The 121,896-nt window shown below is 52.8% G+C and overlaps 4 protein-coding genes across 13 annotated transcripts in view; 3 read left to right on the forward strand and 1 right to left on the reverse strand.

Moving 5' to 3' along the window:
* Positions 1-21,807, forward strand: part of LOC144735870 (phosphatidylinositol-binding clathrin assembly protein-like) — a 65,091-nt gene extending 43,284 nt beyond the window's left edge. Inside the window, exons 14-22 of one of the 6 annotated variants that reach the window (XM_078618431.1) lie at positions 857-988; positions 4,153-4,287; positions 5,621-5,648; positions 6,895-7,009; positions 8,489-8,512; positions 10,693-10,752; positions 13,666-13,776; positions 20,759-20,813; positions 21,669-21,807. In XM_078618431.1, the coding sequence (XP_078474557.1) occupies positions 857-988; positions 4,153-4,287; positions 5,621-5,648; positions 6,895-7,009; positions 8,489-8,512; positions 10,693-10,752; positions 13,666-13,776; positions 20,759-20,767 (614 nt within the window). In that variant the 3' untranslated portion in view covers positions 20,768-20,813; positions 21,669-21,807. Of the gene's footprint in view, positions 1-856; positions 989-4,152; positions 4,288-5,620; positions 5,649-6,894; positions 7,010-8,488; positions 8,513-10,692; positions 10,753-13,665; positions 13,777-17,278; positions 18,375-20,758; positions 20,814-21,668 lie in introns of those variants that run through there. The other 5 variants (XM_078618436.1, XM_078618430.1, XM_078618432.1 and 2 more) reach the window with 5 other exon arrangements.
* Positions 21,808-33,669: 11,862 nt separating this feature from the next.
* Positions 33,670-36,800, reverse strand: LOC144735822 (uncharacterized). The gene has a single exon (XM_078618344.1). The coding sequence runs from the start codon at positions 36,765-36,767 to the stop codon at positions 33,972-33,974; it is 2,796 nt and encodes a 931-aa protein (XP_078474470.1). The 5' UTR covers positions 36,768-36,800; the 3' UTR covers positions 33,670-33,971.
* Positions 36,801-50,173: 13,373 nt separating this feature from the next.
* Positions 50,174-82,450, forward strand: LOC144735803 (uncharacterized). The gene is made up of 16 exons (XM_078618323.1): positions 50,174-50,247; positions 50,748-50,886; positions 52,100-52,366; positions 53,837-53,881; positions 55,102-55,221; positions 56,164-56,296; positions 57,012-57,108; positions 58,631-60,065; positions 62,647-62,707; positions 68,474-68,627; positions 69,671-71,200; positions 71,710-71,814; positions 76,295-76,435; positions 77,907-77,991; positions 78,710-78,830; positions 79,234-82,450. The coding sequence occupies exons 2-16, from the start codon at positions 50,748-50,750 to the stop codon at positions 79,550-79,552; spliced, it is 4,752 nt and encodes a 1,583-aa protein (XP_078474449.1). The 5' UTR covers positions 50,174-50,247; the 3' UTR covers positions 79,553-82,450.
* A 15,195-nt stretch (positions 82,451-97,645) lies between these two features.
* On the forward strand, positions 97,646-121,210 carry SLC5A3 (solute carrier family 5 member 3). 5 transcript variants are annotated; one of them, XM_078618464.1, is made up of 6 exons: positions 97,646-101,154; positions 104,019-104,215; positions 104,931-106,090; positions 109,954-110,258; positions 111,700-111,930; positions 112,981-121,210. In XM_078618464.1, exons 3-6 carry the CDS (start codon positions 105,778-105,780, stop codon positions 114,427-114,429), a joined length of 2,298 nt encoding a protein of 765 aa, XP_078474590.1. In that variant the 5' UTR covers positions 97,646-101,154; positions 104,019-104,215; positions 104,931-105,777; the 3' UTR covers positions 114,430-121,210. The 5 variants fall into 5 exon arrangements, with proteins under 5 accessions (XP_078474590.1, XP_078474589.1, XP_078474591.1 ...); XM_078618463.1 differs by having other exon boundaries at positions 97,646-97,810; XM_078618465.1 differs by having other exon boundaries at positions 97,646-104,115.
* Positions 121,211-121,896: the final 686 nt, after the last annotated feature.

The following is a 121,896-nucleotide window of genomic DNA, read 5'->3' on the forward strand; positions in this document are numbered from 1 at the left end:
CTCGCGCTCCCAGGGACGTGGGTATTTCATCGCGCCCCAAGGGAGACAATGGAAAGGATCGAGGAGGGGTGGTGGTGGTGGTGGTGGTTGGGGGAGGGGAAGAGGAGGAAAAGGGATCGAGTTGCTGGGGACCATGTGAAGTGGTTTGGCCGAGAACCGTCCGTGGGAGATGCCGGAGATCGCGAATGATGGGAACGGACGCAGCCTGTCGTGGATATCGACTCTCGGTTTTGAGGATAGACGCTAGATGGAGAGAATTTATTTGGTTACCCCCCCCCCCCATCCATTTGTCACGATTCTCAGTCGCAAATTTGTACCAATGAAGTAGCTTTTTCTTCTTTTTGTACCGTCCCGTTTCCGTCGTCTCGTTTACACGGTCCCGTCCGTAAAGTGGCATACTGCCCGTCTAGTTTGTATCGTCTCGTACTATCTTGCGTCAACTTTAATTAGTGTGTACTTGGCACTGTCTGATCTGCGCTTCCTTTGTGATGCGCGCACTGTCCGTTTCATTTGTTCTCTCCAGTTTTGGCGCGTTTGCTTAGACCATTAATTAGCGTCAAGGAAAAACATTCGCGTCGAAGTTGTATGATTTTAAAGTAGTCGATTCTTGCACGGCACCGTTCAATGCGCGTATTGTGATTGCACTAATTGATCCGAATTATAAATACCGAGCACCGAGTGACTGCTGATTTGCTGTCCGCGTCCAAATCAGCCGTTGATTCTCACTGTGGACATACGATCCAACAATTGAATTGCTAACGAGCGAGCAAGCGAGCATATATTCTCAGTGCGTGCGTGATTGTTCCGGCCGTTGTGGGGCTGACTCGGCGGCGCGTTTGTCCGTGCGTGCCCCCAGGGTTCGGCGGGTCGTTCGTCCCCACGGCCGTGTCGCCTGTATCCGCGGCGGCGCCCGGCGGCCTGCACACCGACTTCGACGCAGTCTTCGGGAACAAGAGCGCGGCGAACAAGGACGCGCTGGACTCGAGCGGTGAGCGCTGGTGGGGGGGTGGCGGCACCGGGCACCGAGCATCACCGCGGGCGTCCCTTCAATCATTTACACACGCACTCGCACCCAACCATACACTCGCACGCTCGTGCACACGCACGCTCTCACTCAACCGCACACGCACACACGCGCTCGCACTCGCGCCCATCCGTACACTCGCTAGCTCGCGCACTCGCACGTTCTCTCACTCATCCGCACACGCACGCTCGCACGCTCACAATCTTCGCAATTACTTACACGCTCTCACTCATCCATACACGCGCTCACAATCTTCCACGCGCTTGCTCACCTGTGTGCTCACTTGCACGCACTCATCCATATGCTCGGCACGCGCACACAGCAAAAGCACCAAGTGTAAGAAACTCGGTGTAACAAACTCGCAGTGAAACAAGCCCCCACAGCGTAACCAACTCGTCCCCGCCGGCCACACCGAGCACGCGGCGCGGCGCAACACCGTGGAATGTGGCGCACGAGCATGGAGCAAGCCCCCCCCCCCCCACCCTGTCTAGCATGCGTCCGTGGCATCGGCACTCCCAGGCTCCCAACGTGAGCTGCCCTCCCTCCGCTCCTGCATCCGGCGATTGCTTGCTCACGCCAGTATCGGCGTGAACAAGTAGTTTCAGAGCTGCACCTTGACCTTTTGCCTTTCAGACGTGAATTGCTCGCGAGTGCAGACGCGTTGAAACAGCACGCCTCCCCCACCATTGACCCGAGCGTTTTTGGGGAAGCTGGAGACCACAACAGCTGTGAACCCTGCGATCGTACGTCCGCTAAGCGGACGATGGAGATGAAAGCTCGGAATTTTTCAAATTCTATTTGTGCAGCTTTCAGGGCCGATCTCCACACTGCAACGCTCTCAGTTCCAGCTCTGCAAATCTCAGCGGGTTCTCTCAGGCACTCTCCGAGCAGCTCCTCACCAAAGCAGCCAAATGAATGAACCACCACCTCGATGATGGTCGTCACCAGGCTCGCCCAAACCGACGGTATTATTTGGGTCTTTCGGTAAAGTCACGTAGGTAGGTTCAAAGAAACTACGACGTTTCGATCGCAACGCAAGCGATCTTCATCAGGAGGATGACGATCGCTTGTGTTGCGATCGAAACGTCGTAGTTTTTTGTTATTTGCTTTTAACCTATCTACGTGACTTTACCGAAAGACCCAATGAATATGAATTCCTGCAGTCACGAAAGCTTTAAGTCAAGATCCAACCGACGGTGTCGCAGAAACGTGTCGCCGGTTAATGTTCGGCTAAGTGGCGATGCCTTGACGATGGTGACCGTGGCGATGGTGGTGGCGGTGGCAGCGAGCCCCTGAGGATCTGGGAGTGCTGCCGATCGCTTGCCGGACAGCCCCCCCCCCCCTCCCCTCCGAGGCTCAAGCGCTTAATCGGTTGTCCTGCTGCCCCTGTTGTTGCCGTTGACTTGCCTGTGTTTGTGCGTCGCAGATAAAGCGGGGGCTCGCGGCGGTAACCCATTCACTGCATGCAGTGCCCGGGGTCGGCGGAGGGCGCTCTCGCGTGGGCCGTACCCGCGGGTGGTTTCTCATCCCGTGACTGCTTCTCTCCCTCCCTCTCTCCCTCCCTCTCCCTCTCTCACTCTGCCACCCCTCCCCACCCACACCGCCTCTCTCCCCTCTCTCCCTTGGTTCGGGGGGCCCTCCCAACTCCCAACCCTGCCTGTCTCCTCCTCGCGGTGTCTGTCTGGCCGGGTGAGTTCGGCGTTTTCCTCCTCGCTGCGCCCCGCTGCGTTTCACCGCGTTTCACCCGCCCCCGCCCCCCGCGGCTGCACCCCCACGACCGCGAAACGCTTTGCCGTTAACTCCTCCCTCCCCGCCCCACCCACCACCACGCGCATGCCGTGTACCTCCACACGTACTACTAAGCTTGGCCTGGCGGGGGGAGCGCGTTCACCGCTCCCCAGAATGCTCGCCCGCGTTTCTTGGCCCATTCTTAGCGACGTCGTCAGTTGCTCGCGGCGGCGTTCGCTAACCCGGGACAATTGGCTCCTTCCAATCATCGATTCCCGGTCCGATTGCTCGATTAATCGGACAATGTGAAGTTAGTTGGGTGGGGCGAGGGGGTGGGGGGACACAAGTCTCACCCCTTCCCAAGTGTGCCGCTGGACGGGAGGTGATGGGACGCGTGCTTGGTGACATAATCCGCTTCGTCGGCCGCGTCATGCTGAGCGTGGCTTTGTGGGGGGGGGGGGGTTTCCACCTTCGGGAGGTGTGGCCACCATGATTTTAGTCAATCACCTTTAATCGACCAATTGTCCCAGCTCCATTTGTATGTCTTTCGCTCACCTCGGAAAGCTTCGCAGAGTCTCTTAGACTCTTCCCGGATGCTCCTGTGCTACCATTGCGATGTTTGACCAATTCTTCGTCTTAAGTAAGCAGATTATTTTGCTTCGTGTGGGTAGAAACCAGAGTACCCACTTCTCATCACCTCTCCCATTCCTCCTCCTCGTGTGTTGTTAAGAGGTCACCTTGAGGGATTTCAGAAGTAGTTCTGAGATATCTCATTCTCCTGGCCATTCTGGAATGCGGGTTTGATGCACAGCTCCGTGAGAGCTCTGAATGGCCACACGGTGGCGTTACGCCGGTGGCACGCAATAGAAATCGTGAATACGCTTGGATTTCTATAAATCCCTCCGATTTGCGGTTGTGCTCGGAAGTTTTGGATGAGCGGTAAAGCACTTCACCTCTCGAGCCATGCATCGCGATGACATCGATCATCACAAACGCCGAGCCAAATCCTTTTCGAGTGTTTGATTTTCGGCTTGCGTTGATTCACGTGCCCGGTTCGCATTAGGGCGAATCCCAAACAGCCGGACAAATTTATACTCGAGTTTCATTCGTATTTGATCATCAAATCATGAGAGTTATCATGCACCTACCGCAACCTTCTCCCCTACCCCCCCACCCCACTCGTTACAGAGAGATGAACAGAGCTAATGCATTCTTAACGCTTTCAACCTTAATTGGTAAACGTCAAAAACGACGACAAAAAATCGGTTGCTTAGACGAATCTTGAACCGAATGTTGAATTGAATTAGCTACGAGGGGCCGAATCGGCACACGCCGGTCCCTCGCTGCTGCGTCTTGTTGTCCGGCTGACCGCCCGCCCCTCGCCCCCTCGGCGCCGGCAGGTGTCGTGATGCTAGGCGACATCCTGCAGCCCATGGTGGTGGCGCCCGCGCAGTCGTCGGCGCCCATGTCCTCGCAACAGGCGGCCATGCTGGCCCCCAACGACCTCGACTCGTCGCTCGCAAACCTCGTCGGCAGTAAGGGCGCGCCTGGCACACGCGCGCACTGCGCGCACCCGTGACATGCACGGGGCACACGTACACGTGGCACACGCGCACACCACACACACGTGACGCACGCACACGGCACACACGCACATGGCACGGACACACGGCACACACGCACGTGGCACGGACACACGGCACACACACACGTGGCACACGCGCACGCCGCACACACACGGCACAAGCACACGGCACACACGCACGTGGCACGGACACACGGCACACACGCACGTGGCACGGACACACGGCACACACGCACGTGGCGCACACGCGCGGCGCCACCTCCCCCCACTGCGGGGACGGTGTGGAGAGCAACCGGCTCCGCTGTCGTTGTTTGCTGGTGCCCAGATTGTGCCGGGGTGCAGTTTGATGCAGGGTAGACCCGCTGCCGGCTGGTGCCGTGGGTTAGCTCGCTGTACTTGCAACGCGGAGGCGGCCGGTTCGATTTGCGTAGGACCGATAAGCGCGCCAGAGCCTCCAACCACCCTGCGGTACAAATGGGTACGACCACGTTTAGTCGATCGGCAGGTCACGTGCGATGGGGTAGAGTGTGGGTACGCCACCGCCTCTTCCAAGCTGTCTGCCTAGCGTGGAAGACTAGGGCAATTATCCTCTTAGGGGTGCTCTCTAGAGCGAGTGGAGGCCCTTCTGCCAGCAGTGGCGTGAGAGAGATTACAGGTGCACTTTTACTTAAGCTTAAGTATATTTATTTTAGTGATTTGCTTACCTTTCCTATACTTTGCACTCCCATAGTTTTTTTGTATTGTGGTAACTTTTCGGCCCGCAATCTTGCTTGACATTACGCGAAGTAGAGCTTCATTGCTCATCGGATTTCTGCGGGAGAAATAAAGCTCACGATTTACGGTTAAAGGATGCAGTGCGCCAGGGAAATCGCTTGGCGATCGTGGCGAGCAGTCGTCACGGGCAGTGGGTTGCAGCACCTCCTCTCTCCGATACCAAACTCTGGACTGGTGTTGAGCGGCGGTGCGGTGGTTAGTCCGCCACGCTGCTGTGAACTCCGTGATCCGAGGTCAATCCTAGGCCACGGCTAACATCAGTGACGAGTGATATCTGACAGAACATATGAAGCGGCACGGTGAAGTACGGTCTAATAACACCAAAGGTTGGCACAACATGTGGTGGTGGCCTTCATTCAGCAGTGGTTTGACAAATTAATGTATCTTACTATTATTTTATTCATTTTACATTAGCAATGTTGTCCTGTGATAAGATAAAGATCCTACCTTGTTTGCTCACACAATTAACATTGTGTGTGTGTGCGCGTGCGTGTGTGTGTGCTCCACAGACTTAGCCATGAACCCTGCAGGGAAAAAGTGAGTTTTTGACAGCACACTTGAGCACAACGTGCACTCTCAAACAAACCCTCCCTGTGTGGTCCGTGTGTTCGTCTTGGCAGCGTGCTTTGGTGCGTGCGTGTTACGAGCACCACCCGTTATGGAGGCTTGCACGCGCGCTCTGCCTCATTGCTCGCATGTCATGTGGGCTGCATAGCTCGGTCACCTGGCCACGTGCGGTATAACAGAGGAGGACGGGTGGCCCGGATAGAACGAGCAAACACAGATAAGTCAACACGTACATAATTTAGGCATGCTTTATTTTTTACCTTTACGTGTCACCCAAGGTGAGAGATCAGGGTGAGTCTCATTTGCAAGTGACCTGGGCCATTATTAGTCTACCAGTGGAGGTGGGGTGGGGCGGGGGGGGGGCAATGATTGCTACTATATTACAGGGTGCTTAAAAAATGTTTTAACACTTATATGAGACTATCGTTTTTAATGGAAAAAGAACGGATAACGCACTGTAACATGATAACAAATGTAATGTTAATAGCTTCAAAAAGTCAAAGCGTCTCCACTTGTTCGCCATCGTTGTCAACGCGTGCCTGGTATTTTCTCCAGGTTGTCTCCAGAACCCGGAGGCAGATTTCTTGTGGTGTTGTTGCAAATTCTCACAAGTGTTAACATTGTTTTGAAGCACCCTGTAGAATACCAAGCGAGTCATTTTGCCACGATGGCCCGCTCTTGCTCATTACGTCCAGGACGTCTTGGACGTCCACCGAGTGAAGCGGACGGCGCGTAGTAATATCATTATTACTACGGTTAGTTCACACCGCGATCATAACAATAACCAGGGAGGCCACTAGATTTGAACCCGTGTGAACCCCTACAACAAGTGGGGAAACGTGCCGCCGCTTAGCCCGCGTCACCGCCCCGCGATGGTGTAGAGAGCTGGTGCGAAGGTCTCGACCGGTTTTATTCTTCAAGCAGTCGGTTTACCTTGCCGGCGTTTTTGCGTTCGCGTCCGCGACGACTCACGGGAACCCCCCGGCGAGGCGAGGAGCAGATCAGAATGAGAAAGCAAGTGCGGGCGTGGAGATATTTAAATTATCTTTTTTCGCAAGCGAAGTTGATCTGCCCCAAAGTTTACCGAGGGTTAATTGTGCCGGCCTAACATCTGCCGCGTGGGATGTAATCCCAGGGCCACGCTTTGTTCACCCCGAGGTAGCGATATCCGCACCTCCTCGTGTCGTGTTGATCGTTGCTCTCTCCGTCTCCGCAGGGAGCACCAGTGGACCCCCGCCGGTGAGAAGAAGCTCACGGGCGGACACAACTGGCAGCCGCGCATGACGGCCCCCGCCACCTGGGCCCAGTCCGTGCCTGCTGCCCCCTCACAGGTACGACTCCCTCCCTCCTCCCCCCGTTCCATCCGTTCCCTCCCTCCCTCCATCCATTCCCTCCGTTCACTTCCTCCATTCCCTCCCTTCCATCCATCCCTCCCTCCATTCCTCCCTCCTTCCCTCCCATCGGCAGCTCGGTATGATCGTGTTTTCTTTTTACTTTCCAAATAAGGTTGAAAGCATTCGTGCATTAGTTCCGTCCGTCTACAAAGTGGAGACACGACAACTCTCCTAGAGACGGTTTCAAGTAACAATATTTGAGTGTAAATTCGCGTGTCTATTCGGGACTCTCCTTCTAAAACCTGCCCAAATTGTTCTTAAGCGTTCGTGCCAAAAAACTTGGTGACATAAAACCTGCGCTGAAAGTATTTGCGTTTGCTGGCCGATGTGCTCCCACACCTCCCCTCCCCGTGACGCCATCGCGCGTGCCGCCGCCATCCGCTTGTGCGTTACTATCGCTCGTCAAAACACCTCCGTTACAGGTTTCACGCGCGTGCGTGGTCTTTGCCTCCTCGTGTTTCTGCCTCTTGAACTACTCGCGTATTACGGGGAGAGGAGGAAGGAAGGGAAAAGAAAAAGCGTCCAAACCGCAGCGCCGTCCCGACCCGCCGCGCGAGCGACGTTAAATGAACGTTTTTTGCGCGGTAATTATCCCGTGCCAGACACACGGCCTGGGCCGCAAAGTGCCAAGCGATCGATGTGCGGGGCAGATGGAGAGTAAATGATTTTTTGTTTTGTACTTACTGTGCTGGCGCTGCGAACCGTCGATGCCTCTCCCGCGCCGCTAGAGCGGTGCGTGGGAGGCGATCGATTGTTGACTTCCGCATCCCTGGGGACGGAGATCGAGGTGGTTGTGAAGAGAGAGCTGTGAGCTGCTCCCGCCGGTTCACCTCCCCCGGGCCAGTGGTGGAAATTCCACATTCACTAAAGTCACCATTTTTATTTTGCCAGGTGTAAGGCCCCATTGAGCTATTTAACTCTTTTTCAGAAGCGACCTGTGGCATCACAAATGACGACTCGGCGTATCGCGTGGCGATGTACAGCAGCCAAAATAGCTCTGAAACGCGTGGTGATGTGGATTGCAAATGTTGGGAGCGAATTAACCGGAGGAGGAGAAAAATCTACGCCACCACGGGGTGGGGTGGGGGGGAGATACCGCACACTCCAAATATACAGCAGGCATCGGGGTGAACCTGGCCAGGGGCGATTCGGCAACATGTCAGACGGCCACGGAGTGTTGTTGGAGCGATTGGCCACAACGCTCAAGCAAACTCTTTTTAACTCTCTTTCCAACCAAGCGCCCGTACGTATGTACAGGCGCACGCGTACGTACGTACGCTGCCAGCACCCGTTGTTGCACACGAGCGGTGCGCGACCTCGGGCGGGGGGGGGGCTGGCCGGGGCGACTTGCCCGGTGCTTATGGCTAACACGGCACTGTTGTGGGTTGTTGTCCCTGCTCTGTGTTCCCCTTGCAGAACGGATGGGGCGTCGCGCCGTATGTAAGTGTGCCCTTACCCCGCTTGCCGCCAACCCTCGCCGATCGCCCCCGACACCGCCCCTCCCCCACCGCTATGATCCTGCTGCGTTGTCTTGAAGCAAATCACCTGATCACCTGAACTAACCACGGGGGCAGAAGGCGAACCCAGTAGGAGGGTGGGTCGTGGACGTCCGGCGATGGCACTGGCGACGGACGACGCTTGTGGCACCGATCGCCCCCCGATCGACCCCCCCCCCCCACCCGATTGCTGCCGCCCGGTTTTCAAAGATAAAGAGAGCCATTGTCTCATTCCTAGCAGCGTGCTTCAGCCGCACCGAACCTCACAAAAAATAATATGCAGGGCCTACCTTGGCTCCTCCCACCCTCAACCAGTATATATACAAGGACTGTTTTCTTGGAATTTCTCTCACTTGATACAGCTATCGTGCTGTGACGGTTCCACCTGAAGACGGACGCTTGTGTATGCCTCCGAAACGTCGTGATTTTTATTTTATTTGTATTTTACTTTTATTAATTAAAAACATTTTTTACCTACGTGACTTTACCGAAAAAACCTAAGAATATGAATCCTTGCATTCACGAAAGCTTCAAATCTAGAAGCCATTGTCTTGTTGATACGTCACCTAGGTTACATGTCTGAAGACTTGTTCTCAGGAGGGTCCTCCTGCATCGAGAGTTTTTTGCCAATTCCGTGAATGTATGTCGTTTGGCTTGTTGGGAGGCGAAAACACAAAACTAGTTCGAAGCTCCTGTCAGTGAGGACGAGGGCCTTTTAAAAGTCACGATCAGGAGCAATGTGTGTAGACACCCGGGTACAATGCAATAGATGGAATGGGAGAGGTAGGAGAGTACGTGGAGGGGAGTAGAGTATGACGAGATGGGAGAGGCAGGAGAGTGCGTGGAGGGGAGTACAGTGTGTGGCAGACCCCGTTAAACCAACAAAGTCTTGGGCAATCGGTGGGCAGTGTGGATTGGGCCTGGCATCCGTGTTCGCAATTTGCTCGTTAATAAGTGTGGCGCAGGAGTTTCTAACGAAAGGAAGGTAGTGCGTTGAGCGCTTGTAAGTTGATCGGCGTAGTTAGTGGTGTCTCAGGTTCCGTAGGCAGGCAGCAGTGATGCATCCATGGACGGCCTAAGTGGAGTGTGGAGGGGGGTTGGCGGGGGGTGTCTTCCACGGTTGCGTAGCTGTGAGGGAGTGGCGGCAGTGTCGGTTTAGTGGTGGAGGGGCGGTCGGTGGTGCTCTCCGTAACCGGCCAATCGGTGTGCAGTGCTGCGCATACCCCTAATCCTAACCCGCCGGGCGCTGCAAGGACACGCTGGCGCGCCAGAGCCGTGCGCAGGTCCGAGCGCGGCCGCCCCTTGCTGTCGCGATTTTCTCGGTGATGGCGGCGACTGCGGCGTTTGTGTTTGACGCTGTCAGCAGCCGGCGTTGTTCCCCCGTGCACGGCTGCACCGTGCGCTGCTTCTCTCCCCCGTGGTTCAGAATCGGACTCTTTATTTAGACTTGAGGATGATGATGCCTCCGTCACCCACCCACCAGCCTCGTGTGATTTTAATGTTTCCATTTCTTTCGTGTTCCTCTCTGCTGCTGCCCTCCCCCTTAATCAAGATATGGGGATGTGCGTGGGGGGGGATGCCCTGTGATTCTACTAATTCCGAGTGCTGTTGCCTGCCTAAAGTCCGCGGCTCTCGCGTTGCTGTGATGCCAGATTCACCAACCCCCCTCCTCATCCTCCAGCGAGTTTTTCCGGTCGTACCGCGTGGCGTTCCGCATGACGGCCCCCACCGTTTCACTCCACGAGGAGCGACAACGTGCCGGACAACACGCCAGACCACAGCACAACTGTGAAAACCTCTGCTCGGCATTATTCGCCCGCGTCGTCTGTCTGTTTACGTATTGATTTTTTTCCCCAGCTCCAATCAGCTTTCCGCTGCGTTCCGGCTATTTTTTTTAACGCTTCTGAATTTGCGCGGTTATCCTTGCCTCTTGCGAGACTTCTCTGGACTTGTTTGCTGTGAGTCAGAGGCGGCCTAGCGGAGAGAGAGGGGTGGGCGGGCGGGCAAGGCAGCTCTCTGTCCCGTCTGCGCCCCTCCTGCTCTCCTCCTCATCTCATTGCCGCCGTCTCCTTCCTCCCCTTGAGTGACGGTGGTTGTGTTGTGTTGTTGTTGTTGGCGTTGCAGGGCGCCGCGACGATGGCGTACCCGACGGCGGCGAGCCAGCCGCTGCCCACGTACGGAATGGTGAGCGACGCACGTATTCACGTGACACCCGCGCCACCCAGCGCCACCCGGGTGGGGGCCGTTTGTGAGACACTCGTGACGACGATGATGAAGGTGGTGTGGCGGTGACGCGGCCATTCGGAAGTGGTCGGCCACGTGGCTCAGCGGTAGAAGCGAGCGGCTCGCAACCGAAAAGTTGCGAGTTCAAATCCAGGTTTGGGGGGGGGGGGGGTTGACTCGGCCCATCATCATCATCATCCCTCTTGAGTCAATAAAATTAGTACCACACTTTGTGGAGGGGAGAAGTTGGCAGAGGTCGACTCGACCTAGGGACGCACGTAGGAACGTTGGGAATCCACCACTGTTGTAAACTGGCGATGAGCAACCAATGCCCCAGTAATCATTTGAGCAGAAAATCATTTGGAGTTGTATTTTTTTTATTTGAAGTCTGCTTTAAAACCACTGAACTTGGTTCAAAGATGTCTTCTTATATTTCTTTCTCTCGGTGTGGTGTGCGGGTATCGATGCACGCGCGCGTGTAACGATGCACGTGCGCGCGTGTAACGATGTACATGCGTAACGATGGGCGCGCGTACGAAAGTCGATTGTTTTAAGATGCGGCCAACCTCCACAAGAATGCGGTAACGTTTCGGGCGGTTTGGTCACGTGCCTGTTAGTGCACCAGCTGTAATGGAGACCGGCTAAGGTCAAAGCACAGCGATGAGAGCACGATCGCTCAAAGTGCGGAGGGGACAGAAGCAAAGTTTTCATTCGGAGTTTACAACGAAATCACCTTGAAACTCGCCCCATCTCATCAACCAAGCTAAGATTTTTCCACTGGTGGCGCTTGAATGGGTGGGCGACCGCCAAGCCTGCAAACGGGAGTTTGTTTTTAGTTTCTGCTCGCCCAACAGCGTTGGTCAGCAGAGGGCAGCGCAGCAAAATGCGTCGTCATACTACGAGGGCGACTTTGCCGCTTGTTTTTTTCCGGACGAGTATTTTGGGTGCATGTTTGCGATTGTATGGAATTCCATCGCAAGAGATCTTTGGCGGACGGCGCTTATTTCATGGTTAACACATCCGTAGTAGGGGGGGTTTGGGGGGGTGGTGATGAATCTGGATAGGCCCCCTTTGTGTAAATCTACTGCTGGATGAGGGCCTCCATGCACCTGTGCTGCAGGTCTGGGCGGTTATTGGTCTGTGCAGCCCACGTTAACCCCCGCGAGCCCAGTGGCAACGCCGTTTGCGCGCGTGGATCGCCCCCGCCACCCAAAGCGCTGTCGTCCCCCAGGGGGGGGGCCTTGCTTGGCCTTACGGGGGCGGCACTTTGCGGCTCATCCGTGCGTACGGCCGTAAGCTTGTGTATGTGTCTTGTGCAGATCCTATCAAAAATCCCGCACGCAAACAAATGAACAAATGCTCGGAAATCCCCCCCCCCCCCTCTCCTCCCCGCCGGCTTTCCGTGTTGGCCGCCGCCCTTGTTTGTAGTGACAACAACAACGACGTCGTCGTCGTCGTTGTGTAACGTCGGCTCTTGTATCACCAGTCGTCGTTTGCGGACTGTTCTGTGTTTTAGCTGCTGTTGTGTTTGTGGCCCCCCCTTGGTGGCGAGTGACGTGCGGGTCGAGTGGCGGGCTCGAGTGTGGAGCGCGCCCTCCCGGTCTCCGGGGCGATCGATTTTAAGTGGCCGGGTGGTTTTGAGCAAACGCTGCGGTTGCCCGCGCCGTCGTAGTGCTAAACAAACGACCGCGGCGGCCCCGGCGCGGTCGTCGGGGCGGGGCGAGCCGAGCGAGAGCGGCGCTTTGTGTTCCGTCGGTCCCAGCTGCCTCCCCCCCCCACCCACCCCCTGGAGGGTGAGAGGGTTGGGTTGGGAATCCTGGAAATGGTCACCACTTGTGTGGGCACTCGGACCATGTGTCGCAAACATCGGGCAGTGTCGCCTGCACCTGCCCAGCAGCAGCAGCAGCGTTGACACGAATGACTGCGTTCGGAGAGCGAGGGGCTGTTCCGACCCTCGCGACCGCCACGCCCGCAGCCCGCCTATGATTTAGCGATTTTCCCACTTCGCCATTCGTGTGCAAGTTGATCGGGGGTACTGCCACAGCGCGCGGTGCAACGTTTCCGATTCAATCTCCCGTTGTCTGTCCGCGTGGCAGACGCTGTTGTTGTAACGTTGTTACCAGCCCCGACTGCTCATCGGATTCCTCCGGCATAAATAAATATTCTGATACTGATCACTGACCATGCCCACTCCTCTACCGGCCTGCCCCACCCCTTGCCGGCAGTCGCGAGTTGAACGCGAGGCCGATACGTTTTAAGCCGGCAGCGGTGGCGTCTCGCGCATGTGAATCCAGCGCTGTGTGAGAGGTGCGAGAGGGGTTGGTGGATCGCACAGATGTTGTGAAAATTCTGTCCTGTGGGCATTGAGCAGCCAGCCGTAACCTGGGATAGAGCGTTTCCCCCTCGCACGCGTGGGTTTATCTCCGGGTGCTTCGTTTTCCTCCCACGTGTGTAAGCACCTGTTCATTCTCTGAAAACATCATAAGAGATGGGGGGGCATCGCAGATGTCGGAATAAAAATGTCTGACTGGTGCTGATATTGGTAGTAAGCGTGGCGATGCTCGCGATCGAAGCTCTGGTAATGATGTCACGACGATGGGGAAAACGCCATGGGCGGTGGGCAGCGATGGTGACTTGTAATCGTGGTGCAGCCGAAGAGAGGGAACCCACCTGATAGTACGTCCACCGTGCTTGTTGGAGCGACGGAATCATCGCGTGGCTGTGAGACGCGGCGTGGATGGGGCCAATGGTGGCTTGCGTCGGGGAGAGAGGCCTTGATCGCGGCTGTTGATAACGATGATAGTGTGGCGATGACGACGGCGACGATGTTAACGCTGGTGGTGGTGGTTGGTGGTGGTGATGCGGCTCCTGCAGATGGGTGTGCCGATGGTGGGAGTGCCGGTCATGGGCCAGCAGCCCATGCTGTTCGCTCAGCCCGGAGTCCGGCCGACCAACCCCTTCGGGCCCGTGCCTGGGACGCAACAGGTACAAGGCGTTGCCCGCCCGTGCACTCACTTGGACCTACCAATTATTTGACTCCATTCGATTACTCTTACGAAGTTGTCGGTTCAATTACGCAATGAATCGGGCTACGCGATTATCATTTGTGGAGGGCGGTGGGAAGGGAGGGGGGAGATGAGGGGGTTTGGGGGGAGTATCTCTCACCCCCTGTTGCCACGTGTGCACCACTCTCAGATTACTGGACATCTGTGTAAAAGGGCTTCTTGTAGCTCATCGGATTCCTCCAGTATAAATGAAGATTCTGATTCTGATTGCGAGTGGCCCCCGAAAACCAATGCACGAATTATATGTACGTGCGAAACGTATGTTGAACTTATTTCGCACCGTTCGTAGCCGCTAACTGTGCGAATCGGAGGTATGGGGGCGATGAACATAGACGTGGGAGCGTAGCAGAGTAGTACAACAATTAATTTTCGCAGCAATGCCCTTTGCTGCCCCACAACGTAGCACTACGGCAGCCCATAACTCCTGTGCACACAGTGGTAACTCGCACAAGCACTGACCAGCTCAACCCCTGTTTACTTGTAATTATATTGAAGTTCTTTTGCACCGTACGTAGCCAACCGTGCTAATCGGAGGTTTGGGGGGGGGAGGGAAAGACAATAAACTAAACGCACAAAAAGCTGTTCAAAAGAAATGAGTTTGTCTATCTAGATTTAAAAGTGCATGGCTCGTAGTGGCTTCCTAATATCGGAAGGAAGGAAGAGCGTTCCAGACGGCCGCAGGAGCGCATCTTAAAGCGCCGCGCGATGATGATGCTGTGTCCACCGTCTTTATTCAATGGCCGGCCAAAATTCGCTGCTGCTGCTGGGAGGATGACCGAAGTTCTGGGATCAGGCGCATTTCCTGGTGATTTGATCTTTAAGTCTGTGGTCTGGCCCAGCGTCAGCGCTCCACTCACAAAGGGCACACACCCACAGGGCGCGGCCATAAAGAAAGATGCACCCCCGAAAATGTTCAAAAAGCTCTCAACTTTGTGAGAGCTTTGTGCGCCAGGATCAGAATCAGAATCTTTATTTATCCTGGAGAAATCCGACGAGCTTATGAAGCTCTTTTTCGCATTGTAATTTACAGCAGGGACGGGTCAGAAAGCTACAACAACAAACAATACAAAAAAACCGATCAGAGTGCAAAGTACGAGAAAGGTCAGCTCGTCACTAAAAATAAATACACCTAAACCTAACTTCTGATTTTGCCGGGTAAAAGCCACCGAGCTATGAGCTCCCTTTCAGAAGCGACCTGGCCACAAATGACAGCTCAACGAAGTGCCACATTTGAAGCTTTCTCGATGATAAATAAGTAATATTTAAAACAAACTTTTTTAAAAACACGCTTTAATGAAATGTGCCGTACGAGTAATGGAAGAACTCCACGACTCCAGGAAGTGGACTCAAAGCTTGCCATAACGTAAGGGACCGTGGCCAATTACAGCCAACGTCAGTTGAGCGTAGACAATTAAATCCAAGCCGAAACATAACATATAAAAAAGAATGTTTAAAAATATATATTTTTTTCTGATAGAATATAGTTTGCAGTCGATACCACATTGGAAAGTGGGTTAAAATTGAGTTACAAGATTTGAGGATTCAACGACAACAACAACAGAGTGAGTTAAAAGAAAGCGTGTAGAAAAAGCAAGAATCTCACCAGTAAATATTATATTAAAAGTCATCTCCACGCGCGATGGCAATCTTTCCCCCATGGTGCCAACACAGTCAGACTATTCCGCAATCCGACTCCAGCGGGTTGTTGGCATTCCTTCCGCGTGCGCTGGCAGTGGTAACTGGTCGGCTTCGAGTGGTACACGACATCATCCGTAACGCGGCGATAGATGCGGCAGGACCGGCTCGCCTGACTCTGGCAGCGTCGGTCGCATGAACGGGCGAAGACCACACACCGGCATATTGCTGCGGCTTACAACTCGCCGTGCGGAGCGGTGGCAGGGGTCTGCGTCTCGAACCGTCGTGGCGCGTCGCCTTGTGAGCGGAGGTTTTTCATGGTCGGGGAACGTTTAAATCCTCATTGAATCGTTTGCACGCGTCGTAATCGATACGGTTAGCGCCGTTTGATTTTTGTCTTGTGCCGCTGGCTATAAACTCGAAACTTTTCATTTTTCCAGGATAAAGGGCCACTGAGCTGCACAGCTGTTTTTTGAGAAGCGACCTGGCAATCACAAATGATCGCACAACAAAATTGCTTATCACGTGTGTTGATTCTAAATGTGGAGGGACAAACATGAGGACCCGGAAAATCCACACGACCACGGGGAGAGAGTCACACAAACTCCAAATATACAGGCGTCGGGATCGAACCCGCGACCTCCTGCGTACCCAGGCGTAGGTAGTTAACATCTCCTAGCCACCGTGATGATGATGAGAGAGAGAGAAAGACGCAAACTCCAAATTTTCAGCAGGCGTCAGGGTAGGGGTTGAACCCGTGACCTGCTGCGTACCAGGCGAGGTAGCTAACATCTCCTAGCCACCGCGGCGCACTCGAGCAGAACGTGTACCGAGTCTCCAGTTTGCGGCTATTTGTTCAAATAAATGCAATCTTTTTTTTATTAAAGGTGGGAGAGATGTTTGCCTCGATTACAAAAAAATATATACGCCCTGAAATAAAGGTGTCTTAATTCACACACTTTGGCATTTCACAACCAATATCCATAATAGGTCGTGTAAATATGAATGTGTCGTTAACCCACCACCATCGTGGAGGGTAAAAAAAAACCTTTATGGTGGGCAAGTATTTACAACTCAGAATAATAATTTGATACGTTTGTAGGATGTGGCAACACATTTGTTCGACAACATTTCCACCCACTTGCACTGCGCTTTACACGGATGAAAGAATGATTTATTTTACATGCGGTCATGGAGGAGGAGGTTAATATGTTTTTGTCATTTAAGTGGATCAATTTTTCCTGCTTGTAATTGGTGACTTGCCATTTGTCCGTCTGAGTCTTTGTACCGCGTGCGTGTCCGTGCGTGCGTGTCTGTGCGCGCACGCGTTTACGGGGTTGCTTGTGAAAAATTAGTCTCGCTGGAACTGCCCTCACTACATCTCGCTCTCTCTCTCCCCATCCTGTACGTGTGTGCCGTGCTCACCTCTCGCTTATCCATCGCTTTGCACGCTTGACTTTTTTTTTACAACTTCTACCCTCGTCCTCCACCTGTCTCGCCGCCTCCCCCCGCCCGTGCCCTGCACGGCGTTTATCTCGTTTGACTCGCTCGCTCGCTCGCCCGCGCACCCACGCCCACTCCTCTTTCGCACCTCAACGTTTCTTCGCCTCGCCTCGCCCTGCCCTGCCTTTCTCTACCCTCCCTTCCCCCTCCACTCTCGGCCTGCCCTTTGCCGCCTTGGCCCGTGCTGCCCTGACATCCGTTGCCAGGCGCTGCTCCATCCTTCCTTCCCCCACCCCCTCTCGCCCTGCCCTTTCCCCGCGACCCCGCGTCGCTCCGCCGCGTAGTTTCCCGTCTCCCTGTCCCAGACGTCTCTTTGCCACCCCCAGCAGCCCCCCGCACGGGAGCCCCCCCCCTCATCCTCGTCCTCCTCAGGCCTCTCCATCCAGGATTTCTTATAACGAGCCCTCACCACAGCAGGTATGGGCGGCGTCTCGCACTGCTGCTGGCGCTGAGCGCCACTTACCCAGCTGACCTTGCCAACGGCACGGATGGCCCACTCTGTGACTGCCCCCACTCTCTCTTGTCTGTGAGACTGTGACCTCTCTCTGGCTGTGACTGACCCCTCTCTCTCTCCGATTGTCTCCTCTCTCTCTCTGTCTCTCCTCCTCTGTGTCTCTCCCCCTCTGTGCACGTGCGTGACTGCCTGCCATCGTGCGCGACTGCCACTCTCGCGTCTTTGACCTGGCTGCGGGCGTTACCCACCCCATTGCCCGTCACTGACCACCCACATCCAAATATTAACCCCCCCCTACCGCCCGCCCTCCTATGTATGTGCTGTGTGCCTAGCACAAACACTTTGCCCACCCGGGGCCCCTGGTTGTTATTTTTTTTTGCCGGAGATCTCACGAGCGCAAACACGTTGCGCACTCGCGGAAACAAACACCGCCAGATGTCGGGGGCCCTCGGCCAACGGCGGCCGACGTGCCACCCCCCCCCCTGGTTTCTCCTCCGGCAGACACGGCGGCTACGTTCGCGCCCGCCACAATTCCCGCCGCTGGCGTACGCCGACCGTCCATGGCCGTACGCACGCGAGCCGACAGGCCGGACAGACGTTAGATCGGAGGGGCACGCTTGCACACGAGTTCGAAGCCGCATTATTTGACGGACCATGGAAGAAAAATCACGCGCGCCGCGTGGACTCTTGTCAGGTTTCCAGGACCCGCATGTCCTCGTGAGCATTTAGTCGGCGATAATTACTGGACATCTGTGAAACTGCTGGACATCTGTGCTAAAGAGCTTCATAGCTCGTCGGATTTCTCCGGGAGAAATAAAGATTCTGACAACGTGAACGTTTCGACGAGACGATGCCACGTCACGACATAGCGGCACACGCGATGGCCTCTGCACTGGGGAGGAAGGGGAGGTGCGCACCTGAAATTAGTGCCGTCGCTGGGTTTTTAGTCACCAAATTGTGGGACGGTCCTTTGATTAATGTGGCTGCGTCTTCTATTGGCCAAGTCCCTAATAGCAATGCAAATTGAGATTTAAGTTTTGTTCATGTTCGATCGTCTTCACGGCAGCTGTTACGTCTCCCCCCCCCCCCCTCCCAATTACACGCTGATGCACAGAGAGCTTACTTAGTTGCAAAAAATTAAAACGTTAAAATGCGCGATGAAAGTGGCGCTCGGGAATGGTCCATCCTGGAAGCTCTCCTCAGCCTCCGTAGCAACGGAGTTTATTCTCAATGTTTGATGATCCAGATTGAGTCCTTAATCCCATCATCTGCAGCTGGGCGCCACGGTGGCTAGGAGATGTTAACTACCTCGCCGGGTATACAGGAGATTGTTGGTTTGAACCCGACCCTGACGCCTGCTGCTGTATATTTGGAGTTTGCACGTATATCTCTCCCTGTGGTCATGTGGATTTTTCTCCAGGTCCCCCGGTTTTTATCTCCGCATTCATAAACATGCATTCAGGGTTATTCAATCGCTATACATTTCCACATGATAAGCCACTAAGTTGATCTATCATTTGTGGCCAGGTCGCTTCTGAATAAGAGCTACATAGCTCAGTGGGCCTTACCTGGTAAAATAAACGAATAGAAAGTTTACAAATCGTTTAAGCTGTTTCCTAAACACTCCCCCAGTATTTCACCAGCCTCCATTAACACAGAGCCTTGACCTCTTCAGAAAAGCGTTTCGGCCAACAGGAAATGACGCGATGACAGGAAATTATATAATCTCAGCAGAGCTGAGCATCTGTTGGCAAGGATTAATTATCTACAAAATAATTAAACTAAGTGTGCTTTACACTTATTGCCCGAAATCGGTGAATAATGGTTAGAGATAAGAGCCGTTAAAAGGGGGAGGGTGCCATCTATGTATATTCCCTGAACCACTGTGGGTCTCAGGTGGTGAGAGTAGGGGGGGGGGCTGGAATGGAGGTCTCCACGCTCATTGTGTTGCTGTAACATTCTCACCCCGCGCCCTTCAATGGACGTATGTGATGAAAGAGCTTTACAGCTCATCGAATTCCTCCTGAAGTGTAAATGAAGATTCCGATTTACAGAGTTGGCACGACGCGCCTCGCTGCTGTTAAGAATCGCCGCGATCGTGTACCGTGTGCTCGTCGCAACATTTCGTAACGTCATGATTTGTCGTTGCAAATTAATATTTTTTAATATACAGCATAAAAGATTCCGATTATGACAGCCCAGGGCTGCCCGTGATACGGCGACGATGCGGCGTCGTACCGCACGAGATGAGCCTCCCCCGGTGATCGTATCGTCCGTTTCGCCCAAAGCATCGTCGTATCGTGTGAATCTCGTTTGCCGATTTCGTATATATGTTCATTGACATTTGTATCGCCTTCCAATCACGTTTAAAATTCACTCGCGCCGCCCCTCGCATTTGCACGGGATAGATGGCCAGGCTGGTCGGAGTGGGGGGGGGGGGGAAGGAGTTGAGGGGGAGGGGGTGTCACCACCTTGCGACTGCCCGCCCCAGCCAGCAAAACGTGCTCGCAGGCTCGTAGCATGGCAGTCGAATAACTCTTACGCCGTCCTTATGCGTACCGGAAGCACGGCAAAGCACAAGCACAGTGCGATAATTGTGCGAGCTGCAAGTACACAAGTTATAGGCACCGGATTTCACGATCGTCGTACCGTGAACGTCGGCGTTGTGCAAAAATTATATCGCGGCGACCCTGGTAACGACAGCCGTCAGGCAGAGGTCGCAACCGGGTACCCGATACCCGTACCCTACCCGGCTACTCGTACCCGGCCGGGTACTGGTACGGGTACCCATTTGCGACCCTGGTACGGCCGGGTACGGGTAAGGAATCAAAACCCGTTTGCGACCTCTGCCGTCGGGAGACCCCACGATCGTTGTTTGGCAGCGATCGCTGTCCTTGAAGTGCCAAGCTGTGTGTGCGCGCATGTCTGTCTGTCTGGGGAGGAACGTTCGCGTGGCGGTTAGCGAGCTGAGCCTACGAACCCGGCGACCCGAGTTCAAATCCCGCTCACGGCCACCAACACCCAGTGACGATTATCTGAACCGGTCCTGGGCCTCCCCTAGCTTGACTCGGCCTCAAATGAGTACCTGGTGCAGTGTGTAAACATCGATACTATGGAGGCAAAGGCAGCCGGGCCGTGGTGCTGGCCACCCACCTCCTCATGTGCCGCCGGGCTAAGGCGCTCTATAAATATATAATCAGATAAGATAAGTGCTCGCTAACAGCACTTGCCCCAAAAACTCTTGCGTGTGCTTTTGGGTTGTACCGCGCGTAAGTTGTTCGGCACGCTGTCCTGCTTCTTCTCCTTCCAGCTGCTGTGAATCTTCTTGGGGAATTGAATGAAGGAGGGGGAACGAACACCTTGTGGTAACAACCAGAAAATACAACTGAGAGCCCGTACAGCACAACTGCACAGAGTCTTTGTCCTCTCGGTGTGGGGTCCCCATGTTGGGGGTTTACTCATTAACCTATTTTCCCCTGATAAGCCTTTCTGTCCTGTTAATTGATTATTCTTGCGGTAATATCGTCGGTGGTGGTGGTGGTGGTGGCGGCAGTGGTGTCTCCCATCTGCACTGCCCTCGGATGTGCCCTGTTGTTGGGTGTTGTGTTGGCAGGGATTCTAACCTCATCTCACCCATCCTCCCTAACCTTAGCTTGTGATGTTTTTCACGATGATGATAATACTTTTAATAATGCTCTTTATCTGTCTATCGGAGAGCCTCATTGAGTCTCAAAATGCATTTTCAGGATGGCCCTGCCCTGAATTATGACTTTGTGACATGTTAGTGAAGTCCCCTTTGAAAAATAAAAAATACTAATAATATTAATCATAGTTTATATTTAATGATAATAATTCTCAAGGGTACTTGAATTACAGTAACCTTGGGTTGGTTAGTGGATGGTTGAGTGAGAGAGTGGGCGATGGGTGAGCGCGTGTATAGATGAATGGGTGAGTGAGGAGGTGGTTGGGTGAAAGGGAATTCGTGGATGGTTGAGTGAGTGAGTGAGCAAGGGAGTTGGGTATAGGACGAGTGGGTGAGAGTTATCGAGAAGGGGGTCTTGAAACAGCTGATATACTGAACAAGGAAATGAACGAGTGCGCGAGTGTGATGGCGAGTATGGATTTGGGTGAGTGACACAGCGGGCGAGCGAGCGGGCGAGTGGGACGAGCGTGCTGGGGCAGTGAGCGACACGTTCTCTCCCGTTCCGCTTGTGCCGCAGATGCAGTTCATGTGACGTGAGGACGAAGCGCCAGCGCAGGCCGACTCAGGAGGAGGGCGCAGGCGCCTGGGCGAGGAAGGGGGGCCCCCCCACACACAGGACCCGTTCCCCCCCCCCCCCACCGCGAGCCCCCCACGAGCCCCCCCCCCCCACTACGGTGCGCACACCACCCAACCCGAGCCGTCCGCCCCCACCCTCCACCTCCACGAGGCCTGGGCCGCGTTACGTTCTGCATTCCCGTTATTACGTATTTTATTTTTTTCTTTTGCATATTTTTTTTCCACATCTTTTACAAAGTTTGAATCAAAAAAATATATATATGTAAGTGTGTGAGTGCGAGTGCGTGTGTGCGCCCATATATATATAAATAATTACAGTGACGAATTACAAGTGAAACGACGGTCAGAACAGCAGCGGCAGCAAGAAAAAAGCGTGTGCATTATAAAATAATTGATGAGAAAAAAAAACCCCACGCGCAAAGCGGAAATCATATTACTTCTATATACATTTACAAAGTGTACAAAACCCTCAAGAGATTAGCAGGACCGCCCTGCCGGGTTCCGGTGCCCGCGGCTCGGAGTTGACCTTGCGCCTCTTTCACTGCGAGAGAGTCGCCCACCCATGCCGGGGCCGCCCCGCTCGCCTCCGACGTCCACCGCCCACCGCCTCGCCGGAGACAAGGACGACGCCGTGGATCGTGCCGCCAGATGTACGCGGCGCGTCTCGCTCTGCCGCCCTCGCCACCCTCGCCGCCACCCCTCGCTACCTCCGCAAACTTCGCAAACTTCTCCACCCTCGCCACCCTTGTCGCCACCCTCACGACCTCCACAACCCCCCCCCCGTCACCCCTCGCATCCGCGTGGATGGATGCATTGTGGCGGCAGTGGGTGATGAGGCCACGATCCGTTGTTGTACTGTACTTCTGTGCTGTCGAGTCTATGCTGTCCTCTGCCCTTCACCAGCCCGCACTGACCAGCGTGGTGAAGAAGTACGGTGATTAACAGCCCCCACTCCCCACCACCGTGACCGGCACGGAAAGGCCCTGATCCAGCAGTGGATGTTCATGCTACCTATAATACCCACACCCGTACAACAATACGGGTCACTTGAGACTTGAGCACTGCCCTCGGGCGTCGACTGTGCAGCCGCTGGCGGGGTCTGGCAGAAGGAAGGGAGCGGTGGCGAGGCGTGGGCAGCGCCAGCGGCGTGGGCCGTGGTGAGAGGCTCGAGTGCGCGTTCCCGGCCGCCACCCAGCTCGTCCGTGACCCCAGATCGGGTCTCGAACTTGGTGGGCGTCACTTGGCAAGTTGTAACCTCTGCGTGTTGCCAATGACGGCGAGTTACGCGACAAGCACGTGAATCGAGTGGGGTCATCCAATAATTGAGGCTTTGGCCGCCGTATAAATAAATTGGCCCCGCAAAACGTCGTTTGCGACCTCGGTTGGTACCAATGTCTGCTGTGTGGCCCACGGACTAGGAGCGGGATTGCCTCCGATTGGGGAGGGGGCACGCAGGCGTAGGCGGGTAGGGGGTCACTTAAGTTCATCATGGGGGGGTTGGGTAGAGGCCTCCTGTGGTTTTCCCATAGCATCGCCACTGCCCTTCACCACAACCACCACCGGTCCCGAATCAAACCTCGCTTGTACTTTTACCGCCACATTTAGGCTGGAGAGCATCCCTTTTTAACAAAAACAAAAAAAAATTGTGTTTAAACGGTTCTGGAGAGGCTGATTACGGTCGGCACCCGGCGCGCTCCCTCCGGCACCGGCGTGAGAATTGGAATTGGCGTGGCCACCCACACCGGGATTCTAGCCCACCCACCACTGAGGTGGTTCAGGTTCGAACATTCGGTCGGCACGAGAGCCGGCGGCCTCGGCTGCTTTGTACGGCGACGGAGGCTGCGGCTCTGCGTGGTTTTATTTTTTTTTCACAATCAAAATCTTGCTTTGGACTGGAAGAATCCGATGAGCTAAACGAAGCTTTTTTTTTTCTTCACAAAATGTCAAGTCGGGATCAAATCGGGGGGTGTGGGGGGGGCTAGGGTGGGAAAGAAAGTCGCTGCAGGCGGCAACGCAAACTTGGCGGTGAAATCCCCTCCGCCACGCGGGCTTTGCGAATCGCCAAAAAAGGGGCCGGACGGTTTAGTTTGTCCGCTGACGACATCTTCGACGGGGGCTCTGGCCCTCCGCCGCACGGTGAACGTCGCGCAAGGACGCGTAAAAAAAAAACAACGCGTGGCGGAATATTTTTGGGACGAGCGTATGCGGCCGATTTTTTTAGTTCAGTCGGTTACTGCAATGATGGAAGAGCAGCCCCCCCCCCCCATCTCCCTGGAGTCCCGCACGAGACGGCCGGGGGACGTCGCCCACCGCTCGGGGGGGGGGGGCCCTCGACCATCATCTTGCCACTCCGCGACCGGGCTCAGGGTTTCGGACGCCGTTCGCCGGTTGTGTTGTCGGGCGGGTTCCCCTCGTGCTGTGGACAGCGTTGCCCCGCCGCTCTGTGATGAACGGTTCGGCTGCCAGGTATGTCAACATGTTTACGCGTGCGATTGGGCCCCCTCGCTGATTGTGCGATTGAGCAGGTGGTGTGGTGAAGAGGTGGGTGGGAGCGGGGGGGGGGGGGTGGTGACGGGGTGGGGGGGCTGCACACTCGCTCTGTGTTTGAGCTGCGTCTCATCGAATGTCGCGTTCCCCGCCGCCTCTTTCCCCCCACCCCACCCCACCAAACAATGTCACATCTCTGGCGTTGCTCAACGTGTCGTGGGAACGTGACCAGATTCGCGGGTCGAGATGAGACGAAGCCACGAGGAGGGGGGCGGGGGGGGTGTCGGTGAACGTGGGCGCCGATCGGCGGTTGCACCGGCGGTGGTTTTTAGTGGTGGCGGTGTCAAAGTAGGGGGCAGAGCCGGGTGCATCTGCCAGTCATCACAGTCGGTCAACCCATGGGCCCCCCCTGTGGCTGCTGTCCCCGTGACCTCCCTGACAGCCAGCGAGCCTTCGACACCTCCACGTGGCCTCAGAGCGCTCGCCTGACCCCTGACACCGCCGCCGCCGTGGTGGCATCGCCGTCGCTCCCGTGGCGAATGGGCGGCTGTTGGCATCGGTGGCTGCGGCCTTGGAAGGCTGCTCACGGTCGGCCCGTGTTGCCAGATCCAAAGGAATATTTTTCCCCCCCTTACGATCGGGGGGGGGGGGGGGGGCTCGAGCGTGTGAGGTCCCCCTGGTGTTCTCCGGCATTTCCACCACCCCCCCCCCCGACTCCCCGCCCCGCTCTTCGTTCTTCGCCGTTCTGTTAAACAAAAAGGGTGCCTTAGTTTGGCTCTCCGAGCACTAGGCATTACCGCTGGTCAAAGAGTGAGAGTGTGAAAGGGAGAGTGGCTCATGGTGTGGGTGCGTGCGTGTATCAATAAGCAGAATGTGGCGTGCAGTGGCGAGCGACATCCAAATCGGTCCCGACTCTGCCGGTCGGTTAGACTCGCCTGTTCATTAGTCGCAGGCGTGCTTTGTAAAACATCAGCCACTGGGGAGACAAAGGCGGCCGGGGCGTTCAGGACACAGCCACCACCTGGTGCTTCTGCCCCCCCCCCCGGCCTTTCGTGGGTACTGGCCAATAGCACTTCGATCTCTAAGGCGATGTACGGGCGATCATTGTCCCATGTACTGGTAGTGAGTGGCAGAGTGCGTGCTGTGTGGAAGTGCGTGTGTGTGTGTGCGTGTGGCCCTGGTGCTTCGTAGTCAGAGCAGTCGGCACCTTCTCCCTCTGCTCGGTTAGTTGCCATTGGGACTCACCCTGGGCACGTGGGGGGGTTTGAACTCGGGGAAATCCGGTCGGGAAGAGGGTTGCGGGGTTGACGCGTTTGTAAAATCTATAAACCTTTACCTCCTCGTGGTGTGGTGGGTGGTGGCGGATGGTGTGTCGGTGGGCGGAAGAGGCCTTCCACCCACCGCGACTCCTGTCCCTGCGCGAGCCGTCAACCCTCGAGCCGGCCCTGGGGGGGGGAGGGGGGGATGGTGGCGCCCTCATCCCTCGTGAAGCGGGTTTAATTGTTGGTCGATCCCGAGTTCAGAAAGTATTAACGGGGGTGGCGGCGGCGGTGAGGACGCCAAACCGTGACCTCGACCCGGCCTCGCCGCGTGCACCAGCGCAGCTGCGTGAATTCACCCATGATTATATAACGACAGTGCTACAGCGATTACGATCGTTACGATGTTGACGAATTCCCCCACCCCACTCTTATCCACCCCCCCTCCTCACTCTCATCCACTGCCCCCCTTTGCCGTTCCACGTGGTGTTCAGCCTGCGCCGTTGATCGGTGCAGTGCAGCAGTAGAGTAACGTTTTGAACACCCCACGGCGATGATCCCCCCCCCTCCCCACCGTGACAGCTTCCAGTGACGCAGCAGAGAGACGCCACCCTGGACATTTTTTTGTACCCCCCCCCCCCAAATCCCATTCTTTTGGCGTCCCCTTAACCCCCACACCCGACGACGATTCGTTGGCACCTCGGCAGCTCGCGGGATAGAGAGGCCGGCAGTGGAGAAGGAACGGACAGGTTTCGCCCGCTTACTGTGGACCACGCGGGAGAGATGGGGGGGTGGGGGACCCTTGACCGAAGAGGAGTCTTAATAATTCCTCACGGAGAGATGGTGGGTGGGTAGGTGGTCGTGGTGGGACGACTCGTGTGTGAGCTGCCCCCAACTTAATTCCCTCCGCTGTGGAATTGGCCGCGTGCTCCAAAATGTTTCGGTGTCTTTTCGTTGTTGTGTTGTTTTAAAACTCCCCCGGTTTTGTTATTTTTGTCGAATAATGTTACCGTTGATTACATTTCGCAAATTGGAAATGCCCCCCCCCACCCCCCGAGGAGCGAATCCCGATGATGCTTTGTAAGGATTTCTTTTTTTACGGAGCCATTTGGAGTTAATTATGTTTCTGCGATCAATTTATGATTCTCTGTCATTGATGAATTGTCCACTCTCGCTCTGTCTCTTGTTGTGAAGCGGCTGCGCTGGGTGTGACGAGCCCACCACGTTCCCTCCCTGCGCCCACGAGAGACTTCAAACCCCCCACCTCGTTCAAGCGCCCATCTCGAACCCACCTCGGTCCCCCGAGCACTTCACAGGCCAGACGTTTTAACAAACAAAAAAACCCAAACACGGTGGTAAACCCACTTTAGGGCCATTACCACAGTCCCCACAGCATGCTCAAGTTGGTATCAATTGCCCCCAACTCAAATCCAGTCCATCTCGAGACGAAATTTCCTATCGGGGAAAATGTTTTTAGCCGTGACTCTTAACCCCGATCCAGTTTCAACACTCGTCTAAACCAGGTTTAAGGCCTCCCCGCTCCCGATTTTGACCCAGCCCAACTATTGGCTCAACTGGTTTAGGGCTATGACTAGTTTGGTTCTTGATTCCTAACCCAGGCTTATATCCAACCGAACTCTGTTGGAAGCGGGTGGGGGGAGGATTTAGAGCCGTGACTATAACGCATTACAACTGGACGTGAGGTCAGTTTGGGGCTTGCAGCCGTAGCTTGGAGTCGCGTTTCATGTTAAACGCCTTGGACACAATCATCCCCGCCCGTCACTGAACTCGCCTTTAGCAACCCGCCCCCCCTACGAGCCCCCTACGAGCCCTGTAACTCAGACCGAGAGCCCCATTTTAGCCACCAGACCTTTTGGTTAAATTGCGATCGGGGTTACCGGGGTTAACCTCTCGGGGGGGGGGGGAGGTGGGGGGGGGAGACACGGGGAGGTTGGGTGGTGAGCTCGGTTCACGCTGCAGTGTGGCTGCCACGGGTGTTCCCCCCCCCCCCCAGTGTTCCACATTTTATTTCTTTCTGGGGACATCAGCGTCCATCAGGGGGAGCCTCGCCCCCCCATCCCCCCTTTGTAAATTTGTTCATAATTGTCGATCGCCCTCTCTGTTGTCATCGGTGGGCTGTGCTGGCTCATTTAAGGCGTGTTCCAGTTCGAATGTTTATTTGGTTTTGTAGCGGCTGTCGATGTTCAATTCTCTGTCGAGCGCTAAAGTCCAGATGTGTGCATTGACCTGCAACGCCGCGTTCCGTGAGCGGTGATTTTGTGGGGGGGAGGAGGAGGGGGACCCGGACCCCCAATTTTAATTCCGATTTGGGCCATCATCACCGTGGCGTCGTGAGATGAACTTCCTTAAGGAGGACCCTGTCTGCCGCTGTAATGCGGGGACCGCCCTCTCTGTATCAAGAGAACCGCACCGATGGAAGTTGACGTAAGAGAACTACTTCGGAAACAAGTCGCCTCGCTTATCCACACGAGGGGGGTGGTGGATGAGGGTTGTGGGGCCACGCGGGTTTTTTGTGTTAATGCCACGAAAAGAGTATATCTGTCGTCGCATGCCAAGTCTAACCGAAATGTTTAATTCTCAGATTTATAATTTGCCGAATTAAATGAAAACCAAATTTAACGTGGTGGGTTTGTTTTTGTTTTGTTTTTACTTACGTACTTACCGGGGCCTGAGACCATCATCACCTTTGCTCCCTTGAGGGAAGGGAGCCTGCTTTAATGCCGGGGCGGCGGCTGTAACCCGGAGTCGAGCCCCGGGTTATCGGCGTTGCCAGCTCCTCCCCCAGTCAGCGGTAAGCCGTGTGCCGTGTACGGACCCGGTCGTCGACGCGTTTGGGCGGCTTTGCCAATCTCCAATCTGACGTTGGCACTCGCACGGTTTTGAGCAGCGTCGGAAGCCAACTGGAAAACGCCTTAACTACTCATCCAGTTCGATCCTATCACGTGGGGTGGGGGGGGGGCAGCTCAAAGGGTCCTCCATGTGTCTATCCGTGTGTCTCTCTATCTCGTGTCTCTGTATATCTCTCCGTTGCTCTCTTATCAGTGGGCTGGATCAGCCCCCCCCCCTCCCCCTTTTGCGGGATGGCCTGTTGACGCTTTAAGGCGCGTTTGAGATGGAAATAAAAAGACGCCTTCTGGCTGAACCCAACACAACCCGTTCGTGCTGCTGTCACCTCGCCCCGACACGGTTGGAAGCCCCCCCCCCCCCCCCCAGAAACCCATCTACAGCCCCCCCGGCATTGCCTAACTGCTCCAACCCGTTGCGGAGACGTCCACGTGTCAGCGACTGTTGCGTGCGACAAAGTTGCGCAGGCGTGGATCCACGTTGACACGTGTGATTTACAGGGTGCTTCAACAAAACATGTTCACACTTATGAGAATTTTGCAACAATACCACAAGAAGCTACGTGGAGAAGATTCCAGGCACGCGTTGACAACGATGGCGAACAAGTCGAGACTGACTTTTTGAAGTTATCAACATCACATTTGTTATGGTGTTACAGTGTAAATTTCGATTTAAAGCTTTCGTGACTGCAGGGATTCATGTTATCGGTTCTTTCGGTAAAGTCACGTAGAAGGGAAATAATAAATTAAGAAAAATACAAGTATAAAATTCTCACGACGTTTCGATTGCAACGCAGGCAATCATCATCAGGTGTGAAAACCACAAAGGAAATTTGAAAACCGACACTTTTTTCAAATTTTCTTGCTGTGGTTTTCACACCTGATGATGATTGCTTGTGTTGCAATCGAAACGTCGTGAGAATTTAATAGTTTTATTTTTATTATTTTATTATTTCCCTTCTACATGACTTTACCGAAATACCCAAGAAGATCTTGGACATGTGATGGCAAGACGAGGGGGTGGGATACGTTTGAACTCGGAATCGAATAATAGTCACAAGAAGCCCTGGAAGATCTCGGATGTATTTAAACCGAAAGCAACGTGAACCACTGCATGCGACTGGCAGGAGAATCCAGTGCAAAGTTCACGAGTAAATATCAGAATCAAAATCAGAATCGGTATTTATCCTGGAGGAATCCGATGAGCTACAAAGCTTTTTTTCTCACAGATGGTCCGGTAGGGGGCACGGAGTAAGAACGTTACATCAACAAACGGTTCAGTAACACGATCGCAGTACAAAGTCCAAGAAAGGTAAACATCACCCAAACACAAACAAATACAACACGAAACCATTCCCATCCTACCAAGACACGGACGGAGATGAATGGGACGAAGCCCATAAATGCTGAAATCTTTGAGAAAAAGGACACGGAGCCACACACAAGACACACCGAATGTAACACCGCGTGTCATTTGTATGTGTGGACGTTGAGTTTCTTTCGCAACCGTGCTGATCGAAGGTGCTGGGGAAGGACAACAATCTAAACACACCAAAAGCAGTGCTAACGAAATTATTTTTCAATCTGGTTGATGTAAAAGTGCAAAGCTCCCAGTAGCTTCCGAATATCGAAGGGAAGAGCGTTCCAGACGGCCGCAGATGTCTTTCTTTAAAAGTGCACGAAAACGTCACGGGTATACTTGTAAAAGACACACACACAGCCCCTGTATTTCTCCACTGTGTGAGGATGTTTTTTTTGAAACGACGAATGTGCTTTTGATCGTCTCTGGAACTGCGTAACTTCCTATATTGCCCTCGCCGAGTCTCGAAGCGGGGAGGCATCATGACCTGAACGGCGATATTCGCCACTGGAGTTGCGCATGATCCACCACCACCCCGCCCATCCCCCCCTAATTTAATGAATCCGCTGCCAGGGTTCGATAATTCGCTCTCCCCCCCACCCCCCCAACTGCTGTAAAACCGCAGCACATCAGCTGCCGGGAACGTCGTGGTTCACAGAGAAGCCACCGCTGTCTACATGATTATTACCCCCAGAGCTGCACCACCTGTGTGTGTGTGTCCGCGCGCGTGCGTCGACGCACTATGGATTTCGCAATGGCCACGGTGTTTCCGCGATGATGTTCAGGCGTATTCTCGTTTGGTCTTTCGGTAAAGTCACGGAGATAGGTTCAAAGAAAATAACGAAAAACTAAAAACTACGACGTTTCGATCGCAACACAAGCGGTCCCCCCCACCCCACCACCCCCTTTTCCTGAAGACGACCGCCATCCGGATCAATTGGACCTCCGGACAAATAACAAATTCGCCCGTCGCATGCTGCGCGTGCCCCCGATGATTGCCAAACGCATCTCGTGTCGAGCGAACGTGCGAAATTCGATTAAACGCCCGCAACATTGCATTCAATGTTGGGGGGGGGGGGTTGGGTCGTATACATCAACAGCAATCATTGCCCCACCCCTCCACTGGCAGACTCTGACCCCCCCCCCCCCCCAGGGTCACGCCAGAGCCGGACGAAACTAGTGCGGGGCCTGTAGCATTTGTTGTTATAAAGGAGCCCTAAATAAAAAAAAAACACAAATATTAAAACACACAAATGTTTTAACTTGCATAGTAAAGTACTGTAATTGTATTTTTTCATTTGCTATACGGCCGGATAATACGACAAATCGCCAACCTTAAACACCCAGTCGTTCGTATAAGTTGAAGGCAGTATAGTGCTATAGTAATGGAGCAAGTGCAGAATCACTGAACCGGAATTGATAGCTTGAAAGCATTTAGCGTGGGGCCCATGAAAGTGCGGGGCCCGTAGCTACTACTACACGTGTAGCTACTGCACGTGCAGTAGCTACTACACGTGCAGTAGCTACTACACGTGTAGCTACTACACGTGCAGCTACTACACGTGTAGTAGCTACTACATGTGCAGTAGCTACTACACGTGCAGTAGCTACTACACGTGCAGTAGCTACTACACGTGCAGCTACTACACATGTAGCGTTTTCTACGTCACAAGGGGCGCTCTCTACGTCACAAGGGGCGCACGCACAAAGACAAAGATGCCCCGTGTAGCCATTAATAGACTGTTGGGCCAAGTGCTATTAGCGATTTGCACCAATGAAGGCCGGCACGGTTACACGAGGGGGTGGGTGGCCGGAATTGACTTTGGTCTCCCTCGTGGTGATGTTTACTACACACCGCACAAGGTACTCATTTAAGGCTGAGTCGACCTAGGGGGGAAGGGGGGGGTTTGGCGCTGAACATGTTGAGATAATCGTGAGCGGGGATATCACGAGTTCGGGACGCCGGATTCGTAGCGCAACGCACTACACCAGTGGGTCTCAACCGGGGGAACGCGGGGTGATTTATCAACGTGTGGAATTATTTCATACATGAGAGTCCTTGGTGAACTCATCGTATCCGACTCTGCTGAATATTAAATAACTACGATAAAATGTAAATCCACATGGTAACCTTGAACGATGTAAAAGACTAGATTTGAAGTTTTCGTGACTGCAAGGATCCATACTCTTTGTTTTTTTTCGGTAAAGTCACGTAGGTTAAAGAAAGAAAACAACTAAATTAAATCACGACGTTTCGGAGGCAACACAAGCTTCCGTCTTCAGGTGGAACCGTCACAGCAAATTACTGGTAATTTAGCTTCGTAGTGATTTAATTTATTAGTTTTCTTTTTTTTAACCTACGTGACTTTACCGAAAAAAAATCTAAGAGTATAGATATAAAAGACCTTTCTAAACTCATTGATCGTAAACAATGTGGTTCATTATTCATACATTTATTTCTCAGAGCCATCTTGGGATGAGGCTAAGGGGGGCGGGGCGGGGGGGTTACTCGGTGGAAATAAAATGTGGGTTGACAACCCACATTCACTACGCAAACGCCCCCCTCCCACCCACGCACGTACACACGTGGGGAGCGATCGCGCAGTGAATGTGAGCCCACGCGCGTAGACTCCGGTGCAAGAGAATCGGGGCTCCGATGTCACACGGGACCCGCCCGTTGGATGCCCTCATCTCAATTTGTAAATCGCGCAAGCTCCTGGGTTGCCACGTCAAGCGTGACGTCACGCGGCACGTGACCTGAACAATCATCTGGCGCGTGCAGCGAGTAACGGCGTCGCACGAACCGGGGGGTGAGTTTTGGGGGTCGCCACCTCGAGACGCAAAGACTTGTCGCGGTGGAGTGGCGAGGATTCTGGAGGAACAGAAGACCGTCGCTGTAGGGAGCGTCGCTCTCTGTCACGCGTGACACGCGTTGGGGGTATTTTGACCCCGAAGAATTTGGACCGTGGGGGTCAGAATAATGGTTCGGATTGTGGATCAGAATGAAGGTTATGATGAGGTCTTGATTTGAGGCTTTCGTGACTGCACAAATCCCCATACTCTTTGGTTCTTTCGGTAAAGTCACGCAGGTAGCAAAATTAAACAAAATAAAAAATAATATATCACGACGTTTCGATCGCAACACAAGCGGTCGTCTTCAGGCGGAAAAAAAAATCCAGCAGTTGTTCCACTGCTGGATTATATATTATTTTTTATTTCGTTTTATTTTTCTACCTACGTGACATTACCGAAAGAACTACAACGAGGTATGATGAGGTGTTGGGATTAAGATTCTGGTTCCCATTAGGGTTGGGATTACGCTCAGAATCGGGATTAGGGTTAGGATTAGAGTTCGGATTAGAGTTAGGATTAAGGGGCATCGTCAGAATTAGGGTTGTGGTTCGGGAATAATAATAATAATGATAACACGGTCAGAATTTACACTTCTAAAAGCGCCTTTCACCCGGAGATCATAAGGCGCTGTACAAAAGACGGGGCAGGGCTCGCATCAAAACAAAGCAGTGGGGGTGGGGGTGCAGTAGAGGGGTGGGGGGCGATCCTGAGAGGGGGGGGGAGGGTTCGATGGGGATTTAAATCAACTTGAGTATCCTGACCTCGGAGTCACGGGTGGACAGAAATTCCGTCTCGCACCGGCCCATGTCCACTCCAGCTGCAGCACCCGTCCCGATGCCTCTACTCCGAAAAGTTCGATCCGCGCCCGCCACACGGAGCCGTTGAATGCGGCTCCGTTGAATGCGGATCGTGGGTCGTGGGTCGTGGGTCATGAAGTCGCGCCACGGCCCTCGCTAAGTGCCGCAGTCCACGGTCTCTGAGCGCGAGTCTGCACGACTCTTTGGGACTCGAAGCGCGTCACGTTGCGCGTCTCTCGGCAAATCGACGTGACACGTTTAAAAAAAAAAAAATCTCAAGTCAGGTCGATTCCGTTTCGGCGAGCTCTTGAACATTTTTTTTTATATATATCCGTACACCCGGCACACCACATCCAGTATGTACACCTCGCCGAACAACCAAAGCAAAATAAAAAAACCCAACAACACTCAGAGGTGATAATTGCTTTTTTACCCTTCTATCTGGCAACAAAACTGACACCTTTTTTACAAGGAGTCATATTTGCATAGACCACAATACCTGCAGTCATAATGCAAACAAAAAACACAACTCTGATAATGTGCAGTTTTGTTGCCAGATAGAAGGGTAAAAAAAAATTATCATATTTTTTTTACTGGCAAATGAGGTTCCAATGATGTAATCACTCAAAGGATCACGCGCCGAGACCCCGGCGACCCCGGCCACCTGCCACGTCCCCCACCCACCATGCGCTTGAATGCCGCCCTAAAGTCCTCGTTCAGAGTCGTGTAGATGAGCGGGTTCACCAGCGAGTTGGCGTAGCCGAGCCACGAGATGAGCTCGGAGAGCAACTCGGGCGGTGCGCACGCCTCGCACACGTTCACCACGAGCTCACGCACGAAGAATGGCAGCCAGCAAAGGGTGAACGCGCCCAGGATGAGACCCAGCGTCTTGGCCGCGCGACGCTCTCGCGACTCGGAGATGCGACGGAGCCTCGGGCTCGCGGTGCCGCCGCCGCCGCCGCGCGCCGCTTGCGGGGCCCAGAACGACGCGGACAGCGAGCGGCAGCGATGAGGTCTCGATGCTGAGGCTGCTGCTGCTGCCTCGCGGGATGAGTTAACGTGGGGCTGGGCAGGCTGTGGGTTGTGCGGCGCGCGGGGTTTTGATTGAGGGTTCCGTGGTGGCGCTCGCGAGGCGTGCAGGAGATGTGTCTCGGGCTCCTGGGGGCTTCCTGGCTGGGCGCGCTGAGATGGTTTTTGAGTGGCCCGGGAGGGTCGTTCCGTCAATACGAGCGGCGGTGCGGAGTTCACGGTAGCCGGGGAGAGCCGCGGTTGCGTTTGAGGGATCTGAAATCCGCGTTTGGACGCTTGGGACCCACGCCGAGGAGATGGAACGTCCGAGTGGGAGGCCTGGGACCCTGTCCGAGGGTCTTGGCTGCTCGGTGGGGACACCTGGGGTCTTGGCAGTGCGACCTGGGACCTACAATCCGAACCTGATTCTGATCCTCGGGACTCCCGTGAGCGGTGCAGCGGTGATTCCGTCCAGGGGCTCTGGGCCGCGGTTTGAGCCACTTGGCACTGGGTCTCAGGCACCAGAATCCCTGCCACGGGGACCTGGGACTCCACCACCACCGTCGCCTCGTCTCGTTTCTCGACCCCCTCCTCCATTTGGCCACCAGCAGCAGCCACCGCCACCCGCTCCATCTCCTCACATGGCGCTCTCTCATCATCATCATCACCACCACGACGATCCTCCTCCTTGTCATCCTCGTTCTCGTCGTCATCTCCCTGCAGCCGCTGATGCCGACCCTGCCCACGTCCATGGCCGTGCCCATCCTGACCCTGAGCCTCTTCCTGCAGGGGAACCCCCGCGTCGACCCCCGCGAGGGACACCCCCGTGGCTACGACCCCCCCGTTGGGGACGGCCCCGCACAGGACGCGGCTGCCGCGGAGACCTCGGCGAAAGTGTGAGCGCGCGGCGCGGTAGATGCCGCAGTAGAGGACGAGAAGGAGCGCCATGGGCGCGTAGAAGGCACCCACGGTGCACACCACGGCGTAGAGGACGTGCGCGTGACGCGCCGCGCAGCGCCGCCGAGCGGACGCGTCTCGTTCGGCTCCCGGCTGCGGCGCGCGGGTGGTGGTGGCGGTGGTGGTGGTGGTGGCGGTGGTGTGGTGGGTAGGAGGGGTGTGGTGGGTAGGAGGGGTGTCCGACTGGGTGGACACGGGGTCTGCCGGCACGGCCGATCCTCTCTCGGTTTGCGCAGCAACACCACCAACACCACTAACACCACCACCAACACCACCACTAACACCACCACCATCACCAACACCATCACCACCAACAACACCAACAACACCATCACCAACACCACCAACACCACTAACACCACCACCACCACTAACACCACCAACAACACCAACACCATCATCAACACCACCAACAACACCACCACCAACACCATTAACACCACCACCACCACCACTAACACCACCAACAACACCACCACCAACACCACCACCACCACTAACACCACCACCAACACCACCAACAATACCATCACCACCAACACCAACACCACCAACACTACCACCAACACCACTAACACCACCACCATCACCACCACCACCATCACCACCAACACCACCATCACCACCACCATCACCACCACCACCATCACCACCACCAACACCACCACCACCACGGGTGGTCTGCACGCGCGGTACATCGCCACCGCCGGCACTGCCGAGGGTGCCGCCACTCTCCTGGGCGTCGTCCGGCGGGGCAGTCGGCGCCGGACCCTCCACGCGGTCGCGCGTGCGCGCCGCGTCGTTCCACGCGCCCTCTGCGGAGACGACTGCGGCGTCGGTCCGGGCACCTCCAGTCTGACCACCACCGCCACCACCACCGCCACCACCACCACCGCCACCACCACCGCCACCACCACCACCGCCGCCCACGGTGGCGAGCGCGAGTGGCATCGACACGAGGATGGAGGCGACCCAGACGGCGGCGATCATCGCAGCGGCTCGGCGCGGCGTGCGTCGCGGCGCGTAGCGCACGGCGCGCGCGATGGCGCAGTAGCGGTCGAGGGCGATGGCGCAGAGGCTGAGGATGGAGGCCGTGCAGCAGGTCACATCAGCGCTCGTCCACACGGCGCAGGCGGCAGGGCCGAGCGGCCACGAGCCCGTGGCGGCCGCTGCGGCTCCCGGCGGCATCACGAGCAGAGCGACGAGTAGGTCGGCCACGGCGAGCGAGCAGATGAGGTAGTTGGCCGGGTGTCGCAGCTTCGGGGTGGCAGCCACGGCGGCGATGACCAGGCCGTTGGCGAGAGCCGTGGCCAGGGCCACGGAGGCCAGCAGTAGCGAGACGGTGGCCGTGTGCGCAGCGGAGGTGGTGGAGGCGGGGGGAGCGTCGCTCCACGGCGAGGAAGATGATGAAGAGTTCATGGTTCGGAGTCGATGCGGTGAGACCCCCTCGCTCATCGTCGCCACGTGGGCGAGGGGGTCTCTCTCTGGGGGGACATGGGGCGGCGGTGAGTTGGAGGGGGGGGGGGGGGTCCTTCAGGGGTCCTGGCAGGGGTTCGTGGAGACGAGGTGGGGGGCGGGGGGCGTTGTGGAGGGGTCCACGGTGAGCGACGGGGAAGGAGGTGACGCGTGCGGTGAGAGGAGAGTCGATGGCAGTTGTTGATGATGGCGATGATCGAGGTTACTGCTGGTGCTGCTGATGATGATGATGCTTAAACTGATGATGATGGTGATTAAACTGCTGCTGATGATTGCTGCTGCGCTTACTGCTGTTACTGACAATGTTTATGCTGTTTATTATGATGATGGTTATGATAGTGCTTAAGTTGCTGATAACGATGATAATGCTCACGATGATGATGTTGATGATGATCACAGTCTGGTGTAAGGCCTCGTCGCTCGTAGCAGCAGCAGCAGAAGCATCTTCGAACTCTGGCGGCGAAAGGGAGGGTTGTGATCACAGCTGGCGCCTACACCCCCCCGTCACCCTACGGCAGGAGAGAGTGCCACCTCCCATCCTCCCTCCCTCCATCCCCCTCTCACCTTCCCGTCCCTCCCTCTCATCTCCCCCTCCCTCTCCGTCACCCTGCCCGATCACAAATACGAAGCAGGCCACATCGTCACAGCGATTCACAAACCCCGCGACCGCTGACACATCACAGAGCATCGTATGTGGCTTGAGCATCAGCATCGGCCAAGCGAAGAAGATCATCCGCTCTCGAATCGTTATCTATCTTCTCTTCTCGTCCGTCCCTGCATCACCTAACCCCCCCACCTCCTCCTCTGATCCTCCCTCCAACGTCCCACCCATACCCCCCTCCCTCTCATCCTCCTCTACTCCCCCCTCATCCTCCTCTACCCCTCCCTCCCTGCCCCCTCCCTCTCCCCCTCCCTCCCCCCCTTCCTCCCCCTCCCTCTCATCCTCCTCTACCCCCCCCTGCCCCCTCCCTCTCCCCCTCCCTCCCTCCCCCCTCCTTCCTCCCCCCTCCCTCTCATCCTCCTCTACCCCCCCTCCATTCCCCCTCCCCCCTCCCTCTCCTCCTGCCTCCCCCTCCTTCCCCCTGCCTTCCCCTCTTCCCTCCCTCTCATCTACCCATCCACCTCCCCTATCCCCGTCCATGAGCCCAGACCAGAGATGTTCACCTGGCGGGTACCACGTGGGGTGGCACAACTTTACCGATTCAAATGCCTTTTATTATAACCGGTGAGTTTATGTGGTCACCACTTGCAATGGGTAGAGTTATCGAGTAAGTCACTCTCATTAGCCGTGTAAATTCATCGGTAAGACCAACAGTTTGCAACCTTGGGTGGTGCCAATTTCCCATCTGACACCATGGTGTAATGTGCGTATGTGTGTATGTATGTTGAACGAAAGACGTTCTTCCCCCGCACCTCCGATTATAAGGACAACAAACTAAACAGAAAAGCAGTTGTAGATTTATAAATTAGTTTTCAATCTAGGGAGTAACCTCACTCGATCCTACTCAAGGCCCTCTCCCCCCAATAACCCCCTACCCCCTACACCCCTCCCTCTCTTCCACCCCATCCTATAATCCCTGCCCCTACTCCCTAACACGACTGCCTGCCCCCCACTCCCTACACTACTCCCTGCCCCCCACTCCCTACACGACTGCCTGCCCTCCCTCGCGCCTTGGCATGGACACAGAACCCCACCACGCGATTCGGCGTCTCGGTTGAGTGACTTGGCGGGCCCAGGCACACCTGGGCGGGCACCTCGTGATCAATCGCGATCACCTGGGATGGAGAGCCACCTGTAAATGCGGGTGGTGGTGGGGGGGAGGGGGGCAGTGAGGGATATGGGGGGCGCTGTCACCGCACGTGATGGAAATGTCACCCGGACGTACAAACATGCAAGTGCAATAAGGGTCTAAAAATAGCACGCGTGCAGCAGGCGTGTTGTGAGTGTCTGTGTGGTGCAGGACACCCACCACGCCCTCGTGTGCCACAGTGCCGCCCTTCGTAGGAGCTGCTACTCGCTAACAGCACTTGCCCACACAGTCCTGTTCAAGGCTGTGACGGTGGTGGTGGTGGGCGGAGTGTGTGTGGGTTGTATTGGGGGGAGCGGCATTGTAGTGGTTAGGGGACGTCCATAAATGACGTCACGCGATTTTGGACGATTTTTGACCCCACCCCCCTCGTCGTCACACTGCGTCACAAAAAGTCAGACCCCCCTCAAATATTACGGCACAAAGCTCTGCCCCCCCCCCAAAATAAAGCATGCTTCAAATCGCTTTAAACTATTGTCATTGTAGTGCGTATTTAATGTGCCGCTGCACTTTGATGTTGTTGGAGAAAACATTTATCAAAAAGTCTATTTAATTAAGTAGAACGTGTTGTCTCAATTTATGATATTGGTCGCGAAAGCCTACGTGTTGAAGTGAGCCACATTGCAACCCTGAGCTCTGCAATCCTCTTACGTGTCAAAGTTGCTATCGGCCAATGAATGAGGACATGTCGGAGGCGAGCAGGGCGCTTGGAGAAAACTTACGCCTGCGAGGGAGCAACACTCTATACCGTGCAGACGGAACAGATGAGAGTCCACATTGCTGTTCTGCCTTCTCGCGGCGAGCCAAGGGCGCATACGGCCACCTCGCTGACGCTCACGAGAATGGAGTCACACCAGACGCACGTGCGTGTGTGTGTGTGTGATCCACCAAACCTCGCCTCCTCCACAGTGCCACGCGCAGCATAGCCACGAACCAAACGGCTGATGAAGTCCCTGGGTGTGTGTGGGGGGGGGGTAGTTTGACCATACTTTACCGCACTGGTCAATGCGGGTCTGTGAAGGGGGTGGGTGGTTGGTGGTGGTGGGGGCATTCCAGGACCAGTTCAAATAATAGTGGGGCTGAACGATTTGGGGAAAATATCTAATTGCGATTTATCTGACAGATATTGCGATTTGATTTGCGATGACATTTTGTTAAAAGTCAAGCTTCAGTTAAATATTCACTTTGTAATAGATTTAAAACATGTGATGGAGCATTACCACATGATACCATCAAAATATGAACTGCTCTATATATTCTAATGCAAGGATGAGAACTTAAAAGATATGAATTGCTTCCAACATGTATTTATAAAAAAAATTGAAATAGAACATTCAAACATATAACAATTGTTAAGTTAAATAAATAAAGTTATAATAATACTAAATAAAACAATTCCAATAAGAAAGTAAAAGGACTTTTCAAATCGCAAAAATTCGCAGCCTTTGCGATCTGCTAATCGCATTGTTTCAAATTGCGATTTCGATTTGAAATCGATTAATCGTTCAGCCCTAGTTCACAGCAGAGTGCGCCAACCCCTGACATTCGAGCATTCCGTGTGCCAAGCGTCAATAGCAGCACTGGGTTGTCACAGCCTCACTCTCTTGAGCCCTGACCCCCACTCAGTTAAATGTCAACGGATTGTTTAAAACAACAACAACAACAACAACTGTTGACCGGGTTTTTGACCCCACGATGTCTCATCAGCAGCGTCGGACACTGTTGGCGAACTGCCGCATGTTACCGAGCAGACGTGGCCAGTACGTGGACCAATATAATCCACCCGTGGACCAACATTCATTAGCTTTGGTCTACGGGTGGATCGTAAAAAAAAAAGACATCTTTGTGGATGACGGGACAAGCAATGAAAGTGCACACCACGTGATTCTGTTCTTGCGTTATTGGCGGTATTGTCCATGAGTTACTAAAAAAATATCGCACAGCCACAATAAAACGCACGCGGAGTGCAGACGATGGCGCGCACACAAAACATCTCCGACTAAGAAATCATAGGACATGGTGGTCCAGAAGTCCTGTGACCCCCCCCCCCCCCCCCCGTTATATTCTCTAAATCCTGAAAACAATATTAAGGTTGACATGAAAATGCAAAGTAAAAATAAATGAAAGGGGTCAATTAGTCCCCATTGGAACCTCATTTGCCAGTAAAAATATGATAATTGATTTTTTACCCTTCTATCTGGCAACAAAACTGACACCTTTTTACAAGGAGTCATGTTTGCATAGACCACAATACCTGCAGTCATAATGCAAACAAAAAACACAACTCTGATAATGTGCACTGTCCTTGAAGTTGATTGGTCCACACCCGAGACAGCTTTCCTTAGTGCCTAGTCTCACATGGGTTGGACCAGATGACGCCAAAAGGCGTCAATTAGTGTCGGGGTTACGAGACATCTCGGACCGCCCCGTACATTGAAGAAATAATAACTTCGACCAATGGATGGCGCTAGTCTATAATGGGTTACAGGTGGTGGTGGTGGTGGATCGTGGAGTCTCCGGCGAGAGGAAAGCGCGTGCAGTCGCGAAGATGTCGATGGGACATCTCCATCACCTGGGATGGACAATGGACTTCACCTGCGCACAGCAGAATTGGTCGAGACGTAGGGGATTTGAAAAGGACCAACATCCTCCGCTTTCTTGACCCGGTCGAGGCCTACGATACCGTCAAGAGGGCAGCCCATGGCTCTGGATTAATTCTCTGTGCCTTTTGGGGGGGTCACCAACCCTCTACTCACCATCGTGAAGAATTTTGACGATAGTGGGCAGGTTTCAGTAATTCTAGATTTGAAGCTTTCGTGACTGCAAGGATTCATATTCTTAGGTTTTTTCGGTAGCTGAATCAAGTACTTGATACAGCTATCGTGCTGTGACGGTTCCACCTGAAGACGGAAGCTTGTGTTGCCTCCGAAACGTCGTGATTTTTATTTTATTTTTTATTTTACTTTTATTAATTAAAATTTTAATGTTTTACCTACGTGACTTTACCGAAAAAACCTAAGAATAGGTTTCAGTAATGCCGCGTGGCACGGAGTCAGAGCCATTCTCTCTCCATGTTCGTCTTGGGGTGTCACAGGGATGTATGTCCTCTGGCCCCCTACACTATTTAACATCGTTTTGACCACGTGTGGTTTGAGAAACATACCGTGGCTGTCCGAGGGAGATTCCTTTTGGTAGATACGATGGGAGGCTGATCGATGTTCGGGTGAGGTCAGGGGGTGGCTGACACACAGACTAACACACACACACAGAGACAAAGACTGTGTGTGTGTTGGTCTGTGTGTTTAAATGCATGCTTATACAGGTCACCATACTTCAATAGGGATTACCGTTGAACAATAACAAATACGGCTATTTTAGTCCACACAATCGGCGGGATGTACAAAGAACAATGGGCTTGCATATTGTATTTTGATTACACTATGTAACACAATTGTTGTTTCTGGGTAGTAAGTCTTATTTCGTAATTGCTTCTGCCTAAAAAGTATAGAAAATGGCGATTATTCCCCCACAAACTTTGCTTTTGTGACCAGGACAGTGATATTTCGAAATTTACCTATTTCCCAGAACATTTCGGATAGATTCAGTGCTGAGTAAAATTGTCATGTATTTGTATTCATTAATCCCCCCCTCCCACTTCGCACGTTAAGTGCTCATAAGTGACGCCATCAAATCTAAGCCTCTGTTTAATGAGCGAAACAGGAGGAGGATTTCCCCACAAATCTGTCTGCTGTCCGCCTGATGATGCTGGTTGTAATTACTGACGAAACGTCGTACTCAGGTTGTAAATGTCGTGGCTTTGCTCTCCAACACACAACCGGTGTTGCTGTACTAGTACACTACACTATACACTACTATACACTACACTATACACTATGATACACTACACTATACACTACTATACACTACACTATACACTAGTATACACTACACTATACACTACTATACACTACACTATACACTAGTATACACTACACTATACACTACTATACACTAGTATACACTACTATATATTACTACACTATACACTAGTATACACTACACTATACACTACTATACACTACACTATACATTACTATACACTGATGTGGACTCGAGTCATGTGACTTGGACTCGAGTCAGACTCGAGTCATGAATTTGATGACTTGCGACTCGACTTGGACTTGCATAACAATGACTTTGTCCCACCTATGAGATGTGGACTCGAGTCATGTGACTTGGACTCCAGTCAGACTCGAGTCATGAATTTGATGACTTGCGACTCGACTTGGACTTGCATAACAATGACTTTGTCCCACCTCTGCTATACACTACTATACACTACACTATACACTACACTATACACTACTATACCACTACACTATACACTACACTATACACTACACTATACACTACTATACACTACACTATACACTACTATACACTACACTATACACTAGTATTCTCACTATACACTACACTATACACTATTATACCACTACACTACTATACACTACACTATACACTACACTATACACTACTATACACTACACTATACACACTACACTACACACTACACTATACACTACACTATACACTACACTATACACTACTATACCACTACACTATACACTACACTATACACTACACTATACCACTACACTATACACTACACTATACACTACACACTAGTGCTGTACTAGTGACGAATTGGCCACCTTCTGTTTACGTGACAAACCTTACTAGTTGGCTGTGTCGGGTGGTGGCGGGTTTAACGACACGTTTATATATTTAAGCGATCTAACCCCCAAAAAAAACCTGTATTATAGTCACACAGAGACTCACACTCACAACAACAACCGACATTCGCCACTAGATGGCGGTGGCGTCACGTGTGCGTTTGTGCCAGGCTAGGTGCACTTTAAGGACACGTGAAGTGTCGAACGCCCGCCGGCAGGAGGTCGCGGCAGAGACCCAGGTGCCACGGGTCGACTGACTGAGATGACTGGCTGAGGATGTGGAGCTGAGTGAACTTGCCGATGGCTGATACCAGCGGTGTCAAGATCGGCCTCTGTGTAGGAGGCTCGTGAAGGACGCTGCTACTGGGTAGTTTATAGGCAGTCGCCCTCCAGCAACAAAGGAGGACGAACGAGCGACGCTCACAACAACGAGCGGAGCGCGGGGCGGATAAAATAGCAGGTTGGCACAGTAAGGGGCACAGGTGATGCATCGGTCAGTCATCTAAGTCACTCACACACACAGTCTCACACAGAGACTCACAAGACAAATACTCACACACAGCCTCACACATACTCACACAAAGACTCTCACACATAGACTCACACACAGACTCACACATAGACACACAGACTCACAACTCACACACAGACACACATACAGACACACACACACAGACACACACACAGACACACACACAGACTCACACACAGACACACACAGACACACACACAGACACACACAGACTCACACACAGACACACACACAGACAACAACACAGACACTCACACAGACACACACACAGACATACACACAGACACACACACACACAGACACACACACAGACACACAGACACACACACTCTGAATTCCTCTCTCCCCGTGACGCCGCTCGTTGCCAGCGCGGCCGCGTCACGTGGGGACGCCGGGAGAGAGAAACGCGACCCGGACTGTACTCACCCTACTCACTCACCTCCACACTCACCCCACACTCACCCTACTCACTCACCTGCACTCACCCTACTCACTCACCTCCACACTCACCCCACACTCACCCTACTCACTCACCTCTACACTCACCCCACACTCACCTCCACACTCACCCCACACTCACCTTACTCACCCCTACTCACTCACCTCCACACTCACCACACACTCACCCTACTCACTCACCCCACACTCACCCTACTCACTCACCTACTCACTCACCTCCACACTCACCCCACACTCACCTCCACTCACCCTACTCACTCACCTGCACTCACCTTACTCACCCCTACTCACCATACTCACTCACCCTACTCACTCACCTCCACACTCACCCTACTCACCCTACTCACTCACCCCACACTCACCCTACTCACTCACCTACTCACTCACCTCCACACTCACCCCACACTCACCTCCACTCACCCTACTCACTCACCTGCACACTCACCTGCACTCACCCTACTCACTCACCCTACTCACTCACCCTACTCACTCACCCTACTCACTCACCCTACTCACCCTACTCACTCACCTCCACACTCACCCCACACCCTACTCACTCACCCCAAACTCACCCTACTCACTCACCTACTCACTCACCTCCACACTCACCTCCACACTCACCCCACACTCACCTCCACTCACCCTACTCACTCACCCCAAACTCACCCTACTCACTCACCCTACTCACTCACCCTACTCACTCACCTCCACACTCACCCCACACCCTACTCACTCACCCCAAACTCACCCTACTCACTCACCTACTCACTCACCTCCACACTCACCTCCACACTCACCTCCACACTCACCCCACACTCACCCCACACTCACCCTACTCACTCACCTGCACACTCACCTGCACTCACCCTACTCACCTACACACTCACCCTACTCACTCACCCTACTCACTCACCCTACTCACTCACCTACACACTCACCCTACTCACTCACCTACTCACTCACCTCCACACTCACCTCCACACTCACCTCCACACTCACCCCACACTAACCCTACTCACTCACCTGCACACTCACCTGCACTCACCCTACTCACTCACCCTACTCACTCACCCTACTCACTCACCTACACACTCACCCTACACACTCACCCTACTCACTCACCCTACTCACTCACCTCCACACTCAAGTTACTCACCTCCACACTCACCCTACTCACTCACCCCTACTCACTCACCTCCACACTCACCCCACACTCACCTGCACTCACCCCTACTCACCCTACTCACCCTACTCACTCACCTCCACTCACCCTCCTCACCCTCCTCACCCTACTCACCCTACTCACCACTACTCACTCACTCACTCTACTCACCTGCACTCACTCACCCTCCTCACCTGCACACTCACTCACTCACCCTCCTCACCTGCACTCACCCTCAGCTTTACCCAAACGCCTCAACCTCGTGTACTCTACATCTCCACTGTTTATAAACTGTCCTCTCTTACTGTGTACACTGTACTCGCCTGCACGCAATCCCGTGTACTGCCTTTAACCAGTGCCCTCTTCACGTGGACTGTATCTGTACTGTCCAAACACACTCTCACCTGAATTATCCCTCTCACCTGTACCACCCCTCTCTCTCACCTGTACTCACCCTCACCTGTACCCCTCCTCTCTCACCTGTACAGACTCACTCTCACCTGTACACACCCTCACCTGTACCCCCTCTCTCTCACCTGTATTCCCTCTCACCTGTACCCCCTCTCTCTCACCTGTACACTCTCTCCCCTGTACTATCACCTGTACTCACTCTCTCTCCCCTGTACTCTCTCTCTCCCCTGTATCTCTCACCTGTATTCCCTCTCACCTGTACACTCTCACCTGTACTCCCTCTCTCTCACCTGTACCCCCTCTTTCTCACCTGTACTCACTCTCACCTGTACACTCTCACCTGTACCCCCTTTCTCTCACCTGTACACTCTCACCTGTACTCCCTCTGTCTCACCTGTACCCTCTCACCTGTACTCTCTCTCTCACCTGTACACTCTCACCTGTACTCCCTTTCTCTCACCTGTACTCTCTCTCTCACCTGTACACTCTCACCTGTACTCCCTTTCTCTCACCTGTACCCTCTCACCTGTACTCTCTCTCTCACCTGTACACTCATCTGTACTCCCTCTCTCTCCCCTCTATCTCTCACCTGTATTCCCTCTCACCTGTACCCTCTCACCTGTACCATCACCACCTGTACACACTCACCTGTACTCACTCTCACCTGTACACTCTCACCTGTACCCCCTTTCTCTCACCTGTAACTCTCACCTGGACTCCCTCTCTCTCCCCTGTATCTCTCACCTGTATTCCCTCTCACCTGTACTCTCTCACCTGTACCATCACCACCTGTACACACTCACCTGTACACACTCACTCTCCCCTGTATTCCCTCTCACCTGTACTCTCACCTGTACCATCACCACCTGGATTCCGTGACTGAAGCGAGAACGATTGAAGCCACTCCGCCGCGGGTGACCTTACTCTGCATGGAGTCCAAAGCGACTCAATGACCCCATCATAGCCTGTGCAGGTGAGTTAATCATCATCATCGATCATCATCATCTAATTCTAGATTTGAAGCTTTCGTGACTGCAAGGATTCATGCTCTTAGTTCTTTCGGTAAAGTCACGTAGGTAAAAAATGAAATTAAAATTAATAAAAAAATAAAACAATAAAAATCATCTTGAATCCCTGCCTCACTTGATGCAGCAAATCTGGCTGTGACGGTCCCACCTGATGACGGAGACTTGTGTTGCCTCCGAAACGTCGTGGTTTTTATTGTTTTATTTTTTATTAATTTTAATTTCATTTTTTACCTACATGGTGACTTTACCGAAAGAACTAAGAGCAGAGGTGTGGACTCGAGTCATGTGACTTGGACTCGAGTCAGACTCGAGTCATGAATTTGATGACTTGCGACTCGACTTGGACTTGCATAACAATGACTTTGTCCCACCTCTGACTAAGAGTATCATCGATCATCGATCATCAACCGCCATGATCAATCCACTCGGTTCACCCGTCGCGGATTCCAGCGATGTCAAAATCCACCCCGGCGCCTGCTACACGCGAGCCGATTTCATCGCTCCATCTCCTCTCGGGAGGGGATTGTTACACGCAGTAGATACTACTACTACTACTCAGGCGAATCACTCGCTTCACAGATGTTCTGGGAGGTTATGTTGATTTGTAGGTGTGAAACACACACATGGGTTTTAACCCTTTTATGGCAATAAAATAGGTGTTCAGATGTTCAAAGAACAAGTAGATACTACAGCATTAGAGCTCCTTTGTCAGTACCTAAATATAATAATAGGGGTTTTCCCCTTTTTGCTGGTGTAGGGCTGTTACAGAGAGCCCGTTATGCATGGCAGCCTATGGTAAACAAGCACAGTGGGCGGGGCTACGTCAGTGCACGGGCAGGTGCCCTCTACGACGTCCGCGCTTCGGACGTTACGATCCCCCGGGGCCCCACCCCTCAGGGAGGGGGGTGTATAAAAGGGGAATGTATCGGGAGGCTCGGGAGTGATGTTTAGCTAAAGAAGAGGAGGCGGAAGACGTCTGAGATAGAGCCCTGGACTCCCCCTGGTACGCCGTCCTTATCAGGACCGCGCAGGCTCGAGCCAGTGGCGTGGTACCAGAGCCAGAGCCAGTGCTGGTCTGGACTCTGGGTACCGGGCCCGACTGACCAGTGTCGGGCCAAGATAGCCTCCCCTAGCCCATTAGTGGAGGACTCAGAGGCAGGCTAAGGTTAGCCTAGAGGTGTGTCCTCAGATAGACGGGTGAGGGGGCCGATACCCCCTCAATTGTGTATGTCACAAAGTTGGTATTCAAATAAACAAGTGTGCCTCCAACTCCGGTGTCAACGAGTCGTAAGCGTTACTACACTGGCAAAGGAGGTCTAATGATGTAGATGCTTACCCCGAATCCTCATTACTTTGATGGTGCATCGTGTTTGAGCTGTGGACGCCTTTTGGCGTCTTCTGGTCTAACACCAATTGAGACGAGGCTCAAAAGAAAGCTGTCTCTGGTGTGGACCAATCAGTTTCAAGAACAATGGTAACATATTATCAGAGTGTGTTTTTAGTTTGCATTTTGACCACGAGTATTGTATGCCGCGTGGACCCGAAAAACTCACTTCCCCTGCACAAGAATACGCGGTAAACCGTATGGCTTGACAGGCCTGTGAATTGACAAACACAACGTTGTGAATATTAATCGAACCCCGATGAGGATCAAATCACTACCTGTGTACTCTACGGGGCCGTCGATAAATGACGTCACGCGATTTTGGACGATTTTTCACCCCCCCCCCATCGTCACACGGCGTCACAAAAATTCAGACCCCCCCCCCCCCTCAAATATGACGTCACAAAGCTCTGTTTCAAATCGCTTTAAACTATTGTCATTGTAGTGCGTATTTAATGTGGCGCTGCACTCCGATGTTGTAGGAGAAAACATTTATTAAAACGTCTATTTATTTAAGTAGAACGCATTGTCTATATTTATTTAAAGTTGCGCATTTTGATGTGACGTCACATTTCTCAAACTCCCCTCTCCCCCTCGTCACACATCGTCACAAATGCCTGACCCCCCCCCCCCCCAGGTGCGTGACGTCATTTATGGACGGCCCCTTAGAGACACTTATGCACTGTGCCATTTGAAGCTGCGGCGTGTACAACATTGACTGGCACGCGTCGTGACGGGCACCGCAAGATCTGACCATATCCGTCCAAGTACTTTGTTGAGCTGCTTTGGCTTCTGGTTGCTGAACGAATGCATCGCAAGGTCGTGCTCATTGCGCACAAAGTGCTTGCCACAAACGAACCGCGGTGCTTTTCTGAGCTCGTCAAGGAGCATAAATCGTCATCGCGTGAGCTCCGGTCATCCTCGCAGCAGCGGATTTTGGCTCGGCCATCGAACAAAGAGGGTCACTGCACCGCGCGGCGCTTTCAGATGCGCTTCTGCGGCCGTCTGGAACGCTCTTCCTTCTGATATTAGGAAGCCGCTGGGAGCTATGCAGTTTTAAATCATCATCATCATCATCTAGATTGACAAACTATCTTCTTGGTTCTTTCGGTAAAGTCACGTAGAAGGGAAGTAATAAAATAATAAAAATAAAACATAATAAAATAATTCTCACGACGTTTCGGCCACGACGCTAAGCAGCCGTCTTCAGGTGAAGAATGAAACACTGCCAAGCTTGGAGCGTATATATAAGCTGGGTTGGAGGTGGAAGAAGAGCGCCTTGACAAAATAATTTGCATATCAAGAGGAATTTAGCATATTTATGGGAAATGCGTAGGAGGTGGGCGGGGGGGTTTCAAAGTCATATTATGCCCATGCATTAGGCAGGATTAGCAGCATCAAAGGGAGGGGTAGGGGGTAGCATTAACAAAGGGAGAGAATGTTAATAGTATGTAGAAGCCACGAAACATGTCAATGGGAGAGCTAATTTCTTTCGAACTGCTTTTGTGTTTAGTTTGTTGTCTTTCCCCCGCACCTCCGATTGGCTACGAAAGAAGTTCAGCGTACGTGCCGCGTACATTCACGAGCTCATTGGTCAACCTCTCAACCCGTCCGCCCCTTACCAGGCCGGGCCAGGTGATGCCCGGGCGCCCAGCCGCGCAGGCGACGTGGGTGATGGGCTCACGCGTGCATGGGTGAGCGTGGCCTCCCAGAGGCACAGGGTGCCCGGGGGCCTCCGTCCGCCCCGTTGGGTCCTCGCCTCCCAGAGCAAGGGGCGACGGCCGCCGCGATGAGGGCGGAGGAGCCGCAGGCCGTGCTGGCCAGACAGGGGAGAGGAGGAGGTGGTGGTGGTGGAGGGGGCGGAGAGAGCGCGGGAACGCCGGTGCCAACCGGGGCGCAGGCGTCGTTCCTGCAGGGCCTGCTGCAGGAGCAGCAGCAGGTGGGACGTGGGTGTGCGTGTGTGCGTGAGGGTGTGTGTGTCTGTATATGTGTGTCTGTATATGTGTGTGTATATGTGTGTGGGGAGCGGTAGTGTAGCGGTTAGTGCGCTGCGCTACGAACCTGGCGACCCGAGTTCGATTCCCGCTCACGGCCAACACCAGTGACGATTATCTGAACCGGTCCTGAGCCTCCTCTAGGTCGACTCAGCCTCAAATGAGTACCGGGTGCGATGTGTAACCATCGCCACTGGGGAGACACAGGCGGCCGGGCGTGGTGTTGGCCACCCACCCCCTCGTGTGCCGTGCCGGCCTTCATAGGTGCTCGCTAACAGCACTTGCCCCTACAGTCTATAAAGGCTATACGGGGGATCTTTGTGTGTCAAGTGCTCGCTAACAGCACTTGCCCCAACAGTCTGTTACGGCTATACGAGGGATTTTTTGTTGTGTTTGTGTATATATCTGTGTGTCCACGTGTCCATGTGTGTGTGTACTGCTGCAGATGTGGCAGGCGGGGCATCAGGATGTGGCTCAGAGGCAGCAGCAGCAGGTGGAGCAACTGCTGCGATTGCAGAACGAGCAGCAGCAGCAGCAGAGAATTCTGGAACTGCTGTCCTCAGCCTTTGCTCGCCCTGGCAGTGGTGCGACACCATCGCGGACATCATCAGCGACATCATCGACATCATCAGCGACATCACTGACATCATCAGCGACATCACTGACATCATCACCGACATCATCGACATCATCACCGACATCACTGACATCATCAGCGACATCATCGACATCATCACCGACATCACTGACATCATCAGCGACATCATCGACATCATCACCGACATCACTGACATCATCAGCGACATCACTGACATCATCAGCGACATCATCGACATCATCACCGACATCATCACCGACATCACTGACATCATCAGCGACATCACTGACATCATCAGCGACATCATCGACATCATCACCGACATCACTGACATCATCAGCGACATCATCGACATCATTACCGACATCACTGACATCATCACCGACATCACTGACATCATCACCGACATCACTGACATCATCAGCGACATCATCGACATCATCACCGACATCACTGACATCATCGCTGTCATCGACATCATCACCGACATCACTGACATCATCAGCGACATCATCGACATCATCACCGACATCACTGACATCATCAGCGACATCATCGACATCATCACCGACATCACTGACATCATCAGCGACATCACTGACATCATCAGCGACATCATCGACATCATCACCGACATCACTGACATCATCAGCGACATCATCGACATCATCACCGACATCATCGACATCATCACCGACATCACTGACATCATCAGCGACATCATCGACATCATCACCGACATCACTGACATCATCAGCGACATCATCGACATCATCACCGACATCACTGACATCATCAGCGACATCATCGACATCATCACCGACATCACTGACATCATCAGCGACATCATCGACATCATCACCAACATCACTGACGTCATCAGCGACATCATCGCTGTCATCGACATCATCACCATCATCAACATCGACTTTGTATCACCGACACCGCCACTTCCGCCGATATCACCGCCACCGTTACTGACATCAACACCAACGTCACCGACATCGCCACCGAAATCACGGACATTGTCACCATCAACATCGTAGATCCGACATCACCATTGTCACTGATATTACAACCACTCTTACCGACATCACCACCGACATCACAACCGACATCACAAACATCACGAATGACATCACTCCTGCACTGACGCAGTATGAATCCACTTTGTAATCGCACTGTCCATTGCATTTCAGGTTTCCCGGTCTCATTTCCCGTCGGCCTTCCCTCCGACCTCACATCGCTGGCCTTCTCCACGGCGATGCCCCAGTTCAACCCCTTCAGCCTTCTCGCGGCAGCTGGTGCCCACCTACCCACGATGATGCACCAGCAGCAGCAGCAGTTACAGCAGCAGCAGCAGCAGGTGTTATCCACGTCGACCACGCCACCATTCGGCCTTCCCGCGGGAGCGCACTCTGAGAACGCCAGCATCAGCAGCGGCACCAGCGCCAACCGCACTCCGGGTGAGTCCGTGCGCCAGCGCCAAGTGGCAGGCGTGACCCCAGATACCAGATCTCGATCTGATATCGTGCGCCGGGCTCCGGAAAGCAGAAAGTCACCGAATGTTTCTCCGCAAAGTTGCCCGGTTGCCTTTGGGTGTTTCGTCCCGAATTCTTTCAAGTTTTCTTTCATGGAACCAGGATGGGAGTCGCATTTGCAAGAGTGACCTGGGGCACGAGCCTGCCAATAGGGGGCAACGATTGCTGCTGCCGTTGTTGTTTGTGTGTGTGTGTATAATCCCAATCGAAGTCATTTGCGGTGGAATTTTTATTTTATTAACTTGGTAAACTTGGACCCTGACGCCGGCACACAATGGCCTACTCCTGCGAATTACGCCGCGGGATCTTTAACGTCCACCGAGTGAAGCAGACGGCGCGTCGTGTTGTGGCGCGCCACCATCACCAACATCACCGACATCATCGCCATCATCGAGGGAAGCGGACGGCACGTAGTGTTGTTACGGCAATTCCAACCATAGGATAATCACCGTGGACCTCTCCACGAAGTGTTTTTGAATTTTATCCACCCCCCAAATGGATGATGAGCTGAGTTCAATACCCAACAAGGATTTGGACTCCACCGCTGATCCACCTGGACGGACAGAGATCATAATACCTTCATGCTTTTAACTTTCCTTGGAAAGCGTTTTTTTTAAATATCCCTAGAAATCACTAGATAAGACCTTCTAACGCCATCATAAATATCATCAGACATGATAATTGTCTTTTTACCCTTTTATTTGGCAACAAAACTGACACCTTTTTTTATAAGGAGTCATGTTTGCATAGACCACAATACCTGCAGTCATAATGCAAACAAAAAACATAACTCTGATAATGTATGCACTGTCCTTGAAGTTGATTGGTCCACACCCGAGACAGCTTTCCTTAGAGCCTAGTCTCACATGGTGTTGGACCAGGTGACGCCAAAAGGCGCACAACTCAAAGACAATGCACCATCAGAGTATGAGAGCTCGGCGGTAAGCATTTACACCATCGGAACCTCCTTTGCCAGTAGCAAAATATGATAATAGTTTGTTTACCCTTTGTTTGCATCATCAGACATGTTACGTACTCTACGTTAAACATCTTTCGCACCGTCCGTAGCCAACCGTGCTAATTGGAGTGTTACACGGAGTGAACCGATGCAGGGTCCCTTGAATCTGCATGATGCCCTCGCTCCAGAAATTCGCGAGGGGAAAACCAAAAAGTTGCTCGGATCCCGTGACGAAAATCACGGATTTAGCAAAGCGGATCCTGAAACCAGATCTCAATACCGGATACCAGATCCTATAAACAGCGCCATTGCCATCTCTGGTACGTCCGGTCAATTCCGGTTATCGTTGTCCAGTGTCTGGAACTTTTATCGTGCAGCCCGTTTAGTCAATTCCACTGCTGGCGATGTCACGACGTTGCCATCCGCGTGTCTCACAGAGTTGTCCTGGTGGGCCCTCAAGTACCTGTCCTCCCAGGCTGACGGTAACCTCGCCACAACTCTCACCACAACCCTCACCACAACCCTCACCACAACCTTCACCACGTACCTCACCACAACCCTCACCACAACCCTCACCACAACCCTCACCACAACCCTCACCACAACCCTGGCCACGACTCTCACCACAACCCTCACCACAACCCTCACCACAACCCTAGCCACAACCCTGGCCACGACCCTCACCACAACCCTTACCACAACCCTCACCACAACCCTCACCACAACCCTCACCACAACCCTCACCACAACCCTCACCACAACCCTCACCACAACCCTCACCACAACCCTCACCACAACCCTCATCACAACCCTGGCCACTACCCTGGCTACGACCCTCCCCACATACCTCACCACAACCCTCACCACAACCCTCACCACAACCCTCATCACAGCCCTCACCACAACCTTCACCACGTACCTCACCACAACCCTCACCACAACCCTCACCACAACCCTCATCACAACCCTGGCCACTACCCTGGCTACGACCCTCCCCACATACCTCACCACAACCCTCACCACAACCCTCACCACAACCCTGGCCACGACCCTCACCACAACCCTCACCACAACCCTCATCACAGCCCTCACCACGAGTATACCGCATCCATCGCCACAATCCTCACCACAACCCCGCCGCGTTCCTCGTCACCCATCACCAAACCCGCATCATCATCACCCCTCGCCACATCCCATCCCCGTCCTTCGCCCTCGGCCTAATCACGTCGCTCACCGCAACCCTCGTTTTTCACGCTCATCGCTGCGTCTCTCAACGCGATCGCCACGTGCCTCACCACGACCCCAGCTTGACCTCTGCATGACCCTCACCTCACGCTCACTTTCCCCATCACTCTTGCCCATCCCCTGTTTCCGTGTCTCCATGTCCCTCTGTGTCCCCATGTTTCCCCTTTGTCCCTATCCCTCTCGCTGTCTCCCCTCTCCTCTCTGCGTGTCCCCTCCTACGTGTCTCCATGTCCCCATGTCCTGCTGCGTGTCCCCACGTCTCTCCGCCAGTGTCTAAATGTCTCCCCCTGTCACACCAATCCTCCCTCCTCCTCCATCCCCCCTCCTCCTCCCTCCTCTTCCCTCCCCCCTCCTCCTCCCTCCTCCTCCCTCCCTCCTCCTCCCTCCTCCTCCGTGTGTGTGGCCCCAACGGTCTTGTCGAGGCCTCACGGGAGAATCTTCGGCTTTGTCTCCGTAGGCGACGGCGAGAGGGGAGCGCCCTCGGTGGGCTCGGCGTCGTCCAGCGACCGGAACGAGTGGCGCCCGGCGACCCACGGCGCCGCCCGTGCCCACGCCGAAGACGCCGACACGACGCTCGGTGAGCGGGGCGCGCACGCCCTCCCGCCGTCCGTGTCGTAGGGGACACGGGCGGAGCATCCGCCTGCCAGTCAACCGGTGGCACCTGGGTCTGTCCCCGTGACACTCCTCCTGCCAGCAGCGAGCCTTCGACGCTTCACGTGGTGGCCTCTCGAGGTGCACGCTCACGGCCACCAACGCCAGTGACGATTATCTGAACCGGTCCCGGGCCTCCCTTAGGTTCACTCAGCCTTAAATGAGTACCTGGTGCGGTGTGTAATCATCACCAGTCGGGAGACAAAGGCGACCGGGCGTGGTGCTGGCCACCCAACCCCTCGTGTGCCATGTCGGCTTTCATAGGTGCTCGCTAACAGCACTTGCCCCTACAATCTGTTAAGGCTATATGGGGGGTCTTTGTCCTTGTGTGCGTGTGGTGATGGCCACCCATCATTTCATGTGCCATACCGGCATTTATAGGAACTCGCTCACAGCGCTTTGCTAAACGGAAATCTTTGCCGCTGTGTGTGTGCGTGTGCGCGTGTGTGCGTGTGTGCGTGTATGCGTCTACATGTGCGTGTGTGTGTGCGTGTGTGTGTGTGCGTGTGTGTGTATGTGTGTGCGTGTGTGTGTGCGTGTGTGTGTATGTGTGTGCGTGTGTGTGTGTATGTGTGCGTTGTGTGCGTGTGTGTGCGTTGTGTGTGTGTGTGTGTATGTGTGTGCGTGTGTATGCGTGTGTGTGCGTTGTGTGCGTGTGTGTGCGTGTGTGTGTATGTGTGCGTGTGCATGTGTGTGTGCGTTGTGCGTGTGTGTATGTGTGTATGTGTGCGTGTGCATGTGTGTGTGCGTTGTGCGTGTGTGTATGTGTATGTGTGTATGTGTGTGTATGTGTGCGTGTGTGCGTGTATATGTGTGTGTATGTGTGCATGTGCGCGTGCGTGCGCATGTCACGCAACGCGGGTTTCAGACGAGAGCATCCCGGAGGACGACGCGCGTGCGAGCGGCGTGGCCCAGGGGCGGCCCTGGCAGAGGGGACGGCACGGGGAGGCGCCGGAGCAACGCTCGGCCGCACAGAAGCCTCCTCCCTACGCGGAGGACAGGTCCGTTGTACTTCAATCCTGTCCGCTTACTGGCCAGTATAATGGTCAGCCGGTTCGATCTCCCGGCCACGGCATTTGTAACGTTGGCAAGTTTTTTTTTTTTAAATCCCCCTCTCCTCCCGCTCCTCCCCCCGTGGCCTTTGTCCGCCCCAGCGGCGGTGTACGCGCTGACGCCGCAGTCGATCGGCAGGTCGCGCACGGTGGGGTCCATTGTGGGTACTTCCTCCTCATCCACGATGACGAGGAGCAAGCGCCCCCTCTAGGGGGGCTCGCGAGAGCTCGCGGGGGGGGGGGGGTGGAGTGGCGGCGCTTCGCTGGCAGTGACGGTGGCGGTGCTGATAGTGGCGGTGACGGTGGTGCTGGTGGTGAATGTGGTGGTGGTGGTTGTGGAAGTTGTGGTGGTGATAGTAGAGGTGGGGGGTGGTGAATGTGGTGGTGGTGGTGGTGGTAGCGGTGGGGGTGGTGAGTGTGGTAAATGTGGTGGTGGTGGTGGTGACGGTCGCGGTGGGGGTGGTGAGTGTGGTGGTGGTAGCGGTGGGGGTGGTGAATGTGGTGGTGGTGGTGACGGTAGTGATCGGAGTGGTGAATGTCGTGGTGGTGGTGACGGTAGCGGTAGTGACAGTAGCAGTGGTGAATGTTGTGGTGAATGTGGTGACGGTAGCGGCGGGGGTGGTGAATGCTGCGGTGAAGCTGCTCCTGCTGGTGTTGTGCTCAGGCCGATCCGTCCGGGGGTGGTGGGGAGGAGAACGACGTTTGAGGAGTTCGTGGAGGAGCAGCTCAAGTTGCAGGAGGCGCGCGGAGCAGCTCACAAGGCACGCACACACACACGCGCACACACACAGACGCACAGACGCACACACACACACGCACATGCACACGCACACACACACGCACAGACACACGCATCGTACACACACACACGCATCGTACACACACACACACGCATCGTACACGCACGCGCATCGCACATGGACACACACACGCGCGCACGCACACATCGTACACGCGCACGCATCGCACAACCACACACAAAGATCCCCCGTACACCCTTAACAGACTGCCGTGGCAAGTGCTGTTTGCCAGAACATATGAAGGCCACAAAGCCACACGAGGGGGTGGGGTGGCCAGAAACGCATCCAGCCACCCTTGTCTCCCCAATGCTGCTGTTTACGCATTTATGGCTGAGTCAACCTAGGGCAGGCCCAGCACCAGTATTCGTCGCCCGTGTTGGCTGCGAGCGGGAATCGAACTCGCGTTTCCAGGTTCGTAGCGCAGCGCGCTAATCACTCCACTGCCACTTCCCATGTATTCGTGCACACGCACACAGTCAGCGAGCGTGTGTGTCACCCGTGTGTGTGTGTGTGTGTCCATGTGTGTGTGCGTGTGTCTGTGTGTGTGTGTCCGTGCGTGTGTGTGTGGGGAGCGGTAGTGTAGCGGTTAGCGCGCTGCGTTATGAACCTGGCAACCCGGGTTAGATTCTCGCTCACGGCCAACACCATCAGTGAAAATTATCTGAACCGGTCCTGGGCCTCCCCTAGGTCGACTCAGCCTCAAATGAGTACCTAGTGGCGATGTGTAACAATCGCCACTGGGGAGACACAGGCGGCCGGGCGTGGTGTTGGCCACCCACCCCCTCGTGTGCCGTGCCGGCCTTCATAGGTGCTCGCTAACAGCACTTGTCCCTACAGTCTGTTAAGGCTATACGGGGGATCTTTATCTTTGCCTTTGTTGTGCGTGTGTGTGTGGGGAGCGGTGTTGTAGCAGTTAACACGCTGCGCGATGAACCCGGCGACCCGAGTTGGATTCCCGCTCACGGCGAACACCAATGACGATTATTTGAAACGGTCCTTGGCCTCCCGTAGCTCGACTCAGCCTCAAATGAGTACCTGGTGCGGTGTATAAACATCGCCACTGGGGAGACAAAGGCGGTCGGGCGTGGTGCTGGCCACCCACCCCCTCGTGTACCGTTCCGGCCTTCATAGGTGCTCGCTAACAGCACTTGCCCCTACAGTCTGTTCAGGCAATAAGGGGGATCTTTGTCTTTGGGTGTGTGTGTGTATGTATGCCAGAGGGAGCGGAGTGGTCACATGGCCACGCAGTTGTGCGCATGTGACAGCGCCGAGTCGTGACCCTCGCACAACGCTGCTGCCATCCCCTCTCCTCTCCCCCGTCCCCTCTCCTCATCCCCTCTCCTTTCTGGAATCTCTCCCCCCACCCCCCCCAATCTTCTCCAATCTCATCCCCGCATCCCCTTCCATCCTCCCTCGTCCCTCCATCCCCTCCTGCCCTCGGGCCCTGGCACCCCCTCCCCCCCCGCCCCTCCCGTCACCACAGGCCAACTCAGTCGAGGCGCCGGTCCACACCACCAAATCGTTTCTGAAGAAAGGCGAGGGCACCCAGCGATTCGCCCGCGCCCGCCACGGCACCGCCGCCACCGCCGCCTTCTCCTCCCCGGCGCCGGGGCCCGGTCCCTCCAGACGGTGCCCGCGGGCCCCGCGGCTGTCGCCGGCCGGAGCGGGGCCGGCGCCGGCGGCGAGGACGCAGGGCCGCCGAGCCCTGCCGGAGGTGCAGGGCGTGAGCCGCGTGGGGCAGAAGCTCCGGCTGCTGAGCCAGCGTTCCGGCGGCGCCGGGGCCATCCCGCGGTTGCCGAGCGGCGCCGGCGTTAATGCCGGCGGGGCGGCGGCGGCGTCCGCCGGCCCGGCCACGGTGGACGCGAGCGCCGAAAGAGCCGGGGCCTCCCGGTCGACGGCGTTGGAGCGATTTCCGGCGCCGTCCCCCGGCGGCGGCGTCGGCGGGGACGGCAGCGTGCCGCGGCTGGTGAGCCGCTTCGAGTCGATGCTGGAGGACGGCGCTCCGCCCGCGAGCGACGACCGCGGTCCCGACGACGCGTCCAAGCGAGCGGCGCGCAGAGACGTCAACGGGAACTTAGACCAAGGCGGCTCCTCCGGCGGCGGGAATGGCGCCGGCGAGCCGGCTGCCGGCGCGAGGCCGGAAGTCGCGGCGGCGGAATCCGTACGGCAAGGTGGCGGTGACGAAGGCACCGACGATGATGATGACGTTGACGACGATGATGAGGTGGAGGAGGAGGAGGAGGAGAAGGAGGGGAAGGAGGAGCATGAGCACAGCGACTGCAGCCAAAAGACGTACCGCGTGGGAGCGTCCGTCGCGTACAAGCGTCTCGACGACAGGATCGTGCACGTGCCCGTCGTGCCGGGGGACGTCAGCGCCCGCCACAACGCCGGTGCCACAACGACCGCGAAGCCGGGGTGCGACGACGCCGTCGCCGCCGCACCCCGGGAGGTGCGGCCGGTCCCGGGGTGGGCGCAGTCTCGGGCGACCCGGCCGCCGACGCTCGCGAGGGCGTGGGGCGCCGGCAGGAGCCGCGACGAGGAGGACGACGGCGACCAGGACTACGCCAGCGACGCCCCCAGCGAGGCCGACGCCGCGGCGGCCGCCCCTCCCGCTGAGCGGCGCCGGGCCAAGCGGCCGACGGCGAAACCCGGCAGGGCGAGGCAACGGTGGCCGACGCCCGGGAAGCAGGATAGCGGCGGCGGCGAAGTGGAGAGCGCGCGACCGTCGCTGGCTCCCGCGCGGGACGGCACGGAGCCGGCGGGGGGTACCGGTGGACTCCGGCGAGCGGGGGACGCCGGGAGGGGTCCCCCGGCAGAGGGTGGGGATCCGCGTGGCCCCCCCCACGGGGATCCCAGGATCGGCCGCCCTGCTACTACGACAAACCCAGCGGTCGCAGATCGGACGTCGGGGGGCGACGGTCAGTGCACGTGTCGCTTGACGGGTTGTCGCGTTAGAGTGTAGTTACAGCCCCTTGAGCTCGCCCCGTGAGCTCACCCGCTCGCTCATCCGCTCGCTTGCTCGCCCGCTCGCTCACCCGCTCGCTCACCCCGCTCACTCACCCGCTCACTCATCTGTCCATACACCGAATCGCTTTCTCACTCACTCGCTCATTTGCTCATTCGCTCATTCATTCATCCATTCAAATACTAACTCACACGTTGACTTATTATACACTCGTTGCACTCAATCAACCACTTATTCATCCATCCACACACTCCTTTGCCAACTCACTCACTCATCCCCTCTCCCACTCATTTACTCATTCATTCACTCACGTACTCACTCACTCACCCGCTCGCGCGCGCATTCATGAATACATCCATCCATATACTCACTCACTTATCAACTCACCAACTCACACACTCGCCTTTTCACGTCCGATCCACATACTAACATGCTCATGAAAACACGAAACCGCTCACTCATTCAATACTTTATCTATACACTCACCCACTCACCTCTTCACTTACACATATTCTCGCATGATCACTCAAGAACTAACTCGCACATTCACTCCACCTCTGACAAGTTCACTCACTCACCCACCACTTAGTCACTAACCCACCCATGCACACATTCACTAATTTACTCACTGACCCATTCAACCACAAATACACTTAATCAGTCACGCACTGAATAACTCACTCATTCGCTCATCCATTTATTTTCTCACTCGCACGTTAACTGATTATACACTCATATGCACTCACTCAATTAATCAACCACTCATTCATCCATCCATCCATACGCTAACTTGCCAACTCACTCACTTATCCTCACTCTCACCTACTCTTTTACTCACTCGCTCACTCACTCATTAACTCGTTTATTCATTCAATCATTTATCCATACTCACCCACTCACTGCTTCGCCTACCCATATACTAACTCGCATGCTCACTCAAGAACTAACACACACATTCACTCAACCTCTTACGAGTTCACTCGCTCACCCAACACTCGCTCACCCACTCATGCACTCACGGACTCAATCACTCACTCACTCATTAACTCGCAACATACATTGACTGACCTGCCCACTACTGACTCGTGCGTTTTATATATCCTTCCAGCAACATGGGCACACTCTTAAAACAACTATCAGTCATATTCTTAGGTTTTTTCGGTAAAGTCACGTAGATAAAAAAATTAAATTCACCTGAAGACGGGAAGCTTGTGTTGCCTCCGAAACGTCGTGATTTTTATTTTATTTTTTATTTTACTTTTATTAATTTTAATTTTTTATCTACGTGACTTTACCGAAAAAAACCTAAGAATATGAATCCTTGCACTCACGAAAGCTTCAAATCTAGAACTATCAGTCACTCACTAGGCTCGCTCGCTCACTCACCCACACGCACCCTCGCCCACCCATTCACCCAGCTCACTCACTCATTCACTCGCCGACTCTCTCACTCATTTCATTCACTTTCCCTCCCCATTGTACGTGTGTGTGTGTGTGTCATTGAGATTGTGCCCGAGTGAGAACCATGTAATTGTGTGTTCGGTGGGGGGGGGGGAGTGGTGGCGTAGCGGTCGGCGCACTACACTACGAGCCGAGTGAAAACCCTGGCCACGGATAACATCAGTCGGAACCAGTCCTGGGCCTCGCCTAGGTTGACTTAGCCATCATTAATATCTGGTGCGCTGTGTAAACATCGGCAGCGGGGAGACAAAGGGCAGACGGGCGTAGTGCTGGCCACCACCTTCGTGCCCCGTGCCAGGTAACAGCACTTGCCCCAACTGCCTGTAGAGGTTATACGGGGGACCTTAGTCTTTGTCGTTGTGAAGTGCACCGAGTCTGGCACAAGTGCCGTGGCGCCTTGGTGTGTGCGCTCGTACGTGTACGTCAGAGGTCGCAAACGGGTTTTGATTCCTTACTCATACCCGTACCCGGCCGCACCAGGGTCGCAAACGGGTACCCGTACCCGTACCCGGCCGGGTACGGGTAGGGTACGGATATCGGGTACCTGATTGCGACCTCTGGGATGAAGCCATGTTGCAGGCGCGGGTGGGTTGATTCTAGAAACTTGAATTGTTTTATTTTTATTATTTTATTACTTCTCTTCTACGTGACTTTACCGAAAGAACCAAGAAGATGAATCCCTGCAGTCACGAAAGCTTTAAATCAAAAGAGACAAGACGTTGGGAAATGAGTGACAAACAGTTACTCACCAGTGACTCATGGCCTACCCGTACCCGGCCGCACCAGGGTCGCAAACGGCTACCCGTACCCGGCCGGGTACGGGTAGCCGGGTATCGGGTAGGGTACGGGTATCGGGTACCCGGTTGCGACCTCTGGTGTACGTACGCGTGGTGAACGTGCCACTCGGGTGAAAAAGGCGCGTGGTGCTGACCACCCACCCGTTCGTGTGCCGTTTCGGCTTTCATAGGTGCCACTCGCTAAGAGCGCTTGGCCCAGCTGCCTGTTGAGGCTACACGGGGAATCTGTGTCATTGTTTAACGTGCGTGTGTGTCTCTGTGTTCTCGCGGGTGCAGATGCAAGTGCAGGGAACTCGAAGCCTCATTCCAGCGGAGAAAGTGTCAAGTCGAGGGTCGGGTAACGTGCTCAGCCGCTCGCCGGCACACTCACTTATTTACTCACCACTACTTACTCACCTACTCACTCACCTATTCACACACTCACCTATTCACACACTCAATCTACACACCTACTCACTCATGGAATCACTCACCTACTCACTCACCCACCCACTTACTCACCTACTCACTCACCTATTCACTCACTCAACCTACACAGCTACTCATTAATCGAATCACTCACCTACTCACTCACTCACCCACTTACTCACCTACTCACTCACCTATTCACTCACTCAACCTACACATCTACTCACTTATCGAATCACTCACCTACTCACTCACCTATTCACTCACTCACCCTACACACCTACTCACTAATCGAATCACTCACCTACTCACTCACTCACGCACTTACTCACCTACTCACTCACTCACATAATCAACCTACACACCTACTCACTCATCGAATCACTCACCTACTCACTCACTCACTCACCCACTTACTCACCTACTCAGTCACATACTCACTAACTCACTCACTCACATACTCACTCACCTACTCTCTCACCTACTCACTCACATATTGTCACCCAACCCACAATGCACCGCACGAGGAGACAGCTGCTTGCCGAGTAGCGTGTGCAGTACACGATGTTGTCCCACGTCTGACCGCATAACCACGGTGGCTCGGAGATGTTAACTCCCTCGCCTGGTATGCAGGAGGTCGTCGGTTCGATCCCGACTGTGACATGTTTATTTAGAATTTGCATGTCTCTCTCCCTGTGATCGCGTGGCTTTTTCTGCAGGTGCTCCCGTTTTTTCCTCCACACACGTTGCTTTAGAATCAAAATGCGTTCAGAGTTCAGAGTATTTGGCTGCTATAAATGTCCACGTGATGATAAGCCACTTCGTTGAGCTATCATCATTTGTGGCCAGGTCGCTTCTGATAAAGAGCCATATAGCTCAGTGGGCCTTACCTGTTAAAATAAAAAAAAATAGTTTAATCAACAACAACAAATGTTTAGTTTATAGCCGCGTTTGTGTGAATTAAAACCGCATGAAGCGAATCTTTTGGGTAGATATCGTTCAGCCAAAATCGCACAGACCGAACTGGCGTCGAGCGAGGGAGACGTGTGTGTACGACACTGCGATCTGCGAGATTGGATCGAGCCGTTCGTTCTCTCGTGCAACGGGACAAAAGACAAAGATCCCCCATATAGCTTTAACAGACTGTAGGGGCAAGTGCTGTTAGCGAGCACCTATGAAGGCCGGAACGGTACACGAGGGGGTGGGTGGCCAGCACCACGCCCGACCGCCTTTGTCTCTCTAGTGGCAATGTTTACACACCGCACCAGGTACTCATTTGAGGCTGAGTCGACCTAGGGGAGGCCCGTGACACTCACTCTACGTGCGTCTATTTGTCGTCGTCGTCATCGTCGTTGTCGTCATCGCGGTCTCAAGGTCCTGCCTCTCACGTCCGATATGGCACGCAAAAAAAATCTGAAATTTCAATGAGGCTCTCTGTCTCTTACAAAAGATCGCCAGCAGTCCGGCGTGTGGGAGGCCGGGTTACGAGCAAATGATCGTGTGACTCGCACGCAAAAGGAGTGGTGACTCTGTGTCTGCGTACGAGCATTCCGTACCGTCACACGATAGCCTCAAACTGCACCTAGCCTGGCGTAAGCGCTATGGTGATGTCACCGCCACTCGGTGATGAATAGTGGCTGTTCTTGTTGTTGTCTGACTGTGTGTGTGTGACTGCGTGGTGGAGCGGTAGTGTCGTGGTTAGCGCGCTGCGCTACGAACTCGGTCCCCCAAGTTCGATTCCAGTTCACGGCCAACACCAGTGACGATTATCTGAACCGGTCCTGGGCATTCCCTAGGTCGACTCAACCTTAAATGAGTACCTGGTGTGGTGTGTAAACTTCGCCGCTAGGGAGACAAAGGCGGCCGGGGGTGCTGTTGGCCACCCACCCCCTCGTGTACCGTGCCCCAACAGTCTGCTGAGGCTATACTGGGGTCGTTTTTAAATCCTTTATATTAAGTTCACTTGCTTGCGCGCTTACGACCGTGCAAATCTTTCGGTCGTTTTTTTAACCCATTTCCCGTGATCCAATCGAGCTGACATTTTGCACACAGACTCGTTGTGCGTGACAATTTATTTTCGTGAAATTTCCAAAATTTTACACTTTTTAGGAAAAAATAAATAATATTTAATTACCAATTGCTTAATGGTGGCAGGCAATCATCTGACCCATAGGTGGCGGCCATCTCAAGCCAGAGGACGAGAGGACTCTAGCCGCCCGTTTCAAAGACCAATGTGGGCTGGGTTGTGGCCCATTGAACACGCATATAAAGGATTTATAGTGAAAAATTTTGTTTTTACGGGTTTATTTTTTTCTTCTTTAGAGCGGTAGTGTAGCGGTCAGCGCGCTGCGTTACGAACCCGGCCACCCGGGTTCGATTCCCGCACACGCTGAACGCCAGTGACGATTATCTGAACTGGATGTGGGCCCCACTTACGTCAACTCAACCTTAATTGAGTATCTGCGGCGGTGCACAACTCAACATCGTCACCGGGGAGACAAAGGCGGCCGGGCGTGGTGCTGCCCCCCCGAAACAACCTGTTGTAGGCTACTCGGGGGATCTTAGTCTCTGTGTGGGTGTCTCAATTCCGTTGTTCTCACACTGCTTGGCTCAAATCCCGAAGATGCATTCCTCGACCCCAAGGCCGTAATTAAAATGTCCCCCCCCCCCCCCCCAATATATTGCTATAAAATAGATTTCTGTTTATGTGATGTGATTGCGGTTATAGTTGACCTTTATTAATCCCTAATCTCTGACATTACATACAATGAAACAAGAAAAGGTAAAAAAGAAAAAACAGAGCAATGTAATACAATACACTATTAGACATTAATGTTAAAAATAATTAAAAAGTCAATCCTATGTGTAAGTGAATTTTTTATATTTTAGGCAGGAAATTTCAAATTTATATAAATTAAATTTGTATTTTCCCCACACTTTTTCGTGGCCGGCGCATGCCGCTCCCATTCTAACCTCTGGCCCCCTCACCATGCCCCCTCACTCTGCCCACCCCCAATCCCAAGAACGCAACTCTCGTGGCTTTTTGCGTCTCAGTCCCGACCCCGCAAGCCCAGACTTGCGCGGCTCTGGCGGGCGCTCTTTTCAGCCGCCTCTGTTGTGTTTGTTCTCTCTAATCTGAGCTCACCAAAGCCAGCATCGGTGTTTCTAGGCAGCCGCCCACTCTTGTTTGGCCGGGGTAGGGGCCAGGTGGCGTTAAGGGCCACGTGGTGGCGGTGGGGGCGCAGGGGAGAGAGTGCGTGTGAGAGCGGGGAGAGGAGAGTTGAGAGAGAGAGGAGGGGAGAGGAGAGCTGAGAGAGAGGGAGAGGAGAGAGTGCGTGTGAGAGGGGAAGGACGGCGGAGTCGCCAGCGTGGCCGGCAGAAACTTCTTGTCGTCTTCGGGACGCGTCGCGACGCTCTAAACTCCGGTACGGAGGCCGGAGCCGATGGCACCGGCGGCACCGCGGGGGGCTGACTCGCTTGGCCGGCACAAGTGTCCCGCTCGCGGTGGGGGTGGTGGTGGGGGGGTGGCGGTGGTGGGGGTTTGTGGGGGAGGGGGTGGGGGTGGAGGTGGTGGTGGTTGTGGTGGGGGTGGTGGTGGGGGTGGAGGTGGTGGTGGGGGGGCGGGTGGTAGGGGTGGTGGTGGTGGAGGGGGTGGTGGGGGTGGTGTGGGTGGTGGTGGTGGTGGTGGTGGTAGTGGTGGTGGGGGTGGTGGAGGTGGTGGTGGGGGGGGCGGGTGGTAGGGGTGGTGGTGGAGGGGGTGGTGGGGGGGCGGGTGGTAGGGGTGGTGGTGGAGGGGGTGGTGGGGGGTGGTGGTGTCGGTGGTGGGGGTGGTGGTGGTAGTGGTAGTGGTGGTGGGGGTGGTGGTGGTGGTAGGGGTGGAGGTGGTGGTGGTGGAGGTGGTGGAGGGGGTGGTGGTGTGGGTGGTGGGGGTGGAGGTGGTGGTGGGGGGGTGGTGGTGGTAGTGGTGGGGGGTGGTGGTGGGGGGTGGTGGGGGGTGGTGGAGGTGGTGGTGGAGGTGGTGGATGTGGTGGTGGTGGGGGTGGTGGTGGTGGGGGTGGTAGTGGTGGTGGTGGGGGTGATGGTGGAGGAGGTGGTAGTGGTGGTGGTGGTAGTGGTGGTGGATGTGGTGGTGGTGGGGGTGGTGGTGGTGGGGGTGGTAGTGGTGGTGGTGGTGGTGGGGGTGGTAGTGGTGGTGGTGGGGGTGATGGTGGTGGTGGTTGCGGAGGTGGTGGTGGTGGGGGTGGTGGGGTCGGCATCGCGATGCGTCCGACGCGGTCTTGGCGTGACGGCTGCTCGCAGGAGAGCAAGGAGGGGAGGGGCTGGGGGGAGGGGCGGGGGGAGGGGGGCAGAGACGGGGGGGGAGGGGCGGGGGAGGCGGGGGGGCAGAGACCGGGGGGGGGGGGGGGGGATAGCCGGTGGGGGGGAGGGAGGCGGTTCGCGTGATTGAAGGCAAACTGGAACCTTTGTGCCGGAGTACAAAACACGAAACCCAAAGGCCCCGCCACCCCCGTATCTGCTCGAGAGCGAATCGGTCGAGGCCGTGCGGTGAAATCCCACAGGTTTGTTTTTGTCGTGGAGTTGTTGCAGAAAGAAACGAGGTCCCACCGCTCCTCCCATCGCCAGCAACGGTCGCCATGGCGACGCTATGTGAATCAGGGCCTCCAGGTGCAGCCGCGTGAACGTGGAGTTGTCGCTGCTTTGACTCGCCCTATTACAGGTTTCAGCACTTGGGGGCCGTCCATAAATGACGTCACGCACCTAGGTGGTGTGGGGGGGGGGTCAGACATTTGTGACGATGTGTGACATCAAAATGCGCAACTTTAAATAAATATAGACAACACGTTCTACTTAATTAAATAGACTTTTAATACATGTTTTCTACAACATCAGAGTGCAGCGCCACATTAAATACGCACTACAATGACAGTAGTTTAAAGCGATTTGAAGCATGTTTTTTTTTATTTAAACTATTTTTTATTTTACACGATAAGGCCCACTGAGCTATGTAGCTCTTTTTGGAAGAGAAACTGGCCAGAAATTATGCCTCACCGAAGTGGCTTATGGTAGCCAAATAGCTCTAAACGTGTGGTGACGTTGATTCTAAATGTGAATGGAAAACCGGAGTACACGGAGAAAAATCCACGTGACCACGGAGAGAGAGAGAGACACGCAAACTCCAAATATGCAGCAGCAGGCGTCAAGGTCGGGATTGAACCCACGACCTCCTGTACACCAGGCGAGGTAGTTAACATCTCGCCACCGCACAGGGTGGGGGGAGCCCTCTCATCCAGCAGTGGATGGAACAAGGGCTGTGGGAGTACAAGGCGAGGTGGCGTGAAAGTGACGCGGCGATTATGGTGGCGACGGTGGTTGGAGAGCGGGCCCTCTCAGTCCTCGGGTCACGAGTTCACGTCCCTGTGTTCCGTGTGCCCTGGCCACGTGTCACGTCCCAAGCACCTGTTCCATCCACCAGTCTTTAATGTCTCGTGTCCCATAGCCGTCGTTTCACTGCATCGTACGTCCCACGTTCCGTGCCCTGTATACCATGTCCAGTGTCCCGCATTTCGTGTTTTGTGCGTCCACGTCGCCACGACACGTCCCATGTCCCGTGACGCGTGTTCCATGCAGCATGATCTTTACTCCTCGTGTCGTGTCCCATGACCCACGTGCCATGTGTCCGGTGTGCCGCGAGAAGGCAGGAGGGAGCCTACGGACTTGTGGACAGGAGGGACCTCAAGCTTCCGGCCTCCGCCCTGGAGGGTGCGGGGAGCAGTCACGGGGGGCCAGGAGCCCCCGGTGGCCCCGCGAGCCAGGAGGAGCAGCGCTCGGCCGAGTGGGAGGAGATTCAGGTGAAGCGGAGCGTGGGCCCGGGGACATAAGCCGTACGCAGTGAAGCGGAGCGTGGGCCCAGGGATGTAGGCCGTACGCTGAAGTCACCGTGGATCAACACAATGGGCCCCACAGCTGTGCAAGCCAACTGATGCTGCTGCCAAGGACATGGAGGCATTCTAGATTTGAAGTTTTCGTGGCTGCACTTTGTGCGCAATGAGCACGACCTTGCGATGCATTCGTTCAGCAACCGGAAGCCAAAGCAGCTCAGCAAGTACTTGGACGGATATGGTCACATCTTGCGGTGCCCGTCACGATGCGTGCCAGTCAATGTTGTACACGCCGCAGCTTCAAATGGCACAGTGCATAAGTGTCTCTAAGCTAGATTTGAAGTTTTCGTGACTGCAAGGGTCCATACTCTTTGTTTTTTTCGGTAAAGTCACGTGGGTTAAAAAAGAAAACAAATTAATTAAATCACGACGTTGCTGTGACGGTGCCACCTGAGGACGGAGGCTTGTGTTGCCTCCGAAACGTCGTGATTTAATTTATTTTATTTTTTACCTACGTGACTTTACCGAAAAAACCAAAGAGGACATGGAGGCAGTTGTGAGGTTGAGTCATCTGCCTGGTTGATCCTGTGGTGCAGCGTGTCTGTGTTTGGTTACTATAATTCATTTTTAGAAGGTATTATTTCTCAGCGGTGGCCGGGTGCAGTGGCCGATCTCTGGTAAATAGATGGTGACACTGGGCAGGAAGGGCTCCAATGAGCTTTTGGCTTTTATTTCACGGGCATCCTGCGTGGGTACCGATGGAGTTCACGTTGATGATGATCACGTTAATGAGCGTGTTTATGATTGTGATACCGACGATGACAATTAACACCTGATTGATGTATTTAGGTGTTAATTGTGGCACTCGTTGATCATGCGATAACGATAATAATTACGTTTTAAGTTGATGATTGGTGACAATAATGCGAACGATGAGGATTGTGGCAATTGTAACGATGGCAGTGGTAATAATATTCTTGATGATAATCTGACTCTGGTGTTGACATTTTTAGAGGTTAAAACGTCAGCTGTGGGAGCTGCAACAGGCCGTGAAGAAAAAGGAGCGGCACTGGGAGGGTCCCAAGGCAGAGCTCCACCGTGGAGCCCGGGCACTGAGTCCACACCAAGAGGCAGCCCGACATGTGGACAAAACAACAGCTGGGCCAGGCATGGAGCTCCACCGTGGAGCCCGGCCGTTTAGTCCACACCAAGAGGCAGCCCGACATGTGGACAAAACAACAGCTGGGCCAGGCATGGAGCTCCATCGTGGAGCCCGGCCGTTTAGTCCACACCAAGAGACAGCCCGACATGTGGACAAAACAACAGCTGGGCCAGCCATGGAGCTCCATCGTGGAGCTCGGCCGTTTAGTCCGCACCAAGAGGCAGCCCGCCATGTGGACAAAACAACAGCTGGGCCAGGCATGGAGCTCCACCGTGGAGCCCGGCCGTTTAGTCCACACCAAGAGGCAGCCCGCCATGTAGATGTGACAACATCAGGGCCAGGCATGGAGCTCCACCGTGGAGTGCAGCCCTTGAGCCCACGCCTAGAGACAGCCCGGCATGTGGACAAGATGAGAGCTGGTCCAGGCACAGAGCTCCGCCACGGGACTCTCCCGACTGCCGCCACACGCCCACGCCTCCTCTACAAGGAGGAGCCGAGCGACGGAGCGGCCGCGCTGGCGCCGCGCTGGCCCACCGCCCGCAGCAAGACCCCCACGCTGCCGAGGCCACCCGTCCCCGCCGACGGCCCCGACGTCGACGCCGCCCCGCGCGGCGGCGGCCGGGCCGCCGACTGGCGGGGCCCCGTACCGGCGAGCGTCGACCGGCGGGGCGAGCAGCTACCCCCGACGCGGGGAAACTCCTTCGCCGGCGGCCCCCGTTCGCTGTCGGAGCCGGCGCACGCCGCCGACCCTCCCCCGGGCGCCGAGTCGCGGCCCAAGACGCCGGTGCGGGCGACGCGGCCGGGCCACGACCTCTTCTACCGCGATGCCGAGCCCGGCTTCGACCCCGGCCCTTTCTCGGGCCGCGGCCACCGCTCCAAGACGCCGAACCCCTCGGCCGGCGGCGGGCGGCGCGCCGCGGACGCCGTTCCCCGCTCCAAGACGCCCAACCCCGAGGCGCCGTCCGCGCGTCTTCGCGGGGAGGCGGCCGCCTCGAGCCGCCACAACGGCCTCGGTGGGGGGCCCTCGCGCGCCGGGGGAGCGCACCGGCCCGGCGGCGCGCCGGCCCCCGACCGGGCCTCGCCGGTGCCGGAGTGGCACCGCCCGGCGGCCGGCCCCCACGGGGACCCGGAGCTCGCGTGGCGGCGCTCGGGGGCCGTCCCGTCGCCCACCGCCGTGACGTTCGCGCCGGACCGGGCGCGCCGATCCAAGACCCCGAACCCCGGCGGCGAGGCCCGTGCGGCCCCCGGGGTCGGAGCGCGTGGACCCTCGCCGGGCCCGCGCGTGACCGGGCCCCGCACCCCCGTGCCCGCCGCTCCCACGGGAACGACCGTGGCCGCCGGGGCTCAGCGAGCGCGGACGCCACTGGAGCTGATGGCCAGCGTGAGTGGGGGGCCGTGAGGTGTGGTGAGAGTGTGGTTCGTGCTGTGCGCGTATGTTGTGTTTGCCACGGCAATATGTAAGACTTTACGGTGTTGCCTTGCTCTGTGTGTAAGTGTGCGGGCTAACATTGCTGCTTGCTAACAGCACTTGTCCCAACAGCCTGTTGATGGCTATACCGCAAATTATTTGTCTCTGTCACTAAAAGTCTCCAAGGCGGGCGAAATCTTCCTTGCTTAAGGCCGAAAAGGATTTTTCAGCCGACACCTTTTGACGAACAACCACAAGTACAAACAGGGGCTCACGTTTACCACAGTGGCAGACGTGACCCACCGACAATCAGAAGCGGCGTTGTTGCCAGCTCGAAAATATTCCCACCCCCCCCCTCCCCCACTTCGGGTAGTCGATAAGTGCGCCGTGCCAGCCTTCGTTGGAGCTCGCAAACGTCACTTGACCCAGCCGTCCGTGGAAAGTCTTCGCCTTGACCTTTGCCCCTTTTTTTGTGACTGCAGCCTGCCCACCGTCTGGAATCGCCGCATTTGGGAGGAGTTGGTTTCCACGACGACCGAGAGGCCGACGACGATATCCAGCAAGAGATCCTGTATCCGGACGGGAAGGTGCGTGGCCAAAGCGCGTGTGAGCGCGCGCGCGTACGTACGCATCGCGCACGTACCGCTCGTTCAGTCGGCCGGCTTCCGCACGGCGAGTAAGTCCTCGCAATACCTTGAGCAGGTAAACCGTGTTCTCTATCTAACAACGGTTATATTGTGGTGGTGGGGGGTGGAGGGGTGAGGAGGGGTGGTGGGCGGGGTGTTCCATGCAAATTTAAGGAAAAAAACACGGATATTAAAATCGCACTCCCAAAGCTCCGATATTGAACAGCGTGCAGCGCCGACTTGCAGGCAGCTGCACGTCCACATGGCACGGAGACGTAATTCCTGCGACGTTCAGTTCATATTATAATATGCAGGATATTTCTTTATTTTAAATGAAAACATTCAAAGAAAAGAGATTTTTTTTTAAATGGAAATTTATTATTAGAGCATGTAAAATATTAAAAAATTGAGCTGCGCATTCTCTTAGAAAAGTAACGCCACGCTGCAGCGGTGCAATTGTTGAGAGGTCGGCAACACCGCACGTGAAATCTCAGGGGTCGCCGGTTCCATTCAATGTCCCGGCGTGGCAGTTGAAACAAGCGGCGCAAGTTGCTTCACCCTTAAATCCACACCGCTCCCTCCCTCTTGCCTCTGTTCCGACAAGCAGCGTAACGTTGCTCCGCCAGCGATGAGTCGACTGGCAGGTGGCACGCGGTGGGGTAAAGTGTGAGTTACTGCCACCCCTTTGGAGACGTCTTGCCCGGTGTGTGCACACTCCAGAGTGGCGAACACACCCCAAGCAGCAGTGGCTAGAGCAAGTAACAGCTGGGCTGCAACAACAACAACAACAACCGCCATTCGCCACTAAGTGGCAGCGACATCACCACGGCGCTTGTGCCAGGCTATGTGCACGTTAAGGCCGCCACGCAAAGTGTCGGAAAACCCGCCGGCGGGAGGTCACGGGACAGACCGAGCAGGTGCTATGGCTTGACTGACTGAGACGACTGCCCGACGCACCATCCTGTGCCCCCTACTGTGCCAACGAGGGGGCTGGGTTGCACACACACAGATAAGCAGCATAAAAGCTGTGATGGTCCAGTGCTCAGGGGAATCACTTTGTAACTAATCTGAATCTTTATTTTGCACTGGGGGAGGAATCCGATGCGCTATGACTCTCTCTTATCGCAGATGTTCCAGTCGGGGGTCGAGTTCGCCAGTTACATCAACTCACGCGGAATCTGTCTCAAGAAGCTAAGCAGTGGTTTTTGGGGCCTGGATAAGTGCTCGGATGGGCGACCACCATGCACAGCAGGTTGTTACAGGCTGCTGTGGGGCGACGTGGTCAGCGCTAGATGGCATGGCAGGAAAAGCCCATTGTTTCTCTGTACTGTAGCCCATATTCTTGGTTCTTTCGGTAAAGTCACGTAGATAGAAAATAAATAAAAAAATAAAAAAAATGTCAATGTTTTTATTATTTTCAATTTATTATTTTTACATTTTAATAACATTTTAATTTTTTTATTTTTGTTATTTTCTATCACCGTGACTCTACCGAAAGAACCAAGAATATGAATTCCTGCAGTCACGAAAGTTTTAAGTCAAAATGTACCGTAGCTCTTTTCTCTCCCCCGCATTAACCAGCCCACACCGACCCGCGTGATGAAGTATGGTTACATAACCCCGCAGAGTGGTGGAGAGGCGCTCCTCCAGCAGTGGATTAACAAAAAGTGCTTCACGTGTATACTCCATGTACAACATGTAAAACAGTAATAATGCAGATGTCACGGAAAAAAAACACTTGATAACCCACAAAGCTCACCGTCCAGAAAGTCGGGGTTTGTTGTGAGTGGGTGGATTCAGTGACTGAAGCTAATGAATTATTAAATGTAATGCCCGGCCGTGCGTGGAAACGTTATTCTATCGTACAAAAGTATCAGGAGTGAGTTATTACGTGTTAAAGAAACCGGGTGAATAACCTCAACGTATATATACGGGGTGTTTAAAAAAGATGGACCCGATTTGAAATCGCTATATCTTTAAAATTGGGTCCATCTTTGTGAAACACCCTGTACACTGCACGTGCACATCATGCAGTACGAGTGGGCAGCCCGTCCTGCAGACGGGGTCACGTGACACACTCGCCTGACCCTCGTCACGCAACCACCGCTTCACCCGACGGCATTCGCCAGTCAGCTCACGCCTCGCCTGACCCTGACCACTCCCCGAGTTCGGACAACAGACTGGGCAGGTTGGCCCTCACCCGCTCCCAAACCTCACCCCATACAAGAGGACTCGCCTATCCATTGTATCATTTTGTAGCGGGGCTCAACTTCACGCGACGGCCTGTTACAAATGTTAGAGTTGATCGGTTCAAGGTCGTGGATGCTCCGGGAACCAGATTGCAGGCGCTCGCAGTCTCCGGCTGGGACTTGCTCCCCGCCAGTCGTCCGCTCTCTCGCGTCGCCTCACCGCGCCCCCTCCACCCCGTTAACAGCCGCACCTTCGATCGCAATCGGTGTCCGGCCGCCAGCATTGCTCGCGATTAAACGCATCTTCGCCCCGTCAACTCTTACCGGAACCTCTAAGGTCCTGGACGATGCTGGCGTCTGACCACTTTTGCTAGAAGTGATCTTGCCACGTGAAGTGCTTGAAAGACACTGGCATCTGACCATTATTCAAACATTCTCTCTCTCTCTAGTAGTAGGTTTTTACCCTTTAAACTGGTACAAAAACTGACACCTTTATACAAGGCATCATGTTTGCAATAACCACAACACAAGCAGTCAAAATGCAAACAAAAAGAAACAACTCTGATAATGATAGTGATATGCACTGTCCTTGAAGTTGATTGGTCCACACCCGAGACAGCTTTTCTTAGAGCCTAGTCTCCATTGGTGTTGGACCAGATGACGCCAAAAGGCATACAAGGTTGTACGCCATTGGTGTGGACCAATCAACTTCAAGGACAGTGCATATCACTATCATTATCAGAGTTGTTTCTTTTTGTTTGCATTTTGACTGCTTGTGTTGTGGTTATTGCAAACATGATGCCTTGTATAAAGGTGTTAGTTTTTGTACCAGTTGAAAGGGTAAAAAACTACTACTATATTTGCCACTGGTAAAGGAGATGTCTCATAGTGTAAATCTCTCTCTCTCTCCACATGAAGCTCCTGAAGGATAATGGCACGTGTTTCTATATTTTTTCCCGTCCATGGAATTCTCAACAGCCGATGGTGAAACCACGATTCTGCTCACCTCCGCTCGTCTTCGGCTTGCAAAGTCCAGCCCTCGGCTCCGTAGAGAAGCGCAGGTCGAACGGGCCACTTTGTAAAAGTGCACGTTGCCATGAATCATTGCACGTTGCTCTTTGTGAACCTGCTCGTTGGGTACAGCTGCCATTTATTTTTGCATGGGGTGCATTTTGTAAAACGTGTTAGCTTTGGCGTGGTGGCCGTGCTTGCATCTGGACATGTGAGATATTTATATAAAGTGCACGTTGTGACTTCCTTGCATGTGGATGCGCTTTGTAAATGCGCGTGCTGGCATGCGAGCGTTCGTGTGCTTTTTTTGTTGTTGCCGTTGTTGGGTGCAAGTTTGTAAACTCGGTGTGGCTGTCGGGCATGTGATGGGATTAACGACTCGCCGACCGTTGTATTTTCCCCCTGGGAGTTATTTGTATCATGTGACACACGCACGCGCACATCGAACCGCGCGCGTCAAGATCACCGGTCTTTTACAACCCGTGCACGTTTACAAGAACATTTTTCTGCGTAATTGTTTTAAGCCGTAATGCTACCGAAATAATAAAGATGGGGAGATACAAAAAAAGAACGAGACAGGAGGTTTGAGACGATAATCACGACGAGATGTACTAATTGTACCAAAAAATAAATCGGTTCTTGAATCACATCGTGGCACAAAATTCCGACGAACCAAACCGTCTGGCTCGTGACACGCGACGCGCTTACTGGCCGTGCCTGTATTAGCGAGCTCTCTGTCACCGCATCTCTGCGTCTCCCTATCAAAACTTGTGTGTCCATGTGTGTTCCCATGTGTGGAGCGGTAGTGCAGTGGTTAGCGCGCTGCGCTATGATCCTGGCGACACGGGTTTGATTCCCGCTCACGGCCAACACCAGTGACGATTATCTAAACCGGTCCTGGGCCCTCCCCTAGGTCGACTCAACCTTAAATGAGTACCTGGTGCGATGTGTAAACATCGCCACTGGGGAGACAAAAGCGTCGGGCGTGGTGCTGGCCACCCACCCCCTCGTGTGCCGTTCCGGCCTTCATAGGTGCTCGTTAACAGCACTTGCCCCTACAGTCTGTTAAGGCTATACAGGGGATCTTTGTCTTTGTGTCCCCGTACACCCCCGTGTGTCCCCCCGTGCGTCCTACCACGTGACCCCCCCCCCCACGTGACCCCACCCTCCCCCCGCGTGACCCCACCCCCCCCCCCCCCCCGCGTGACCCCTTCCCCCCGCGTGACCCACCCCCCCGGCAGGTGGAAATGGTGCTGCGGAGCGGCCGGCGCATGGTGCAGTTCCGCAACGGCACCCGCAAGGAAGTGAGCGCGGACGGCCACACGGTGACCGTGGCGTTCCCCAACGGCGACGTCAAGAAAACCACCGACGACCAGCGCGTGGTGAGCGCTCCGTTGCCGGGAGGGGGGGCGGCCGGGAGGGGGGGCGGCCGGGAGGGGGGGCGGCCGGGAGGGGGGGCGGCCGGGAGGGGGGGCGGCCGGGAGGGGGGGCGGCCGGGAGGGGGGGCGGCCGGGAGGGGGGGCGGCCGGGAGGGGGCAGCCAGGGTGGGCCACTTTCCGTGACAGCCACCCGCCATGGGAATGTGGAATTTTCCACCGATGGCTCGTCCAAATCGGCCGGCTGATTGTACTGTGTGTGTGTGTTACTGCCATACGTAGCCAACCGCGTGTGTATGGGATTTGTTTTTTGTATATCTGGCTCGTAACTTTTTGGCCACTCCACCGCCCCTCCTGTAATAATCAAAATCCGTCGAAATGTTGGGATTGTAGTCTGGGGTATGGAGACCGAACGGATTTATTTTAATTTATTTTATCTACGATTATTTTTTCTTGTTATGTGCATATTTTTGTCGTTATTTATGTATTATATTTTAGTTTTGTTTGCTAAGTAGTGGGGTTTTGTTTTTATATTTGCGTACGGATACTGGATAATTGATGTGCAGCATTGTGGGATGCAATTGCATGAATGACACTCTATAAAATGAAATTATTATATAATTAATGCACAGCGTTGTGAGATGCTGTTGGCACGAATGACGCTGCTATATAAGATGAAAGTGTTTTTACAGTAACATGGCGAGTTTTTTGGGGTTTGTGTTGCGCGCTGCTGCCAATACCAGTCCCGGAGTTTTGTGTTTAACCGCGGGTTGATTCTTGCATCTGTCCCTGCGCCTCTCATCGCTGCTTTGTCAGAGGCATGGTGGGAAAAAGAAGGTGGGATAGGAGAGCGAGTGAGAGGAGATCAACAAGTCGAGAGAGAGGGTGTAGGAGCAGAAGGGGCGCACTGCTTGAGACTTGAGCGGTTTGGACACGAGAAGCAGATGGAGGAGACCGGTTCTACCAAGATGTTCAATGACGCTGGGGTTTGGAGGGCAGTCGACCGAGCGGCAGGAGACTAGAAAATGATGGAGGCACACATGGATGGGAAAATATGAAGGCGTGGAGCGATTTTTGGCTGCCACCCGATCCCGGCGATGCCTGGAAATGCCCGGAAACTGGGACACCGATGATGGTTGATGACGATAATTAATGTTTATGGCAGCGGTTATTGATTGACGACGATGATGGTGGCTTGGGACCACGAGTGAGCATCATTGCCCTCTTGTTTATTTGAGCCGAGTGACACTGCAGCTGTGGTTACACTACTTTACTGGCATCTATTGGATGTTGATGATAATAATAGTGAGGCAGGTGCTGGGTACATAGGTGTTTGGACGGCTGCCCCCGTGTAGATGAGCAGGGTGTGATGGTCCAGTTATCTGAGAGATGCCGGATAAGGCCCATGTCATGTGACTTTCATGACCTATCGCTCAATCTCTCTCTCTCTCTCTCTCTTTGTCTTGCTCCCTTCCAGGTCTACTACTATGCGGAGTCGCGGGTGACACACACAACGTACCCCGACGGCACTCAGCACGTGCGCTTCCCCAGCGGGCAGACAGGTAACGAACGAGGGTGTGGACACCACGGTAGCGGGGGGGGGGGGGACACCACGGCAACGCACTACCACGCTGTACTACCGCGTGTGTGTGCGGACTGCCGAGCGGTGGTGCTGTGGTTAGTGAGCCGTGTTATGAACCCCCCCCGGCGCGCTTGAGTTTGATTCCCGGTCACGCCGAACATTTGTGGCCTAGCATTAGGCCTCGCCTAGGTTGACTCAGCTTTAAATGAGCATCTGGGGCAGTGTTGACTACAGCTCTGGAGAGATAAAGAAGGCCGGGGGTGGCTCCTGACCACACAGCTCCCTCGTGCGCCGTGCCGGCCGGAATAGATGCTCGCGAACAGAACTTGCCCCTGACCGATCTGTGCAGGCTATACGTGGGGATCTTTGCTTTTGTACGTTTGTTGAACTTCTGTCGCACCGTACGTAGCCAACCGTGCTCATAATCGGAGGTGCGGGGGAAGGACAACAAACTAAACACTAAAAGCAGTTCTAACAAATGAGTTTCAATCTAGATTATTTAAAAGTGCATAGCTCCAGTAGCTTCCTAATATCTGAAGGAAGAGCGTTCCAGACGGCCGCAGAAGCGCATCTGAAGGGCCGCGATGCGGTGACCACCGTCTTTTTTCGAGGACGCCCGGAGTTTGCGCGAGGGTTTATGCCCCTTGAGGAGATCGGCACTACCCGTGCCGCGCTGTGCCCGCGCGCTGCCTTGACAGAAACCCAGCATGTGGACGGTCGCAAGGAGATCGTGTTCCCGGACGGGATGGAGCGACTCATCCACCGCGACGGGCACGAGGAGAGCCGCTACCCCGACGGCACTCGCGTGCGCACCGCCAGGTACCGCCCTGGCACGACACTCGCCCGGCACGACACCCAGCGAGCTCGTGACGCGGTCAGCGTGCTACTTTCCTGGTGTGTCACCCACCCAGCGTGACACACACCCAGTGGGACACACACCTCGTGTTGCATTCAGTATGTTCACTTTCCTAGTGTGACACACACCTCGTGTTGTATTCAGTATGTTCACTTTCCTAGTGTGACACACACATGGGGGGCACGAATAATTGTACGTGTTACAATCAATGTGTTAACTTTCCTAGCGTGCTACTAACTCGGTGTAATACGAAGCCAGTGTGACACACACCCGGCCTGACACCTGAGGTCTGCCACTAACCCGGTGTACGACCACACGACGACGACTACGACGACAATGACTACGATGACTACGACGACGACACAGGAACGGCGAGAAGGTGATCGAGTTCGCCAACGGGCAGCGAGAGGTGCACACGGCGCAGTACAAGCGCCGCGAGTACCCCGACGGGATGGTCACCACGCTGTGGGCCGGCGGCCGCCAGGAGACTCGCTACCCCACGGGCCTCGTGCGCGTGCGTGACCGCGGCGGCGGCGGTGCCAGCGCCGCCTCGCCGGCACCGTCTACGCACGCCGCCCCGCCGGCGTCTCCGGCACGAGGCCTGCAGCCCCGCGGACGTCCCACAAGCCCCCGGGCCTACCCAGGGCTCGGCGGCGGCGGCGGTGGCGGCGCGCGCAGGGTGTGAGGTCGGGAGGCGGCCTGCTAGGAGGGGCGGGGGTTGCGGGCGGCGTAGCTATCGGGTGTGCAGGCGGTGCAATTGCATCGGGGCCCATGGGCCAGACAGGCTCAGGAAGCCGGCGGTGAGCCCTGTGTCATTCCTTGAGGGCCCATGCCAGCCGCGCTGCGCCAACCGCGCTGTGCCAACCGCGCTGTGCCACTGGCAGGGTGGTGAGGGTGGCGACCCCGCACGTGACGATGAATCGGTTCACCGGTTATGATTGATTCTTGCGCTCATGATATACGCATCAAATCGTGAAAGTGAGAAGTGCAAGTTTGAGAAGTTTTATACAAATGATGTGTCGTCATCATCATTGCTATCATTATTATTGTTGCATTCAGGTGAACGGAGTGGACCGTAGAGCTGTTGTTTGAGTCGCGTCTTCCTTTAACTCGGGGGGGTGGGGAACCTTTCACCTTACCGAGGGCCGAACGCTACTTTGAAAAACCTTTGGCGGGCAACCCCCACACGTTAGCGAGCGCACACCGTGGCGCTATCCGGCATGACCGTGAAAAGTGTCGCACGTGTCGGCTGAGTATGACGAGGCCCTCGCAGTGGTGAAAGTGATCGAACGCGCTCAATGTACAAACACAGAGTTGCCAGGTCCACGATGTTCCCCCTCCGGTGCCCGCCGAGCGCCGCTAAGACGCTCGCAGCGACGGTTACAAATATCGTTTGTGGGACGCTTCGAAACGGCAGTATGTGCGTTGAGCCTCTTTCGCTCGGCACGTAGCCAAGCACGCTAATCAGAGGTGCGGCGGAAAGGACGACAAGCTTAAACACAAAAAGCAGTTTTAAAGAAATTCGTTTTAAATCTAAACGATGATTTACAAGTGCATAGCTCCAGTGGCTTCCTAACACCGGAAGAGCGTTCCAGACGGCCGTAGAAGAGCATCCGCAAGCGCCGTGCGATGCGGTGACCGTCTTTGTTCGATGGCTGAGCCAAAGAGCCGCTGCTGCGAGGCCTCCTACGAGGTAGGCCTACGACCACACGAGGCCTATGGGGTAGGCCTACGACCACACGAGGCCTATGGGTTAGGCCTACGACCACACTGGGCCTACGAGGTAGACCAAGTGTGGTCGCAGTGGCCGTGCGAAGAAAAGTCGCAGGCCAGATTCGCTTCCCCAGCCCTGCTTGAAGTGGTCCCAGCCGTGATCCCAGCAAGGAAATCATTCTTACGACAGGGTACTAATGTCTTTATTAATAGTAATAACCACAGGCATTACAACGCTAATATCCAAACGTGTATTGGCGACTGCGTGTGCACTCAACGGGACAATGCGTTAATGTAGAAATCTTGGACTTTCCGACGTGATTCCGTGTAAGCTGGCACGGGTAGGCCTCATGAAACGACTGAGTTTATGCCGTCGTTTTGGAGTCCCATTGGTCATCGTTGTCATCATCATCATCGTCATGAAACACCCCACGTGATTCTTAAACAGAGCTATACAGCACAACTGCGAAAACTCACGCGGTAGTATTAGGTCACGAGCAATGGTGGTTTGGTTGGTGCCACCTGGGGTGGCAAATGCTCCCAGTATCCGCCGTGGGAAGTGTCGACCATGAGCAGAAGGCTGAGTGTATATACCGTCCGTTTTATACACACACACGAAGATATTTATTTCCACATTCCATAGATTTTTCATATCACATTCGTTTTGTTTCTTCCAAAAATATCTATTGTCATATACACGGTGGCCTTCTTTAATGACATTTTTCTCAAAAGTAGCCACCACAGAGACTTTTCTGTAATACATCGTTGTGATCTAGCATAATGGTTCTTAACCTGCGGTGCGAGATGCCCTTTCTGGGGGTGCTAGACATGGCCAGATTAATTTAGAAGGTAAATAATCGAAAAGACAAATTAAGCACGGGCATGTAAATACAACTACTTTTTTCTTCTTGATTCTTTCGGTAAAGTCACGTAGAAGGAAAGTAATAAAATTATAAAAAAAAATAAAACATAATAAAATAATTCTCACGACGTTTCGGCCACAACGCAAGCAGCCGTCCTCAGGTGGAGAACAGGTCCGTCAAGTAGACAGAGTCTAGGTCCGTCAAGTAGACAGAGTCTACTTGACGGACCTGTTCTCCACCTGAGGACGGCTGCTTGCGTTGTGGCCGAAACGTCGTGAGAATTATTTTATTATGTTTTATTATTTTATTACTTCCCTTCTACGTGACTTTACCGAAAGAACCAAGAAGATGAATCCCTGCAGTCACGAAAGCTTTAAATCGAAATACAACTACTTTGTTTCATAAAACCCAATATTTATTAAAACTATTCATTTGTTCACGATTGAGAACCAAAGTGGGTGTGCGGGCTGCAGTAAAGGTTAAGAACCACTGACCTAAAACTACAAGAAAATAATTATCACCATTTGCCACCTTGGCTGGTCGGTACCGGTAAGTAAATTTTGGGCCAATGGCCATTCAGTCGTATTCTGTGGCCCACTTGGTATTGATGGGGTGGCCAGGGACCCGCAGCTGCTGGTGGCAAGGTACCCGCAGCTACACGTGGCTAATTTGACGGTGTCCATGCTTGTGCTTGTGTACACGGACAGTCGGGCAGCGCAAAGTCGGAGCGGAGAGTGCGTCTGAGGTCCGGTGATTTGATTGCGCATGTACAATGCGTATTGACACAGTAATATTTTGCGAGTGCCATGTTACCTTTTTTTTTATATATACGTGCTTTCTTTTGTACGAACGAGTGTGTTAGAGAAATAACGTCCTCGTTTCCAATGTATGCAAAGCGGCTCTCGTCGGGACATCCGCCTGCGTGTGCCATGAATTGTGTGTGCTAAAAAGCGCTAAATTATTGTGTGTTTCTACTTGAATTAAATGCTCGCTAGGGGAAGAGCGTGGGGCGCTGTCCACGTGTCGGTCTGTCCAGAATGTCATCGTCGTCCGTGGTCAATCCACTGCTGGATGAAGGCTTCCCCAAGCCCCACGATGTCACAATCATCCATCCGGCACCTGCTGCACACGAACTGATTTCGTCGCTCAAACCTTCTTGGCGTCGGCAACCTTCGCTGCCGCTGCGTCATTGCCCGTGACCATCGTCCCCTTCTGCCGACACTCCCGGTCCAGGCCCGTTATTCTCAACTCAAATTAATAATAATGAGCATATCGTGGTGACCATCCTTCCGTTCCTCTCTCAAAGCCTCAATTCTTCTCCGTTGCTGCTTCCTCTTCCCGTTCCTTACTCCACCACTCCTTCCAGCCCATCCCCTGGAGCCCTTTCGTGACCCCCCCCCCACGTGCCTTCTGTTACGGTCACTCATTCCTCAGCCTGCGCACACTGCCCCTTGCCATCCACATCACATCTATTTGTCTTCTTGGTTCTGAATGACGCTGTCTCCCCGACAGACCTGGTCTTCACCTGAGGACGGCTGCCGAAACGTCGTGAGAATTATTTTATAATGTTTTATTTTTATTATTTTATTATTTCCCTTCTACGTGACTTTACCGAAATAACCAATAAGATGAATCCCTGCAGTCACGAAAGCTTTAAATCGAAACATATATTTGTGTTACCGCTTTCTAAACAGTGTAAAGCGCCTTGCGCTCTCTCAATGTAGAATAACAAGCAGATGATGGCTTTAAACAAGCAAAGGAATACGCAACTCATTGGCCTCCCCGTGCCATTCTGGAGTGCGTAATTCAGCAGTATTGATTCAGTACAAGAACAATCTTGACAGGTTTCAACATGCAGTGGTGAAACTGCCAGATGTTTTAAGCAAGGGGCCGTCCATAAATGACGTCACGCACCTAGGGGGAGGAGGTCAGACATTTGTGACGATGTGTGACGAGGGGGGTTTGAGAAATGTGACGTCACATCAAAATGCGCAACTTTAATTAAATAGACTTTTTAATAAATGTTTTCTCCTACAACATCAGAGTGCAGCGCCACATTAAATACGCACTACAATGTCAATAGTTTAAAGCGATTTGAAGCATGTTTTATTTTAGGGGGGGGGGGGGGTGGCAGAGCTTTGTAACGTCATATTTGAGGGGGGTCTTTATGTGACGCCGTGTGACGAGGGGGGGGGGGTCAAAAATCGTCCAAAATCGCGTGACGTCATTTATGGACGGCCCCCAAGGATCCTCTTGAAAATGGGGTGCTAAAAATGCGCAATGTGAAATACAAATATCAAACTAATAATACAATGCTCCGTGCCATAGTAGCAAAATAAATTAGAGAGGCCTCCTTCACATCTCTCGCCGTCCACGTAAAAAAAAACACACGTCAAAGTATTTTACGAATCCCATCAGCTACAACGCGACTTTTTGGGAGTGCGTAATTTCGGCAGCATTGGTTCGACACAAAGCAACGCTTTCCATTGATTCGGCCATCCAGAAGGAACATACCAGAAGGGCAGACAGAGGGAGCTAGAGAGACAGTGGGCAATATACACGAGAGATGTTATGCTGGCAGGAACCTCCTGGTTACACCAGCCCACAGGGGATTATTGTGTCCGTCCGTCCGTCGTGAATATATATTGGTATTGGATACAAAAAATCGAGGTGTGTTTCTGGGAAGGATAAAAAAAAAACATCGCTGGGTGGAGAGGGGAGGGTGGGGAGGGGCTGGGTGGGGAGGTAGGGCAGGGTGGGGAGGGGCTGATCACCCCGTGGCGCCCTTATAAAACTCACCGTTTAACCTACTCACGCCGGCTTGTGCCCGCCCTCACAGTCGGCCATATTTGCGGAATACACCACGCCGCCGTTGACCCTGGCCATTGACCGAGCAACCCAACGTTCCTACCAGCTCCCTCCGCAGGAATGTGTTTTTTTTTGTTATCAGGTAAAGGCCCACTGAGCTATGTAGCTCTTTTTCAGAAGTGACCTGGCGACAAATGACAGCTCAACTTAGTGGCTTATAATGTGGACATTTAGAGCAGCAAAACACTTTAAACGCACGTTGATTAAATGTGGTGGGAAAAACCGGAGGACCCCGAGAAAAATCCACGCGACCACGGGGAGAACATGCCAACTACAGATATAGAGGCACCGGGGTCGGGACCGAACCCACAGACCTCCTGTACACAAGGCGAGGTAGTTAACATCTTGCCACCGTGATCCGTGTTTTTCTATGTTATTCACATGGATCAAGAGTTATTGTGGGTGTTGGAAAATCCAGGCTTTTAACCAGAGGTGGATCTAGAAACATCCCAGGGGAGGGGACGTTCCGTTAATGCCAATCATTTTTTATATTAAGTAGACCCCTCCATCGATAATATATTTTTTTTAAACTTATTTTCTCCAGTAAACATAGGTAAAATATAGATTTTTCGGGGTCGCAAAGATGACCACCCCCCCTTCCCTCGCCTCTTGAATCCGTCACTGTCTAGAACCCAGATCACTGGCACAGGAGGTCGATATTTGCAGACGCACGGTGTGCACGTGCACAATCAAAATTCTACGGAGCAAAGGTGGAATTTGGCGATGGTTTTTTTCTTTCGCAGAAGCCCACCCCGCATTTTTGTATCCAATACCAATACCCCTGCCATTCGCCACGAAGTGACGGTGATGTCATCACGGCGCCTGTGCCAGGCCAGGTGCACTTTGAGGCCACGTGAAGTGTCAAAGGCTCACCGACAGGAGGATTCGGGGCAGACCCGGCAGGCGCCATGGGTTGGCTGAGATGACCGGTAGATGCATCACCAGCTGTACCCCCTACTGTGTCAGGCTAGGTGCAGCAGGTCTCGAGATAAACCCAGAAAGTGCCATGGGTTGGCTGAGATGACCGGTAGATGCACCATCAGCTGTACCCCCTCCTGTGTCAGGCTAGGTGCAGCAGGTCTCGAGATAGACCCAGAAAGTGCCATGGGTTGGCTGAGATGACCGGTAGATGCACCACCAGCTGTACCCCCTACTGTGTCAGGCAAGGTGCAGCAGGTCTCGAGATAGACGCAGAAAGTGCCATGGGTTAGCTGACGGAGATGACCGGTAGATGCACCACCAGCTGTACCCCCTACTGTGTCAGGCTAGGTGCAGGAGGTCTCAAGATAGACCCAGCAAGTGCCATGGGTTGGCTAACTGAGATGACCGGTAGATGTACCACCAGCTGTACCCCCTGCTGTGCCAGGCTAGGTGCAGCAGGTCTCGAGATAGACCCAGAAAGTGCCATGGGTTGGCTGACTGAGATGACCGGTAGATGCACCACCAGCTGTACCCCCTACTGTGTCAGGCTAGGTGCAGCAAGTCACGTAGGTAAAAAATTAAAATTAAAAAAAGTAAAATAAAAATCACGACGTTTCGGAGGCAACACAAGCTTCCGTCTTCAGGTGGAATCGTCACAGCACGATAGCTGTATCAAGTACTCCCTCTTCACTTGATACAGCTATCGTGCTGTGACGGTTCCACCTGAAGACAGAAGCTTGTGTTGCCTCCGAAACGTCGTGATTTGTATTTTATTTAACTTTTATTAATTTTTTTTTACCTACGTGACTTTACCGAAAAAAACTAAGAATATGAATCCTTGCAGTCACGAAAGCTTCAAATCTAAAATTGGGTAATATATCGTCTCTACTTTAGCTACACACAAGCGACCTTAGCACATAGTCCCATCGCCTACACACATAGCCGAATGGCTCACAGGGCTCTACCTAATAAATGAATTTCGATTTAAAGCTTTCGTGACTGTATGGATTCATATTCTTGGTTCTTTCGGTAAAGTCACGTAGAAGGGAAATAATAAAAATAAAACATAATACGATGAAATTATCACAGTGTCCTAATGTCTTTCCGACAGACCTGTTCTTCACCTGAGGACGGCTGCTTGCGTGGTGGCCGAAACGTCGTGAGAATTTTATCTGATGTTTTATTTTATTATTACCCTTCTACGTGACTTTACCGAAAGAACCAAGAATACAAATAAATGAAACTGAAGATAAATAAATGAAACTGAAGATAAAAAGTTTTTTTTTTTAAAACACGGCATGGAGCAAGCCTAATACATGAACTTGAACTTGAACACTTCAGCGGGAGAATGCCCGGGGCTGTGCTCCGGAAACATCGTCGGTCGTTTGTAGGGGTGGGGGGGGGGATTCGTAATGTTCCACGTGGTTTCTTTGTTGACGTTGCGAGAGGGTTTGGGGAGGCGGGGAAGCTCGGGAAAGGTCTGGAATGGCTGTGGCGCAAGCCTTGAGCGGATTGTCATTGTGTGGGGGAGCGGTGGCGCAACGGTTAGCGGCGCTGCGAATCGCCGGCGACCCCGGGTTGACTTTTCATCACGTGATGATGATCTGAATCGGTGCCGGGTCTCCGGCGAGGTCAACTCGGCCACAAATGAATATCTGGTGCGGTGTGTAAATATCAGCAGCGGGGGGTACAAAGGCGGGGGAGCTGCCCCTCCCGCCAGCCCGCCCGCCCTTCGTGTGCCCGCGCCGGCCTTCGAGCGAGCGAGCGGCACTTGCCCCAACCAGTCCCTAGCGGCTACACGGGGGACCTTTGTCTTCGATGGTGCCACTCGTTGCACGAGCGCGCGTGGTTGGGAAGGCGGCTGACGTCACCCCCCCCACCACCCCCTCACCCAGAATGGAAAATTCCTTCCATGGTCTGGGTGGGACGTTGAGAGGTGACGCGTTTTTTTTTGGTGTTATCCCCTCGCTCGTCTGTGATTGTGGACGCGGTAGAGGCGGGGGGGGGGTCTTATTGGGGGGGGGGGGGTGGCCGCTAGCCGTGAGAAAGCCAAAGCAGCAAAGGTTTCTGGGCCCCAGTATAGCGGATTCGCTCAAAAAAAAGGGGGGGGGGGGGCACGAAACAGGAATAGCAGGGCACTCATGGGTGGAGTTTGGGGAACAGGGGGGCCAATGCCCCCCAAACTACACATTTCAATTTTTTTTTATGAATCCTAATGTGAGGGGCAAAGCGAACCCCTGTCACCAACCCCCCCACCCAAACATCGGAGTCAAACCTCTGCCTGTGGGTGCGCGCCAAATAAAATTCGCACCTGGACCATCAGCAAATCTAATTGGTATAAAAAATAGAAGCCATTTAATGTCTCGCAACTCTATCGAATCTGCTTCTCACACCGCCCCTCCTCCCTCCTTGACAGCCTGAAATGAAAAGCTGGTGCGGGAATGTCAACAGTATTGGGAGAGGCAAAGGCGGCAGAGCGTGATGTTGGTCACATGTAATGAGTTAGGGCGCCACGGTAGCTAGGAGATGTTAACTACGTCGCCTGGTGTACATGAAGTCGTGGGTTCGATCCCGACCCTGACGCCTGCTGCTGTATATTTAGAGTTTGCGTGTCTCTCTTCTCGTGGTCGCGTGGATTTTTCTCCGGCGCCTCCAGTTTTCCCCTTCACATTGAGAATCAACATCACGTGCTTAGAGTATTTGACTGCTATACATTTCCGGATGATAAGCCACTTGGTGGAGCTATCATTTGTGATAGCCAAGGTCGTTTCTGAAAAGGAGCTCCACAGCTCAGTGGGGCCTTACCTGGTAAAATAAAAAATAAAGTTTAGTTTTAGAGTTGAAATGAAAGCGTCTTGATACAGGTGTCCCCTGAAAATGTCTTGAGATTCGGCGAGGCTTTCTTGTGAACCGAGTTCACCATATCAGCCGTTATCAATCCACTGCTGGATGAAGGCCTTTCCCAAGCCGCCGGAAACCATCTCACGGTTTTGAGATCTAACAAAGCAGTCCACATTGGAACCTCATTTGCCAGTAAAAAATATGATAATTGTTTTTTTACCCTTCTATCTGGCAACAAAACTGACACCTTTTTTTTACAAGGAGTCATGTTTGCATAGACCACAACACCTGCAGTCATAATGCAAACAAAAAACATAACTCTGATAATGTGCACTGTCCTTGAAGTTCATTGGTCCACACCCGAGACAGCTTTCCTTAGAGCCTAGTCTCACATGGGTTGGACCAGATGACGCCAAATGGCGCGCACGAACTGATTGTATCGGTTCAATTCTCCCCGCTCTGCGTCCATCTCGGACGCGCGTTCCGTTATTTTGAGCAAACGTCCACCATCCTCCCTTCTATATAAGTAATATTTTAAACAACTTTTTAAAAAAACACGCTTTTATGAAATGTACTAGTAATGGCAGAACTCCACGACTCCAGGAAGTGGCCCCGAAGCTTGCCATAACGTAAGGGACCGTAGCCAATTACAGCCAACGTCAGTTGGCCGTGGACAATTAGACCCAAGCCGAAACATAACATATACAAAATAATGTTTAAAAAATATATGTTTCATGATAGAATATAGTATTGTCATCAGTATGACATAAGTATACAAAGTTTGCAGTCGATACCACATTGGGAAGTTAAAATTGAGTTACAAGATTTGAAGATACAACAACAACGACAACAACAACAGACAGAGTGAGTTTAAAGAAAGCGTGTAAAAAAGTGGGGGTTTTTTTGAGAGGGGGGGGGGGGGCGTTAAATATAAATGTGTCGTTCAACCCGCCACCACGCGACACAGCCAATTGTAAATGTTGTGAGTTTAGTCTCCAACACACCGGTGTGTTGTACTCGTTACGAATTGGCATGCTCTTGTTTACGTGACAAACCTTACTAAATGGCTGTGGCGGGTTGAACGACACCTTTATATTTACGCGATTTAACCCCCCCCCCCCCCCAAAAAAAAATACCTACGTCATGGATATTGGTGGCGAAAGTCTCCTGCGGGTTAAATTCTCCCTTCTACAGCCGTGATGTTGTTCCTTCCCAGCCCCCCCCAACTCACTTTTCTCTTTAACAGTTTCAATTGACGTCTTTCGCTCGAACGCGTTCTCTCGACGTTCTAATTCCCAGGCTTTTCTCTTTGGAGTTGTGTGCACTTTTCTGGGAACGTTTTTGTTGTTGTTGTTGTCGTTGCTTCACGATTTTCGTGAATGGCCCATGTTGTCTCGCCACGTGCGTTACCCGGCCTTCACGCGTCCTGCCCTTGAAATGCCTCCTCCACCGCACAACGATGTGAGCCGCTGCTGATACCTACTATAATCACCCAGAAATGTCCTTAACGCTCGTGACGTCACTCAGTTTCAGTTAGTATCAGTTCATGTATTAGTTATAGCCCTGTGAGCCATGCAGGCTCTTGAATCGGGCGCAACCGCAAGAAACAAAAACATGAACAAGAAACATCTTAACGTGACGACGCGCAACAGAAAAGTCCAGAAAAAACAGCAAAGTCTTCCAGAAAAAGCACCGTATGTCAACGCTGCGTGCAAAAATCCCAGTGGGATGCAAGTCAAACAATAACAACCATAAGACAATATTTTTATTATTTTATTATTTCCCTTCTACGTGACTTTACCGAAAGAACCAAGAAGATGAACCATAAGACAATTTAGATTATCCACATCGACCATCCCACCCATAATTAATATTCATGAGCAGGTGACGTCACTCCACATCGAACAGCCCCCCTTATTAAAAATCATGAACAGGTGACGTCCTCCAGATGGACCCTCCACCCTCCATTCATAATAATTAGCGGCTGACGTCACTCCACATGGGGGGGCCGAGGCGCCTCCTCCCCCCTCCTCGGCGTCAACTTACAACCCTCACTGCAAAGTCAGAACCCTCACGTCATCACGTGGTCTCCGTGACGTTGGTGAAACATCAAAGTAAAAAGGACGTCGTGATAAACAAGGGATTATAACCTTAAAATTAACTAAGTCTGTGTCACCGCGCCCTTACAAATTGCACACGAATGGATGCAATGCATATCACTTCGCGGTCTGCTTTTCGCTTGCAAGTTTCATATTTACTGCAATAAACCCGTCCTTGGACGGGCAAAAGGCTAATTAATAATAATGATGTCAGCTTTATATAACTAGCGTCATGTTGATACGCATAATCACATGATGGGCTAACATCCTATTTATAGCGATTGTTAGGTCAATGAAACAACGTCAAGGAATACATTTGAATGGTACAAATAATAAAAAAGTTACTTATTTATTAAAACTAACATTCCGTTTTTTGTTATGAGGAAAGACTTACTGAGTCTCAAGAATTTAATGGAAGGTCCTGCCATGTTTTTTTCAGTATTTTATTACATTTGTAGGGGTGTCAGGGGAAGGATTCCCACCAATAGATGGGTTAGGGGGAGGGGTGATCGAGGTGATTATAAGGAGAGAACGGGCGGGAAGGGGGGGCCTTTGGCGGGAACGGGATTGGGACGGCGGGCGACAGGTGTGAATGGAAGGAAAGGAATAAAGGACGAGACCCCTGCAATCTCGTGTCGGCTCCTCTCTACACATTTATTTAACCAAATAAGGCCCACTAAGTTCTGAGCTCTTTTTCAGAAGCGACCTGGCCATAAATGATAGCTCAACGAAGTTGACTTTTCATCACGTGGACATTTATAAGCAGCCAAATACTCTAAACGCGTGATGTTGATTCTCTAAATGTGGAAGGGAAAACCGGAGGACCCGGACAAAAATCCACGCGACTACGGAGAGAGAGAGAGGGACCGTCCATAAATGACGTCACGCACCTGGGGGGGGGGGGGGGGGTCAGACATTTGTGACGATGTGTGACGAGGGGGGGGGGGGGGTTTGAGAAATGTGACGTCATATCAAAATGCGCAACTTTAAATAAATATAGACAACACGTTCTACTTAATTAAATAGACTTTTTAATAAATGTTTTCTCCTACAACATCAGACTGCAGCGGCACATTAAATACGCACTACAATGACAATAGTTTAAAGCGATTTGAAGCATGTTTTATTTGGGGGGGGGGGCAGAGCTTTGTGACGTCATATTTGAAGGGAGGTCTGACTTTATGTGACGCCGTGTGACGATAGGGGGGGGGGTCAAAAATCGTCAAAAATCGCGTGACGTCATTTATGGACGGGCCCAGAGACCAAACTCAAAATATACAGCAGCAGGCGTCAGGGTCGGGATCGAACCCACGACCTCCTGCATAGCAGACGAGGTAGTTAACATGGCATCGTTATTATTACTATACTGAACATTACATACTATAATCACCCAGAAATGTCTGTCCGTCCCGCGCGTGACGTCACTCCTCATGACATGAGACCCCCCCTCCCCCGCGTGACGTCACTCCACATGAAACCCACCCCCTCATTAATATTCATGAGTGGGTGGATTTTTACACGAACGCAGAGGAAGATCGAGCTGAATTAAATAATGTATTACGTAAAGTCGCTTCAAATACGACGTTTCTTTACAGAAAGTGACGGTAAGAAATGAATGTCTTCATCACAGTGCTACATCCGTGCGTGACGTCACTGCAAAAGAGCCCCCCCCCCCCGCCCCCTTCATTAATATTCATGCCCGCGTGGAAATTTACACTCACGCACAAGAAGGTCACTCACTCCACATGCCGCACCCCTCCCCAATAACCATTAGCGGGTGACGTTACTCCACATGTCGCACCCCTCCCCAATAACCATTAGCGGCTGACGTCACTCCACATTGGGCAACCCCCCCTCATTAATAATCATGAGCGAGTGACGTCACTCCACATGCCACACCCCTCCACAATAACCATGAGGGGTGACGTCACTCCACATGTCGCACCCCTCCCCAATAACCATTAGCGGGTGACGTCACTCCACATCGGGCAACCCCCCTCATTAATAATCATGAGCTGAACAATTTTTCTATTGAATATTTCAGATTTGCTGCAATAGACACCCGTCATTGGACAGGCAAACAAGCTAGTGGACAATATCTTCACGCTCTGCGGGTATATCAACACACACCATGAGGCCTCCCTTGCCAAACCTATTCTCATATCCTAGATTTGAAGCTTTCGTGACTGCAAGGATTCATATTCTTAGGTTTTTTCGGTAAAGTCACGTAGATAAAAAATAAAAAATAAAAATTACTTGATACAGCTATCGTGCTGTGACGGTTCCACCTGAAGACGGAAGCTTGTGTTGCCTCCGAAACGTCGTGATTTTATGTTATTTTTATTTAACTTTTATTAATTTAAATGTTTTACCTACGTGACTTTACCGAAAAAACCTAAGAATATTCTCATATCAACACACACTTTGCCCCCCACACTGCACAGACACCGTGGAACCCCTTATGGGTGATGTTGCTACGCGTAAACCCAAAATGAGTTGTTTTCAGGTCATCGTTTGTAGCATTGAGGTGACATCTGTGACTTTGCATCACTTGTTTTAATATATACTCTGGAAGGAAACCGGGAGAACCCCGAAGAAGCTCGTGCAATACAAGGCGCGGTGGTTCAAGTTCATTTATTAGGTATAGCCCTGTGAGCCATTCGGCTCTTGAATCGGGTGCAACCGCAACAAGCAAAAAACAAAAACATGAACAAAAAACATCTTAAAGTGAATATGTCACTAAGTGCAAACAAAAAATCCAAGAAAAGACAGCAAAACATTGCAGAAAAAAAATCACCGTACACCAACGCTGTGTGCAAAAATCCCAGTGGGATGCAAGTCAAACAACAACAACAACCACAAGACAACTTAGATTAAGGCCATCAGTCTAACTCTGTACTACATCAAACAAAAATGGCTAAACCAATACACTTTTGCATATTTCACACACCCGTATCGGGGATTGAACCCAGGTCCTTCTTGCTGTGATGTAGTCCACAAATGAGCATCCACTGCGCCATCCTGATGTCGGAAACAAGCGCACGTGTTTCTGCGGGACACCACAAACCCCAACCACATCCTCCTGCAGTTAAAGACAAAGATCCCACGTATAGCCTGAACAGACTGTTGGGGCAAGTGCTGTTAGCGAGTAGCAGCACCTCTGAAGGCCACAACGGCACACGAGGGGATGGAGTGGCCAACACCACGCCCGGCCGCCTTTGTCTCCCCAGTGGTGATGTTTACACACCACACCAGGCAGTAATTTGAGGCTGAGTCGACCTAGGGGAGGCCCATGACCGGTTCAGATAATCCGTCACTGGTGTTCGCGGGAATGGAACTCGGGGCGCCGGGTTCGTAGCACAGCAGCGTGCTAACCGCTGCACCACCGCTCCCCATACCATGTGCAGTAAACCACGCATCATGCACGCGCTGGTGACTACGCCGCACGCCTGTAATGCAGGCACGCCTGTGGAGGCAGCGAGGGTTTGTCGAGGTCGCAATATCCCTGGCTTGCCCAGGGTGTGATAACAGCACAGCAAGGATTAATTTCCATCTGCACGGGTACTGAGTATTATCTCCAACGCCCTCGTGGGCACGGGTTTTCTCCGGTTTTCTCCCACGTCTATACAACACTGACTAATGTAGTTGGCCAAACATCCCAGTATAGGACCGCAGAGCTTGGGAAATTGTTGACGCCGCTTTGTGTCAGGATTCCCACTTGCTCCGTGATTTCCCGTGCCTCTTGATGATCAAATAAAAACGGTGCTTGTTACAAATTCTACATTATGGAGTATTATTATGACGACGACTTAATAATACATATGTAGTGACATAAATGGTGTCACTATAGCGTAGCGACAGTACCGAGTGAAGAGTGGTACTGTATGTGCGGAGCCTCTCTCTAGCACCAGAGTGAGTATGCCATGGAAGGGCTCTCTAGAGGGCATAGCCTTGATGACGTTGAGAGAGAGGACAGGCGAGGACGTGGTACACTCTGAGTGATGTAGGGGCCAGAGTCTTCGAGAAGGATCTGGAAGGGGGGCGTGGCCAGGGGCGGAGCCCGGCTACGCCGTGGCCAATCAAAGCCGAGTCCCGATCGTGGCCTCAATTGAACCCACTGCACATACATGCACATGTGTGTGGAGTGCCCTGGGGTTGTTCTCCGGGCTGGGCCACGTTTCTGCCACACGCATAAAACAAAGGCGCGTGCAATAATTCAAATGTGAATATTTCATTCCCAGGGCACTTCAGCAAATAGTTTCTGAGACTGACCGAGCGCGTCTCTCCGTGCAAAGGGGATCGTTCATAAATGACGTCACGCGATTTTGGACAATTTTTGACCCCCCCCCCCTTTCGTCACACGGCGTCACAAAAAGTCTGACCTCCCCTCAAATATGACGTCATAACGCTCTGCCCCCCCCCCCCCCCAAATAAAACATACTTCAAATCGCTTTAAACTATTGTCATTGTAGTGCGTATTTAATGTGCCGCTGCACTCTGATGTTGTAGGAGAAACATTTATTAAAAAGTATATTTAATTAAGGAGAACGTGTTGCCTATATTTATTTCAAGTTGCGCATTTTGATGTGACGTCACATTTATCAACCCCCCCCCCCCTCGTCACACATCATCACAAATGTCTGACCCCCCCCCCTAGGTGCGTGACGTCATTTATGGACGGCCCCAAAGGTTACGACTGAGAAGTGTCGCAAGGAAAAGGTGCGGCCGTGAAATGAATTTGCTTACGCAAATGCTGGCGGAAGTGGCACACTTTTAGAGGTGGTGTTCGGCCTACTCTTCCACGTTCAACCGGACGTGTTAGAAGAGGTGGGGCGTGCCCAGGGTTGAGAGTGGAAGGAGGAGTGGCGGGTTGATCAACAAGTGTCCAAAATTTCGATTTAAAGCTTTCGTGACTGCAAGGATTCATCTTCTAGGTTCTTTCGACAGACCTGGTTTTCACCTGAGGACGGCTGCTTGCGTTGTGGCCGAAACGTCGTGAGAATTATTTTATCATGTTTTATTTTTATTATTTTATTACTTCCCTTCTACGTGACTTTACCGAAAGAACCAAGAAGAAGTGTCCAAAAGGCGGAAGAAAGGTCGACAGGGATGATAATTGAGAGAAAGACCGGCACCGAGGGAGTTTGCAAGATGGTTCTGGACAATCTAGATTTGAAGCTTTCGTGACTGCAGGAATCCATACTCTTTGGTTCTTTCGGTAAAGTCACGTGGGTAGAAAATAAAATAAATCACGACGTTTCGGGCGCAACACAAGCGTCCGTCATCAGGTGGGAAAAGAGCTTTCTAGTTCATCGGATTCCTCCAGTACTAATAAAGACTCTGACTTGGATTTCTTCTCATTCCCTCTATCCCCAATTCCAATCCGGGTTTCGCCCTCTCCGTTCCACCTAAACGGAAAACACAAACGTCAATCATCAGGTGCGCCCGAAACGTCGTGATTTATTTTATTTTATACCCACGTGACTTTACCGAAAGAACCAAAGAGTTCTAGATTTGAAGCTTTCGTGACTGCAAGGATTCATACTCTTAGGTTTTTTCGGTAAAGTTACGTAGGTACAAATACATAATAATAATAAAGTGATTTATAATTTTTATTTCTATTATTAATTCTATTATTTTATTATTATTTATTTTTTACCTACGTGACTTTACCGAAAAACCCTACGAGTATGAACCAAAGAGTATGGTTTAGGTGGAACGGAGAGGGCGAACCCCGGATTGGAATTGGGGATAGAGGGAATGAGAAGGAATCCAAGTCAGAGTCTTGATTAATACTGCAGGAGGAATTCGACAAGCGACAAAGCTCTTTTGCACAGATGCCCAGTCGGGGCGGGTCAGAACGTTACAACAACAAACGATGCAGAAAAGACGATAGCAGTGCAAAGTAGAGAAAAGGTAAGCACATCACAAAACAATATCTACTAATTAATAATTTTAATTTTATTTTACCATTAATGTGGAGTGCGAGCCGGAAATCACGAAAGACGTTCCAAATTTTTTTTTTAAAAGATAACGAAGGGAGGTGGATTGGTGGCTGGAGATGATGTAACAGCGGGGAGAGGGGGAGAGGAATGGAACGGGAGAGGGGACCGTGGGGATGAGAGGAGACCTTGGCAGGAGGAGGGAGCTGCGGATGGAGGGAGCTCTGTGTGATTTGGACAGTGGAAATAATCAGAATCAGAATCCGAAAAAACCAATGAGTATAATGTCTGCAGTCACGAAAGCTTCAATTCTAGATTAATCAGAATCTGCATTTATCCTGGAGAAATCCGAAGAGCTATGAAGCTCTTCCCACTCCCCCCACAGATGTCTAATCCTTACCTGTCTCCACGTGTTGTTGAGATTTCCCGCTACAGCTGTACCGGTTAAGCAAATCGTCAGTCGACTACCTGCTCATGTGGGCATTGAGCCAGCGTTCAAATACCTCTCTACAGCCCCGAGGCAGTGGTGGAAATTCCACATTCCTATGGGTGGACGCGAGTCCATCTACAGGACGACTGCTGTTGACTTTATACCCTTAAAATGGAACTCGTGATCACTGTAATACATGAGTATATTGTCTGGGAGAGTATTTGGTCATCTTCGTTAAGTCAACCCACCCCCTATCTTTACAACAACAAAACACATTTTTTTTACAGTTCAACACGTAGGCTTTCGCGACCAATATCATTCATAAGAAAGGTTTAAAAAAAATATTTACGCGATCTCGCTCAAACAAAAAAAAACCCTCTATTCTGAACATACTTTACACTTGACTCAAAGCTTTCGTGATTAGTGTGGCCAAACAAGCCACCCATCCCGTGACCGTGTGGATGCAGTGGAAGGACACGAAGGGATGCAGTGGTGATGGGGGTGGTGGTGGTTGAAATTCCAACTTCTGGAAGATTCTAGATTTGAAGCTTTCGTGACTGCAAGGATTCATATTCTTGGGTTTTTTCGGTAAAGTCACGTAGGTAAAACATTTAAATTAATGAAAGTAAAATAAAAAATAAAAATAAAATAAAAATCACGACGTTTTGGAGGCAACACAAGCCAGCTGTTCCACCTGAAGACGGAGACTTGTGTTGCCTCCGAAACGTCGTGATTTTATTTTATTATTTATTTTACTTTTATTAATTGTAATTTTTTACCTTCGTGACTTTACCGAAAAAACCCAAGAATTCTGGAAGATTCACCTGAGAGTGGTAGACGTCTACCGGAGGTACAACAACAACAACAACCCCCACCACCAACCAACCACCACAACGTCAACATCTTCCGGTGGCGGAAGAACCCGCCCACCTCTCCCTCCCCTCCTGGCCCGGCTTTGCAAGTGGAAAATTCCTATAGGGGGTACGGGTGGGTGGGTTGGGGGGGTGGTGCGGTTGGTGGGCGGGGCTAAGTGTTAGGTGGTGGGGGCTGGGGTGGGGCCACTCGTATTTAAAGGGGCAGCGTCACCTCGTGGTTGTGTCTACCTCGGTTGCTGGCACCAAAGCGCTCTTCCCACTCTCCAACCTCCCTTCATCTCTACGCTCCTCTGCCGTTACCTGCGTTTACCTGCCCCCTCCATGCCAGCCAGCCAGCAACCATCCATTCCCCAGCCAGGTTAAGCATCCAGGCCGTAACAGCATTGACACGGTAAGCTAAGCGAACACGAAGCACACACGCACACACGTGTATGTGTGTGTGTGTACGTGCGCTTTGTGGGCTATGTAACTGAGCAAACAGGTAGTCTCGTGTCCGTTGCTGAATGGGAAATGATATGAAAACGTTGTTTTACAAAGTGACCGAATGAATGTCGACAATCGTGGGTCAATTGAATGAGTGTGATTCTTGAAATAATTGCAATTTAATGCGGATTAACTTGACTTGGCTTCGTTTTTTTTTCGTATAAATTACATTTAAAACGGAATAATTGCATATCGTTAGCATTGGTGTGCACACTCGCGTACATCTGCAGTTACTATTGGTAATAACATACAATTGCATTTATCGTAACCGATACTGAATGCATTGTAATTGCATACGATCGTCTAATTGCACGGGATATATTTAGACTGTAATTGTGTACCATCTGCCACTCGTTAATAATAACAATAATGACATTTGGGGATAATTACAGGAAGGACTGCTTCTGCGTCGCCGTGATCCACAAAGCCGCGTCCTGCATAAGCAACTCCATTGTTTTGAGTTTCGTGCGTATCGTTCGTTCTATTTGACGTCTTTCGTTGCACAGACTCAAGTTCACACGGTGTGTCATTGTACACGTGCACGTACACACACGCAATTGTTTTTAGTAACGTGCAAACAACATTTGCAGGGCCCCCCCCCCCACCAATCGCCAAGAGCATTGTTCATAATTCTCCCGGTGATAATTGCGCATTGGCTAAAATTGCTTTCATTTTAATCGCTTGTGTGGGGGGATGGGGGGAAATCGTGATTCGTGATTCAATATTGGCCAAGAGAACATTCCGGAATGCGCCCCTGCACTGTGTGGGTTGGCTGTGTGTGGCCGTGGTTTGTATGAGGTGGGACGGGCTTACACACAATAACAATGTGAGCGAACGCTTTCAAATTATTGCACGAATTAACCTGTTTGAAGAAATGAAAAAAAACTGTTTTGAAATCGGATAATTGTTTTTTTACCCTTTTATCTGGCAATTGGCAACTAAACTGACACCTTTTTTTACGAGGAGTCATGTTTGCATAGACCACAATACCTGCAGTCATAATGCAAACAAAACACAACTCTGATAATGTATGCACTGTCCTTGAAGTTGATTGGTCCACACCCGCGACAGCTTTCCTTAGAGCCTAGTCTCACATGGTGTTGGATCAGATGACGCCAATGGTGTTTTGAAATCGTTCATCAATTGGGCATCGTTTGTTCCAGGACGGTGTTTACAACATTTCCCATCATCCAGTGCTCGCTGCGTTATATTCACCACTCGCGCATTGACCAGGGTGGTGAAGTATGGTCCTAAACCTGGAACTGCGTGATTGGTGGTGGTTGGCAGAGGGTGCAAGACCCTCGTCCCCAACATCGGTTTCAACAAAAGGGCTGCACCCTGCACTGTTAGTTGCGTCGTTGTCTTTGGGGTTTGTTTTATTTGGCAGACCCGTCCTGAAAAAGAACAGAAACCACGCGCACAAAAATAACGCGAGTCTGAACAATGTCCGTGTGACATCCTCAACTTTTGTTTTTTTTTTGCATTAATTTTAATGCAAACGCCGGGGGAGAGGTGGGGAGAGCCCCCCCACCTTAAATAATTTCTGGATGGCTGTTTTCAGATTTGTTATTTTCATCGATGCAAAATTGTAAACATTAAAAAAATAGTTTTTTTTATTTTATATGCGTTTAATATAATTTTTTCAAATAGATATTTATATAAAATCTACTTTTTAAAAATGTTTAAGCTGGGTGCTTCACGACCCCCAAAGAAAAAGATCCCCCGTATAGCCTCGTCACACTATTGGGGAAAGTTAGCGAGCACCTAATAAAAGCCGGCACGCCATCACACCCGTCCACCTTTGTCTCCCGAGCGTCACTGTTTAATCACACTGCACCAGCTACTCATTTGAGGCCGAGTCGACCTAGAGGGGAAGCCCAGGACCGACTCTGACAATCGTCGCTGGGTTTATTGGCCTCGAGCGGCAATCTCGGGTCGCCGGGTTCGTTGCGCAGTGTGCACCTTCACTCTCCCAACATCGCCACACCCGCCGCGTCTGTTCGCTACATTGTTAGATTCGAGAGGTGGTCCACCTCCCTCCCTGCTGTTGTTGTTGCTGTGGACGGCGAGGGCTGTTCTGAAAAGCGTCCGATCCGTCTGTCTCGACGACACCGATGCCGCCGCAGCGCAAATGTCACCACCCGTCGTGGTGGCGTTAATCCCCCTCGATGGAAAATTCGAGAAACCCAATTGACGGAGCGGGCGCTTTTTGAAGAGGTCGCGAGAGCGATGGGCTTGGCCGAGGCTTGCAAGTGTCGTCTGCTCGGGATGTCCGCGTATAATGTTTAAAAAAAAAAATGCATCCCTTTTAATTTCGGCCCGAATTTAGCAGGAGTAAATTAATTCACGATGGCGCCATCCTTGGACAAATGTGCGGTGGAAAATAAATGGCGCGTGTCCCACTGCCCCATATGCGATGGCTACCAGCCACTGCAGACCGAAACAAATGTTGGCCTTGACTTTGATGAGCAATACCAGAATTCGCCGCTGGTGCTGCCCACGTTTATCGCATTCAAAATTCGCCACTGGTGCTTGCCCCCCCCCCCCCCGCTTTTACCATGCCCTCTTTTAGCAATCACAATCCTTGGTGTTGCGTGGCCGACCAAACGATTCAATTCGGCAAGTAGCGACGGGGAGCTTGTGCCACGAAAGGGTGGCAGAAGGTGCCGGTCCTGAGTGGCTTCGGAACACCGGGACGCAAGCAGCAGCAGCAGCAACGATTGCAGGAAGGAGGCGCGTTGCCCTGCTGCTCGGCAGCGAGCTGCAGAACTGTGGGCTGGGTGCAATCGCGCACGCACGCGGAAAGGAGTCAATCTTGCGGAAGAAGTCCGCTACGAGCGTGTAAACACGGTACGGCCGTCGCCCACACGACAAAGGCGTATCGGGATGCTGAAGGACTTTGTTTATGACATTCTGCCTGCCTTTGGGGGTCTTGTATGGGGGGCAGTTCTTGTAAGAAGTTCAACACTAAAAAAACGACATTATGGACTTATAAAAAGTTGAGCCAATTGCTAATGTTTCCTTTACCCCAGTGCATGGTGTGGCAGTCAGCCAGCCGACGACTCCGCGACCACTGAGGCTGTCCAGCTTTCTTGGTTTTTATTGTAGGTTTCTTTTTGTTGCTGGGATGGTGCAGAGATTTGTGCCCACTCCAAGAATCCCATGAAAACAAAAGCGAACTGATGCGAAGCATTCGAGCTGCGCGATAGCGTACAGCTGGGCCAGATCGCTCAGGAGTCGGACGCTGCGCTGGTGCCACTGAAATCCTGGTTCTGGGTTTTCACCCATCCCGGATCCCTCTCAAGTGCAGTGAGTTGATGGTCCAATTCCTTTAATTGGCCAGAAATTTCCATCTTTTTTTTTGAAGAGGTCGATTTCATTTGGCATTTGACGATCATCTCGATAGCGAGGATGCCTGGAAAAGTGCGGGGTGCCACTTTAGGAATGCCACGAGCAGGTTTGTATGTAGGTACGGATGTTGAACTTCTTTCGCACCGTACGTAGCCAACCGTGCTAATCGGAGGTGCGGGGGAAGAACTACAAACTGAACACGAACCAGTTCTAAAGAAGTTGGTTTTGAATCTAGATTTATAAGTGCATAGCTCCAGCGGCTTACTAATATCGGAAGGAAGAGCGTTCCAGACGGCCGCAGAAGCGCGTCTGCAAGCGACAGTCTTTTTTCGATGGCTGAGCCAAAAGCTGCTGCTGCTGCGAGGGATGACCAGAGCTCGCGTGATGATGTTTTATGCTCCTTGATGAGATCCGCGAGGCTTTGTGGTTCATTTGTGGCAAACACTTTGTGTCTGATGAACTCAACCAGGCGTCAATGCAGCTCTGAAAGCTGGTCCGATCCTGCAGGTGTTTGACACTTCCGTTGATGGGCCTCTCAGTCGGGCTGGGACCACGCCTTGCTGCGAGAGGTCCGAATTGACATGTCTTTGTCTCACGACGTGACGCTGATGAACACAATTTGAATAAAATGACGGGGGAAAGGCGAAACAAACCAGAACATATATATTTTTACGCTTTCCAACTAAGGTTTAAACAAAGGTTTAAAGCATCGGCTCTGTCCATAAATCTGTCCGACCTTTAACGCTGAGGGTGCTATAACTCTCGTCAATTTTGATCCAATTTGAAACGAAACTGTAGAATGAAGTCGTATCGCTCTTCGCGTCTCTACTTAATAATTCAGAACTGGACAAATTAATCAAAGCGTTCCCCAAATAATGCAAGTGCATTTTTGTCCTGACAGCTACCTGTCCGCCTCCCAGTAGCGCCAGTAGACACTCTTGGGTGACGTTAATCTCTGCCACGCCGGATTATCTTCGCGACAAAGGTCACAAACGGGTTTTGATTCCTTACCCGTACCCGGCCGCACCAGGGTCGCAAACGGGTACCCGTACCCGGCCGTACCCGTACCCGGCCGGGTAAGGGTAGGGTACGGGTATCGTGTACCTGATTGCGACCTCTGGGATGAAGCCATGTTGCAGGCGCGGGTGGGTTTATTCTAGGAACTTGAATTGTGAGAAGAGACAAGACGTTGGGAAATGAGTGACAAACAGTTACTCACCAGTGACTCACGGCCAACCCGTACCCGTACCCGGCCGCACCAGGGTCGCGAACGGGTACCCGTACCCGGCCGGGTAGCCGGGTATCGGGTAGGGTACGGGTATTGGGTACCCGATTGCGACCTCTGCTTCGCGAGCCTTGCGCCGCGTGGCCGCTGTGCACGGCTGCGATTAGGTGTGTGCCGTGCGTGCCGTGCGTGCCTTAAGAACGCGGAGGAGGCTCGGGACTGTCACATTTGTCATCGTCTCATCGGCCGCGCGCTAACAAAACTAGCCACTCTGGCGGTCACCTGACCGTGACGCGGGATCCTCGCTTTAATGGCGAGTGTGCGGTGTCATAACAAGTTATAGATGTTTAAATAAATAATAATAGTAAACCGCACGCGTGCATTCTTGGACCGCTCTCCACCACGCGGCTTATCTTCGTCATGTGTGTATATATAATTAGTATTTAATTGCCAGTTTGGAACGGGTGAAAAACACGGTGTGTTTTGGCACAGGTTTTTTCCAGCGGCCCATTCGTTTTGGATTGTGTTAAGGAAATGGATAGACGGAGCTAAGCAACGAACCGCTTTCAACTTTGGTTGGAAAGGGTTAATGCAAATAAATACGTCCTAGGTTAGCAATGCATCCTGCACAACCGCTTGTGCAAAAAATAAAACCCCTAAGTGTGAGTCGTGCGTAGATGTGGATGGGTGTGCAAAGGTGATGATGCTTCCAGTCGATAACGGAGACCCACGTGGCTCCTGAGTCAGGGTGTGCGTTGTTCCACCCGCCCACCGCTCCCATTTCCGACTATCTCCGACCTTTGCTCGTGGCTGCGGCCTGCAGCGCGTCCCTGGCAACACTAACAACTTTATTAGCCAGCCACCTCTAACAAACCACCTACGTGGCCATGCATCCACGCAGTCGCCCACCCACCCACCCTTTCGGCCAGCTACTTTCCCATCCAGCCACCTGCCCAGCCAATAAACCATCCACCCGCTTACCAACTTACCCAGGCAGCCATGTGCTCGCCCAGCCGTTTACCCAACCAGCGACCTCAAGGTGCCAGCATGGAGTGTCAGGCAGGAAATGGTGGATGGGGTGAAGATGGAAGAGCGAGCAAGGGATCAGGGGGATGGAGAGAGGTCGATTCTATAAAAATAGACAGGAGAGCAAGAGACCGTTCTCACGGTGGTTGCCAAGTTTTGGGATAACTTTTGATGGCTACTCCCCCCTCCATCGGCCGCAAGTAACTCTGGAGAACAGGCCTCTGCAGGTCAGGGGTGTGGCTGATTTGCTTTCGGAGCCCCTAGGTTCCTCACCCTGGGACAGGACGTGCCACTCGCCATGCTTTTAATAATGACGCCGGTGCAGGGGGGACAAGGTGGCGCGATGCACGGGCAGGTCGCGCAAAACTACCGCCCGAGGCTTTGGGTTCGCACGGGTAATGGGGTGAAGCTGCGTGTCGCGACAGGCGCCGGGGCCTGCGTGTGCCAAGGTGTGCAATATTCGCTGGCCGAAAATGTTTCCCCCCCCCCCCTCCCCCCAACCTTATTTGATCAGATCGGCTGGTTCGTGTGCAGTGGGGGTAAAGCGTGGGTACTCCCTCGTCTTCCCGAGAAGCGGGAAGATCTTCTGCCACTTCCTCGTGGCACGCAAGGTCCTCGTCGCTACATGCCGAACTGAAGCGTTTGGTTGGCCACGCAACACCCGAGGATTTGCCAAAGAGGGCAGCGTCAATTGGGTATTTTAGGAACCTGGTGAGAAGTGGGCAGCACCAGTGGCTAATTCTGGTATTGCTCATCAAAGTGAAGGCCAACATTTGTTTCCATCCGGCCAGCGTGGGTCGAGTAGGCAACGGTGCCCTTGATGTGGGGCTGCTCGCTCTCCGGAGCTCCCCTATAGTGCCAGCAGTGATGGCGAGCAATTGCAGGGGTGCCGCGTCTTTTAACCCCCCCCCCCCCCCCCTTTTTAAATCCTTTATATTAAGTTCGCTTGCTTGCTTAGGACCGTGCAAATCTTTCGGTCGTTTTTTAACCCACTTCCCGTGATCCAATCGAGCTGACATTTTCCACACAAACTCGTTGTGTGTGACAATTAATGTTCGTGAAAATGTTTTTCCAAAATTTTACACTTTTTATGACAAATATTATATTTAATTACCAATTGCTTAATGGTGCAATGCAATCATCTGACCCATAGGTGGCAGCCATCTCAAGCCAGAGGACGAGAGGACTCTAGCCGCCACTCACATAAAGGATTTATAGTGAAAAACTTTGATTTTACGTGTTATACTTGTTTTTGCTTTATTTCCCACCTTGCGATCCGTCAATGGCCGCTTGCGTCGTATGTTCGTCTCGCTTTGGAGGACTTACGCATCTTGTGAATGCGACGCTTTTTTTTGCCCCGAACTAATAAAAGCAAACATTTTTTTAAAGTGATTTGTTCTGTCGTTTTTGTTGTTGTTTGTTTTAGGACAGAGGAAGATTTGATATTGTGATCCTCGCCCTAAACACGCACGCATGTGTAAGCACACACGGGCAGATGCACGCACGCGCGAGCCCAATGAGTCTTTACCCGGTCCACTAATTTCCAGGGGGATGAATTGCAGCTCGATTCTGTAGAGTTCGTTGGCACCAAGGTGGAGTGATATTCAGCGGCAGGGCCGCACACCCACCCCCCTGCCCCGCCTTCCCAGTCGTGGTGGATTTTGGGAGAGATTTAGGGGGTGTTGTTGTGGAGTAGGGTGATATTTTCTTGGTCCTTTACTGGGCCTGGGTAAAAGTGGTGGTGGGGTTGGTGATTGCAGGAACGCAGACTTAATAGAAAGCGAGAAAGTTGATTGTGCTTTTGTTTACTTTTTTTTTCGTTAGTATTCACAACTATTCAAAGAAATGGAATTGTTAAATATCGTGCGTTTTATGTTCCAGCTAAGTTAGCTTATTTATTGCCATGCGTAAATATAACACGTATTTATATTTGTATATATTTTTCTGAAGCACGACTTTGATTTAATTTGTTTTCAACTCAATAAAGGGACACAACCATTCACCCACAAATTCCACAAGAGCACAACAGAGGGGCCGAGAGTGAGAGACTGAGAAAGAGACGAGGGGGAGATCGAGAGTGAGAGAGAGAGAGATACACAGACCGAGAGAATACGCAGGTAGAGAGAGACCGAGAGAGAGACAGGCGGGACAAGCCGAGTGACACCGAGAGGCAGACTGAGAACTGTAGACCCAACAAGCCAGGAGCTCGGGCACTTGCCAGGAGGGCCGAGTTTGCGTGCGGCAGTGCGGCCGCGGGGGCCCTGCACGTGGCCATGGCCGAGCGACTGGAAGGCGTGGACATCGCCATCGTGGGCATCTACTTCGTGCTGGTGTTCGCGGTCGGCGTGTGGGCCATGCGGCGCTCCAACCGGGCCAGCGTGAGCGGCTACTTCCTGGCGGGGCGTGCCATGGCCTGGCTGCCCGTGGGCGCGTCGCTCTTTGTCAGCAACATCGGCAGCGAGCACTTCATCGGCCTGGCGGGTTCGGGCGCGGCCAGCGGCCTCGCCGTCGCCGCCTGGGAGCTGAACGCCCTGCTGCTGCTGCAGCTCCTCAGCTGGGTCTTCTACCCCGTCTACCTGGCCACAGGTGAGGGCGCGTGGGTGTGTGTGTGTGGGGAGCCAGAATTGGTTTGTGCCGAATGGGGAGCGGTAGTGTAGTGGTTAGCGCGCTGCACTACGGACCGGGCCACCCGAGTTCGATTCCCGCTCACGGCAAACACCAGTGACGATTATCTGAACCGGTCCTGGGCCTCCCCTAGGTCGACTCGGCCTCAAATGAGTACCTGGTGCGATATGTAAACATCGCCACTACGGAGACAAAGGCGGTCGGGCGTGGTGCTGGCCACCCACCCCCTTGTGTACCGTTCCGGCCTTCATAGGTGCTCGCTAACAGCACTTGCCCCTACAGTCTGTTAAGGCTATATGGGGATCTTTGTTTTATCTTTGTGGGGAGCCGGTAGCGTAGAGGGTTAGCGCACCGCGCTACGGGATCCCGCCGAGCCGAGTTGGATTCACGCTCACGGCTAACACCGGTGACCAATATCTGAGCCGGTCCTGGGTCTCCTCCCCTAGGTAAACTCTGCCTCAAATGAGTACCTGGTGCGGCGTGTTAACATCACCACTGGGGAGATGAAGGCGGTCCGGGCGTGGTGTTGGCCACCCACGCCCCTCGTGTGCCGTACCGGCCTTCATAGGTGCTCGCTAACAACACTTGCCCCAACAGTCTCTTAAAGGCTATATGGGGGATCTTTGGCTTTGTGTGTGCCCCCTCGGTTATCTCTAACATCGCCGCCTGGCTGTGTTTGACCCGGACAGTCTGGGAATTGACATCTCTGTTCGGGTGGCAAGAATTGGTTTGTAACTGAGACCTGGTACCGGTATATTGTGTTGAACTTTTATTGCCGTAGACTGCACAGTCGTGATAATTTGACCTAGTGTTGACCTGAGGAAAAATGTCTGGGTTTTTTGGTCTGCAGTGGAAAAGGTGGCGGCAACTTCACCCAATGCTTTCAGTGCCCAAAGCCACCACGTTAAGGCCGCGCAGCCAACCGCCAGCGCTCCGCCCCCCACTTCCCTGGGCCCCCTGCAACAGCCAATAGGGCGCCGCCGTGGCGAGATGTTAACTCCCTCTCCTGGTATGCGGGAGGTTGTGGATTCGATCCCGTCCCTGGGACCTGCTGTATATTTGGAGTTTGCGTGTTCTGCCCGTGCTCGCGTGGATTTTTCTCTAGTTTTATTTTTTATTCTCCAAACCACATTTAGAATCGACATGTGTTTCGATGATTTGGCTGCTATAAATTTCCGCGCGATTAAGCCATTCGGTTGAGTTATCACTTGTGCGCCAGGTCGCTTAATAGAACAAAAAAACAGCTGTATAGATCAGTGGGCCTTATTTAGTAAAATAAAATAGTTTAGTTTTTAGTTCAGGCCCTGTTGAACTTGCACCACCTGCACATGAAAGGTTAGCAGCCGGTTCATAAATTCATTCGCTAAAGAAAGGAGTTGGGGCCGACACCGAAACCTGGTTCATTCATTTGTTTTGTTGATTTATTGATAACGCGGAAAGCCGTCGCCGGAGCGCGCGGCTCGTAACATTACACGGCGCGAGGTAACGCGAACCGCACGCGCCGGCACTCCCGTGCTAGCGGCCACAACGCGAAACCACCTGAAATGAATATAAATACAAATCCACAATGTCGTATAAAAACGCGGGGACACATCGGCAGTGGCCTTTACTGGAGACCAGCGGATAGCGACGTGTCGCCGTAGCTGAAGAGGAAAAGCGTTTTTTCAATTCGTGCGGCAATCGCCTGCTGCCACGGATGGATCCGAAAAGTGGAAATCGAACTTTACAAACTCTGAAAAGTGAAGAGAGTAGCGTGGAGAGGTTCTTTTGAAAACTGAATTGCATCGAAAGAATGAAGGAGGAACCGCATGCATCGGAGAACATACGCGGGGTAATGACATCTTCCAAACTGTTAGGAAAATTTAGCGGCCCGGGGAAGGATGATGCATCCATGGCTTGAAGAGACGATGACTCGTGGTTGAGACCTACCACGTAAAGATAGACTGAGAAGGGAAGACACCCGAGGAGGAGATGGAGCGATGAGATTGTCTCGTGTGCTGGAGCGTGATGGATTTTTTGCACCATTTCACCATGTCGGGGGGAGGATAGAGATGGAGACCACGTGGGGAGTCCATCTAGTAGTGGATTGATTATGTCTGATGATTGTGCTAAGAGATTGTTGAGACTCAAAGTACATTTTTGAGTGAAACATGGGCCCTAAAATGTACACGAATTTGAGATCAAACAAATATAGTAGAGAAATCCAGATGTAATTGAGCATTTTTATTAAGGAACAGATTTAAGAATTCCGTAAAAAAAATTTTTTTATGATGGGTGGATTCAAATAAGATGCCAATTCATCGTATTCTCCAGACGCTCGGAAGAGTAAGACGCACCCCAAACTTTTGCCCCGTGTCAATCAAGTTTTATACCGAACCTGGTCTCATGCGCGCGCACACACACACACACGTCGATCAGAATATGCACGCACCCGCCCCAACCTTTGCTTCAAATTAAATAAAAATAATAATTTGCGCGTGATTTTGTGATTGCCAGGTCGCTTCTGAAAAAGAGCTCCATAGTTCAGTTGGCCTTACCTGGTAACAGGCGGTGTGTTAATTGTGTGTTGACCAACTCTGTGTTGCATTGCATTACATTTCCAAATTTTACTAAGTTTGTTTGTTTTCTTGGTTCTTTCGGTAAAGTCACGTAGAATGTTTTATTTTTATTATTTTATTACTTCCATTCTACGTGACTGTACAGAAAGAACCAAGAAGATGAATCCCTGCAGTCACGAAAGCTTTAAATCAAAATTTAAGTTTGTTTGATTAAGTGTGTTTTTTCTCTCTCTCTGTGTGTGTGTCCTTGTGTTGTCGTTCTAGTATTCCTTGCAGTCACGAAAGCTCCAAATCTCTCATTGTCATGCTAATTTTTCTACCCCCCCCATCTTTCTCTTTGCCCCCCTCTCTCTCTATTTAAGGCCTCGACACAGAGGCGTTGTTTCTTTGTGTGCCTATGTGTGTGTGTCTCTGTGGTATCTCTCTGTTTATGTGTCTCCGTGTCTGTGTTTTGTCTCTCTCTCAAATTTAGCAATCTTTGGAAGAACGTAATCAACCAGGTAGGGTGTTGACTGTTATGTTAGCCGACTCTCTGTGTTGTATTGTATTTTATTTCTGAGTTTACTAGGTTTGTTTTCTCTTTCATTTGTACCTGATGATGATTGCTTGTGTTGCAATCGAAACGTCGTATGCTATTATTTAATTTATTTTTGTTTCTACGTGACTTGACCGAAAGAACCAAAGAACATAAAAAATATGATAATTATTTTTTTACCCTTTCATCTGGCAACAAAACTGACACCTTTTTTACAAGGAGTCATTTTTGCATTGACCACAATACTTGTGGTCGGAATGCAAACAAAAAAGACTCTGATAATGTATGCACTGTCCTTGAAATTGATTGGTCCACACCCGAGACAGCTTTTCTTAGAGCCTAGTCTCACATGGTGTTGGACCATATGACGCCAAAAGGCGCACCAGGTGTCAGTTTTGTTGCCAGATAAAAGGTTAAAAAACCAATTATCATATTTAGCTACTGGCAAAGGAGGTTCCATTGGTGTAACATAAAAAATAGTTGAGTATATTTTGAGTTTGTGTGACTTTCTCCCCATGGCCACGTGGATTTTTCTCCGGGCCCTCTGATTTTCCCCTCCACATTTCGGTGAAAAAGGGTAACTTTCAATACTATCGGAACAAATTGAGCCTTTAATGTGTGTATTTCCTACACACGCTTAACGACCAAGTCCCTAAACGACCGATTTCGTGGAACCAATTGTCCTGTCGTTAAAGAGGAGAGGGGGTTCTACTGTACCCCGTCCTTTGCAGGCGTGTGCACCATGCCCGGCTACCTGGCACGGCGCTTTGGCGGGCGGCGCCTACGCGTCTACCTGGTGGTGCTCTCGCTGCTGCTCTACGTGCTCACCAAGGTGTCGGTGGACCTGTACGCGGGCGCAGTCTTCATCCAGCAGTCCCTCGGCTGGGACCTCTACGTGTCCATCGTGTCGCTCATCGGCGCCACGGCGCTGCTCACGATGGCCGGGGGGCTCGCCGCCGTCATCTACACGGACACGCTGCAGGCGGCGCTCATGGTGGCCGGAGCGCTCACGCTCATGGTGCTTGGCCTCATCAAGGTTCGTAAACGTCCCGCGCGACGAGCGATGGCGGATGTGTGTTGTTAATTTTAAGTTTTCAAGTTTTTCAAGTTTCATTTGTTAGGTGTAGCCCTGTGAGCCATTCGGCCACTTGAATCGGGTGCAACCGCAACAAACAAACAAATTAAAAACATGAACAAGAACACATCTTAAAGTGACTATGTGCAAACAGAAAATCCAAGAAAAGACAGCAAAATATTGCAGGAAAATCACCGTACACCAACACTGTGTGCAAAAATCCCAGTGGGATGCAAGTCAAACAACAACAACCACAAGGCAGACTTGGATTAAGGCCATCAGTCTAACTCTGTACTACAACAAACAAACATGGCCAAACCGAATTTTTTTTCAAAAATCAGCAAAATAAAGCCATAAAAGCAATGAAACAGCGATCATAGGAACTGTGACCGAATGTTCACAATAAACGACGTAAACAACATGTACTACCAAACTCTGCAGCCATAGCTGGTTGCATGAGTCACTCCACAACAGCGCACGCGTGTGTCGCAGATCGGACTCAATGCTGGTACCACCGGGGGGGTGGTCCCTGGTCCCACAAGCGTGGTTTCCCGGTCCCCTGGTGCCACCGGCGTTGGCCCCTGGTCCCACAGGCGTGGTTTCCCGGTCCCCTGGTGCCACCGGCGTTGGCCCCTGGTGCCACTGGTGTGGTTACCCGGTCCCACCGCTGATCCGGAAATAATCATAGTACTTGTGATATTTAATGAAAAACATGAAGTAAGGTAGACTACCCGGATTAAAGTACCCTAACCCTAAGATATAAATGCCATCCCTAGAAGAAGAAGAAAACAACTTATAGCTGCTTTAAAAAGAAATGTAAGTGTGTTCCGGTAATATGAATAATTTTCTCGTACTGGCATTCGGAGAGAGCGGTTGAATGCGTTTTGCCACCGGGGGTGCGGGGGTGGCAGGCTGGGTGCGTGGAAATGTTTACATCGACCGAGTGGCCCGCGGGCCTAAACGTCTCGAGAAACGCTAACAGCGTAATGTTGCTGATTACGACACCGCCGTAGCTTTTGGTCTTGTTCATCGTGCTGCTGTGTGGACGCCGCTGCAATAATTGAGTCAACGGTGCGATCGTACCCAGATGGCAGCCCCTTCTGGCAGTCTCATACCCTTGCTATCATACACACGGCCGACGAAGCCAGACAGCAGACGTGCCCAGACGGGCTGCCCCCTCTCCCCTCTCGCTCCCGCCGCTCACCCCGTCTCATCGTCTCACCGCTCAACCTGTCGCAACCCCTCACCCACTCAATCTTTAGCCCCTCACCTCTGCGCTCTCTCCCTCACCCCCTCTCCACCCACTCCTCTCGCCGCTCACCCTGTCTCACCACTCATCCCGGTCTCTCTCCCCCCCCCCTTCCACCCCCTCTCCCCCCCTCCACTTGCGCTCGCCACGCAGGTGGGCGGCCTGCAGAATGTGTGGAGCGGCTACATGGAGGCCGTGCCCAACGTGACGGCCATCCGCGCCGCCTACAACCTGTCAGCGGGCCCCTTGTGCGAGGAGGCCATCGCCCGGCCGCACGCCAACTCGCTCAAGGTGCTTCGGGGACCCTGGGACAGCGAGACGCCGTGGCCCGGCTTCCTGCTGGGCCAGACGCCAGCCTCCATCTGGTACTGGTGCACGGACCAGGTGAGATTCTCCCAACGGTGGGCTCCTGCCAGAGGTCGCAACCGGGTACCCGATACCCGGCTACCCGTACCCGGCCAGGTACGGGTACCCGTTTGCGACCCTGGTGCGGCCGGGTACGGGTACGGGTAGGCCGTGAGTCAATGGTGAGTAACCGTTTGTCACTCATTTCGGGTAGGGTACGGGTACGGGTAGGGAACGGGTACTCGTACCCGGCCGGGTACGGGTACCCATTTGCGACCCTGGTGCGGCCGGGTACGGGTACGGGCAAGGAGTCAAAACCCGTTTGCGACCTCTGGCTCCTGCCGCCCCCCCCCGGCCCCCCTCCGCCCCCCCTGTGCCACCGAAAGCCATGGTTAGAATCCGGGTTTCCGGATGGACCTCGTGATGCCTCTGTACAGTGCGGGAGATCACTGTGATTGGCTACTGATGCCTCTGTCCAGTGCACAAGAGCACTGTGATTGGCTACTCATGCCTCTCAACAGTGTGAGCAAGCAATGTGATTGGCTACTGAGTCTACGGCTCATGTAAGTGTAAGCCGGCCTATGGGTCTCTATGTGAGTTTACGGCTCACGTAAGTGTAAGCTGGTTTATTGGTCTTTATGCAAGTCTACGGTTCAAATAAGTTTCGATTTAAAGCTTTCGTGACTGCAGGGATTCATCTTCTTGGTTCTTTGGGTAAAGTCACGTAGAAGGGAAATAATAAAATAATTATTGTTATTATTTTATTATGTTTTATTTTTATTATTTTATTATTTCCCTTCTACGTGACTTTACCGAAAGAACCAAGAATGTTCAAATAAGTGTAAGCTGGCCTATGGATCTCTATGTGAGTGTACGCTCATGTAAGTGTAAGCCGGCCTATGGGTCTCTATGTGAGTTTATGGCTTATGTAAGTGTAAGCCGGCCTATGGGTCTCGATGCGAGTCTACGGCTCGTGAAAGTGTAAGCTGGCCTATGGGTCTCTATGCGAGTCTACAGCTCGTGAAAGTGTAAGCCGGCCTATGGGTATCGATGCGAGTCTACAGCTCATGTGATCTTGGGGCCCTGCAGGTGATCGTGCAGCGCATGCTGGCGGCACGCGACCACTCCAACGCCAAGGGGGCGACGCTGCTCGCCGGCGCGCTCAAGATCCTGCCCATGTTCGCGATCGTGGTGCCGGGCATGATCGCGCGCATCCTCATGCCCGACGAGCTGGCGTGCGTGTCGCCCGAGCACTGCACCGCCGTGTGCGGCAACCCGGCGGGCTGCTCCAACGTCGCGTACCCGCGCCTCGTGCTCGCCGTGATGCCCACGGGCCTGCGGGGCCTCATGATGGCCGTGATCGTGGCGGCGCTCATGAGCGACCTCGACTCGATCTTCAACAGCGCGAGCAGCATCTTCACTCTGGACATCTACAGGCACGCGCGCGGAGCGTCGCGCGTCTCCTCGCGGGAGCTCATGATCGTCGGCCGCCTCTGGGTCGTGGTGATGATGGCGGTGAGCGTGGCGTGGGTGCCCGTGGTGGTGTCCATGCAGGGCGGGCAGATGTTCCTCTACATCCAGGAGATGGCCGGGTACCTGACGCCACCCGTCGCCGCGATATTCCTGCTCGGCGTCTTTTGGAAGCGCTGCAACGAGAAGGGCGCCTTCTGCGGCGGCCTCGTGGGCTCCACGCTGGGCTTCGCGCGCCTGCTGCTCGCGTTCGTCTACCCGCCGCCCGACTGCACGCAGCCCCACGACGACCGCCCGTTCGTCGTCCGGAGCATCCACTACATGTACACGGCGGCTGCGCTCTTCTGGACCACTGTGGCGGTGGGCATCATCGCCAGCCTGCTGTCCGACCCACCGTCCAGGGAGTGCGTGGCCAACACGACCTTCTGGACGTACTCGGACCCGCCGGCCACCTCCTCGCCCTCCTCCTCCACCGCCGACGACGACGACGATTACGACGGCGACGGCAAGAAGCGCAAACGGGCGCTGGGCAACGGGGTCACGTGCGCCGAGACGCTCAAACTCGTGCGCAAGGGGGGCGAGCGAGCGGCCGCTCCCACTTGCGCCTCGGCGGACGACCGCGACGGCGATGACGGAAGCCGGCCGCCGGTCGTCGTCGTCGTCGTCGTGACGGAGAACGGCCGCCCCCAGCCGGCGCCGACGCCGACGCCCGACAGCGCCGCCGAGACCCCCGACAACGGCGGCGCCGCGGCGGTGGACGAGGAGTGGCCGCTCGGTGGCGAGCGGTCGCGGCGGGCCGGCGGTGCCCGCGACGGCTCTGGCCGCCGCGAGAACGTGCGGAGGGGCCTCCTGAAGGCCGTCAACTGGTTGTGCGGCACGGGGAGGGACCCGGACGAGGCGGGCGGCGACGGCGCGCCGGGGAAGCCCTCGGTGGGGCTGCTCGGCGAGGATCTGGCCCAGAGGCTGCGGCTGCTGGAGGAGCGGCCGGTGGACAAGGCCGTGCTCAACGTGGGCCTCTGCCTCATCTGCTCGGTGGGGGTCTTCCTCTACGTCTACTTCTCGGTGTGACGATGCCGCTGCCGGCGTCGGTCGTTGCGCGCCGACTGAAGGCCGACAGACCCCCCCCCCCCCCCGCCCCCGCCCGTCGTGAAATCCGCTAGTCCCCCGAGTCCTTCGCCCGCACCCCGATCCATCGCCCAGCCCGCCGCCACGTGGCACGCGCGATGAGCTTCTCCGTCGAAGATCGAGGGGAGGCGCGGACGCGTCGCGCCTGCCTGCCGGGGAGGCTGGGGGAAGCTCCGTCGTGCTCCGGGGCTTTCGTAGCCCTGAGACTCTGCACTCGGCACCGAGTATAAATGCGTTTGTTGCGAAGTGTTTTGTTTTGTTTAACTCGTTGAATTTCGGCGCCTAAGGATTTGTTGAAATGCACTTACGGGGGATCGCGCGCGTCAATTGGACCAAACTATTACAACTCGACGTTGTTTTATTTGATGCTTTATTCTGGCGGAACAAGCACTTCGGTGCGGTGGAGAAGACCGGGCCCCTGCCATTGTAATGTGGAATCTTTCCAGCATTGGCAGATGGCCAATGACGATTACCCCCCCCCCCCCACCCCCTGCTTACTTGAGAAGGGAGCACTCTAACTTTTTGAAACAATTGCGCGAGATAGGCATCACCAGGCACACAGTGTCCTTGGTGATGTCCAACAGTGAGGGTCGGTGGTTCCTTCCGTTGGTCAAACTGCCGCAGGGCAATAATTGGTGCACAGGTGACAGGATTCTTTGCAATGGCATGCTCCTCTGGTACCAAACAACCACTGTTCCTGCCCCTTTAGAGGTTATAGATTTTTACACTGCACCCTTATAAACTACAAGCTATTTTTATTTGATCAGGTAAGGCCTACGGAGCTATGTGGCTTTTTTTCTTCTTTCAGAGGCGACCAGGCCACAAATGATAGCTCGACAAAGTGGCTTATCCTGTGGAAATTTATAGCAGCCAAATACTCTTTCAGAAAATGGAGGACCCGGAGAAAAATCCTCCACGACCACGGGGAGAACATGCAAACTTCAAATATACAGGCGGCAGGGTCAGGATCGAACCCACGACCTCCTGTTTACCAGGCGAGGTATTAACATTTCATCATCAGGGTGCCCCTGAATCTAACGAGGCTGATGACCCGTAGACATTCATCGGACCTTGTGATTTGCGTTCCTTAGAGGTGAGAGCCCCATTTGAGATTCATCGTCCTGTGTGATTGATGTGCGTTCAACCGTATTGGAGCCCATTGAGGGTGCATTCTCGCGTGGTTGATGTCCTGAAATGAACCAGGTGAGAGCCCCATTGAGATACATTACACTGGTCAACACACTTTTTCTGGCATAAGGTATTCCAACGGTTTTAATGTAATTTTGGGGTGCCGATTCCAAATCTGGCATCAGTTTTTGTCTAGCACATCAGGTTTTTTAGATATGAAATATTGCATTTTCAATAAAAACTGCAGAAGAAAAATATTAAATAAATGCGGATATCTACATAAAATTATATTATAAACGCACTATCCTAAAAATACAGCACCATATTTTAACACTAAAGCAGTCGCTGACTCGCAACAACCTGCAATCATAAGTGACAGAGTTAATTTTGGGTAAAATCAATGAAAATGGGGTATGCCGATAGCATAAAACGAGATGTGATAGAGCAAATCTGAAATCAGATTTGGAATCAGCACCCTGATATTAGTCTAAAACAGCTGCAAAAGTCCAGGCCAGAAATTTTTTGTTGTTGTTGACCAGTGTTATCTCTTTGGCTTGATGTCAGAATCAGAATATTTATTTATACTGCAGGAGGAATCTCCGTTCTTTCGCAGATGTCCAGTCGGGGTGTGGGTCGAAACGTTACAGCAACGAACGGTTACAAAAACACGACGGCTGATATTCAAGTTTAGATACCGTTATCTCTCGTGATGTCCTTGCTTTCACCAGGTGATCGTCTATCTAGGTACACTATCTCCTGTAATCATGGTCATTTATGTAACCATATAAAGACAGAACCCCCCCCCCGTATAGTCTGTAACGGACTGTTGGGGCAAGTGCTGTTCGCGAGCACCTATGAAGGCTGGCACTGCACACGAGGGGGTGGGTGGCCAGCACCACGCCTTTGTCTCCCCAGTGGCGATGTTTACACATCACACCAGGTTGAGTCGACCTAGGGCAGGCGTGGGGAACGACCGGCCCGTGGGCCGTATAAAGCCCGTGAAATCATTTGGTCTGGCCCTGCCAAGGCAACCGCACCACTCGAAATTCAATCAATCTAGGAGCTTTTTTCACAGCAACATAAATTTAATTTTGTGTGGCCCGCGAATGATGTTATAAATATCCAAATGGCCCTTGGCAGAAAAAAGGTTCCCCACCCCTGACCTAGGGGATGAGGCCCAGGACCGGTTCAGATAATGGTCACTGGTGTTGGCCACGAGCGGGAATCGAACTCGGGCCGCCGGGTTCGTAGTGCATCGCATACTTAAATTAACCAGGCCATCGCCCAATGAGAATAAGACGCGTTATCATATCATCAGCAAAAATCTGGTAACGTGGGGGTTGCAAGCATGCGATTGTTAGTGTTAGAATTTTCACGTGCAATCATGTGATCGTTGGCTTTTTCACTGGGCACATAGAAAACCGGTGTTGCCAGATCAGAGATTCCCCCCCTTAGGATTTTAACATAGCAACCACGAAAACTAGGTTTATAAACTCGTGAAAAGCTAGAGGGGGGGAGGAGGGGGTTAAGAATAGTAGGGTTTCCCCCCCCCCCCCCAACAGTCTACCTATAATTCAGAATCGATATTTGGATTACGGTAATCCCACGTATTGATCCGACAAAATGTTGCGTCGTAAAGTACCCCCTCCACCACCACGTGACACAGCCAAACGCGTGAAATAGCCACGTGCAAAACGCATTTCATGATTCTAGATTAGAAGCTTTCGTGACTGCAAGGATTCATACTCTTAGGTTGTTTCGGTAAAGTCACGTAGGTAAAAAATAAAATTAAAATTAATAGAAGTAACAATAATTTGTGATTTATTATTTTATTTCTGTTATTACTTCTATTAATTTTATTTTTTACCTACGTGACTTTACCGAATAAACCTAGGAGTACACATTTCGTGAGCCAAGTTATTTTAGTTTTCTTCAGCACGCTCGTGGCTCGCAGCCACCGGTGAACTGTAGAAAACAAGATGTCGTGACCATTTAAAATTGCCGCCTTCTAAACGCCTGTACACGTGTGACGACAGGTCTGGTGGTGGTGGGAAGGTCTTGTGACATATTTGGTCGGATCATAGGGGGGGGGGGGGGGTCCTGAACCAGACGTCCATGAAAAAAAATCGTAATACTGTACTGGCTGTTGCAAACCTCAGTGTTGGAGCGTTGTCTCCGCGTGTTTGAGCGAGCGTGTACGTCCACAATCTGAAGACCTCTATCGATCTCGTCAAGGAACACAAACCATCATCGCGCGAACTCCGGTCATCCTCGCTGCAGTGGCGCGCTTTCAGACGCGCTTCTGTGGCCGTCTGGAACGCTCTTCCTTCCGATATTAGGAAGCCACTGGAGCTATGCACTTTTAAATCGTATAGATAGACACACTTTTTTTAAAATTTATTTTTGTGTTTAGCTCGTTGTCCTTCCCCCCGCACCTCCGATCAGCACAGTTGGCAACGTGCTGAAGAAGTTCAACATACGTACATTCTTTGTTGGCCATGCAACCCCCATGACTTGATAATGGCACGAGCCGGCCTACGGCCAGCAGCGGACTGACAAGGCGCTACAACTTATTTATACTGTCTAAAGTGTTTAACTCTACGCCAAATCCATTGTGGGCTCTGCAGAGGTCGTAAACGGGTTTTGATTCCTTACCCGTACCCGTACCCGGCCGCACCAGGGTCGCAAACGGGTACCCGTACCCGGGCGTACCCGTACCCTACCCGATACCCGGCCGGGTACGGGTAGGGTACGGGTATCGGGTACCCGATTGCGACCTCTGGGATGAAGCCATGTTGCAGGCGCGGGTGGGTTGATTCTAGGAACTTGAATTGTGAGAAGAGACAAGACGTTGGGAAATGAGTGACAAACGGTTACTCACCAGTGACTCGCGGCCTACCTGTACCCGGCCGCACCAGGGTCGCAAACGGGTACCCGGCCGGGTACGGGTAGCCGGGTATCGGGTAGGGAACGGGTATCACGACCTCCTGGTATACAGGAGGTCGTGAGTTCGATCCCGACCCTGTGACGCCCGTTGTATATTTGGTGTTTGCTTGTGTCTTTCTCTCTCCCCGTGGTCGCGTGGATTTTTCTCCGGGTCCTCCTGTTTCTCCCTCCACATCTAGAAACATGCGCTGACAGTATTTGGCTGCTATAAATTTCCATACGATGAGCCACTTCGTTGACCTATCATATGTGTGATAGCCAGTGTGGCCTTACACCTGTTATATATATATATATTTTGTTTGTTTTTTTAAATAGTTTAGTTTCCTGCGCGACTGCTGCCGGTCTACAGTCACTGTTTGAAATCCCGAGTGAAGATGAATGCTTTGGCTTCACGGTTGTTTCGTTTAACGAGGTGAGAGAGAACGCGGGGTGTTCTAGATTTTAAGCTTTCGTGACTGCAAGGATTCATACTCTTAGCTTTTTTCGGTCAAGTCACGTAGGTAAAAAAAATAATAATAAAAATAAAAGTAATAGAATTTTTTTAAATTTATATTATTATGTCTATTATTTATTATTTTTTATTATTTTTATTTATTTTTACCTACGTGACTTTACCGAAAAAACCTAAGAGTATAGAACGCGAGAGGCCAGTATAGAAGTCTCCTTCACAAGAGTGAACCAGGTCATGAGTCTGCTGTCAATAGGCGGGCGGTGATTGCCGTTGCTGCTGCTGCTGTGTATAGTCCCAATAGAGTAGTTTGCGTAATTTAGTTATTTTTTGTAATTTTCGGACGTGGAAAATTTGGACCCCTGGCAACGTGGTCTTTGCGAATGACGTCACGGGATCTTTAACGTCCGCTGCGAGTGAAGCAGACGGTATGGCGTAGTATTATTATTGCTCGGACCACATTAATAACCAGGCGGCCGCTGGATTCGAACCGCGAACCCTCTGCAACAAGCAGCAAACGCGCTACCACGCGTACGCATGGGTGATGCGTACGCGTGGTTTTTCTTAGTTTAAGTCTGTAGGAATGTATTATCCGCATCGGGCAGCACTGGTAACGATTGCATCTTCATTTCCCCACGTGGAATCCTTGGGGAAAATCCACATGCTGGACTTTAATACCACACACTGGGTTTCCAATTAGATTTTAAACTCAAATAATTATTGGATTTTTTTCCTCGAAAAGATGTTGTTTAACAGTTCATAATCGCTGTTTATTTGAGTTGAAAGGGCTTGGAAAAGCAGTCAAATGAATTAAAATATATCTCGTTCAACATACGCATGTGGATACATCACCATAGCAAATACTCGCACGCACATTTTTTTTTTATATATTTCAGATGGAGTGATTTCTTTCAACCATACTTCACCGTGACGGTCACATCGGGGTACTGGTGAAGCGGAGAGCCTCGGCGCTTGCTTCACGTACCGTACCCGCCACCGATGTGTTTGCCGTGGCCGGGAATCGATGGCGCGGGGGTCACTGGGTTCAGGATTTGAGTGCACTGCGTTCGAAGGGAAGCCCAGTGAGAACGAGCGACTTGCCGCTTGGCGCTCATTCACGATGTGCAAACATCCCGATGGTGGCGTGCAAGCTACCGGACCAGCCCCAACAACAAAGACAAAGATCCCCCGTGTAGCCTTTACGGACTATTAGGGTAGGTGCTGTTAGCGAGCACCGAAATGAAGGCCGGCACGGCACGCGAAGGGGCCGGGTGGCCAACGCCACACCCGCCCACCTTTATCTCCCCATTGGTGATGTTTACACACCACACCAGGTACCCATTTGAGGCCGAGTCGACCTAGGGGAGGAGACCCAGGACCGGTTAAAATATTCGCCGCTGTTATTTGTCGTGAGCGGGAAATCGGGTCGCCAGTTTCGTAGCGCAGCGCGCTAACCATCATGCCACAGTTCCCCCCCCCACCCTACCCCACCACACACACACACGCGTGGTGTACTGTGCACGAACGCCACACTGCCACGTGTCCCACCACCATCGGGAAAGGTGCCGGCTCTCAGTTCGTGAACTGCGCTGGGTGTGGACACGCAGCAGGCGTTCTCAAGGCGGCCTTGCCAGGCGGACTGTGGCTGCAAGTCGCAAAGCACGTGGCCTCCTAGGTTCTTTGTCACGAGGGAACTGCTGCTGTTGCTTTTGCTGCTGCTGCTGCTGATGTCTCGATCACTCGGGTCGCTTCCCAAAATCATGTGTGGTGTCACAGGGTCGACGGCATTCCCTTGCTGAGTTGAACTTCAGAACGGTGGGGTTTTTTTGCAAAAAAAAAGTTGGAAATTTAAAATTGGCAATATTTTGGATTCGGATAGCCAAATGTACCTCCCGTTACACGTTTAAAAGCGGTGTTTCGGATTGCTTGCGTTGGAAGGTTTGGCGAAGGGCACGGAGAAAGGACGGAGCCCACAGGAGTCGCGTCTGTCACTAAGTACAGGGTAACAACGATCCGGACCCCGCTGCTGATCCTGGAAGACGCGCGGGACCGGCCCAGCTTCCGAGGGGGTCATAGAAACGCAACGCACACTGCTCACGAGTCGCGCCAATTCAAATGACTTCTCGTGGCTTTTGGAAAACATTCCGAGACGTGGTGGTGGTGGTGGTGTTTTTTGTGCAAGTAAAAAAAACACAACCGTAATGATCCCGTCGTGAATTATTCATCGCGTCCTGTTGCAACCCCGTTCATTTTTTACAGCAATCCTCCGGCTTCCCGCTGCCTCGCATAACTTGGAACAGCACGGGGCGAATGCCCCCCCCCCGGGGTTAACCACAAAAGACCGGTGGCAGCTGGCGGCAAAAAAATTAACGAATGGCCCAGCCGCTGGTCAACCCGCCGCCAGCGGTCACCCTTTTGAGAATTTTAGTTTTTTCCGACGACTCGCAAACATTGGGCCCTCCCGTGAACCCAGATGCGTCGGGTTTTTCCCCTCCACCGCGACACGCTGGCAAGGCAGGGCACGCGCCACGGCGATTAATACAGCGATGAAGATATTCGGCCAAACAGAGCTGTTGGCGTTCGATAATTGTTTTTTTTCTATCTGGAAACAAAACTGACACCTTTTTTTTACAAGGAGTCATGTTTGCATAGACCACAATACCTGAGGTCATAATGCAAACAAAAAATATAACTCTGCATGCACAGTCCTTGAAGTTGATTGGTCCACACCCGAGACAGCTTTCCTTAGAGCCTCTGGTCCAACCCATGTGATACTAGGCTCTAAGGAAAGCTGTCTCGGGTGTGGACCAATCAACGTCAAGGACAGTGCATGCATTATCAGAGTTATGTTTTTTGTTTGCATTATGACTGCAGGTATTGTGGTCTAT

Source organism: Lampetra planeri, chromosome 57 (genome assembly GCF_965212315.1).
Source record: "Lampetra planeri chromosome 57, kcLamPlan1.2.h2, whole genome shotgun sequence".
NCBI lineage: Eukaryota > Metazoa > Chordata > Hyperoartia > Petromyzontiformes > Petromyzontidae > Lampetra > Lampetra planeri.

Coding starts and splice junctions, on each gene's coding strand:
- LOC144735822 (XM_078618344.1), bottom strand. CDS start 36,767: ATGAGCGAGGGGGTCTCACCGCATCGACTCCGAACCATGAACTCTTCA.
- LOC144735803 (XM_078618323.1), top strand. CDS start 50,748: ATGTGGCAGGCGGGGCATCAGGATGTGGCTCAGAGGCAGCAGCAGCAG. Junction 60,066..62,646: donor TCGGACGTCGGGGGGCGACG/GTCAGTGCACGT, acceptor TCGCGGGTGCAG/ATGCAAGTGCAGGGAACTCG. Junction 71,201..71,709: donor CACTGGAGCTGATGGCCAGC/GTGAGTGGGGGG, acceptor TTGTGACTGCAG/CCTGCCCACCGTCTGGAATC.
- SLC5A3 (XM_078618465.1), top strand. CDS start 105,778: ATGGCCGAGCGACTGGAAGGCGTGGACATCGCCATCGTGGGCATCTAC. Junction 106,091..109,953: donor CCCCGTCTACCTGGCCACAG/GTGAGGGCGCGT, acceptor CGTCCTTTGCAG/GCGTGTGCACCATGCCCGGC. Junction 111,931..112,980: donor GGTACTGGTGCACGGACCAG/GTGAGATTCTCC, acceptor GGGGCCCTGCAG/GTGATCGTGCAGCGCATGCT.